This window comes from Silurus meridionalis, chromosome 26 (assembly GCF_014805685.1).
Source record: "Silurus meridionalis isolate SWU-2019-XX chromosome 26, ASM1480568v1, whole genome shotgun sequence".
Lineage (NCBI taxonomy): Eukaryota > Metazoa > Chordata > Actinopteri > Siluriformes > Siluridae > Silurus > Silurus meridionalis.
This window is the reverse complement of record NC_060909.1, coordinates 16,684,619-16,806,514: the sequence shown is the minus strand read 5'-3', so window position 1 is coordinate 16,806,514 and position 121,896 is coordinate 16,684,619. Positions and strand designations below refer to the sequence as shown.

The following is a 121,896-nucleotide window of genomic DNA, read 5'->3' as shown; positions in this document are numbered from 1 at the left end:
GTCATCGTTTTCCAAAATCTCCATTTTCACGCTGCAGGCGGAAACCTTTTTCAAATGTATCCACTTTGTAGAGTTTTTTTTTAAAAAAAGCTGTGTTTTTGTTGACTTAAAATGCTATCGTGGTGTGGAAGGCCAAAATGGAGAGAAAAATATGCGTTTTCAAAAATATCAGTGTGGACAAGGCCTCAGGTGGGAACAATAGGATCTAGAAAGGGACTTATGAACACTGTGGTGACATCTGGTGGGGGGAAAAAGTAAAACAAGGAAGAAAAAAACTAAAAGCCAGAAATTTTGTCATCCATAATGGCTGGATATACTATTACTAGCATTCAATATCTTAAAGCAAAGAGACTTTTTTTTTTAACCAATAATGACCAAAAAGTTAACTGGAGGCCATGTACTAAGTGCATAATTTCTACAGCGTTAACAGCTAGGCTCAAGTTATGCAATTTGTGGTCACGACAATTTGTGGTATCTCATGGCTTTAAATGATATGTGCTTTGTGGCCTTGTAATTGTAAGTGCAAAACACGAAGAATGGAAAGGGTAAAGCAGCTGTCAAGCAGGGCAGATGCCAACAGGTACCTTTACCTCAATGTAGAGCCAATCAAAGCAGACGAAGAATACACAGTGCAAACTTTCTGCAAATACACTGACCAAAAGCTTTGAATATGGTTTGAATTCATTGTGGAATTGTTACATGACCTAAACACTAATTCCTGTCTGGATTTGCGAACGTTTTTGGCCACTATCTTGTACTGACGATGAGTCAAGTCGGAGTTACACACCGTAAAGTCTGCTCTGGCACATCACAAAGACTTTCATAGATCTGTGAAAATGGTTCCACAAACCTCAGTTCTTCACCATGTGAATCTAGTTCTACTGATATATATGTGTGCAGTCAGGGAAGAAATAAAATCCATTGATGGGATAACCTGGTCATTCGATATACTCGGCATGCTCCATTATATTGCCATATCATATTGCTGAGCCGAGACCGGACCCACTGATGCAACCCTGGATGATACTGGCTCCATAAGGCTTTTACAGTAGCATTATACATGACTAGTGCATCATTTCATGATTACCCGGACATGCTCATCACTTTGATATAGGATAACCTCAGGCTCATTAGATCACATGACCTCTTTTTCACTGCTCCACAGTCCAATCTTTCTGGTGGCCACACAATCAAGTCGTCCATTTTCAGGTCAGTCTCAAAATCCTCGAAATCCTTCCAGTCCACCAGGGAGCACCGATGCTCACTATATTTCTTTCTGGAAAATGGAATTTTGATTACAAAAACCTCTTAGTCATTAAATAATAAAATCACAGTAAGTAAATTCCATTTTACATACTACTATTAATATTATAAGTAGATTTTTTTTTCCCCAAAAAGTTGCTATCCTGCCTGTTGTTGGTAAATGCCAGTGTTTTCCACCTCAAGTACTGTATGTAGCCATGTGACTGGGAATTGTGGCAAATGTGTCCCAATATGTAGTGAGCCATAATCCTTGCTAGTGCCCCATTTCGTATCTACTAGGAATCTGCATCTCCCTAACTAAGGTAGCTGCGAATTGCATCAACTATAAGATGCATTAAAGCTATAAAGCGATACGATGCGATACGATTCCTCCCATTACAATGCAACCACGGGAGCTGAGGAACTGATTGAGATCCAATCGCCGGCTCTTTATACTGTGTATACATGTTCTCTCATATATGTAAATATGCTTATTTAATTCACAGTACATATGGCAACAAAGTGTAATATCAAACGAGCTAAATAAATGTACAGGGCTGATTTTAAGTCTTCTTGCACAGCGACTTGTTCACAATTGATTAGCCAGTTGTAGTTAGTATAGGTGAAGTAGCCTATTTATGAGGAAGTACAGTAGGTCCCATGGGGCAGTAATGTTAGAATACCACTGTGCCAGCAGATTTCAAATGCCTCTGTTGCACCATTCCTCCCAGGACGTGATGGCAAAAAATGAACCAACCTAATAATAAAAAAAAAAAAAAAACCCTGTGTTTTGTTTGTGTCAGCAGATAAACAGCTCCGTAAATAATTTTACATTCCGCGGTCGCTCACGGTTTTGCTAATACTACATCCATGGTATTGAGATATAATGTTTGTGTACTTTTTATATTGTACATTAAGCCTTTTATTTAGTCCTTACTAAAAAAAAAGAACGAATGAATAGGTTGATTTATTTATTCGTTTGTTTTTGCGGTTTCAATTAATTTAATTCAAGTTTGCTAATCATTATTTAACATTGTATTCAATTTTATATTATGAACATTTTTGGCAAATACACAAAATGTTACTTGCCACTGTAGCATCCGTTCTTCTGCTTTTTTCAAAATGAAAAAAGTGTAGTTATAGTGCCATCACAGGTGCAAAAGAGGTTATTCATTATATGGACAAACATATCGAGACTCCTGTATTTTCCCCTCATATGTGGTTCTTCCATAAACTGTTGCCACAAGGCACACAATTAATGTTGTAGAATGAAATGTTGCTTTCAAATGAACTAGGAGACCCAAACCTCTCCCAGCAGGACAATGCCCTTGTGCACAAAGCCAGGTCCATGAAGATAAGGTTTACATGGGTTGGAGCGGATCTTGGGCGGCCTGCTATAAAGCTCTGAACTCAGCCCTATTGAACACCTTTTAATAAATTGGAACACCCTACATCAGTACCTGACTTTACAAACAACCGTATGGCTGAATGGTCACCAATCTCCACAAGAACACCTCAAATCTAATGAAAATAATTCAATTCATTGTTAACAATGAACATTGTCTTAAAGCAGCTTTACACAGATTATGTGGTGATAAAGAATGAATAAGATGTTCCTTATAAGTGTAAGTTTGTCCCTGATGAATGAGCTGGTGGCGACTGTGGCGAGGAAAAACTCCTCGAGACGGCATAAGGAAGAAACCTTGAGAGGAACCAGACTCATGAGGAAACCCATCCTCATCTGGGTTGCACCGAATGTCCATTTAATACAGATAGACAATGTACAGTGATGGTGATCAGAAGCAAACCATAGTCATGAGTCAGTGTAGCAGACTGATGACATTAACCACAGTCCAAATCCATCCTCAAAGCTCCCGTTCTTACTCTGGATTTTCATGGAACCCCAGGGCGTTGATGAGGGACCATCCCCAGCTGCACAGAGTGGTCTCCAATCAAAGAGAACGCCATCCAGAGGCATGCCGGGACGAAGTGGGCAGATCCGAGGAGGGGTGAGGGGCAGGAACAGTGGTCACTGGAACCCCAGGAGCATATTTAACTCGACCAAGAGGCCAAATAGATCTAGTGGAAAATCTTTCTAGAAGAGTGGAGGTTATTAGAACAGCAAATGGGGATTAAATGGGGTATGGGATGTTTAAAATCCTACATACCCCAATCATGGAATTACCATTTAACATAACATGTTACCATAATATGAGTGCTACATTCGCTATGTTTTAAAGTATACACACCCTTGACCATGTGCACCACAGATAGCCTGTTGCCACAAAGCTTTAAGCACACAATTACAGTTACGAATTTGTACAGACATGGTCTGTTAGGGTCGATGTGAAAGAAATTGAATGGCCCAAGCACTGACCTCAACCCCACCGAACACCTTTGGGATGAATTGGAACACTGGGCACGTGTCCATAATTCTCAATCGACTTCGGTGCCTGACCTCACTAATTCTCTCGTGTTGGAACGAATCCAAGTCTTTAAAGCCGTAAAAAAATCTTTTGTGAAAGCCCTGTCAGATGATCGGTGGTTATTATGAGAAAAATGAGCAAAAAACAGCGGGTGTTTGAGAAGGCATATGCATAGTAATGTCCATGGTTGTGGAATGGTCCTAAATCTTGGTTAAAATGATAATGATTATTATGTGTAAAAGTTTCCAAAGCTACTTTCTGTTTACAAGCAGGATCTCCAGAGGATTCTTGGACCTGTTCTGAGGGCATGTCTTTGGAATGCCTTCGACATTAAAAAGTAGTGTGGGACGATTCGTTAAGCTTGAAAACAAACGAGAGTGCACACATTTATAGATTAAGAAGATTTTCGCTTTTGCATTTTGTGAGTTGGGACAAGTGAAGACCCAAATGTGCCAGCTTTTGAGCAAATCTGAAAAGAAAGAAAAAAACCTCCAAAAACCCCACAATCCAAGTTTCCAAGTCATAGTAAGCACGCAAAAAAATAAATCACTAATAAACAAAGTGACGAATTCATGACTAACCAAAACCTGGAACATGAAGCAAGGAAACATCTAGACATAGCAACCATTGATGACAAGAATCAAATGCCGTATCGAAAATTCTCTTGCTCATTTCCTGAGCCCTATAGAGTACATGGCAGTTGAGTTTGGTATATGTAAGATTTTTTTTTTTTTAACCAAAGGTGCACATTATATAGTGTACATTGCACAGTGTATATTACATTCTACACTGCAGTCATTGAATCCGTTCTGTGCACATCCATCACCATCTGGTTTGGAGCAGCAGAAAACAGGACAGGAACAGACTGCAGCATACAGCTAAAACAGCAGAAGCAATCATTGGTGCTCCCCTGCCCACTCTCTCAGACTTGTACTGTACAAGAACCGAAAAAAACGGGCAAGAAAAATCACAATGGACGCTTCGCACCCTGGACACAACCTCCTTCAAGTCCTCTGCCAGACACAGGAACAGTTTCTTTCTCCTGGCAATCACCCTCAATAACAACTGACCTTAATTATATGCCCTGCTTTATATGTTACACACACTATAGCTGCTGTATATTGTACAGATGTTCTAAAATAGACACTTACATGACACATAATACTGTTATTTGCACTACCATGCCTCTCACACAATGTACATTTCTGATCTGTCATATACTCAGTACATTGTCCTATTTAACACTCATATCGTCAATATTGTCTCGCATGCTCTATCTCGTTACATCCAAGCTAAATGTATAGTGTTGTTTATGTCTGTACTTTTGAGAGTCACCAACAGCTGGAACCCATTCCCTTGTGTGTGTCAACACACTTGGCCAATAAACCTGAATCTGATTTGATATACTGTATAGTGCACCATGAAGGAGACAGTGAGCGCTTTCAGATGCAGCTAAAGGCTGTGATGCAAGGTGAAACTTGCACCATTGTTTATTTGGTCAAGCATTACTCAATGGCAAAGGACAGGCAAACAAAAAAGTGCAGAACTACGCATTGCTCAATAGGTGTTAAGGCTTTCTGCTGATACAGTGAATGTAGACAAAGTAATCGAAGCTAAACGCAGTACAGGTGAACACAATAAGGGAATAATTCAATTACAGGACATTCACTTTAAATGGTATTTGGCAGACACCCTAATCCAGAGTGACTTTTCTTATTTATACCCATAAGCAGTTGAGGGTTAAAGGCCTTGGTCAAGAGGCCAGTAGTGGCAGTTAGGTGGTGCTGGGATTTGAATTAATGTCCTTCTGATCAGAAGTCCAACTCCAATAAAATTTTTATATGACTTGAGTAAAAGTCTTAGAGTATCTGATTGTAACAGTATTTTATTCGCATTGAATGCAGGCTTGCAGACAGACAGAGATTAACCTCACTGTTGAATAGAACAAACACATGAACTTCAATAGTTTGCTTGAGCGCTTGTCCTGTTTTGAAGCAAAGATGAATGTTTCCTGTGTGTCTTCCACACAAAATAGAAAAAAATATATTACTTGCCCTTTCCTTTCCTTTTTTCCTTCTTCTTTTGCTTTCCACAAAAAAAAAAAATAGTCAATTCTCAGCACTCTGCCTCTAAGTGTGTGTACATTATGTCTCTCCAGATGGGTTCTCCTTTCATTGTGGTTTTTTTTTTTTAAAACGTTCACCTGATAGATGACCCACCGGTTGCTTGACATAATTTGTGCTACCAAAGGAATACATAGCGTACAGTCATGTTGTTCTGGGGAAATAAGGAAATGGTGGAGCGGTGTAATGCTAGACGGGAAGCAAAGCGGCCTGAAGTTCTTTTTTTTTTTCTTTTAGATTGACCAAAGTGTTTTATTCCTCTTACGCTACAGCAGCTCGAGGATTCGTTGTTCATCTTTGTAGATATTTTATATTGTGATGGATCATTATGCAGTATGGAAGCTACAGTATATGCAGACATTTTCCCCCCACTAGCTTTCTTACTTCTAGTACTTTAACTGGTCACTCTTAAAATACTGTTTAGAGATTCAGGAACTATGCATGAATTTATAGTTCTTTATTAACACATGTCTTAAACTCATTCACTTAATGAAACCACTCTATAGCTAGCTGTCACATTAGCTGAGTGAAGCCTATGGAAGTGTTTGCTCAGGATCCTGTACTGTATCTCTAGCTTTGGATTGTCATCTTTTAGCAGCTGGTCAGCAGGAACCTTAGGATAAGGCTGCTGGAGAAATGGCCCACTGTTAAAGACAACATTCAGCAAATGTTGTACTGTAGGATTGAGTCAAGTTCTGCATTCGGGGTACAATATGCCAAAAACTAATCTGGAGCCAGTCGATAAGAACTTATTCTCATAGAAACAGCAGCACCAACACAGTTTCCTTCAGTTCAAACATTTTTCCCGTTCCTCCAAGGACAGTGTGTATTTAAAGCAGCCGTCAAGTTGGTGCCTATTATCTTGGTAAAGCCTATATTGTGTTTTTGCGGGGGTTTTTTGTTTGTTTTTCTTTCTTTCTAAAGACACCATTGGCCATTGCTGTCTTTAGTGCATGGACTGCTGAGATCTCTATCCTTGATCTTCTTAGACTCCTGCGATTGTGTTCATCAAAAAAAAAAAAAGAAGTGAATGTATACAATGCAGGAAAGGCAGTCTTATTAATGCTGGAAATTTTCGCTTCTCCGTTCGGGTCAAGGTATTTATTCCTACTTTTCTGTCGTAAGCAACTGTTACAGCTTCACATGCATCGAGATATTGCCTTAACCCAGCTGCAGTGATGAGGTCCTGGATATTGGGGTACGTTTTCATTACGTGTCAATCTGAGTTCCTGCAGTAGGTGACTTCAAAACGATCGTACACGTGTAGCTTTGGCGCATCGAGTTGGCGAACGTCCCTTATTAACTTCATTAATTGAACATAAGGCGATTCCTTTCCGACTTGAAATACAGCGACCATTGGAGCCTAGATGTCCAGTGAATTAACAAAGTTCGAGAAGAGGTTTTTCAAACATGGAACGACTAATGGGAGTGAAGACAGAAGATCGCCCCTGTTTCCTGATTTATGGAATGCTACTCGCATCAGCCATTGTTAAATGTAGGATCGACTATGGATGACTATAGTAAAGTGATTGAGGATACGTTTAAACAATGCAGGATGCCACTCATACTTCTTAGGTGTCTCCAGAACCAACGGCTATTGGTTTCTCAATTAACTTCTTGAATGTTCCTAGAACAGTCTTGATTCAGATTGAACCATTACGGTAAAATGATAGACATGCATCAACAATTCACCATGTAAAACAAGCATAAAATGAAGAAACCATACTTTTGTACTGAAAATGCAATGTTGACTTTCAATAACTGACTAGAAGTCAATGGAAAAACTCTGTGCCCATTAAAATAATGTTCTTATATATAAACTTTCTTCTATAAACCATGAAACTGTAGCCATGAGCTGGGTGTCCTGACACCGGCTGTTTCCAGGGGGTCACTCGTATTTCACCTTTTGCAGCAGCAGCATTTTCTATGCTTGAATAGGCTTAATAGAGCTGTCTTTGGATTCAGCAACCGTATAGAACATCTAGTCCATAAAATATCAAATATTGTTACACAGGGCCATGTCCTTTAGACTGCTGTTCCAAATGTTACAAGTATGACTAATGTACATGTAATAGTTTAACGGTTAATGCATTTTGCTGCAAAAGTTTGTTAATAATGAACTTCTATTAGCGAGTAATTATTTAGACGTTATTACTGGTTATACTGCATACTGTACTTAAGATTCGTTTGCGCTTTTTTGAACATTTTCATTCCACATTTAGTGCCTACTCGCTGTTCTAATAACCTCCACTCCTCTGGGACAAAGTTTCACTAGATTTTGGGGTGCGCTTGCGAAGGTTCAAGCCACAAGGATGTTAGTAATGTCAGGTACTGATGCCTGGGATTCAGTCAGCTTTTTAATTCAACATGTTTTACAGGGGTTGAGCTCAGCTCTCTATAGCAGAAGATCTTCCACTCCCAAACCATGTAAAGCATATATTCATGGAGCTGGCTGTGTGCACAGGTGCATTGTCATGCTAGAATAGGTTTGGGTCTCCTCAAATTCAAGTTCATTCTACTGCAGTCAAAGACTTCTAGACAAGTGTGTGTCTGGAACTTTGTGGTAAGAACTACAGTACATATGGCTGAAAAAGTGTCCTTTTTCCCCCCATGTAATAAATGTATTAATGAAGAGCAACTTATTCGTTTCTACTTAGTTACTATGTAGATCAGCGGTCCCCAAGCATTTTTGCACCACGGACCGGTTTAATGATTGACAATATTTTCACGGACCGGCCCTTAAAGTGTGGCGGATAAATACTACAAGATTCTAACTGGTACTAACTGGGGTACCCAGGGGTTGGGGATCACTGATGTAGACAATTAAAAAATTCATTTGTATTAAAAAAAAGTCGTTCATTGAGTAGTTTTGTTGTTGCAGAAGTCTTATTTGCTCATAGGCGCAATTCTCTTGATGACTTTCTTCTCTCAAGCAAAACAATTATCTCGATTTGACTTGTGCTGTATTGTTTTGAACCTTTCCACCACTTTTTGTATCACTATCATTGGGAATAATCTTTTACTGAACGCTTTCTTCCGTGCTTTTTTGTCTCCACGAATATTGTTTTTCAAAGGCGCGCTAATTGCTATCTTCTTCACCACTCTGTCATTGTTATGCATGAGGAACATCTTCAAATGGAGCGTGTCTTACAGATAAACCGCCCACACTGCCTTCCTGATTAATAAGTTACTATGTTCTCGCTCGTGCCGCTTGCGCTGGAAACGGGGTCGGGCCTTGGCAAAGGAAAGCGGGGGAGGAGGACCCCCTGCGAACATGGAAATAATGCATTTTACAAACAGATGTGAATTGGGCTTCAATGGACTTGAATCCATTGTAAAGGCATGAGGGCATTAGGACAATCAAAAGATCAATATAATAATATTAATAGTATTATTTTATTCATTTCCCTTCATACGTTGGTCTTGCAATATCACTGAGCACTTGCTTGTCCTCTTCTGAATGTCTTCAGGAAATTCGGATGATGCAAATCGGTCAAATCTGTTGAAGCGGCTGTTGCATCAGGTCCTTCCGGTGCTGAGATTTGAGACGCGTCTCAACTTGTAAATCTTCTATTCGTGTTAAAAAGCAAAAAAAAAAAAAAAAAAAAAAAGAAAAGAAAAGAAAAGAGGAAGATATGTTAATACATTGACTTTCTTTCAGTCTGGTTCACAATAAGTGATTCACTGAATCTCCTGCTCTTTGGAAACACAGTGTTCTTTGCTGTGAAGGAGAACATATTTATAAAGTGTGGCCTCATATTCAAGAGCAGTCAGAAGATTAAAAATTGTTATTAGGTCTGACATCTACTGCTGCCACTGCTTCTTCTGGTTGAATAAACACCGAGACATACAGCATGTACCTCCATGATTAAATCCATCCCATCACTTGGGAGCCTATTAGTTTCTGCATTTTTGCTGTAGCACCCAATTGAATCCAATTACATGGTTATAGCGCTTTTAACAATAAACATTGTTAATGAATTGCATTGATAATGAAGCGTCGCAGGAAATCTTCAAGCAGACACTTTTCGAATTCCTTATCTCTGTATGGCAACAGACCAGCGAGAAAAAGGTTCCTTGTTATTGCTCTTTTTCTACTGGTAAAATTTATACACTATATGGAAAAAGTCTGCAGACACTTGACCACAAGATCCGTGTGTGCTTTTTGAACATCCCATTCCACATTTGTTCCCCATTACCTGTTATAACCACTTTACATACCGGGCATATAGGACAGTACATACAGAAGACTCATGAAAGGATGGAGCGTAGAGCACAACGTCTGGGACCTTCTGATTTCAGACTATCATGGTTACGTTTATATCCTCCGACTAAGATTCGGACTGGCGAGTTTGTGTACGTGAGCAGGTGTAGTTGTCCAGGCACAGGGCTCTAATCGACTCCGGGTCCATAACGAATGATTCATTGAAAGGACGGAATGCTTCAAATAATCTATTCAAATTAAAGACGAAATACAAACAATAAGGTGATGAACTTTAATTAGACATATTTAAGATCAATCTTTTTTACTTATTTAGATTTGAGTTCAAAAATTGGATTCATGTAACAAATTGCAATTCGTTTTAGTAGCTTTTACAGCAGCACATGAAAGACCAACACACAGCATTCCATCACCAACGCCAGTGGATTCAGTAATTGGACCACTGGGTGGGTCACCCCACATAACTGTTTGGAGAAGAGCCATATACGAGGTGGTATCAAAAGGTTTCAAGACTTTGTTTATCTACGTCGCCTCACGATCACCTTCACCTTCCTGCCACTTCTTTAATGTGTCTTGAAAGTCCTCTTTTCCAAGTGTTTGAAGCACCTTCTGAGATTCATGCCGGATCTCCGCAACGGTGTCAAAATTGCTTTGATCCAGCTTTGACCTGGATCCTAATTTTCGGGAAGAGGATGGAGTCAACCAGAGGTGGGAAGTAATACTTCGTTACTGTACTTAAGTAGATTTTTCTGATATATATTTATTGTTAAATCTTTCTTGTCATGAGCCATTTCAATGTTTAAAGTTTTTTTTTTTTTTTTTTATTTTATTTGTGTTTCATATAAGGGATGCTGCCATATGTTGCTATTTTTTAAACAAGGATATACATACACTATAATTCTAAAAGTATTGGGTCACCTGGTCATTAGTACGGTATGTAATTTTTGAGCATTGCATTCCAAATTTAGCCCCAATTTGCTCATATATTTTCCTCCACTCTTCTGGGAAGATGTTCCACTAGATTTTTAAATGTGTTAATGGATATTTGTGTTCTTCAGCTACAAGGGTGTTATGAAAGGCAGGTACATTCATCCCAAAGGTGTTCAGTAGGGATGAGATCAGAGCTCTATAGCAGGCCACTCGAGATCTTCCTCTCCAAAGCATGTAAACCAGATCTACAAGGAGCTCACTTTGTGCACAGGGGCATCACCATGTTGGAACAGGTTTTGGGTTTCCAAGTTCAGGTGAATGCAAACTTTAATTATAGCGCATCTTAAGATGTCCTGCATAATTGAGTGCCTCCAGCTTTGTGGTAACAGTTTGGAAAAGAACCACATATAGCAGGTCATGTCAAACGTCTCTGGGACAGATTTGTCCAATATCACACAGAATTTCACGCATGCTCTTTATTCTTACTTACTATCGACAATGAAATCGAAAAAAAACGTGATAACGCACATGGTCAATGTAGTGCCAGTTTGTCTTTAAACTTTTTGATACCACCTCATATGGCATATGGCAAAAGTCAGGTGCCCCAATATATTTGCCATTCCTACACACACACCCCATAAGCATTCATTAGGTGAAGTTTTCTGTCAGGAGATGTTTCAAAATTTATGAAAGGAGTTTTGATGCTTTGAAGAGTTTGAGCTTCTCGGTTTCTCAGTAGAATGATAAGCTGTAAAGTGTGTGTTTTTTTTTTATGGCTCATTATCTTTGAGAGAGAAAGCAGATGAGTTTGTGAGTGAATGTCTTTGTGTAGATCTTATAAATGCAGGGATAATTAGAGCCAAGTTGATTTTGGCTCACAATCTTAAAAAGGTTTCATTATAAATATCATCATTCTGATGTGTAATAACGCATTTTAAAAGAACGTATATCGTGTGTTTTCATTTTTTTTTTTCCTTTGACAAAAGTACACACATCCTTCACTCAAGTAGAAGTACAGATACTGATGTTTTAAAAGAAGTTCTAACTACACTTTTTTCACTCAAGTTAAAAGTAAATATGTTTGGGTTCTGACATGTACTTAAGCAAAAAGTAGTTATTACTAATACCTGTTTTGGAAACTGGACCTCATGTCAGAGAAATAATAATGACGATTAGGTGATCAGGAATGTCTCTGTTCTCGGTCATGTTTGCATCACTGACTCCCTCTGTCTCATCTACGTTAACCCCATACTTGCTTCGGCTCCAGTCGCGTCCCACCTCATGAAGATTATGGACCTTTAAAGAACATCCCGAACCATCTAGAGACGTACCAGCGCTTTTTGGAATACACTTTATGTGGAGTTTGGACATTAGACCTCTTTGAGTGTTTAAAGGCTCTGGCATGGAGAAGCTGGTGTTGGATCTATGATGATCTTAAATGAGCTATTTTATGAGTTGCTCAGTAGCTCCTGGTTCCATAACATCAACCGACTGTACTGACTGTACTACTAGAACATTACTAATAATCTTACATTGACAAGATTTATAATCACTCTCTTGATATCAGCCAAATGTGGATGGGTTTCCCTTTTGAGTCTGGTTCCTCTCAAGGTTTCTTCCTCATAACATCTAAGGGAGTTTTTTTTCATTGCTCCAGTCGCCCCCAGGTTGCTCCTCAGGGATAAATACACATCATTCACCTTAATTCTTAAACTCTGTAAAGCTGCTTTGAGACAATGTCCACTGTAAAAAGCGCTATAGAAATAAACTTGACTAGATTGAAAAAGCAATGACTGGAAATTGATTAGACATTGATGACGTCACCAAATAGATTAAAAGTGTCTGGATCGAAAATATAAGAAGTAGAGAGTACAGATATTTGTGTAAAAAAAAATGTAATGGGTGAAAGTAAAAAGTTAAAAAAATAAATAGTGAAGTACTGACACCAGAAAAATGTACGTAAGTACAGTAACAAAGCATTTGTACTTCATTACTTCCCACCTCTGCAGTCAAGCTTCACTTGTTGGCAGGCTTTAAATCACCAGGCGTCTCATTCGGACTTCAATGACGTCGGATCCTCTGTTGTATTTTCTTCTTTGTGAATTTTAGTGGTAACGAATAACACGACTACAGAGAGCAGGGAACAGAAGGTCTTGAGGATATAATGGAAAGGATGGATCCAAGATAATCGGAGTCCACAGCTTGAATTATCATGCCTGTCCATCTCAGTCTTTGTTCACAGTGCATTTGCAGTGGCAGGAGTGAAGCGGCGAGGGGGCTTTTTTGTGTATTGAACATGCCCTGAAAGGACCCTGTGACTGACAAGCGCAAATCTCAGAGGGGAAAAAAATAACGGATACCCAAACACAGTTAAGGCATGCGAGATCAAATCGTTCATGGAGTGAGTGGCATTTTTATGAAAATCTGGGGAATTTAGAGAAAGTGAATTACCTGCATTTCACTAGCAGACTAGACTTCATGGGGTTGAAAAAAAATGAGTATTAAAATAATATTCTAGGGATATGTTGGCTTCTGAAACAGCCTCAGCCTGTCAACCCCTACACTTGGGATAAATCAGCTGAGTGGCAGGACTTCTTAAAACCAGGTTTGAAGTGGAAAGGCTTTCCACAATGGTGAAGGCTTTTGGAGGAACTAACTTCAGATTGGGATGGTCAACAAGGGGTCCAGTTATAAAGGAATAAAGGACACAAATGATTAAAATATATAATTATCAAGTGTTAAAGTGCTTATCGATCCTTGTCTGAATATGTCTCTTGGCATGGGTGTGTCTATAGAGGGTGATAGAATTGGGAAGTTATATAAACATCCATTAATACATCTACAGTACATCTATTCATATCTATCCATCCATGTCCATCCATACCTATTTAACTACCCAATTCAATGAGCCCCTCCTTACTTTTTAAATACAACCTGCTTGAAACATGTTTAAACAAAGTTTGTTAAAAAAAAAAAAAAAAAAGGTAAAGATTGTTGGTTTTCTCAGATTCAGTAGTGTCAGTATTATCTGTTTTCAACAATCAAGTAAACAAACACGCAAAAGGTTAAGCAATACTTAAAAGAATAGACAAGCTAAGAGTCAGGTGATCATAAAAACTATATACTAGACAGGGCTGGAAGGATAATGATAAGCAGGCAAAGCTGAAGGCAAACGATGCGAAGAACAAATGCTTTTAATGATCCCAGGCACAGTGCTGGAGTTTAAATGGTTGTTCAGTTTGTCAAAAGCTGGTGAAAATTACTTGCCTTACTACTGTGCAACATCCAATTATCCAATGATGCCTGTTGCAGGTACAAATGGTGTACTAGCTGCACATCATGAGTTTTATCACAGGCAGAAAAATAATCTATCTAGTCTTGTACCAGGAGACCCCTCTGCTAAATTGGGGCCATTTTGTGTGCTTTTTGGTGTAATCTGCCATGCCGGAGGTTTTTCATGGATTGAAAGCTCAAATTGTGACAATTGGAAATTGATGGGAGATGTGTTTTTGTTTGAATTTTTAAGCTAGAAGCAGTATTGGTCATTGCCTTATTGCCACAGAGCCATAATGCGGCACCGAAAGACCCCGTTCATCAATCTATAGCCAGTAATCCATCTGTTTTTCATTAATCCATCCATAACAACCATCTATGTCCATAGACATCCGTCAATCGGTATCAATCTCACTAAACAGGATCCCAGATGTTTCTGCATGACTAAAAACCCAAAAACTGGTGTGAAATAATTAATGCATTGGCCATGGCAATATTTCCCCCAATTTATAATTCTTCGAATATATAATAACACTTTTCAGCGCTATTCAAATCTAAGCTATACACTTGTTGTAGAGTGCCAACAGCACAAAATGCCAAGGCAATGTCATCCAGTGGAGCGGAAATTCTTTGCTGTTTAGTCTAACTACATTTCATCATCTTGATTCAGACCCCATGTTTGACCAGTAGGGCACAAGTAGGGTATCTGTGTCACAGATACATTTCTGCACAATGAAATTCTTTTCTTCACATATACAAACTTGCTAGCTGGGTCAGAGCAAAAGATCAACCATGATACCTTGGTCTTGAAGTTTAAGGGCCTGGCTTGAAGGTAGCAGCTTAGTGTTAGCAGCTTGAAAGCCCAAACTTCTGATCAGTAACCCAAAGCCTTTAACAGTTAAGCTCTTGGTTTTTGGCGTACCCCCTTAGCTGGTATACACCTAATTAAGTTTAAAATTCTTTGAAGTTTGGGGTGGGCCTATTTGACATGTAACCACTTTGTCAATGTGTCTAGTAATCCAATTGCGGTCTGGTTTGTAGGTAACCATGGCTTTGCCTTTGATGACCTATAGCTTGTATCCCATGACATAATAGTTTAGGGGACTTTTTATCATGGCCAACAAATGGCTGTTGCATGGAAGAATACCTCAGGAACATATTTGACAAAGAATATATACAGAATTCAGTGGTATATACTGGACTATACTATAAATAAATATCTTTTTTAAATGGGACTGCCCCACCATCCTGCAGCATCCAATGATCCAATAAAACAGGTACAAATAGTGGCCTAGTGGCTCATTAGTTTAATGACTGGCAGTAAAGCATCAAACCGGTCTTGAACAAGGGGAACCTTTTACTAATAAGTACTCCGAAATACCTCATGTGATCTGGAATAGCAGTCTGGATTAGGAAGCGGCTTCTGAGGTCTTGATTAGTCTTCAGTCACCCTGATTAGTCTGCATTAAACACAAACATGCTGTACGTCCTCACTTTTTTATTTGATTTTTTTTGCAATAATGGCAAACTGCAGAGCTAAATTTGTACCTGTGTGGGCTGTGCAGGCAACCACGTCTGAAATCTTCACTTAACCCGAGCGCATCTTTCTGTAGTCTTGCCGTCTGAAGGTAAGTCATTTGCGTAAATGTCATATGATGATAGATCGGTCTGCGCAAGCTAAATATGTAAGCATTTGACTACTGTATATCTCAATACTGTGTATGTAAAATGTATAAAAAGAATATATAGAAAATATATTGGGAATGTTGGATATTAAATGCATTCTGTATGCTAAATATAACAAATTCTTGTTAGGGAGCCATGATACAGAGCAACAGGAGCAGAGAGGGTTAAGGGCTTTGCTCAAGAGCTCAACAGTGGCAGTTTGGCAGTGGCAGTAACCTAGAGCCATAACCACTGAGCCACTACTGGCCGAGAAGAAACTTTCATGATTGAGTCAGGTTAGAAAGGCAGTTGGTGGTCTAAGATTAACCTCAAGGTGGTGTCCAGTACGAGTTGGTGAGATCCAAGTTGTCCACCGTCCAATTTGGAAAGTGTGTATGCTTAGTGATTAGCATTAGCGGCACTTTCTCTAGGCTTCTGTTTTTACCACGTCGCTCTCATTGTTTTTCGGCCCATAATTGGGAACTTAGTAGTTCTGGATAAAAAAGAGACCCAAGACAGACATATGCTCAGCTCAGATACCAGTGGAAATAATGTGAAATGATTCCCTCTTTTTTTCCAGAAACAGGAAGCGTCAAATCCAATTTTGTGGCGAAAGCAAATGACAATAGTGTCTGCTAGTGTATGTTACAATGTCCCATAGACACGCTGGAGAAAAGTTGTATTAGAACATTTTTATACATGTTAAATATGTAAGTTGGTGTATTTCCAAGTATCAGAAAAACCACAGGGACTTTACTTCCTTGGTGATTGCTAATCTGAGGAGGCGTCATCAGTTCAGCTGAGTGGTGTGCAATTACATTAGCATTTTCAAAAAGTGGAATCATATTAAGAAACCACTTTTAATTCGCACCTGTGATATGGGGGTTCTTTAGAGCACAACACAGCAATTTTAGGTACGTAGGTGTGAATGTATAGAGTAAAAAAATAAATAAGGAAAATGGTTTGTTCCAGCTTTAATAAATTAGGCATAGGCTATAGACATGAGTAGCTGAAGTGTGGGTCAATTCTGAGACTCAAACAACACCGACACTATCAGTGAACCAGATCCAAAGCCAAACTTGAACAGTTTCATGAAAATTCAATGCACAAATGTAATTGCCAGAAATAAAACACTCAAGAAAAGATGCAAGAGGTTAACTGAAGTGTAAAATTCTTCGGCTCTGGGGGGAATGAGGAGAAAGTAGGCAGGCTTCGACAACTCCAGAAAAACTCCTTATGTTCCTCCCCTTTTTGGTTTAATATTTTAAAAAAAGAAGGCTTTCAGCATCTCTCCCTTTCTCTCACTTTCGGTTGCTCTTCTCCTTCCTGAAATGCAGAACAACCCAACTCGGGTGAGGGATCCTTACCACTCAGCTCACTCAAAGTGTCCGAAATGTCGATTAATGATGCAAATTTTCGAATTAAAAAGGTAAACCTACGGATTTGACCCTGGAAGACAATTGATGGGAAAAAAATATTGATACATTTAGTGAGAAAATAGTGTAAAAATTAAATGCACTCCTTACAGATTTAAATTGTAGAATAGTAAGGTGTTAGAAAGGATTCCTATTTAGTTGTAATTCCATGCTTCACCACTAGATATACAGTTTACCAAGCAATGACAAGCTACCCGTGACATCACAGTACACCGTCCTCCACCAAGAGTATAAAAGGCCAGAACACGGAGCCGCTGCATGCATTCTGCATCACGCAACCTACTGAACAGCAGCAAGCAGAAGACAGCAAGAATCACCTTATATACAATCAATTCTATACCCAGTAAAGTAGAGTGTTCTGAATCCTGTATCGTGTTTTTACTGACGCGCTGGGGCGAGTACAATCCATTTTTGCCCTTTTTGCATGCACACAACACATGCAATTATTCATTGTTTGGGGTGTTTGGGGCAACAACACAGCCAGAAGCATCACCCTTCATGATAGAGCTGGAGTTAGACTTTGGCCTGAAGGAAAGCAGCAAATAGAAGGCTTTCGCATTGTAAAGTGTAAAGGAGTTTGCGATCGAGCTTTAAAAGCATATTGAAGCGATGACACAAGAACCCACTTACAGAAATGCCATCACATGGAAATTAATTTCTTTGATCATATACAGTTGTATGTCTATCCTAGTTCAATTGAATTGAAAATTTCCACATTCCACAAAGACACAATTGTGGGGCTTTAAATTTGTGGTAACAGTTTGGAGAAGATCCACATATGCCTTTAAAGGTCAGGTGTTCAAATACTTTTGCACATATCGAGCCTGTTAGAATCACGGTATGATTTGCAGGAACCTGTTATTGGCGAGGGAACATACAGCTGGAGTTCTTGTCATCATTAGAGGCAGGGTTGAGGGAGGATTTGGCAACCAGACAGAAATTCTGTCTGAACCAAATTGAATGATTGTACAATGTATTTATAACCTTTTTTAATTTTTTTTTTTAATTGACGTACGTGATTATCAGTGGTACGAAAACTGGACCAAATACCGTATTTCTTTTCAGACAAGCTGATCATTGACCATCACGTCGGGGTGATTGCACACCCCAAGATGTGAACTGATATTTGTGCCAATATCTTTTTAGTCCCATTAATTTACACAACATTTCTCATGAGATGCAGCAGTAATGATCATGAAGAAGAAGCAGAAGGCACATGTCAATGTAATAAACGGTGAAAAAGTGGAATGTTTACATGATCATCTTTATACCCCAAAATGGCTTTAAGGAGGTTTCTGACTAGCAAGGGTTTCAGAAAATGCACAAAGCTATAAATAAATCGCAATGGGAATCCTCTATCACCACACAACCCCTACTATACTACTCCCCATTTCCAAACACCAGTGGTGAACCTCCAGGGCCAACAAGTCTTTCTCTGCTGGCCTAAAATCAGAATCACTAGCTTATGTTTTAATATATTTTTACCCATAAACATATCAAATTCTTCCCAATAGTCAATGGTTCTTTTTTTAATGACCCATATTTACTTTAGTGTTTACTTTCCTGGATTTGGACAAAAAAAACCTAATTTAAAATCCCTAGGAAAACCATAATGCACGGCAAAACTGCACAAAACATTTAGAGCTAGAGATGATGTTTGCGGGCTGTGGCTGCAGTGAAAGGAGACTTGTTGAATCGTGTTCATTGCGTTTCTTGGTTTCACAATGCCCTTCAATCTCACTGGGATTCTCTAAACATGGATGGTTTCTAAAGCCATGTCGTCATAATGACGGTGTGGACCGAATTCGGATAAGACGCTGTTGAAGATCTAGGTGGGAAATGCCTGACCTGCCAGACCCTAACGCAATATCCTCCCTCCTCATGAAAAGAGAGAATGGCTCAGGGTCGAATCCCACTGGTTTTTTGAGCACCAACAATCCTGCATTTCCACTTGGGTTTTTATTCGAGTATACCAACAGTTTATGGGATGGTTGCTGTACATACAGTGTGTGGTGCAACATTCAAAAATATCAACCCTAAATTTGTTGACTACAGTGGTTCTTAGGAAGGTCCATTCAAATTGCTCTGTATTATAAAATACATTTATACAAATAAAATGTAACCACATGGTCAAAGGTATAGGAACAGTCGACATTTTGTGGTTCTTCTCCAAACAATTGTGTAGGTCATGGACTGTCTTTAGAAAAAAACTTTCTTTCGGCTTCTCCCATTAGGGGTCGCCACAGCGGATCATCCGCAAGTTTGATTTGGCACATGTTTTTACGCTGGATGCCCTCCCTAACGCAACCCTCCCCATTTATCCGGGCTTGGGACCGGCACTAAGGTTTATGCAACCCTAATGGCTGGGGTTGGTTCCCTGACCGGGTAATAAACCCGGGCCGCAGCGGTGAGAGCGCCGCATCCTAACCACTAGACCACCAAATGGTAGCATTAAATAATCCCTTCACTTGAACTTGGACACCCAAACCTGTTCCCTGTACAATCAGCCAGCTTCATGAACATATAGATTACATGGATTGGAGTGGAAGATCTTGAGTAACCTGCTATAGAGCTCTAATCTCAACCTTATTGAACGTGATCCGTTGGACCGTTGACCGCACCCCAGGCGGTCAACCTTACTTCACCTACATCAGTGCTTCATTTTACTAACGCCCCCTTGTGGATGATGCCAAATCTCCGAAAGCACACGCTATTGCAACATCATTTAAGAAAAAAGGATATGTGGAAGTTACTATAAAAATCACGTACGAATCTTAGGGTGTCTGAAACCATTGCTGTCGTTATAACGCATATATATAAAACGAATGATCTTTGCTAGGAAGTGATGGAACAGTATCATATGAATGATGCATAAGGAGATAATGTTTGCACATTTGCTTGATTGATGGTTGATTGCTATAAAAAAAAAAAAAAAGGTCCCAGGTGCTCTATTTTCCACGCAGTGTGTTCAATTACTGTACGTTTAGTCTTCCTTCACGTTAAAACCATGCCCACGTCCCTCTCTCTTTTGTAAAAGGTTAGATGTGTGGCAGAGAACAATTTCGGGTTAATCCTTTGACCCGTTTTTTTTTTATTGCAGATGAATCACTGCAAGCGTTCGTTCCGTTTTAAAATAACTTTAATATCCTGGATATCACTGGAATGAATTAGTTGAGTAGTTCGACTTGACTATTTGTTTCTTACTGACATTTAAAGAGTTCAACAGGAAATATTACCAGAGTTTCAAACATAATATTTACTATACTCTGTCGAGCTTTGCACAGACCACTAAACCCCTAGATGTTTGGAACGGCATTACAGAATGTGCATAAGACTCACTTCAATGTAAATGTCAAACGAAATCAAAGTTTCAATAACAACACATACACGTGATATGGATCAACAAAAGTATTGGGACACCTGACATTTCCAGCCATATGTGCTTCTTCCTCACACTGTCAGAGGCACACAATTGTATGGGATTTCTTTGGATGCATGAACTTTTCCTTTTACTTGGACTAGGAGACTGAAACCTAATCCAGCATGACAATGTCCCTGTGCACAAAGAGAGCTCCATGGGGTACATCTTGAGTGGCCTGCCATAGAGTTCTGGCCTCAACCCTGCTGAACACCAACAGGATAAATTGAAACACTGATCGCTTCAGGCCTCCTCACCTCATCTACATCAGTACTGGACTTAACTAAAGCCTTTTTTGCTGAATGAGCAAAAATGTCCTCAAGCACACTCCAAAATCTAGTGGAACATGTTCCCAGAAGAGTGAAAGATATTATTACAGCAAATGGGACCTAAACGTTGACCAGGATGTTAAAAAAATGTGTACCAATCTTACAATGTTACTGCTCTCTCTTTCCCTCATTTGCTTTTCTAAAATCTTGATGTAACTTAACTTTAAATTAATTATCAGGAAAGAGCCAAGGTAAAGGTTTGGGAAGCCATTCGGTCATCAATTATTCAAAAGCAGATGATTTTGCTGCACTTTATTTATTTTTTTTCTCTACTGAATTATATGTTTTATTTTTTTCAGGAGAGGGTCTGCAATAGGACACTTGATTGACAGGGATTTCATCAATTAAAAAATAAAAAGAATCAATAAATAAAATAACATGCAAGTTAAATAACAGACCGACACCCACAAACAGACTGATCAAAAGCAGGAAGTAAAAAAAAAAAATTTCTTAGGGGAAAAATTTAACTGTTTCCCAGGAAACACACTTTCCTCCTGTAATTGTGTTTTGTCCTTTGTTTTGTGCTTTTTTATATATTTTTAGTACAGACCATGAAACAAAACAGAGCTGTGCATCCAATTAACGGTAGTCTAATGCCTTCCCCTGTGTACGTGTAGAACGAGTGTGTACAGTATTAATGGTGCGAGAACATCAGTATATAGCTTGACCTGGCTGTTGTCAAGGTGGTGACTAAAAATCCATGAAGCTTGAAGAAAAAAAAATGGGTTGACACTTTTCAAGGGGTAAATCTGGCACACTGGCATGAGGAAAAGAGTTTGATGAAAGTGTCCCCTAACTCGTTGTTTACTCCTGAGATTCTTTTGCACGATTATTGAAATGGACGCCAGTCGACGGAGGAATGAATCCTGATAATTGTGGGTTCAGCGGCTCATATTTTAAAATCAGTTTGAAATATTTTGTGCGTTTCTATTTGTTTGCATTGGTGCGATTTAGTGAGAAGGAAAAGGAGGTGGTACTGCAGTGGCTATGGCTCTGGGTTACTGATTTGAAAGCTGCTTGTGTTGGGCCAAATCTCTTAACCCTCTCTGCTCCAGGACCACTGCATCATGACTCTCCTCAGACCCCAACTCGCTAACAAGCTGGAGTATGCGAAGAAAGAATTTTTATATAGTTGTGACTAGTAAAATACCTTCCGTTTTACTCTCTAATGTATAATTGGTGAATAAAACATGTGGAATGTGTTTAGTGTTAGGATTAAATGGGAATTCACAACCAGACCCGTTTCCCTCGTCCCTCACCATCCTGCCACTGGTTTGATAACTGACTGACTGCTTGTTTAATATCCCTGATTAGTTTACCTCTGTTCCCTTTAAATCTGACAGTTTCTGACAAGGAAGTACGTCCCAGAGCATGATGCTGCCACCACCATATTTCACTGTATTCCACCCCTTCAGTGTAGTACTAAAGTAAGTACTTAATATTTGATAAAACAAGTGTTTTAAGGCTGTTTGGGTGTCATATCAGCTTTGCCCACTGTTTGGGACTGATTATTCAAGCATATTTGCTCCAATCCGATCTGGTTGTTTATATATTGCTAGTTGACTAATTTTAGGCAGCGCCAGTAGGATTCAGATTTGGACTTTGACCTAGCCACCTTTTTTGTTTTTGTTTTCAACCACTATTTTATACCTTTGTCTTTAAAAACTGCTATTCTGCTTTTTTTTTTTTTTTTTAGCAAACTGAAGCAGGTTCTCTTGTAATACTGTACCATTCTGTGATTGGTTAGTTACCCGACTGTGTTCACTCGTTTTGTGTTACTTCTTAAATTAGTTTGTTTGCGTTTTCTTTGAAGCTGACAGGTTTTGAGCGGGAAATGTGTCCCTAGAGCATAGTGCTGCTGCCGGTATATTTCACTCTAGGAATTGCGTGAATTGAAACATGGCCTGTCGTTGAGTTTCTGTTACTTTGAAGCCTGTCTAAAAATAGTTTTTCAAGTTCACACATATTGAGTGGGTCAGACTCATGGACCATGGTTTTCTTCGACAGTTTCAGTCTTGTTTTTTTTTTTTTTTTTTTTTATCGGTATCTTCTTTGTAGATATCATACAAATTGAATCAGCCCATATTCTATATCTCCTTCTTCCTCCAGGCTTTGATCATCACCTGTTTCTTTAGGCTCCCCCAAATGGATATCCTGGTTAGATAGGTGTGTATATTCTTCACCCCACTGCAAAAGTGTTCTGCTCAATGTTTAAGTGTTACTGATCGGAAGGTTGGGGGATCATGCCCTGGAATTGCCAAGCTGCCAATCATGGACCATTAAGCAAAGCCCTTAACCCCTCTGCATTCTAGAGGTGCTGCAACATGTTGGACCCTACGCTCTGACCCCAGCTTCCAGTGATATGCGAAGAAATAATCACTGTGCTGTAATGACACGTAAAAAGCCATCCTTAAATTGCCTGATCAGTACATTTTGTAATCCAATACCATTTGCCAAAATGTCCAAGTTGCTCAACAGTTTCTATCACCTTATAAAACAACAAGACTTGCGATGAGGCTCCTGCGATGAGTTTCTTTTACCTCAGGCGATGAGACAGGATGAGAGGCGGATACGGCTGAAAACATTGCAGCGCCTTGCAAAAGTAATCAACCCCTTATAAAAGTAATCAGACTCATCTGGAGTACAAATGCTACTATTTGACCCTGATTGTTTCGGCTGGTGTTTTGTACTGCAATCCAACATGCTCTGAAAGCCATTCAGTTCATTATTTGTCAGCAAATAAAAATTCAAAACTAAAAAATTCTTTGGGATTCACATCTGGACTTTGACTTGGCCACTCTGGAAACTTTTTGTTTGAAATTCTATTGTATTGCTTTGGCCTTGTTTTCAAGTCTGCTGCCCTGCTCAAGGCGATGTTTCTTGTTTTTCTTTTTTTAGCAAACCAAAGTGTAATGCTGGCTTATAGTTTGCTCCGTCTATTCTCCCTTTAAATATGACAGGTTCTGAGGACCAGAACATGTCTCTAGTGCATTGTGCTGCCACCATATTACACTGTAGGTCTAGTGTGAATTGACGTATGGCCTGTGTTAGGTTTCTGTCACACATGTGACTTTGAAGCTTGTCTATGTGCAGTATCTCAATCTTGGACTTGAATCACGCTTCTTGACACACTCTCAAATTTTTCCCGCACCCGCATTCACCCATCAAATCTTGCGCCTCGCGGCACGTTTGCTGCGCGCCCCACGGTACTTGGGGCCCCGAAGTGCGGGTCTCTACTTGACATGTCAAATCTCTTAGATACGTTTCATTTTATACCCTATTCCCCACTCTGTTAGCGTATCTATTACGTCTCTTGGATCTTTTTGGTCTTCTATTTACATTTTTCAATGATGTTTCATTGTAGATCTAGAATTTGGGAGGTGGTTACCGGTATATGTTAAGTCTTTTGCCTGTATGATCAAGATCATGGGTGGTTGAACACTTAATCAGGTGGCATTTTCTGTGTTTGTGATTTTCTTTAAATTAGCTTCACATATAATCCTCTGTAAAAGCACATGATTGTACAGTTAAAAAAAAATCTGACTAAGAATTAACTAAGATCAATTTCAGGTTGTTAAGTACTATTGGCAGATGCCACTATCTAGAGCGACTTACATTTATCTTGTTCATACATCAAATCGTCAAGGGTTATGCTCAGCTTGGTGTGGGTGGGATTTGAACTCACGGCCTTCGAATCCAAAATGCATTGGTAAATGCATTATACTTACAAAATACTATCCATTTGTTGTTCTTGATCGTTAAATAATCTCCAAGTTATGCACTGATTATTAAACAGTAGTCCGAATCACTTGGATGGATTACAGCCCCAAATATGGTCGGATCTTGGCAGAAAAGTTCAGGTATTACACAAAGAAAGCAGTCACTAGGGGCAGCATTATCAAAAATTTCACCAATTATGGGCAGTGTGTAGATCACGGTTGGATGGTGAGGTGGTGATTTGAGGTGCAATGATGTGTATAATCCCTCTTATTACCAGGGATGATACACATTAAATTTGTCATTTCTGATGTGAGTCATGCCTTTTTCGATTTCTTTTAAATAACCAAGATGATGCTTGTTAATTCTACAATACAACCTGCCATCATTGTATCCCTGAACTACTCATTGGGTCAACCTGCTGACTATGTGTTAGAATTTAATGCGGTCCCAAGACTAGTGATTGACTGAATAAAAACTGTCAGCCAGATAATCAGTCATCAGGCACTGAAGCATTGAGAGACATGAGCAAGTAAATTGCAAAGGAGATCAAGGACAAAAAGGCTATGCTCAGGGCTTGTCAAATCCAATGTAGAAGAAATCATAATATATATATATATATATATATATATATATATATATATAGCCAGAAGATTCAGGAGCTTCATTGATCTTTGGGTAGTGATTAGATATGGACGCACCTGCTTGTTTTATATGAACATGGATCAATCTAAGGAGCGGTATATTTTGTATACCAACCCCCCCCACACCCCCACCACCAAAAAAAACCCTACCCTCCTTATCCATCTCCCCAAGTCTGTTTATTCCTCCTACTCTCTTCCTCCTGAGTGCGTGAATGAAATTACGCAGATGTAAAAGTCCACTCAGCTGGATTAATGGAGCAAGCCGTGCTCCTGTTTCTCGCTTGAAGGCAATGAACAAAGGAGGATCTCCTGCGTGTCTCCACCACCGATTAAAAGCTGCGCACATGTCTTTAGTCATGGAGTGCACATTCGCAAAAAAAAACACTTCTGGAGAAGGTTTTACGCGTGATCGTATTGAACGCTGAATCGCTTCAGTGGAATCTGGACTCTCTCTCCTTTTTCCCTCCCTCTGTCCCCTTTTTCTTCGTTTTTCTCCCTCTCTTGCATTGGGGTTTTTTTTTTTTTTGGTCAGCCAGGCACTGGATGATTTTACCTGGGCATAATGGACTTAAACGCTGTTGGTGCGTAAAAATCTTGGCACTGCCAATCTTGGACGGCTGGAACAAGCTTTTTTTTTTCTCCACTTGGATCCAATTTGGACTTTTTTCCCCCCTGTTTGATTGCATGATAATCAGAGTGATTTCAGCATGCTAAAGCTGCTGTGTGCACAAGTTTTCCTTTGGAGTTTGGCCAAGGCGCAGGTGAGCATATGAATTTCTTTTCTTTTTTCCTTTTCCTTGTTAATTTCCTGTAGCCAACTGGCATAAACGTGCATCTCTCTCTCTCTCTCTCTCTCTCTCTTTTCTTGTTTATTTCCTTATTTATTTGAATAGGAGTGCCCAATATATCTATAGGAACAAATTGTGAGAATGGTAACGCAACATAATATTAATCATATTCGTTTTATATTAGTATGTCATTAATTATCAAATATTATTGCATTGTTTTTATTTACACACAATTTAGTTCATTTCAATGATTTTTTATTTTTGGAGTTTTAACACTCAGACAAGCAGGATGCAATACGTCGTCTAATACAATACTAATAACTGAAATTATTCATGAAAACATTTAGAATATTAATAATAATACATAAATGAGTTTGTTTTGAAAAAATAATTTCATGTGAGAAATGCATTGGGTTTATTTGGGCACAATGGAGGATGCATAATTAATACATTGACATCAACCTATTATTTTATATTTAAAAATGTAAATATTTTTTTAAAAACAACGAATTCTATGAATTTTCTGTTTGTGTGTGTGTGTGTGTGTGTGGGGCTTCAAGTCATTCTTCTGGTCATTTCATCTCAAATGTGAAACCTTCAACTCCGCTGTGCAGTCTGACCTTTCCAGCCAGGCTTAGCATGATAAATATTAAGGTTTGTCTCTCTGCGCAAGAACCATTGCATATCCGAGGCACGGATAAACGTTCAGTGTCACTGCTCGAGTCCAGTGATGCTGCACTTTCAGCTTTCAGAGCGACTGCCTGATTTATTCTGATGCAGCTGCTGAACGATCGGTTGTCTTTGTGACTGCTGTGTGATCATCACGCCATGTCCACAAAAAGCTATGCCAGTGTCGTCCCCCCCACTGATACAACTTGAAGTGATTTCCTGACACTGGTGGTGTTGTTGAGCAGTTGAGAATAAAAAAGTAGGAACCAACTTAAGAGAAAACAACTCAATTGTGCAAAATTCAGTCAGTTCAGGGGGCGGTGGTGTGGGAGGGAGGAGGCTCACTCGTCCGATGCTCTTAATTCCAATCAGCTATTAATCTTATTAAAGCTTTCCCGCCTATGCCCCCTATATAGGAACCATACATTTTGAAAACCTTTTTACCTTGTAGTCAAGTTTGGAGGTGAAAACTGTCTGTAAATGACAGGGATCTTGTGAAGGATCCTTGGTATTAGCCACTGAACTATTAAACAAACCGGAATCTGAATTGCTGAAACAACTGTGCAAACACAAATTCATAAAAGCAAATGATCAAAATGTCCAAATAGAGGGCATTTGCAAACGGCCCTCATTTGAAAGGGTGCCATTTATTTTGCATGCTATTGACAGGAAGCACTCATTTCCGGAAAAAAAATCGTCTGCATTAGGGTTTGCGGATTTTTCCCACAAGGGGTGCCAATACTTTTGAGTAGGGTACCTAACGTAGGGTACGACTCGTGTTCTGTCTCCGCAGCTGGTGGATCCCGAGGTGGGACTCACTGCACAAGAACAGGTCCTTCTCCTATACGACATCAAACTGCAGTGTCTCCAGAACATTTCCGAGCATGATCCTGAAGGTAGACATCTTTTTTCACACATCCAAAACAAATACCACCCCCCCCACACATTTTTTTTTCAATTTTTTAGCATCTGCAGTAATGTTATTTTGATCAGAGGACTAAGAAAGAGAGCCCTGTCACTTGCAGTCGACTGGGAGAAACATGCAATTGATCCTTTTTATGAAAGCCAGTCTCGGAGTGTCGGAAATCTCTGAGAGGAAAGCACTCCATCGGTTCAAAAAAAAAGAAAAGAAAAGAAAAATGCCCATCTCTACTACAATGTCGCTCAATCCAATTTTATAAAGATGACTTTGTGGACACTTGTGGACAAAAGTGGCCTGATTCATATTTGGAATTTTTTTCTTTGTGTTTTTTCTTTAGCTAATAGCCAGGTCTTGTTTTCCCTCAATAACAAAAATCTTCATTTAAAATCTGCACGTTGTGTTCACTTGTGTCATCTTTTACTAATATTTAAATTAGTTTGATGATCTGAAACATTAAATTGTGACAAACAAGGAAAAAAAAAAAAAAAAAAAAACATGAATCGGCCAACACCACTTTCACACCACTGTACAGTTGCGTCATTTGTCCAAAGTGACGTAGAAAAGTGCATTCAGTGTCTAGCAATGAATAAATCTATACCGGTACTTTAGATTACAAACTTAAGATAAATCAGACTACAACTCTTGATTTTTACAACGCAAACTTGGAAAGTGCTAATTTAAGTGTTTCAGGAAGAGGTAGGTCTTTAACCGTCGCTTGAAGATAGTCAGGGACTCCGCTGTATGGACATCTAGGGGAAGTTTATTCCACTACCTCGGTGCCAGAACAGAGAAAAGCCTTGAGGTATAGTTACCTCTTATTCTGAGAGAAGGTGGTACCAGTCGAGCAGTGCTGGAGGATCTCAGACAGCGTGGTGTTGTGCGAGATGTGATGAAGTCTCTGAGGTAAGATGGTGCTGGTCCATTTTTGGCCTTGTAGGCAAGCGTTAGTGTTTTGAATCTTATATGTGCAGCTTCTGGAAGCCAGTGAAGTAAGCGCAGCAAACCAAACCAAGCTGCTTCCATAGCTGCTCGGTTACAACAACAAAAAAGTGTGTTTTGTTGGAATCGCTCATCAACTAAGAGGAAAAGATTAGAGTGACACACCAGTCTGGGTATCTGAAAGAGATATAAAATATCTGCTTTGCTTCAATCGATCTTGTCAATGGGCGATCCATGAACATTTTTAGCGAATAGTTTGAATGACTTGGCGACTAATGGGTTGTTTGGGAGCGTGACTGGTCCGTTTTCTTTTTGGTTCGTTTGAATAGGATGTGATGAAAAGGTTCCTTTTTGGACAGCCAACACGTTCCGTGATAGACATGAGAAGAAGCAATGAGAAGGCCGGGTCTTTTTTTTTTTTAAGAAGATAATCGTTGTGGCTTACTTTCCTTTTGAAGGGTGTCAAACATTCATTGCCAAAGAAGCTGCTGTTCACAGAGGGCTTGTCAACCAAAATTGATTCAAGAATTTGGGTGAACTTCACAAGGAATGGACTGAGGCTGGGGTCAAGGCATCAAGAGCGACCACACACAGACCTCTTGTTAAGCCACTCCTGAACCAAAGACAACGTCAGAGGCGTCTTACCTGGGCTAAAGAGAAGAAGAACTGGACTGTTGCCCAGTGGCCCAAAGTCCTCTTTTTTAGATGAGAGCAAGTTTTGTATTTCATTTGGAAACCAAGGTCCTAGAGTCTGGAGGAAGAGTGGAGAAGTCATAGCCCAAGTTGCTTGAAGTCCAGTGTTAAGTTTCCACAGTTTGTGATGATTTGTTTTGCAAGGTCACTAGCTGGTGTTGGTCAACTGTGTTTTTTGAAAACCAAAGTCACTGCACCCGTTTACCAAGAAATTTGAGAGCACTTCATGCTTCCTTGTGCTGACAAGTTTTATTAAAGATGCTGATTCCATTTTCCAGCAGAATTTGGCACCTGCCCACACTGCCAAAAGCACAAGCTGGTTAAATGACCATGATGTTGGTGTGCTTGACTTGCCAGCAAACTCACCAGACCTGAACCCCATAGAGAACCTATGAGGTATTGTCAAGAGGAAAATTAGAAACCAGAGACCAAAAAAAAAAAGCAAATGAACTGAAGGCCACTGTCAAAGAAACCTGGGCTTTCATACGACCTCAGCAGTACCACAGACTGATCACCTCCATGCCACACTGAATTGAGGCAGTAATTAAAGCAAAAGGAGCCCTGACCAAGTATTGAGTACAAACACAGTAAATGAACAGACTTTTCAGAAGGCCCACAATTCACAAAAAATGTTTTTTATTGGTTTTATGAAGTATTCAAACTTTTGAGTTAGTGATTTGGTGGGTTTTAAACAATGTGAGCACAAAATCATAACAAAAGAACCAAACGACTTTAACTACTTCAGTCTGTGTGCATTGGATTTATTGAATAAACGAGTTTCCCAATTTAATTTGAATTACTGAAATAAATGACCTTTTCCACGATATTCTAATTTATTAAGATGCACCTGTAATTATAATGCAGCCAAGGACAAATGATGATGACTCATTCCTCATTGTTTTGAAACAGAAATTATTCGCTCACCTTCTGAAAAACCTTGTGCGGTCGTCAAGTAACAGTAAACTAATCGTTTCTGCGACCTGTATAGAGCCTATTGCTGTTTTATACAAGAAAGAAACGAAAAGACAAAATGAACAACAGTCAGCTGAGTGATGATTCAAATTCTATCTGTTTCTAATCATTTAGCCTTGGCTGCATTGTCTTTTTTTTTTCTCCATCTTTCGAAATATGGTGTCAGCAGAAATGATGGGATGGGGAAGGTGGGGGTCGGTGGGCCACTGGAAAAAACATTTTAGTTCTGCTCAAGTAAATGAAATGAATCACAATACCAAAGTTCTGGAGTTCCCATTTTCAGAACTCCAAATCAGAGTTTTACAGCAGGAGGATCTTCATCCCAACCCATGTAAAGCAGATCTTCATGGAGCTGGCTTTGGGTCTTCTAGTTCAACTGAAGGGAAATTTCCATGCCACCACATCCAAAAGACATCAATTGTGTGCCTTCAACTGTGTGGTAACTGTCTGGGGGAAGAGTCACACATGGTTTGAAAAGTCCAAAATGTCTGTCCAGATAGTAGACATACTGTATATACATGAATGTGTACAAAGTATGAAATCCAGGTTTGTGATGTGCATATTTGATTTGGCACACGTTTTACGCTGGATGCCCTTTTCATAACGCAACCCACCCCATTTTTCTGTGCTTGGGACCGGCACCAAGAGTGCACTTGCTTGTGCAACCCAAATGGCTGAAGAGCCCATGCAGGCGTTTTTAAGACAAGGTGAGGGATTCACGATTGAGATGGTTTGGACATGTGCAGAGGAGGGACATGGGATATATCGGTAGAAGAACACTGAGGATGAGGCCAAGGAGGAGGTTTATGGATGTGGTGAGCGAAGACTTTGAAAGGTTTGAAAGAGGCAGATGTAGAGGACAGGGTCGTATGGAGAAGGATGATCCGCTGTGGTGACCCCTAACGGGAGCAGCCGAAAGAAGATGAAGTGTACAAAGTATATTATAGAATCTCACATTCAACTCTTGAGCTTTAATGGATTAAGACTATATCAGCTAATTAACTTCAGCTAAAGATAAATGAGATTAATTTCCCAGGCGAAAATGTACATCGAGAAAAAATGAAAACCAGCGTTTTATGCCATCAAATTTAGAGTTCAATCTGTGCGGCTTTCTGTCATATTAAATGCAAAGATCCAATGCTACAGTTCATTTTTCGAATTGGATTGGAGTGGAAGATCTTGAGTGGCCTGCTATGAGCTCTGACCTCAACCCTATTGAACCTAATGAATGCGAACACTAACTGCACCCCAGGCCTCCTCACCTCACCACACCTCACATCAATACCTGACTTTACCAACACTCTAGTCTCCACACATCTCCACACTCCAAAATCTAGTAGAACCTAACCCTAGATCCCAGAAAACTGAGGGTTATTATTACAGCAAATAGAGAATACATGTGGAATTGAATGTCCGAAAAAAAGCACAAATCTTATCGTCTTGCGTCTACAAGTGTATGGAACGTGGAAATACGTCTGTAATGCTGCATGTGATCATATGATGATGCCTTTGTAATTTGTAACATGCTGAAATCTCACGTGAACGGCATGCAAGCAAACACGCGTGACGACAGTGTAATTATGTAATAACGGGAGAAAGGAATAATGTGAAAAATGAGCATGTGGAGGATGAATCAAGTGGAAAATCATAAAGGAAATGGTGAAAGAAACCGATTTCATTGTGAAACATCAAAAAGGGAAAAAAATCATGTGGAAATAAAGAAATGAAAAATGTATCGTTTGATGTGGAAAGAAAATCATATGGAAAATTAAACATAAATCAGACTTGAAAATAAGTGCAATAGCAAACATATTACATATTTAATTTTGTTAGATTTTTTTCCAGACATAAACAAATGAAAATGTGCCAACCCCAAAAAAAAACCATGTGAAATGAAAATAAAAAAATAAAAAAATTAAATCCACCATAAAAAACTATGGAAATGTATAAGTATATTGCATGTAAAAAAGTAAGGACAACATTGTCTTCTATGCTACAGCAGTGTTAAATTTCAACATCTGATTGGTCAGTAGATGTTAATTCAATTTCTATTAAAAAGAAAGAAAATAAATCAATGCATAATATGAAGGTGTTTACTGAACATGTCCAGCACCAAGCTGCCACTGCTGGGCCCTTGTGAAAAAGATCTCAAACCTCAATTGCTCAGCTGTAAAACGTATATTTACGCCATTTATCCGGAGCGACTTACAATTATCTCGATGTCAAAGGATGTCGATGCAGAATTGCACAGTAATAATGCATTTCTAAATCCATAAAACGTTCCAGTTCTCCGCTTGTCATTCTACAAAGAAACCAGAAAGACAATGTGGTGCTAATACACTTTGTAAAGCACTGTGTCTGTTACGAAGTGTTTCCAAACAGGAATGCTGTGATAAATGTTATGTGAGGCAAATGTCCCTTAAAAAAAAAGGCCTCCTTACATCAACCATTATGAGCTTTATTTTTCTACACAAGCCAATTCTCAAATCCATTAAATATAACTCCTAGGTTATGTTCAGCATCTGCCTGACACAGTCCCCTTTGTACTACTTGTTACTATAGAAACAATAACATATTAGAACAAACTTCAAATAATGCATGCTTTCTGTACAATCAGATTCACTTCTTCCAGACGAGTGGGCAACAATCGCTCATATTTAATAATGATTATTAAAAAAAAGTGAAGGAGGTACTTTTAGAAAAGCCATCTTGTACTATAGAATCTCACTGCTTCACCTCTAGCATTACTTTTAATTAAATTCACCTAATGTCATCTCTCAACTGAGCAATCTTAGGAATCTTCAATCAAGAACATCTTTGGTTGTGGTATTTTTTCCTTCATTTCAACTTGGAGACTAGGAGTTCCATCAAGAAATGGGTTGGAGTAGAAAATCTGGAGTGGCCTGCTCTAGAGCTCCTATTGAACATGTTGAATTGAAATGCTGACCGCACCCCAGGCCTCCTCGCCTCACCTACATCAATACCCGACTTGACCAACAGTCTCGTATCCGAGGGAGCACAAAATCTTCGCAAGCGCAATCTAAAATCTAGTGGAACATCTTCCCAGAAGAGTGGAGGTTATTAAAACAGGGACTAAAGGTGAACTGGAATGTTTCAAACTGTTTTGCTCGGGTATCCTCAAACTTTTATCCAGATAGTGTGAATTCTATTGATTCCTAGACAGGGAAATTGACGAGGTTACCGAGGCAGGACTACATTAGGTTCACACTTCCAGAGACGTTCACACTTGTCATATACTATAGGCTAATATATAATGAATTTAGATTTTGTTAATGCGAGTACAGTTGAATGGTTTTAAAGTTGAAGTGTGTTTATAGAGACCTGTGCTGATTAAGGGCGTTAGTACAGTCTGATGTTGGTGAGGTGAGGAGGTCTGGGGTGCAGTCAGTGTTTCAATCCATCATGTTCAATAGTGTTTCAATCCATCATGTTCAATAGGGTTGAGATCAAAACTCTAATACTGTAGCAGGCCACTTAAGATCTTCCAGTCTAACCTATGGACACCATATCTTCATGACGCTCATATTGCTCACAGGGGCATCATCATTCTGAAACAGGTTCGAGTCTCCAAGTTCAAGTGAAGGGAATTTTTTTCATGCTACCGCACCCAAAGGCATCCTATACAATTGTGTACCTCCAAGTTTGTGGTAGCAGTTTTGGCGAAAAAGCACATATGGCTAAAAATGTCAACATTTGGTGTAGATACTTTGGTGTAGTCCATGTACGTGTTGTGTTATGACTGTGCATGCATTGTGCATGTTCAGATGACGTGTGCCCCCCTGGATGGGACGGACTCATCTGCTGGCCTCAGGGTTCTTCAGGGACTCTCACCAAAGTGCCATGTCCTGGGTACATCTACGATTTCAATCACAACGGTACGACCATTTTTGCTTTCCACTTAATAAATTGGGTTTCGGTTTTTGGTCCTCTGTCCAATGTCCGTGTGTTTTCTTGCAGGCTATGCCTACCGTAAGTGTGATGGGAATGGAACCTGGTTCGCACTGGAGAACAGAACCTGGGTAAACTACTCGGAATGCATGTGGTTTCTGACACCGGGAAAGGAACGAGGCAAGGTAACAGGGCTCAATCATGTGACACAAGTCAAGTGTATTCGAAAATATAGACATGGAAAGATTTGTTGGTCGGCCTCCACAGACTAAAAAAAAAAAAAAAAACACCCACAATTTTCTTTAAAATAACTTCAATGTAATTGGTGGTCATTGTCAATAATCCATATATAAGACTTTGCTTTTGATCTAAATAATTAATATAAATAATAAAACAAATGAAAAGAAAAATGATGGGACCGGCCACTGAACCACCACTGTCCTGACCATAAGGTTAAGGCTCTGGGTTACTGCTCAGCAGGTCAAGGGTTCAAGCTCCAGTACTGCCAAGCTGCCACTGGTGGGCCCTCGAACATGGTGCTTAACCCTGCCACAGAGGCACCGTACCATGGCTGACCCTGCGCTCTGACCTCGGCTTCCTAACATCGCTAGGATATGCGAAGAAAGCAAAAAGCAGAGTGAAATTCTCTCTTTTCTTCTAATAGTTTGTTGCACAACCTTCAGAGGTGACCACTGCACACAAGTGATTTCTGCAGCTCTCAATTCGACGGAAGGATTAGGTAGTCGGACCCAGCCTGGTCTAGCAGGCTCAGGTTTAAAGGGTGCCTTCTCCAGACTGCATGGTTCAAGTCTGTCCGTAGACGTTTGATAGGCTTTTTTTTAAGCTATTTCAGAATAGTCCAGAGTATTGTTCACTCCAGAATGGCTTGGTTCAGCAAAGCGTTCAAGCTGGATGGTTTTGTGCCTGTGAGCATATGGGAGGTGCCAAAAAAAGCTTGTCAAATCAATCCAAAAGACATTCTGTTAGAAACATTGTTCCTTGCCATTGTGCATTTTAGCTAATCTTAAAGAGCACAATGATCCGATTATTAAAATTTCTTCTCTAGGGGCACCAACAAATTTGTCCGTTCTGTGATCTTATGAATGTGAATTGAAACGTGACAGGTGTGAACAGTAAACACAAAGTGAATTCCAACACTGTTAAAAGTTGTTTAACTGTTACTACTATTTACCCCTCTGTTTTTGTTCTATCTGAATTCCCCCAGAAGGACTTTTTTGAGAGACTGCACATCATGTACACTGTGGGCTACGCTGTGTCCTTCAGCTCTTTGCTGGTAGCCATTTTTATCATCGGCTACTTCAGGTACTACTAATTTCAGACGCCTGTGGGGGTGTTTTTCCTGTATTTGCCCATTAACATTAAGCCTTTTTATTCATAACACAGGTTCCAACATAACAGCACCCATTTCTGCCATTGTTTGTTATTCCATATCTTGTACATAAAAAAATTGCTATGGAAGGGGTCGGGCTTTGTATTTTTGCAGGACGATCAGAAAAGTAAGCTTGCAAAAATGCAAATACCCATGGGATTTCATTTTCCTAAATGTACCTCACGAGGCACTTGTTCATTTACAAGACCAAAGTACCTTAATGAATTATGGCTCAAGTTCCTATGACCTTTTTTTGCTATAAGACTCTTTGCTTAATCAACTCAGTTTATGTGAAAAGACTCAACACACCGATCTATTCATAGAATGGTAAGTCAAATACTGATTGATATCTATAATAAAAAACATGAGCACAAAAGATTCTTTTAAAACGACTTAAATTAAAAAAGTGCACGATTAAGGCCACTGGTGTTACGGCGAGTTCGAGTCAGGAGATTCTTCCATCATTTATTCCTCTCAAAACGTTCTGCTTGCTGTTGAACTTACGCTGAACTGTGTGTCGGTGACTAAGCGGCAATCAAAAGTTTAAAACAGAGCACGTGCTCGACCCTGATTGGTGGCTCGCTGCGTGTTTGACTAGCCAAGTTGTTTGATTTCGGAAAATGGAGTCGAGTAAAAAGTACATTTTAGCTAAAGTATACATGTAAAAGCTACTAAAGTACAGGAACTAAGTGCATATACTTTGTTACTGTCCACCACTGAATACATACGATGTTCAGTTTTAACATTAGAGCTGCTGACAGGTGAAGTGAATAATATTGATCGTTCAGTACAATGGCACCTGTCCAACAGTGGGATATATTAGGCAGCAAATAAGCAATCAGTTATCGATACTGTTGTATTGGAAGCAGAAAGAAAATATTAGAGAAAGTATCCTAAGCAATCTGACAAGCGCCAAATTGTAATTAGGTCAATGGATCTCCAAAACAGCAGGTCTTATTAGGTGTTCCTCTATATGCAGTGGTAAGCATTTACCAGAAGTGGTCCAAGGAAGGACAACTTGTGTAAACGTGACAGGCCCGTGGACGGTCAAGTCTCATTAAAGCGTGTTGACCTATTAGCTGATGTAGCAGAAATTGCTAAAAAAGCTAATAGGGTTGCACAACTAAAGAATGGTTTGACAGCTCCTACAATGAGCAAGAGGGCCTCGGAAATGGACCATGAGACTGTAGAAGAAAGTGGTCTAGCCTGGTGAAGGACATTCTCTTTCACATGATGTGGATGGCCGGGTGCCTGCAAATCATTCACTGTGGGAAAAGATGGTACCAGGATTCACTATGGGAAGAAGACAAGCTGGCCAGTGTACTGCTGGGAAAACCTTGCCATTTTTGTGGATGTTGAATTTACATGTACCGCATACCTAAACATTGCTGCAGACTAAGTCAACAGTATTCCCCAATGGTAGTGGCTTCTTTCAGCAGTATAATGCAACCGTGTCATTGTTCGGGAGTGGTTTGTGTAACATGACAGAGTTCTAGGTGTTTTTGATTCCGAATGAACATCTGTGGGATGTTCTAGACAAACAAGTAATATCCAATGAGCCCCATCTTGCCACTTTCAAGACTTAAGGGATGTTCTGCTAACATCTTAGTGCCAGATTTTAGCTGTCAAACCGCCAGGCTATAGCAATTGAAACCAAATAATGTGCAGACTTTTAGCTTTAATTTGCTTCCAGCTTTAAAAAACAGCTTCTGAAAACGGGTTCCAATTTATGCAGTAATTGGCCAAGATGTGTTTAACATGGCATTCGAAAGGGGCAAGCCTAGCTATGTATTTATTTATTTATGATTCTTTATAATCTTTTTTTTTTTTTTTTTTTGCACATGACTATCCTGAAAACCTAGGCTAACAAATACGATTATTGATTGCCTCGGCTACCTACCGTGGTTTAGCAATATGATATTGATCGCATCCCGGGATTTTATTGTCCTTGTTGTGGACAATTGTTTAGAAATTGGCACATACAAATAAGCGCTAAATTCTGCCCAACAGAAAACCGGTGTCTGTTACATCTCTGCATCAGGAGTTTTATAATACCGTGGTACTTAATTGGGACTTGTTGTCCTCTAGCAAAAAGTCACTGCTAATCAGTAAAAATCAATACAACATAATGATTTCTTTCCTGACGGCAGTGGTCTCTTGCAGCTTGGTCTCGTCCCCATTAATATACAGTACAAAGGGTACTCCATAGATCTCACTGAATAATTGATAAGGATGGAAATTATGTAAATCGTATGCTATGCCCTTATACTTGGCAACTGTCAGACGAATTCAATTCGAAGTTAATATGCTAGACAGGCAAAACTCAACATTTTAAGAATATCATATCATTTTGAAGAAAACTGATCGTCTTACTGATACACTCGAGAACCAAGGGACCCAAAAATCCTCACATTTCTTGAAATCTGTTGCCCTTCTACATATCTATCCATCATTTGCATGATCTGAGCGACTTAGAAGAAGATAAGTATTTTGTAGGGCTTTTATTCACAAGTTTTGCCATTCCTTTGAAAGCAAGTCCTCGCTCCCCTGTGGAAAGCGTTTCTTAAGCGGTACGAGTGAGAGGATCCTCGGATTACCACCTGCAAAAGCATATCGTTTGCTTCTCCTCTGCAGGCGGCTTCACTGCACCCGAAACTACATTCACATGCACCTGTTTGTATCCTTTATGCTGCGTGCTGTCAGCATTTTCGTGAAGGACCTGGTGGTGGATGCCAATGGCGGCATGCAGCAGTATGACGCGGTGCTCATGGACAACAACGCGGTTTCCATTAGCCCTATGGACAAGACTCAGTATGTAAGTACTGGATAGCAGTAATTTTTTTCCCCTTTTTGGCTGCAAAAATGTGTTGCTGTCAAAAAGGAAACATTTGCGACACGTTATGACTGGTGGACGGTAATGTACCTCTAGAGAGTGTTACTTCTTGATGAAACCCGTTTTGCAGCAGTGTGGTACAGTACCAATATAAACTGTCTTCGCAGGTTGGCTGTAAGATCACGGTGCTGTTGTTCATCTACTTCCTTGCCACAAACTACTATTGGATCCTGGTTGAAGGACTTTACTTGCACAGTCTGATTTTCATGGCTTTCTTCTCCGACTCCAAGTACCTCTGGGGCTTTACACTTATAGGATGGGGTGAGTGTGTGTTCTTTGGAAATGTATAGAATAGGAAATTGTATATTAAGTACTTCCACATGTAACTATTTAAGAAACTCAATGAATTGAATGCCAAACCCTGGCTCAAGTATTAGTTTTTGGGTTATTCGTTTGCCATTCTGCCACTAACTTGGTAAGTAAATATAACTTTTTGAAGAACACTCTGGATGCAGTTCATTCAACATAGATGGCCCAATCCGCAAATATTAGTTACGAAATAATATGCTGAATAAAAAATGTCTGCTACAAAGTACAAACAATAATGATACAGACCACATTCAGAACGCTTTCCACAATCCGGGCAAGTCTCAACTTCCGTGAACTGTTCTTACCTCAATAAATAAGTTTAAGTCTTATCACTCAATGGATGAACCACTTAATGAGTTAAATTTGCCATAATTAGCTCCAGGAAGTGAAGACCTTCAGTAAAGATTTCCAGGAAGTAAAGATGTTCAGGACTCCCCAGAGCTCAACTATTAATAAGGAATCATTAAACTATACAAATTACACAATATAAGGATACATACAGTATTACCACATCCAGAATGCTTTCCAATATCTGCTTGAACCCCCATGAGAGGTTTGAAACCTACGAGTTTTCCGTTCAAGACCCTTTTTTCTCTATCATATATTATTGTTAATTTCATTTGAAACATTTCGCTGAAAACTTCAAAACTTTTGCCATATGTACAGTAAGTCCACAGAAGCAGCTCATTACCTCACAGCCAACCAGAACCGAAAGAAAATCTGGCCAATGTTCTGTTCTGTTTTTCCCCTCTTTCCTTTGCTTCCATTCTTCCTTTTCATCTCATCACATTCACATGATACTCTTCAAAAAATATCAGATAAAAAATTATTTCCTGAATTATCCTGGCCTTTATGCATGCACAGTGCCACCCCTCCATCATCCCCCTATCCTATTCTCTCTTCATCCCCTTTCATCTATTCACTGTTATTACTTAAAAAAGCCAGTCTTTTTTATTCTTCTCTTCAATACTGCTAGACAGTGCATGTCATTCAGCCTGTCCAGAACATCTCATTTTGTCCTGTTCCAGCGCTTTCTCTCCCACCTCGCTCTCCGTTTGTGCTCTGATTGGAGATGTCCCCTTAAGATTTCTCATTTATTCCTGGTTTCCGTTTGAGGCACAGTATCACCTCTGAAGCAGAACTGATGGCTTTGAAGTGCAAATGCTCGAGAGATTGCATTCTTTCGATCAGTCTTTAACTCTCTGTCTGAATGCCAATGCACAAGTGCTTGCATAGTTGACGATCCAGCCGCATTCGGTGAATAAATAATGTCGTTGTGGGTTGTAGCCTCAAATTTGTCACGTAATTTGTTCATGCAATGTGTGGAATACATTCTGAGGTCTAGATTCAAAGTATTGAGAGACTCTATGTGGACTTTTGGACAGCATACTGGATACAATACTCTCTGTAGCGTTCAGTGTCGGGCCATGCATTTCACACCCAGGCCTTCAGGGGTGTCCTACCTGAATCAGTCCAACTCTTACTCCCATCGTTATGACACCTCTTCTATAGAAACGATCTAATTTCTTCTCCTCTGTCAGCCATTGTGAAATAAAAAATAAAATAAAATAAAAAAACTGCTAGTAAATCCAAATAAATATATTCTACAGTTTGTTCCAAATGCGGTTTGTGAGCTCTGACTAGTGTGCACTCTGACCATCATGAAAATGCTGGCGTTATTGGACGCCTGCTGGATGGCCCCAGTGTAAGGAACTTGAAATCTGATTGGTTAAAGCAACAGCTTCAAGCAACATGTATTAATGCGACAGGCAACCCATACTGTTTCAGAAGGCCTGAAACAACAGAATGCAGATTTTGACCCTAGTCATGTGGTGCGATGGCTTTAGTCTGATTGGCTAGAAAGCGCAACCAGGAGAAAAGCTATGCAATGAAGAGAACAGACTATTGGGAATAATGGCTAACTAAATCCAACTTGCCAATGAGATTAAAGTGCTTTAAAGACATGCCCGATTTGTGCCAGAATCAGAATCGATTTACCCTATCGACTTGTCCAGATTCATGATTTGTTCAGTTCAGTGGTTTGTTCAGATATATCCACTGATTTGTTTATTTACTTGTTCTACAAGTTACCCCAGTGCGGGCTAGTTTTTGGAAAATGGTCATGAACACGATTCTAAAAAGTTATGCGATTATAAATGGTTAATGTTTTCAATGCCGCAACAACTTTCTATGTACAAACAAACTGACCAGCTACAAAGCTCTTTAAAATGTCTGAGCTAAATGCTAACACCTAGCAAGCTACAGTGACCTAAAAATGGAACGATATTGAAGAAATCCACACTTAAAACAACTGACAAATTTTTGACCAAAAAAAAACCCCAACAACTTTGAGAGACAATTTATAACATTTTGCCTGAACAATTAAAAAGCAACAATTTGAGGAAAGTTTATGCTACATTAAAGGCTGTGTGTGTCTTCATAGTTTGATTTTTAAAGTTGCTCCACTTTTCCTAAATGACCATTCGCTCGTCAATAGAGTCACTAATGCCGAATGTAGCTTTAATGGCTAATTAAAAGGATGAGTGTGGGATCCAGCCTACAATAAGATCTCTCTGGCATGAGCAGACTGTGCGCTTGGGTCCAGTTTGCAGTATTTTCAGGCAGTCAAATTGCCTCAGAATCAAACCAAATCGTCAGAGTTCCATACAAGATTAAAGCCCTGGCTCTCGCAGTTATCATGTCTACTACATTTGGCCTGCCGTTATCTCTGACATCTTCAGTCTGGTTCCTAATCTCCCGTTCTGCTCTTGGCAGGTTTTTAAAAAGTCCATACCAAGGTTTATATTGTTGACAACAGTGTCTCGTTTTTTTTCCCCCGGATGTCCTTGGACACATCCTGAAAGCACTTTTTTTAGAGCTAGGTCACAGCTACTCTATTCGTAAATGGCTAAAAGCTGCCATTAGTACCTTGAGTTTTTGTGTCTTGAGGTATTTCACTGATTGAACGGAGAAAATACTGTCGTTTTCAGCGGTCACCAGTGCCATAGGCGAATCAGTTTTCATCTCCGGGCCTCAAAGCTCTAAATCAGTGGCTGAATAGTGACAGCTTGAAAATTGCGCCTGTCTTTTTTTAAACCGAAATCCTAACTAATAATATCGTCGTCATAAATTCAGCATTTTCTGTTCTGATAGTTGTTGGCTGGACAATCTACAGATTTTTTTAGCATCAGTATCTAGAATATTCTAAAGAGAAATAAGGAATAGTGCTGGAAATTTGGCAAAAAGATTAATATCTTGAATCAAAATGACTGATCTTTTTTTCCCCCAAAAGAGACCAAAAAGTGTCTTCGCTGACCATTTTAGTCAAGCTTCTGCTGCCTCTTTTATACAAAGTAGTAATAACTATATACTGTACTTGTCTACTGTTACAGTATTGTACAAAAGTCTTAGCCACCACCTGCATCGTTGTTGAGTGGTCTTGCTAATACAAAAAGTATGGATTTAAGTCTGTCGAATTCTGTGATCTTTGGCTTTTTTTTTGAATGGAATGATGTGAATGAAAGCTGGTTTTATTAGCAAGCTTCCGCTGAATTGAACACATACAATATGTGGATGTAATGCTCGAGCATGTCTTTCATAAACCTGGCTTAATAGGCATTTATCAGAGCAGTCTTTTTGACTTGAAAGAGCAGGACAAATACAGGTGCTAGAAATTACATTAATTATAATCCATTTCATTTACATTTACGAAAGACAGGTTCCTGCATTTGCTCAAATGTAAGTGGAGGTCACTAAATACAGTACTTGCCATTTTCAGCTATAGAAGCCATTTATTCTGTTTTTTTATTCTTTTTTTTTTCTGTTAATACGAGAGTAAATTTCCCGTATTTACTGGTTGTATTCTACTTAACATCCTGAAAAATAGTTATGTACGGTCATTAAACCACTGCTGAAACAAAAATTCTAAGCTTTTTGTAAAGTACTGTATGCTGACACATTGAAACTACATTGTAACCCTCCATATTCATGAACTCGAAAACCTCCCACCTGACCTTGACGTAAACGTAGGCGCTGAGGCATTAAATCAGAGATAGGATCCATATGCAATGTGATATTAAATCGCAATTCAGTGTCAAAGTGATTAAGAAGGCCAAATTGGCAAATAAAGAAAAGAGGATCGCCGAATGCTCAAAAAACAGAATAATCGCAGTACACAACTGGAGTGAACGTTGCTGAAACGCATGCTTGGGCTTACATGGTAAAGAAATCAGGAAGTAGGCATGAAATGATCTTGCAGGCGGATCAGAGTGTTGAAAAGGGCTCCATAATGTAGCTGTCGATCATTGCACATTTAATGTGACCCTGTTGGTCCTTTATCACATTGTGTATACATGTTGTGTGTGTTATTGATGTGTAAATAATGATGCTTTGCATTGGTGTGTGTGTGGGTTTGTACAGGCGTCCCTGCCCTCTTTGTGTCGGCGTGGGCTGTTGTCAGGGCCATTTTGGCAGATGCACGGTGAGTATCAATTATCGTTAACACACTGACCGAAGCATATGCACATGAACACAATGGTATACAGAGACACACAAAAGCGCACAGGTTCACACAAGTCCAATAAATTCCTGGTTTGCAGCAAAATGCTCCCTTTATTGTGAATTTCCTTTCATACTTTCTCCTCGTAGCGTTCACTCTATTTTCTTCTCACAGGTGCTGGGAACTGAGTGCCGGCAATATTAAGTGGATTTACCAAGTCCCTATTCTGACAGCAATCGGAGTGAGTAAAGAACGAGTTTAATTGTAAGATGACTTATTGCTGATCAAAAGGTCAGAATGGTTAAGCTAGCTTTGGGCTAATTTCATCAAACATGGTGGCAAAGGGACAAAATTTGGAAATTAGAGACATAATCAGAGACGGGCAATGGGCCAAGAGGTGGTTAACAAAACAGATGTCAGAGAACGGGCTGGAATAGAAAGCGTGAGACAAAAACCGATCGAGATTCACATAGCAAACAATAACACAAAGGCTTGGTAATGACAGACGAGCGCAATCGAGCGTTTTCGACCGTTTAGACCTGTGTAATTGTGGCTAATGAGTAGCTTGAAGATATAGAGGAGTCTGTGGCGGCCATGTTTGAATGCTAAAGTGTTTGAAATGGAGTTATACTGTGAACTGGCTGTATTATTGTAGATCTTCATCAACAAATCTTTATAGGCGAATAGGAGCTCAGTAAAAAACATTTTAATGTCTTCGGACCCCTAACCTTCTGGGGGTTTTTTTTTGTGCAAGGCAACCAGTTCAAAAGAATCATTAACAAATACAGATCATTAATCATCTTTAACAGCTAGCATAACTAGCATAAGATTACCCAGTGGGTTAAAAAATAAAAATCTGATTATTACACATTCTCTTACTGGCAACATAGTGCTTTATGTAATGATTATTAGCAAGATTGGTTTAATATAGCATCTAGCTGAGTGAGCTAGCTTAGGAAGTCTCTTCTAAAGTGGGGGAGGGCAGGTGGGTTGTTTACGCCGGCCAAGAAGGGAAAGCCTTTTCCATATACCTCTTTTGATGTGGCTCATGATATTGGGCCTTGCCAAGATCAAGTGTATTACGTTGTCATGTAATTGATTATGTACAAGGAGAAAACAAAACAAAAAAACAAACTAGCAAAAACGCATGAACGAGGAAAGCTGTCTGACTTTGAGCAAGACAAAAAGGCACAGGAGACAAAGTATAACGTAAGCACTGGGTTATTCATACTGTACTAGTTCTAGACTAATAATCGTTCAAATGCGTTACTGGAATACGTGCGTCCCATGATGCCCAGTGGCTGATGGGAAATGACCCTCTCCGTTTCCCTGTTCACAGGGTTTTATACATGTTCATCATTCTCACGCAACCGAGAGTTCCTTTTCATGTGTTTAATAGATTCGCTCATCAAAAGCTAGTAATGCACCTGACTAACATTGATTCGCATCCCCGTAAGACTACAAAAGAACAGAAGCCGAAAGAGAACTGAAACGAGTGCTAATGAATGAGTAAGCAATGAAAATGCAACCACAAAATTGTCACCCTCGTGAGCTCAATCTCTGTGCACAGCTGTAGGGTTTTCAGACCATTAGAGGATGCCATTATTTTGTCAGAGGGCCAGGAATTTCCTATCTATGTTCCTGTCTATACATGTACCCCATTAACCCAGTGTCTTGTAAAAAAGCCCTGGAGAGATGATGGTTTCGGAAGATTTCATGTGAGCAAAAGCAAACGGTCCAACATGTGAATGGGGTTAAAACGGAGAAAAAAAATAATAATAAAAGTGGTGGACAGTATCACTGTAAATGTAATACTTACTCGACATAAGTAGATTTTCCATGTACATGTATCTGGCCTTTTTACTCAACTACATTTTGCAAAATCAGTCGCTTCTTTTTTCAATTACAAGTGGATAAAAAACTGGTCAAACACGCAGCAAGACAGGGCAGACCGCGCTACCCTTTTCGTTTTGATTGCAGTTTGGTGGTATCTACTTATCACCAACATACAATTCAGCATCAAGAACAACAACAAGCAGAACATTTTTGAGAGGAATAACACAAATAAACATTAAACCGAAATTGCCTTCTTATTTGGATCTAAAGGAAATTGTTCAGCTACAAAGTTTTGGGCTCATGATAGATTTTAATAGAGATCAGTGTTTGACTCGTATCATTCTATTAATAGATTTGTGCTGAGAGATACAGTCTTTTCACATACACTGAGTTGATAGAGTCTTATGACAAAGGTGATAATAGGAAAATTATAGCCATAATAAATCGTATTACGTTGGATACTTAAGTACATTTAAAGTCAAAATACTTTTGTACTTTTACTCAAGTGAACGTTTAAAGGGAGCAGTTTTACTGGAGTCATTTTTCAGTGCATCTCTAACTCATGTATAGTACATGGTTTCTGTACTTCGTCCACCACTGGTGAGATGAGAGGGGGAAAAAATGGGCTCTAGCATGGTTAGAGTAGTCAATGTGCAGCTTGTATAACAGTACAGATTTACTGTTAATAACAACATGCAGCACCATTGTTATGTAGAACTGCATTAATCTTCCTGGGCATGGAATTCACCAGAGCTGCACAGATTGTTGCTGGGTTTCTTTTCCACTAATTCTGTTTGGGGTCGTTATGTTGGAAAACTGCCGTTCAGCACAGTTTATGAAGGGTGGGCATCATGCTGCAGAGTGTCACAGTAGATGTTGGAATCCATGATTCCCCTCAATGAACCACAGCTCCCCGGTACCAGCAGCACTCATGCATCCTCAGACCATGATGCTACCACCACCATGCTTGACTGTAGGCAAGAAACAATTTTCTTGGTACTCCTCACTAGAGGGTCACCACCTGAGCCAAGCAAGTTTATCTTAGTCTCATCAGACCACAGGACATGTTTCCAGTAATTCATGCTCTTGGACAGGTCATCTTCAGCAAACCTTTCGCAGGCTTTCTTGAGAGCCAGCTTCAGAAGAGGCTTCCTTCTGTTCTTTTCCCTGCCACAAATTTGTATGGTCAAGCAGATAAAAACAGGAACACGATAAATAGGACCTATTCCTGTGATTTTTTTTTACCTTAGGAGTGCCCAAGGAATCAAATAATGTCCAATTAATTTAGCACATCAAGAACATTGTTTAAATAAATACAAATAAATAAATCACTTAACCTTTGTTGAAAGCCTTGAAATGGTTGTTTTTGAGTGTTTTATGTGGGAACTAAATTGAGAGACTCGTGTCTCTCTCTCTCTCTCTCTCTCTCTCTCTCATCCTTAATATGTTGCTAATTAACTAATTACCCAAACAGACTAGCTGCCATTTCTCAAAGTAAGCTTTTAATAGAAAGGTTTGCTTTGGTGTCTGCCAAGAGATAAGTGATACATTTGGCGAGGCGTTTATTTTTCACTGAATGCGCCTCGAAATACTGGCCTTCTTGTTGAATTTGTACCCAATTTGGCTGGCTCGAACCAGGCAGCAAACTGAACAAATGCTAATTAAATCAAAACAAGACGAAACTATAAGGAAAATAAAAACTGAAAGAAAAAAAGCTAGCTCGTGGTAAGACCTAGTTCACGGTTACCTAGGTCACGCAAACAAATTTGGAAGATCTATACAGCATCAAGAACAATTCTTTGAAAAGGTACATCTGAAAGGGAGATTCTAAATTCTTGATCATGTAAGAGCTAATTTTGGTTGAACCTGAGTGGGCACAAATGAGCTTTGTTTTGAAACCTCATAAAATCAATAGCTCTGTGGGGGCAAATAAAAGAAGTCAAAAGAATAACGAGAATGGTTTGAGCCAACAGTAACTCAAATACCCAATTCTTACAACCGTCATGAGCAGATAGGAGTTTTAAAATGGATCGAACCTTCTTAAAAATGTGGATGTGGATTATCCCTTACACATTGGCTTCATGGTCAGTGTATTTCCTTGCCCTTCTGGAAAGGTAGAACTTGATTGATTTGAGTTATCCAATGCCTCTGCAACCTAAAACCTTTCTATCAAGTAAACACAAAAGAAAGTGAGCACCCATGCCAGCAATTCCATGTCATGCCTCCAAAAGATGGCACAGTGGTGAAGGCTTTGAGCAGCTGTTCAGAAGATTGTGAAGTTGTTGTTGCGTGGGCACTCGGCACCTTTTTCATTTATTTGAAAAAGAAGACATTTCGCCCCGAGGTTGATTTCAACACAGCAGTCATAAACCGAGATACGTAGTATATACATCGTTCTCCGTGGCACAAGGTCGCCCTCAGACTCCACGAGCATTAAATCTGTCTGATTTGCCAAATTAACTGCCATATCCTTGAGATTTAAGATTTATAAGATTTTTATATTTAAAGACAGACCTACTGTTTTTTTGTTTTTTTGTTTTTATTGGGATTTAATTAAATACTGCTTTCCTCACTCACTCTGACTGGAATTGTCCGTTAATGAAAACAAATCGACTCCAGGAAACGCATAATAAAGTGTGTTATATAACAGCTTAGTGGTTAGGATTTTGTCCTTTGTCTCATGAGTCCCAGCACCACCCCAACCTACAACTGCTGGCCCCCTTTCAGGGCCCTTGACTGATTGAGAGAATCAATTCTCACAATAAAATACCAATCCAAACTTTTTTTTTTTTTTTAAAACAAGCCAGTTTAAGAGTTACTTTTATATAATGGGAACTACACTATAAGGACAAAGGTATTGGGAGACCAGCCATATGTTCTTCTTCCTCAAACTGCTCCACAGGATGTCTTTGAAATTTGCCCTATCCACTTGACCTAGAGGCCCATACCTGCCCCAGCATGACAGTGCACAAAGCCACCTCCATAAAAATAGGCTTCACATGGGTTGTGCTGGAATGAGCACAAATCCCCACAAAACCTATAGGAACATCTTCCCAAAAGAGTGTACTGTAGGTTCAAAGGGAATGAGTACTAAATATGGAATTAAATGTTTAAAAATGCACCTACAATCATTTTATTGTGTCCACAAACAAATGAGTCATATATATATATATATATATATATATATATATATATATATATATATATATATATATATATATATATATATATATATATTTTTTTTTTTATAAGATAAAATCAGGCAAACATATCAGCTATAGTCTTTAAAAATAGTTTTCCATATTGTCATGTACGTTCGGCGCATTGCTGGTCTAAATTAACTACTAAAGAACGTCCGATTTATCTCGATTGGTTTAAAACAATATTGAGATGGTTTGGACATGTGCAGAGGAGGGACATGGGGTATATTGGTAGGAGAACGCTGAGGATGGAGCCACCAGGAAGGAGGAAAAGAGGAAGGCCAAGGAGGAGGTTTATGGATATGGTGAGGGAAGACATGCAGGTGTTTGGATTGAAAGAGGCAGATGTAGAGGACAGGGGGTGTATCGAGACGGATGATCTGCTGTGGCGCCCCCTAATGGGAGATGATGAAACAAAAGGTGGTTTTAAACAATATTGGCTTAATGGATAAAATATCGCCGAGTCTTTACATGATCCAGAAGAACAAGAGTAGCTGTAGACTTTTTGTGTGGGTTGTTTTTTGTCATTTATATAGTAGAGCACTTACAAAAGTTTATATTGTTCTTGCCTGTTTTTTCTTTTCTCCTCCTGCAGCTGAACTTTATTCTGTTTGTGAATATTGTGCGCGTTCTGGCCACCAAGATCCGAGAGACGAATGCCGGCAGATACGACACTCGCAAGCAATACAGGTAAAAGCCATTATTATTACTACCAATACTCCTACTATTATTATTATTATTACTAATATTGTTAATAGTATTACTATTAATAATACTATTTAAGTAGGAAAAAAGCAAATGGAGTTAAATGATAAATATTTTACGTACAAAAGGCCTCGTTGCTTTGTGAATGGGGGTCAACATAGTAAAAATAGGTAGGAAAAAAAAAAAAAAAAAAAAAAAGGTGGTTAGTCTAAATATTTTCAAGTTGATTTGTAGCAACCCCTCGCCCAAAGCGATCCAAAACCCTGCAAACTAAATAAATAAATCCACCCCCACACACAAACAGAAAAGAACGTTTTCCCCACGCACATTCGAGTAGTTTCTCAGCCAGGCAATTTAGATTTTAAAAGTGAATAATTTGTGTAAAAACAATTCAAATCAATTATACTCTTCACAATTCAATTCAGTTTCATTTTGTGCGTTTGTAGAGCACTTTCAACAATGGACACGGATCCAAAGAAGCGTACAGAAGAAAGATTTTTCCAGCCACCAAAAAAAAAAAACCATTTAAAAAAATCCACGAACCATGAATGACAATTCATCATGTCGACAATACTTTTATATTTGCTATATTTTTTGTCTCGGCCACTTTGCTCTGGTTATCTCATAGCACTTTCTTCTTCTTTTTTTGCATTTTGAAACCTTGATGTATTGATTTATTTGACTCGACTGCTTGCTGATGGCCTGAGAGCGAAACTCATTTTAAACTGCCGTGCCATTCCAGGCCACTGTTTCATTTCACCGGTGGTCCAAATCGATGTGAAATCTGGGAGGATGAGAGACATTGATTTGGAGAACCGGATTGGGGAAAACGTGGGGGGGAAGACGGGGGTTTGGAGATGTGCGGATATGTTTTCAGTCACTTGTTGAGCAATTCGAACCATCCTTGACGTACTACAGAAGGTTAAACTACTGCTACTGGAAAACTATTACAATGAAGTTTATTCCTGGATTGCATACACAAAGCCTATGGTTAAGTGGGAGCTCAGTGATCAGTAGCCCTGAAATTGAGAGGTCCAGTAATCGTACATTGTTAAGGAGAAGTTCTGCCAAATGGCATCAATTACTACTTGTAGCTTTAGACAGTGTTTGCTGCACTATATTGCCAAAAGTATTGAGTCACCTGGCCTTTCCTGCTATATGTTGTTCGTTTCCAAACTGTTACCACAACGCTGGAGCACTCATTTGTACAGGACGTCTTTAGATGCGCTCTATTGAGATTTTGTATTCACTTGAACTTGGAAACCCAAAACCTGTTCCAGCATGGCAACCCCTGTGCACAAAGCGAGCTTCTTGAAGATATGGTTTACTTGAGCTCTGATCTCATCCCTACTGAACACCTTTGGGATGAATCGCTGACTAGACCCGGTCTCCTTACCCACATCAGTACCTGCCTTTCGTAACACCCTTGTGGCTGATGAACACAAATATCCATAAGCACACTCCAGAATCTGGTGGAACATCTTCCCAGAAGAGTGGAGGGAATTCTAAGAGCAAATTGGGACTAAATGTGGAAGGCAAAAACATGAACCTGACTTGCTCTATTGTGTGGCAGTAATTTATTCTTCTTAGCAATTTGCACATTTGTAGACAAGCGAACGGTCGTGCAAAATGTCGCCAAAACTACAAGTAACAAGTGCAACATTACCTATTAGATTGCACCAGATTGTGTACATGTAAGTGGCAAACTAAATATGTCTTGTTTTAGAAAAAGCCTAAAATAGTATTGCTATAGTGTAATATCCTATAGAGGGGATATTGACTCATCCTTCCGATACCTAATCTGTAAATATTCTCCATTACCCTAAAGGAACATTCTGATAAAGTCAGAGATGATGCAGCTCGGGTTATTTGTGTCTAACGTTTCACAGAGGTGCACTGTATTGCTTTAGAGACGGTGCGGGGGTGGGAAACACGTTTCTTTGAAAGTACACAAAGGATATCAGCTTTGCCTTTGGACACGACGTAGGAAGACGGGCGCACAGAGAACAGTTTCACCTTTTACTCAAAGTTATGCAAAATAATATCTCTAGCACAAAACTTTGAATCCGTTCATCATCCATCATCCGTTTATTTTCGATATCAATTACTCTATAACAGGGTCACCGGAAGCTTGTGGCCTATTCTATTGGACACCTCAAAAAGGGTACCAATCCATTCCAAGGTACAACTGTATCTGAACTCTTTGGACCGAGATACCCTTATTTACACCATATTTACAGAATTCCAAAGACATTCCTCTGTAACAAATTGGCACACTTTCACATTACAGATTTAACCCAGAGGGCAACTATAACAACAACCCCCAGAAAAGAACTTTGTATTTGCGGTCAATCTTAAAACGAAGCTATTGTAAAATGTAGTAGAGCAAAAACAAAAACAAAATCCTGTCAGTGATTCCTCCATAGATGATAAATACATGGAAGCGCATGCCTTTTTGAAATTACAGTAATCAACATTCTCACAAAAGTGAGTACACCCCTCACATTTTACCATTGATTTTGGTATATCTTATCAAGGAACAATAGAAATAAATCTTGGATATATTTTAGTGAAGATTCTATAGCAGCACAGATTTAAAAAGAATGAATCACTGGAACCATGTCCTGTGGTCTAGAAAGTCTAAAATGAAATTTTTGGTTTAGATGGTGTCCAGCATGTGTGGCGACACCCTGGTGAGGAGAACCAATAAAATAGTTTTCCTCAATAAAGCACAGCTGCCCACTACCAGCAGCACTCATGCAGCCTCAGAGCATGATGCTACCACCACCATGCTTGAAGCATCATGCTCTGAGGCTGCATGAGTGCTGCTGGTAGTGGGCAGCTGTGCTTTATTGAGGGAAATGTGGATTCCAAAAGTTTTCAAACAGGGCCGAACGGACAAAGTTTTGACATGTTCACTGAGGGTGTACTCACTTTTGTTGCCAGTTATTTTGGAGGACAGTAAATCTGATCTGCTATACAAGCTGCACATTGAGTACTAAAATATATCTACGTGCCATTTTTATAGTATTTCCCTTGAGAACATATAATAGAATGGTTGCTGAAGTGTGACTCACGCACTCACTTTTGCGAGATACTGTACGTCATAATATACAAAACATCCAAAATGTCAAGAGGAACCAGAGATATTAAGCGTTCCTTCTTTGTAATATACACTATAGAGTAGGTGTAGTATAGTTTCTATTTGTGAAATAAAGAATAAACGTCGCAGAATCCTAAATCCAGGTGTTTCTACCAAAACAACCTCTTATGCTCAAATAAAAGACTTAATTGCATGCAAGTTTATCAGTTTGCCGGGTACAATGATTGTATTTTCCAGCATCAAGAATTCACTCCTGTTAGTTTCCTAACGTGTGCTTTCTGTGGAGAGATACTTTCCAGTGACGGCCCATCATTTTTATGCTGATGGTGAAACTTTATGCAGGATGTCAGCAGCTTCCTGGGACCAGGTCAAATGTGTCTGCAAATCTCTCTCCATAAGGATTTTTGACACTGTCCTCAGCAATCTGATGTAGTTGCTGTCCAACAAGCAATATTTCTAGCTGTAAATCTTCCCATTGCCAGTCATTATGCTTAATGTTGCTCCACAAGACAATTTTTTTGGGAGATTAGGGGTGACGGGATAGACCTTGGGCACTGGGACAGGATATAATGGTGTGGCTTTTATTACCCTAGGTTAGTGGGAAGTTGGCAGGTGTTTTTTTTTTTAGGGGTTGGAACATATTGTGGTATCCTAAAGTTTCCATGCAAAGAGTCTGCTTTCCTGTGATTGCTTTAGGTTTCAAAGTTGTGTTTGATCGACCAAAAGATTAACCCTGTCACACGAAGCAGATTTCAGAGAGTAGGTGCTGTGACATACACTGATTGTACCAATCTGTTTACAATTGTACCAGCTGGTATCCAAATAATCTGTTTGCTTTGATTGCTTCATTAATAATCAATTCTAAGCCCTCATTTTTGCTGGTCCAGAGACAGACCATGGCACACAATAACAGGCAACAACAGGCAGATAATCAATATGTACTACTAGAATTACACAACAAATTCTGCAAAAAGTTGCCCCATACCTTGTCCGTTTTGTCCACTACTTCAAGTATGTAAAATGTTTTAGTCAGACTGCATACAGGAGGTCTTGGTTTGAGGAGATGCACTAATATGAGCAGCAAATGAGCAGACACTACTAACAAGCCTGTGTGTGTGTGTGATAGCTAGATTTCTTTTTTGGGTGTGACTAAGCTTTGGCCTGTCCCTTTGAAACCTATCAAAACCTTGAACTAGCAAAGCCTTGGCTTAGCAAAGTTTGCTTGGCACCACCCAAGCCTCTTTCGACCACCCGCATCTTTAGGGTGGCAACTTTAAAAGCCTGCAAGTGTAACTGTGATAATGACTGCATTTGAACACCAGGTCTCAGCTTGCAGGCCAATCTTAGCCTTGAAGAATTTCTCCGATTTTACAGCAGCCATACTATCCTTCTTATGTCTGCTAATTGGCTAGAAGGATGACTGCCCACCGGGATGTGAAAAGGGCTCTGTTGGATATCCGTCAGCCCCATCTTTTTCATCATGTTTGTTGTAGGGCGGGGTGGTGGTGGCTTTATCTTTGGTCAATCCGATCAAAACATGAAGACAGAAACAGAGTACACAATATGTCTATAACCCCTAGTGGTCCTATTTTCTTGGCTAGATGGAGGTGAAAGAAAACTACAGAACAGACAGGAGCCAATAACCAAACTTTAAGGAAAACCAGACTCTGCAAACCCATAGGAACAATGCAGCAACAGCACTGGGGGGGTCGAGGTGGGGGCTAGGCTAACAAATAGGCTAGCTTGGCTAACAAGCTAACATGCGTTGACCGTGTTAAACAAGCAGATATAAAATGTACACCACCACACTCAGCGGGGTATAATAAAATAAGGGGAGACTCTTTACAGAATTGGAGGACTGGCCACCTGTAGCTTTATAGTGTAGTGAAGTCTAACATGCTCAGACAAGTCGAAGAAAGGGAAGGGAAGGGTGGCCACAAACTATTTTCAAATGCTGTTTCGTACATATTTACACGAATATGTAAGTGGTACTACACATCAACGGTTATCAATTTTCGATTGTGACCCATGAATGTTACGACATTCATTTATGGATTCGGTATAGTTTAAAGGACACTTCTCGGAAAGAATTAACAAGGGCTAGCTACAACGCTTCAATGCTTGGAGTACAAGTTGCTGGAGAAGGCCATTACCTCATTAATGACACAATCGATTTGCTAATGGATGAGATGGTGAAAGAAGTGTGAATGCCATTTAGTCAAAACTCCCACATTTTACACACAGTTCTCTATTCTGTGTGTGTGTTTCATTACAATATAATGAATGCAGCCTGCTTTAAAAGGGGGACCAACTACAGAAGACCAAGTTTAGGAATGAAAAACATTTAGTTCAATAGGGTTTTTTTTTCCAAATCAGTTGTTCTTTGTGCAGTAAATAGTGCAGTAAGATGCATTGCAAAATTAAAGAACCAGGGTTTTTGGTTTGCATCCCAATGTCCATGTGTATTTCCTCCAGGTTCTTCAGTTTTCTTTCACCATGCTGGTATATCTATGGGTTATACTAAATTGCATCTGTGTGAATGGTGCGCCAAGAAAGGGGTGGGGTCCAATCAAAGGACAATTTCCACCTCACGTTGTCAGCGTTTCTAGAAGGAATAGGCGGCAAACATTTTATAAAACACCAAGCAGAACTGTTCCGATTAAGCTCATGGGCAATGTGAGGAAATTTGCTAAGTCCATGTGGCAGTATCATGTAATTTTCAAATATTCCAAGGGAATTGCAAATGGCTGTTACTTTTGACCCCAGAAAAGATCCTCCCGAGTCCTTCAATGTTCTCCCCGATTCATCCCGACGCCCTACCTCTGGATTGAGTTCTCTTCAACTGGAGACAACTCTGTGCAGCTGTGGGATGGTCCCACATCAACAAAACAAAAGATCTGTAAAATAAATGAGCAACTCAAAAACTTTGAGGATGGATTTGAACTGTATATATAATATCTACTACAATAGTTCTGGACCACACCTGATCACTGCACACCTTAACAATGATGGAACTGTAATGAATGGACATTTTGTGCCACCAAGATGAGGATGGATTCCCTTTAGAGTCTGGTTCCTCTCAAGGTTTCTTCTTCATGGGAGTTTCTCCTCACAACAGTTGCCACTGGCTCGCTCGTTAGGGATTAACTTTTATATACGTGACGAACGTATCTGTTCTTTATAACCGCTTTATATCTGTTGAATCCTGAGAAGACAATGTCCATTGTTGAAAGCGCTATACAAATAATGTATTTAATCGAATTAAGTCTTCTGTGATAGTAAGGGAACATGAAATAATGACCTTCCTCTCTCTTTCTCTCTTTTCCCCACCCCCACCACCTTCACTCTGCTTAGGAAACTGGCAAAGTCCACACTAGTGTTGGTGTTGGTGTTCGGGGTGCACTACATTGCGTTCGTGGGGATGCCCCACACTTTTACTGGTGTGGGCTGGGAGCTGCGCATGTACTGTGAGCTATTCTTCAACTCTTTTCAGGTAGAACCACACACACACACACACACACACACACACACACACACACACACACATAATTGCCCAACAATCTATAAGTGTTAATGTAATGAAAGAAGACAAAACGTGTATAAGCTTCTAGGTTACGATGTTGGACTTTTGAGAAGGTCATGAGCTTAAATCCCTGCATTGCCAAACGTTCCCTGCTGTTATTTAAAGTTTAAACGGAGGAATTTTTTACTGGAGTCATATTTTACCTACTGTAACTCTAATTCTATTCAAGTACATGCTTTGTGTACTTCATCCACCGCTGGTTATTACACAACATCCAAGGGGACATGGATGTTCTGGGACACAATTTGGAGACAAGTTGAATATTTCACCAAAACCATAGCTGCAAACTTATGATACACTTTTGCATGGTCCAGCCAACCTCGTAAATTTCAAGGATGATTCTGGAAAACTGCAACCTAATTCCCAAACGGAACAGGCCATTATTGTATCCCAATGCCAGAGGTGGAACGAGTAATACAGTACTTTTACTTGAGTCGAACATTTTTTCTTCACAAAATTTGTTTCACTTAAGAACAAGGAAAATTACCTTAAATTTACTGAGAGTAAAAAATGTTCCCTCTACAAAAAGAACACACTACACTCCATGACTTGCTTCTAATAGGAGCTATGCACTTTCGCAGTGTAAAAAATAAAAAATATCAATGTTATAATGTGGTTAAAAGGGTTTTTTTGCCTCCATGCAATATTTTTACTTTATTCATTCTTTACTTCGTAATTAATATGATTTAAAAAGTACAACAATTCAAACAAAACATACTTAAAAAACATCAGATTTTAAAAAGTACTTTAAAAAGTAGTACATAAAAAACTGCTCAATAACAGTAATGTGAATAAGTGTAATTTGTTACTTTCCACCTCTGCCTGATGCAACACTTGTTCCTTCTTACCGAACGAGGTCTTCGAGTTGCACTTGCCTTTGCAATCAAAAATTGTCTCTCAATACCTTGTAATACTTTTATATTACAAATAACACGTGTCTGAACAATTTTTTACTCATCCTGAGACTTATCCCTATCCCTTTTGCCCCGAACCAAGTGCCCCGGGGCAACTAATCCCCACTGTAGCCATAAATCCTTAATTATATACAGAATTTACACTAGGATTCTACTTCCTGTCATTTCAGAACAGTATACAATGTACATTAAAATGGTTGGGAGACTGAAATCTCATCTCGCCTGATTTATTAATTTATTAATATTTTTGGAGACCGTGCTGGATACGGGCACGCTGGGAATTAAAGCACTTGTTCATTTTACCTACGAGTATTAGAGCTGTGAAAATGACTAATACACACAGCTGTATACGTCGCTTACATCAGAGGATAAATAATACAGAGCGTCTCACTATAGGGGCTCCACCCCAGCTGTGATTACGGCAATTTGTCGAGTATCCGGTAATCCAGATGATGTTTTAATATACGGGCCACGACTACAGGAACAAACGTAAAAAAAGAGACAGCTGTTTAAAAGTTGCACTTTAAGCACTGAGTCACCACAAAAACAAAAAAAACAAAACAAAAAAAACCCCCTACAAAATACATATTTGGATATTGTCCACATATGAAACAGCGAGAACATAATGTGATAAATCATTATACACCATTTAGAAATGATCCCAGCATATGGTCCGTATCAGCTATTCTGTGTGTGTTTGTGTCAGGAAAATTGCTCTCTCTCGTATTCCTCACACTGTTTTCTGTTCTGTTGAAGGGATTTTTCGTGTCCATCATTTACTGCTTCTGCAATGGGGAGGTGAGTGACAACAGCCTTTCCAGTAGCTGTGTGTGTGTGTGTGTCATGGTTTTATTCCCAATTATGTCCTAAAGCCAGCATTGCAGGAAAACAAATAGCATTGTCAGCCTTTCTGCCCAAAATGGCAGCCCTGATAACCACAACTAAAAGCTTTTGTGATCAGTTCATCTGACCTCCATCTCCCATTTATATTCCACGTTCGCAGTAGTAATTGCCTTAGTACAGTATATTAAACGTTTTAAAATGGTAAATCTTAAATGTCAGGTCTCGCTATTATAATTGTGCGGCTACAACGGGGCTTGATAATGGCCAGATAATGGATGGTTATAAAAATATGACATCCCTATTAATATTTATACTATTTCTGGCTACCTTTTCGAAAGGAAAATAGTTACTACTACATGGACCAAACGCAAAAAAAGAACACGTTAATGATGACAATGTTCGCACATGGGAAAAAAAGTATTACATTAGTACCGGTTTTTGTTTTATTTATTGTTCTTTGAACTAGGAGACACAAAACCTGTTCCAGCATGACAATAAATCCAGCTCCATGAAGATATGGAGTGAAAGATCTTGAGTGGCCTGCTTTGATCTCATCTCATCTCTGTTAAACATGATGACTGCACCAAAGGCCTCCTCACCTCATCTACATCAGTACCTAGTGAACCAGTGTTGATTTACTCATTGATGGAGACTCGGAGCAATTTTGTACGTCGCTCCGGTTAAGGGTGTCTGGGAAATGCCGGAAACGCAAATGTAGCCGACTTTACTAATGCCCTTCGTGCTGAACGAGCACAAACCGTATATACTTCGCAACGGTTTGTCAAAAAGTGTCTCCTGTGAAGGGCTGCGATCCAAGATTCTGCTTAGCAATTTTGTTCGAAATTTCTAAATGAACACAATTTTAATATGTGAAAAAACAAAAACCAAGCATTCTAGCTAAAATTAGCCCATTAAGTATTAGCTATAGCCAACGCTGTCACGCTAACACAAAGGAAGAGCCACAGACATTACAAACGTATACATACACACGCTTCACGACGTCTAATATCACACAATGTGCAATTACTTATTTATACAATCAAAATAATACACAACGTGCAAATTTACTTACGTCTGCAAATGGCAACAAACTTGAAACTCCATGCGAGTCCAAGCAACAGTAACAGTTAAGACAGGTATGATAGTTTCCCCTTGGGAAAGCTACAGTATGACTTAAAAGATGAAGATGCATCGATAGAGAAAGACAAAAAAACATTTATTTACTGAAGAATTAATGTAATAGTTGTCAGTCAGTGTGTCAGCATATGTAGGTAATGTAGTGTAGTACTAATGGCATCGGTCCAACAACAAAATAAGACCTTGGAAAACCGAACCCAAAGCGTACTGTAAGTGCTGAAAAATGGGAGGGTGCATCATGAGAGCTCCCCAGTCGTGGTCTTCATTAACCCCATTGCCTCGTGGGGAATGAACCAAACTGAAACCAACCAACATCACCCTCTCAAAAGGGCCATGCTGTTGAGATACAGGTGTGAAGCCTGCATAAAATCTACAGACACGATCACCAACACAGCAATCCCATTTGCATTAACAGTGTTGGCACAGGGAACGCGGCAATGTCAGAATTAAACCCAGATTATCTCTCCATCCATTTATCTTTTATGCAGGTGTAGCCTTTAATTGATCATGTTTTCCAGAGATCATTGAGAGTGAAATTCTTGAGCTGTATTCTTGACACTCCTCTAACTCCCTTCCTAAAGTCATGCATTATATGATTTTTAACATTCTGATCCATCAAAAGATTCTTTCAGGACCTTTTTTCCCCAATCCTCCCACTGTTGAGGAATTCAAAAGTTGTCTTGTGTAAATTGACATCCCCCTGAATGACTAATAATTATCCTTAACTACAACAGTGTCATTTGTGTTGAGGACATGGAGTAACTCTTTGCATAAATGTCATGAATGCATAAAGCAGTATATATATATATATATATATATATATATATATATATATATATATATATATATATATATATATATATATATATATATATTTATATTTATTTTGTTTTTCCGAATTCAAAAAAAAAAAAAAGTCAAGTCAAGTCAAGTCAAGAACCTTTTGTCATTTCTACCACATATAGCTGACGCATTGCACAGTGAAAATGAGACAACGTTCCTCCAGAACCCTGGTGCTACATTGAACAACATAAAACTACGACACAAGTCCATCGCGTGCAACCAGTGCAGACAGACAACGCAAGACAGTGTGCGACAAATACGCATGACACAAAATGCAAAATAGCGCCGACCAGTAAACCTGCTCTAGACTGATTATACGGTACTGTGCAAAAGAGGACTGTAAAGGACTATGAACAAATGCATGATTGTGAGCAGTATATTTTGCCTCTTCCCAAAATACTTCAATAAAAGACAATGTCCAAATGATCTTGCTTTAACTTGAACTAGATGGTTCCTTTGGTTTGTTCAGGATCATCACGACCACTCTCATTCGGACTGAACACCAAGTCTTCAAGTCAAGTGGGACTTGGCCTATCTATCCAAACATGAAGTTCCAATTGAAGGCGTAATTGCTCTTACAGGGCCTTGCCTTATATAATCATCTTTTTTTCTGACACTGGAGCTGAAGCAGAGATTTAAACAAAAAATAGCTTTGCATTGTTGCGGCAGAACAAGATACCTATAAAAGGTACTATAAGAGGGCAAGAAGAGCTTTTAAGGTCCATGCAACAGTACTAAACTCTCAAACATCCATTGGCGTAATCTGAGAATCGGTAGGTAGTGCATCAATTTTTGTGTATTAAAGAGTGTATTTAAGCCACAAATGCCTCAAGTCGAAACACTTCACGTCTAGTCCCCATTTGCTGTTTGTTATAACCCCCACTCCCAACTCCACTAGATTTTGGTGTGGTTGTGGAGATTTGATATAATTCAACTACAAGGACATGAAGTGCTCTTGGGTGAGGAGGCCTGGGGTGCAGCCAGCGCTCCAATTCATCATTTTCAATAGGGTTGAGATCTTACACTCAAAAACATGAAAACCACATCTTGAAAGAAGCATGATTTGTGCACAGGGGCATCGTCATGCTGGAAAAGGTTTGGGTCTTCTTATTAGTATGAAGGGAAAATGCATGCTACTTCATCCAACAACATCCTATACAATTGTTTGCCTTCAACTTTGTGGTTCCAGTTTATGAAAGTACCATATACGGCTGAAAAAGTCAGACGTCCATGCTGAATGGAATTTACATTCGCTGACCTAAATCGTACTGATCGTTTACTGGTTCCCTCAGTATCTGTCTAACAGTTTTGAGAGAGGCCACGAATGAGGATTTAAACATACTAATAACATGTATAAAGTAGTTTTCAAATGTAACAAAATAAAAGGTGTTATGAATGACAAATAAATGCAAATTTTACGACGTAGTGAAAAGCTTTTTTACGACTGTTAAACATGTAAAGATAAAAATATTGAAATAGAATAAGGATAAAAATCAGTCAAATAAAATAAATAAAATAAGGTATAAAGTATAAGTATATTAAAAGTATAGCTAAAAAGTATGAAAATAATGTTTTAATATACATTACTCATTCGAGGACTTGTTTCGCCGACTCATCAGTTCACTGTGACAGATCATGGTTTGAATTCGAAAGTCATTTACTTTAATGGTAATATTAATGAACCCATGGCTTCTTTAGGTTGTCTTCCAGGAAGAGTTCGGATTAGAATCTGCACGCTTGTGTACTCATTGTATAGTTCAGCGCTAGCCCTTGCCCTGCTCGTTTTAGTGAGATTCAAAATGGTCACGAAACAATTTCACTTGACATTTCCAAACAGTGCTTCTTGATGTTTTCAGACGGCGTGGCCTAATTACAAGACGTATAAAACGTGTCAATCCAATGTGCTTCTGGGAACTGTACCAACGCTCTCATAGCTTCATTAATGGTCATGCAATAATTTGCTGTATGGCATGATAAAGAAAGGGAAAGCGATCTGAAAGCTTCAAGAAGCTGACAAACAACTTTGATTTACTACAAAATGCAGATTGAAAGCGATAAACCCGTTTCAGGAGTTTTTATACGACCACACAGAACATCAAAATTTGAAGGCACAACTCGAATTTTTACACAAATTCTTGACTTTTTCTCTCAGGTCCAGACAGAGATAAGAAAGACGTGGCAGCGCTGGACATTAGCGTTCGACTGGAAGGGTCCGGTTGTGCTGGTTAATTATCGCTACCGTTCGGTGCTGACTAGCGTCAACAGCAACAGCAGTGTTCAATCCCAGGTCCCGGCCATACTGACCAACCGAGTGTATCGCTCATCCCGACGGACCAGCAGCGATTGCATCTCGCACAGCATGCGCACACACTCGCATCTCACCCTGCCCGGCTATGTCTTTAGCAACTCGGATGCCGAAAGCTTCCCTCCGTCCATCCCGGAGGAAAACGAGGACGACGCGAAACACCTCGACGACATCACGCTCCGGGAAAGCACAAGAGGCTTTCCGAGAGACGGTTCCAAACCCATCATTCTAGAAGGTGACGGCAAGCACATCGACGGAATCGGAGAAGATCGGGCGTTCGTCGCTGTTGCTTTCGGAGAGAATTCCGCCTGCGATGTGGACGTCACATTGAAGGACTCGGTGCGCTACAGCAGTTTGGCCCAGGAGGAAGAAGTGGAACTATAGGAGGAAAATCGGCGACTGTGTTAGTGCCGTTTGCCTCACACACTTGTATTCAACGTTATGGCTTGTTTATTTATCAGGTAATGTACTGCAAAACACCAATGGAGGGAGTGCTATTAGATGTTTCAGGAGGATCCAGATTCCGAATTTATTCAGAGACCTTTTCTAAGTGAACCAAATTACCTTAATACTTTATATTTGTGACTTGGGAATATGCAAAGACAATCTGGAAAAAAAATCATACTAGTGAAATGGCAACAATGAGGTAAACTGTGCACAACCAAACGTACAGTAAGTTCATAGAGTTGCTGCAAACAAATATGAAATACACTAAACTATATGGACAAAAGCATTGTGACACCTGACCTTTCCAGCCATATGTGGTTTTTCTCCAAACTTTTATCACAATGTTGTCGGTAGACAATAGTATTATCTTTAGCATGAAATATTGTCTTCACTTGAACGAGAAGACCCAAACCTATATGCCAATCCAAATGCCCCCATACACAAGGCCAGCTCAAGAAAGATATGGTTTACATAGTTTGGAGTGGAAGATCTTAAGAGGCCTGCTATAGACCTCCAACCTTAATGAACAAGATGAACTCAAACTCTGACTGCACCCTAGGCCTCCTCACCTCACCTACATCATCACCGGACTTTCCTAACGCCCTTGTGTCTGAATAAGGATGAATCCCCACAAGCACACTCCACAATCTAGCAGAACATCTTCCAAAAAGAGTGCAGGATATTAGAACAGCCAATAGGACTAATATATATATGGGATGTTCATAGGGCACACACCAATCCTATGGTCAGGTGTCTGGAAATGTGTTGCCCATATAGGGGTAAAGAATGAAATTCATGATAGTAAAAGCACCAAATGCTGTATAAAATAAAATCATGACGGCATGAACTTTGTATCCAGATTCCGCCTGCACACTCTATTGCTCGAACATTGACAGTCCAATTTTGCATGGAATTTTTTTTTTATTTGGTAGATTTTTCCCGGACTGCCTTCCAGGCTAGCCTTGGAAAGAAAATGTCACCGACTAACTAACTTGAAAGCATAGCAAGCCAAACTGTAGTCAAGCTACTATTAGCTAGCAAGCAGTTAGTGATAGTGGGGAAAGCCTGTACCACTATTGTGCTAGTTTGGGAATAGTTTGAGAGAGAGAGAGAGAGAGAGAGAGAGAGAGAGAGAGTTAGCTCTTGTAGCTGTAATTAATAAGGGGTGCCAACTGTGTTAGTGTGATTAGCCAAATCTCAAGTCATGATATTTAATTACTGTACAAGAATGCCTGTTCAGGGATTAGCTAGCTATGTAATGTTAGCTATAGTTCAATGTAGCTAACGTTAGCTAGCAAGGAGTGAATGATGTGTATCTGTGGAGTTCCTCATTCTTAGTTTGTTGATTCGAATAAAATGTACATTCTGCCCTTAGCTTGCTAGCTATATAGCACAGTACCCTCTAAACAGTGCCCAAAACTACATACATCTAAATTATGTCTCAATGACTTCTAATAAGACATTGATTTATTTTGGACCCTACATAAATTGTGATACCCTAGACCCTACATGATTGTCTCACCGATAATGAAACACCATCGACAACTGTATGATGAGCGCTATGCAGCCGTCGGCAGTCCGGCAAAACTATATACGTTTAATGCGCACAAAAAATAATTCATAAATTGTGTTTAAAAAAAACTGTTTTTTGCTTTTGGTTCCTGTTCAAATAGAACCAATTTGCTGTTTTGCACAAAAGTAAGCGCATGACCCCTCTCAGACAAACCTGGGATTTGTATACACCAACATATTTTATGTAGAGAATGTGAATTAAGGTTCTGTATTATGGCGTGCTTTGTTTATTAAAAAGTGATTAAGTTGCAATACGATGCTAATGACTTTTCTACTCAAGGTGTCATGTGTGTGGCTGTTTATCCTGTTTCATGGCCGAATTCTGGCGTTTTTTTAGTATGTTTGGGATCTATAGTGTAGTGACCCCGGTGTCGATAATATATGATAATCCTTATATACAGTACGCTCACTGCCCAATGTATAAGGTAGTGTACATCCACTGCATCAGTTTCCAGATCTGGGCTGACACAATGGCAGCCTACACTGTCGCAGCCCATTCACCTCAAGGTTCAGTGAGTTACTGTAGACCTCCTGTAAACTCAAACCAGTCTGACTGATTCTTCCCTGACCTCTCCCAACAAGGCAATTCTGTCCCAGAACCTTTTTTCGATGTGGACGAATATGGAATGCTTTATGCAAATGTATGTTTATTATTAGTGAAACCAAACTCAGAGCATGAAAACAAAATATTCTTGTAAATGTTCGAAAGTAATTATGGCGTGTTTTAATTACGTAAATCGTCAGGACACAAAACGGATCTTTTGCTATGTTTCCACACGGACGGTTTTAAATGCCAGATTTGTGCATCATGGCAGTTTTTGGTGCTTTTGAGATGGTGCATCAGTAAAACAAATGTTTTATGATTAAAAATTCTTTTTCAGGAGAGTATATTTTTTATTTGTATATATCTGAGTAAAGAAACAACGTGGTGAATAAATGTGTTGAAGGTTTTCATTTGACCTCAAATATTTAGTTTTTTTTTTTTTTTTAACAGTAATGGTCAAACAAATGCGTTCATGAAATTCTCTTAAATAGATAAATCTAAAATGTGAAGTGTTAACCCAGGGTTATTTAGAGAAAAAGAAATATGAATAGGCAAATCAAGTCTGACTGAGTTGATTACGGAGGACATTTTGCGTTTAATTGCTAAGTGTTTATGAATGAACCTTTATCTTTTATTTTAACCTTACTGACAGACTGGAACAGCACAAATAGCATTGAGAGGAAACTGGAAAACTTGGAGGAAACTGGGAAACCCAAGTTCAGAACTTGAAACCTAGAATATTTTAATAACCCATGAAAAAAATAATAAACTTATTTCTGTCATTTCAGCAAGAGTGAAATTCTTTCTTTGCAAATCCCAGCATATCAAGGGCCTTATTCAAGGGCCCAACAGTGGCAGTAACCCAAAGCCTCAACCATTGAACTACTACTTCCCTAAACTGCCCCTCACTGAGGCAATTAAACCTTGTCTTTCAAATGACAGTCAGAGATACTGACCACTTTACTAATGAGGAAATCCAAGCACCAAATCCAACTAAAATACATGAGGGAAAGTTGGTGCACCATTCAGTTTTTAATATGCGTTCATGTGCTGTTTCGAAGTAAAGGATCCTTGCTGCCAAAAGCTAAATCGGGAATGGTCAGATGTCACAAATGCAGGCGGAGGCAAATGCAGTCAAGTTAGGCAGGCTGAAATAATCCAAACTGGCATGTTGTGTAGGAACAACTACACAAGAACAGGAAGAAGGAGATTTGGTAACAAAGTGAAAATACAAATGATCAAAGGCTGACAGGAATGAACAGAGTTGGCACAGCACGTCCAGCTAGAATCACTTAGAGATGCAGTAGTGGTGTAACTTATATAATATAATGTATAATGTAAAAGTGTAAAATAAAGGGGCACAGTTCTGTTTGGTCATGTGCATCGATTTTTACTATACGAGGAAGAACTGCAGTGCTTAAGCCATCATTTCCACAGCAGACGTAAATATTTCCGCACTGACAAAAGCACAAAACTGCCATTCTGAAGGTGAAATAACACCTCAGGGCCTTAGAGCGCAAAAGTGGGTGGATAAAAGCCGTTGATGAATCACGAGTGAAAGTCATCTACATGGAGGCCATGGCGTTTGCTTGATTTTAGCTGCTGATCAAAGTCAAATGAGCCTCGTGAGATACGTGTGTGTAAATGTTACAACGTTCAAGTCTTAATGATGGCAATGGGGTCCTGTTGGATGATTCCCTTTATCCTGCCTATTAGGGTTATGAATTATTCATATTCATAATGTCTTCATTAAACAGCTTTAAATACAGATGGAGTTTGTTTGTATTTTTTTCCCCCCAATAGACCACATGTGGTGAGGCAGAATTAGTTAATGTGTACCGAGAGCCAGGGCACTGGATATTAGCATGCAATCTTGAGTATAGGCTTTTAATTATAGTTATCCATGTAGGATTCCATGGAATTTTAAGACTGGAAACTTTTAAGGGGAATATATAGTTGTTCAGGGGAATTAATGGGAATAAACTGGGAATTTAAATGTAGTTAAAAAAAACATTTTTTTGGTTCAACCAACCACATTTAAAGCAAATTTTAGAATTTCTCCCCTACACGTTCCGCAATCATAGAGCACACTTGCTGCCACTGAGGCCACAACCCCCTACATGCACTGTGCATTCCTTTATAATGCACATTACTACACACACAATTTCTTGAATCCTGCACACATCATGGAGATTATTCATGCAAATTACATTAATTTTACATGCATTTATGTTTAAAACCTCCCTGTGCTCTGTGTAAACTATTGTGCAACAAAATTACACCAACAATTAAATGGTACAATTTAGATTTTTCCCATAAATTCGACTGTTTCCTACTTGTAATATCTCCAGAAATCTCCCAGAGTTAGTTCCTATTGAAAGTTTCGGGAAATGTCCTGGAAATCTTTTACCCCTTTGCAAGCCTATGTGCAAACAATAAAGCTCATTATAGAGGTTTGTATAATAGTGCAAGTTCATTCTATTTGTAATGTGGCTTACAGCAGCCCAAAGACATTGGAGTTGGCAATTAGAGTTCTTTTGTCCAAAAATGTGATCCATTTCACTAGAGAAGTTGCTCCCTCTCATTTACTATATCAGAGATTATATAGTACAGAACTATAGCCAGGGAGCAGACAAACAGGCTAAACAGACAGTCTTCTAGCTACCTTGATTCATCAATGTGGGTAAACCATATTGCAACCTGTATGTTCTCTCAGCTAAACAAAAAAAATTCTCAATAACTCTGCTATTGTATGTAATTGCAATAAAATACAGACATCCTGAATGCACAAGCAGTACCTGTATAAATCTAGAGTAGAGATGAGCTTACCATTTTCCAAATCGTTCAAGTTCTCTCAGATTCTATATAAACCTTTGGTAATCAGCAATATTTAAATAGCATGAGGTTTGGATTTTGTCTATTCTAAAAGCTTCAGGTCCTTAGATTTGAACCACCCCCAAAACCCCCAAGTCTGGTAAGTGTTACTGTCCGTTTGGAAAACTCTTGCTTTTTAAAAACAGGTTTTCTTTTTGGATTGCGCTCAAAAAATTGACAATACCTCCTCCTTGACCGTTACTTGTTTGAGGGCAATTCCGGCTGACGAAAAACAGCAAGATGCTCCCACCACCGTGCTTTGCTGTGTAAGTGGCATTTCAGGATGAGCTCAAGTGTCGATTTTCAACCAAACGGATCTTAAAATTGGATTGGATATAATAAATCTAGTTTGCGGAGTTTCGTTTGCTATTCCAGCCGTGGATCTTGATATAAATTGCTGAGAGAATCCTGTGTGTTCTACCTGTTGTAGAAAGTTAATAATGAACGTATAATGTATAAATGAACGGACTTCCTATCAACACAGCATTAAAAAATGGTGCAAAACCCTTCTCCGGCTGAGGGGCCGGTGGAAGTAGGGACCTGGAGTAATTACTCGACACTCTGATGCTGCTCTAACCAGTGAATGGTGTTTACCATGACTATTAGAAGAATTCAGTGAGGGGTAAATAAGCTGCCTTCTTCTCGCTCCATTCTCTCCGCTCCTTTGCGCATGCTAATTACAGAGAGCTGATCAGTGACAGCGATGAAGAAACAAAGCTTTAAACTTCAGTGCATGCGTTATCGATGATTTTGCAAGCACTTCTTTTTAGAAAACTGAATCAGATTATCTAGGACTTAGTTAGGGCTCCTACTGTGATCAGTGATCGTGGAAAACGTATTAGTTGTTTTCAAACAGGTGCTGTATAAGGTGAATCTCAAGTCATTAATAACAGTGGGGTGTGAGGTCCAAGTGAAAATATTCAATCGATTTTTGAATGAACAGAAATTCAAATATAGGGCCTTCAAGAAAAAATATTAACGCACATTTTGATAACTAAAGGCACATTTGTTGATCGAGTTGATGAGCCTGATATCCATATGTTTTACTTAAGATTAATCACTTGGTGTAGAAACCCAAAGAACCAGGAGGAACCTCGTGCATACACAGGAACATGCAGAACTCCAATCAGAAACGGGCTCAGGATCGACCCGAGGATCCCCCTTTTTTTTCTATTCCAAGTCATAAACCAGTCATATTAAAAAACATTTCACTGCCTGTCACATCATATGTGAGGCGATGTATCATGAATGTGAATTGGTAGTTCATCCGTTGAGATGTCAGACTTCTGATCAGAAGGTCATGAGTTTGAATCCCTTGAGCAAGGCCCCTACTCGTATACATGAGATAATTGTAAGTTCTAAATAACAACATCTGGCATAAAAATTAAGATATAATAAGGAAAGTGGCAGCACAGTGGCTAAGACATTAGATTTCTGTTTGCAAGGTCATTAGTTCAAATCCTCTATTGCCAACCTGCCACTGTTGGGCCCCTGAGCAAGGCGGGACCTGCCATACAGTGTGAATCTAAACATGTAAACTCTATAAACAAAGTTTAGATTTTCTCAGAATTCAAATAAAGGACACAAAACTTTCACACTGTGCTGTGTATTTCTGTCTTTCTGTTCAAAAGATAAGTCATTAATCTGCCTGCACTAAACTAAACCTCAAGTCCAGCGTACTTTATTGAGCCCCCCCTCCCCCTCTAAGTGAGAGAAAATCCCACAGTGCACAATCTGAGGCTTATTGGCTTTGTGCACAGTATGTGTCCAGCGTCAAAGGCTTCGAGCAGCCTGAACAAATAGTAATGACTTCCAGCTATTATTGTACTGATATTGAGTGCAGGATAATTATGAGGAGGACTGGAGAATTTATAAATAAATAAATAAATAAATAAATAAATAAATAAAAACCACCTCTGAAAAATGAAACAATAAAAAAGCTCAATAGAAATGAGAAAATGATTGACGAATAAATAAAAAAATCTCACACGATGCCATTTTTATTAGCTAAGGGACAGGGTTAGAAAATGAATAACTGATTTATTAATGTTTGCATATGGCTTCACTTTTTTATAAAAAAAATTAATAAATAAAACATGATCTAGATAAAAGTATTGGGACTTTTCAGCCAGATGTGTTTTCCCCCCAAACTGTTACCACAAACTTGCACACAATTGTATAGAATGTCTATGGATGCAGAAGAATTAATTTTCCCATCCAATTGACCTCTACCTCCAATTAAACTCTGAAATCAACACTACTGAACAACTTTGGGATTAATGTGAATGCTAACCAGGTCTCCTCACTTCCATTTAGACACCCTCATGTCTAAAACTCAAATCACCACAAAATCTAGTGGAACATCTTCCCAGAAGAGTAGAGGTTATTAGAACAGCAAAAGGGATGTTCAAGAAAAACATTAAACATGGTATTTTGGCAAGTGATTATCTTGAATGGGGCAAAATTATATATATTTTTTCATGTTATACTTTTATTAATTAAATATACAATTATTCAGTGGAAGTGACTGAAGTGGGGTCAAGACGTCTTCAGATATCGTGAATCGGGGTCTCCTGAGGTCTGGACCAAATATCCTCATACTGTTTTCATTTGTACTTCTGCTATTTATGCAAACTTCTGAAAAAATTTACCTTTCGAGACCAGGGCAATACTGCACCGGTTCTCCTCCAGCCAGATTTGTATTTTGTTTCTCATCTGAAATGCTGATTCCCTACACAATTCTTTCTGTGGAGTACAGTTTGTTCAGTGTTGAGTTGTCCACCTCCGCACTCTGGCTTTACATTGGGACGACTTGTTAGTTTGTCCCTCAGTGTCCACACAATGTCTGCTGGCAGCCTAACAAGTGATGCATCAAATCTTGGCCTGAAAGTCGTTGCCCTTATTCCAAAGCAATGGCAGAATTACCCACACACCATCTTACCAACAGCAGTGGCCTTTGCTTCTGTAGGAGAAGGAGAGGAAACATACCAGCAAACTCTGCCTTACACAAATACAGTCTACAATTAGATCAGTATGTAATGTCCAGTATAACCAGCAGCAGCAAACGAGGTGGTCACCTAGGGGTGTAGGGGTGAGCGCCCCCTGCCCCGCCACCGTTCTCACCATTTACAAGTTTCATGTACAGTATATATGTTTGATACTTGAGTATTTATAACCTTTTAACAGAAGGCTGTGAATCATTTGTACAGTACAGTGTTGGGGGTGGAGCTTTGTGGTGAAAGGGCACAGGGAGAAGTGATGATAGAAATGTCGGCTATTGTGCTAAAATGTCTAGAAACGTCCCTGATTATAACACCACCACTTCCCTCTACAAACTGTAATTTCTTTTATGTTTTTCCAGAATTATCCCTCGATAGGCTCCTTCGTATAACTAATATTTGAAGCTTTGTTAGCAAATGTGTTACATAATACAGCTGAAGCCCAATCATAAAAAAAAAAATAAAATAAATGTAGTCTCCCTCTGGCAAACCATTGACCTCACCAGACCTCACAATCAAAGCCAGCATGAACTTTTTCAGCAATTTAAGCTACAGTAGATGTTCTGTGCTCTTTGCTCTCAAGCAAAACATACTATTCTCGAGATACCGCAAACCCTGACCCTTCTACTTCAAGAAATGCCAGATCTTTCCTGATGCCCTGCTTCTGTTTGGAGTTTTTATAAATGGTAAACCTCTCACTGATGCTGAGGATGGGATTACAGTGAATGATCCACTTAGTAACCATGAAAATGTCTTTGGAATGCAATTAATATGAATAGTTTTTCTCCTCACACTTTCAAAGGTTTTGCACTCACCAGTGAACCGCAACTAATAAGACTTCATTATATATTTATAGACTTCTTGGTTACTTAGTTGACTATTTAATATGCAGTTACAGAAGATTTAGGATCGCAATACCTGGTGTCTTTCAGATGAGGATGGTGCAGAGACAAACTCAGAAGCGTTGGAAATCCATTGGTTTTCTTTCAATTGTCCAAAACAACGAAAAATTGTAAAAAGTCACTCCACAACTCAAGAGGGAAATTTCTAAATCTGCACCTCAAGAGGGTACAAAAAAAATTAAATAAAAAATAAACTAAGGAAATGGACCACAAAACAAAAAGGGAACTGAAATGCTGTATACACAGGGATATCAGGCCTCAGGTGACAACAATCAAAGTTAATTAGGGACACAGGGCGTAAATTGTGACATCTAGTGGGAGGAATGGGACACACAAGGAAATAATTAACAAAAAAGCTAGACCTAGCAGAGATCCTTCAGATCCTGACAGAAATGAAATAAAAATGGTAAAAATGGTCATCACTTTGGTTTGTAATTGAAACGATTTAAAATTCTAGTAGATAGATAGATAGATAGATAGATAGATAGATAGATAGATAGATAGATAGATAGATAGATAGATAGATAGATAGATAGATAGATGAGAAATAAAAGATCGGAAAATTTGAAAAAGGTTTTGACCTGCATAGCGGGGGTTCAGTGACTGATGATATAGATCGATGCCAGCTTTCCCCCAGAGATCAATCAAGTGAAGAAATGTTGAAGCACATGTGAATTTTACCTCAGGTGATAAATTGGGGCCAAACCTCTTCTTGTGAATGATATCTTCTCTATGAAGATATTGTATAAAAGATTTTCTATAGAGCTCTGAACTCAACCTTAGTGATGAATTGGAACAATATCGTACAATAATCGTACAATAATACTCGTCTTTACTAACACTCTTCTAGATGAATGAGCACCCCCGCAAAGGCTCCACAAACCCGAGGACCCCACAAATCCCCACAATGACACTCCAAAAAGTAGTGGAACATCTTCCCTGAAGAGTGGAGGCTATCATAGCAGCAAATTGGAACTAAATGTGGAATGGGATGTTAAAAAAATCACACACCTATCTCGTAGTGAGGTGACCACAAACCTTTGACAGTGACAGGAAAAAAGTTGAGAACTCATTTCCTGAGGAAACATATAAATCTTTAAATGTACAGATGGCTTTTGACAGAATTTTGGGTAGAATAGAAACACAATCACCACAGGCATGTTTTTTTAAACAGCTTTTCAACCCTCAGCCACGTATCTCTAAGCACCCTACATCCTTATCTTACATTCCAAATGTTCCATCAAATAAACCAGGTAGAAATTCAAAGACCAGAACGAAACAAATGGCATGGAAAAACATTTCTTTTCTTTTGCAGATATTCTAGTATGCAAAAAAAACAAATAAACATTTCTTCACAGCTTTTTAAACTGTCAATCATGATTCAAGCGGTCGAGCTTCAGCAGATCAACCAAGCACAAAACAAAGCCGCTGCACTTCACATACCATGACCAGGAATGATTATCATTTTAGATTTGCATTTCAAAGGTGTTCCTTCTTGACTGATTCGTTTTAGTGGCCAGTCCTGGGCTGTGAAGGACTATTTAAATACAAATACTTACAATAAAATGCATACAAATACATACATACAAAATGGTCCATCGATGGTCTGTTACATTTGTTTATTTTATACTAGTATATATTTTTTTCTCTTGGAATACATAAGCAACAATGCATGCATTAACACATCTTTTGTGATAGTACGAGTTCCCACGTTCCAAAACTAAGCTGCTAGGCAGACTGGGTGATAGGAGAGGCGATGCGTGTGTTGGAATGCAATGAGTATTCCTGCCATGAGTTTTAGAGATGATACTGTTTTTCCCATAAAACTATAATTTTATTACAATCGCTTACAATGACTAGACTCATCACTTCCCTGTTCGCATATAAACACCAGCGGCCCACTCCTCGTACTTCGCTACTTACATCCGAGATCAAATGACAAACCCAAATCAAACATGCGGATGATCCGCTGTGGCGACCCCTAATGGGAGAAGCCGAAAGAAAGTTATTAAATGACAAACCCATGATCATCAATCGTGGTAATTAAGTTCTGGATAATTGAGTTCTTAAAACACACGTCCCGACGTGATAAACAAAAGCAGGGTTGAGTTGTTTGATAACCATTTTCGTATACAGTTATCCCTCGCCACATCGCAGTCCAGCTTTGTCTCACTGTAACGCAGGATTTTACATGGAACATCTAATTTTGTTTTGCAGATTTTCGCGGGATTTTGCGGTATATAGGTAGTATTGTTAAGAGTTAATTTAATTTAATTATTTTTGTAGTAAAATAAGCATTTTCTTGCTTAACAATTAAGCTTTTAGAAGAGCCGTAAAACTCGTTTTATCCACACTTAATTCATCATCATCTTCGTCATTCAAGTTGGATCTTCACTGCCGAGTACCCATGTAGAATTTTTTTATGTTGAAATTTACGTAGGTTTAAGAATATTGAAAGTGTTTAAGTGAGGAGAAAAGGTGTATAAGAGTGTCGGGACGGTTTATAAAGCCTTAAAATATACAGGGATTTTCGCCTATAGCAGGGGGCGGGGTTTACTAGAGTCGACGCTAGAGTGTGGAATTGTACATCGATTTTACTGTTCTACAAAGTTCGGGACCTCCAGATAAAATGTCCTACAAAGTTCAGGACCTCCAGATAAAATGTCCTACAAAGTTCAGGACCTCCAGATAAAATGTGCTAATTCTTATATATTTTGTTTAGACGAATTAGAAAACAGAAGGTCAACGTTATTTCACGATAAAGATATCGATATAATTAACTATACACATGAAAGTACATTTGCCTACAACTGGGGTGGGGGTCATCTGAAGACCATGATGCCTCATAACTGTTCAACAAAAGAGCAATGAAAGTAGTACTACATGAAAGTTTATACATTTACCTTCACTTTGAGACTGAAAATTATGACCTAACTGTAATTTATTGATCTTTTATAGCAGAGTACATTTTCTTGACCAGATCTATGCATCTTCGACTGGGCGACAGGAGCTTTCAGAGCAGGAGAAAGTATAGACATAACAAAATATATGTAAAACAGTTAACAATTAAAAATTGCACTATATACAGAAGTAGATATATTGATTAAATGAATGTACAGATGTTATTTACAAGTGTGTGGTTTCCGAATGTACCATTAAGATTCCATGCATAAATGTGTCAGTTATGATGGGCAAAGTTATGAATATTTAAATTGTTCAGGTTGAGTATTGCCTGCGGGAAAAATCCGTTATTTTTTTATAGGCAACAGTTCGAAGAGAGAGTGGGCTGGGTGTGTGGGGTCCAAAGAGAATTTTCTTAGCCCTTTTCTCCACTCTGGAAGAGTGAAGATCTTGGAGGTTAGACAGTGGGTCTTGCAGTTACATTTGATGGCTGGTGAAAGTGTCATTGCCTCACATTTCTAAGGAGCAGTCACGTGATATTTTCCCTCAGAAACCAAAATGCCTGGAAACTGTTTAAACTTTACTACATTTGTGGCGATGTTACATATGCATTTTAAAAGTGCAGAATGATACTACCTACTACCTATATTTTATAAAATAGGGGATCAGGACAAAAGTTGGGTCCCTAATTATTGTTGCATTAAATGTACAACTTATCTGCACCATTGGCTAAGCAAAAAGAAAAAGTATATGCCTTTCACAGTCCCAATAGTGTGGAGGGAACCCACATCTGATGTTAGAGCTTGTATTCTATAATTATCCAATATTCACATTATATTTCCTAAGTTTTGAAACTGTAATATTCTGAGGTAATATCTTAATAGTCTCTAAAGCTACACAGCAATGGGACCAATTCAGCCACAATTCGGTCGTTTTTTCATGAAAAACAACAAATGAATGTAATGTTAATGGTGTCCATAAAAAGTGACATTTGTTATTTGTGTGACATCATTCTCATTGTTATATTACGTTTTGCTAAATTTTTTAAATTTTGAATGGATTGATGCAATTTTGACCTCAAGCTGTATCTTGGAATCTGGATCCAATTAACACTGAGCACTTAATGTTCATTTATTAGTGAAATTGATTGTTTGAAGGATATTCTTTCTTTATTTATTTGACATATTTCTTAATGTTAAACCCACCCCGGGACCTACTACAACTTGGGGGCACGTAACCAAGAAATATAAAATTCTATTGAATTTTCTTTCTATAGAGCTTTGACAATGGATAACTGGAATTAAATAGAGAAATATACTATAAATGAGTATTGTTTTACTTCTTAAATTGTAGAAACAAGAAGAGAGAACGTTTGCGTAATTGATCCCTATGTATCGTTTTTTTCAACTGAATTTTTTTTTACATCATTTCAGATCTACTAGAACTTTGGAACTTATTGAAACATGCAATTCAATTCAATTTTATTTAAATAGAGTTTTGTCATTGGACAGTTTTAAAAAAAATGAAAAACACAAGAACATACTATACATTGGTGGTGTTTAACTGTTATCATGCACTATTAAGGGGTCCAATCTATTCTGCATTTCTCTCTGTATTATTCTTGCTCCTTCGCCAACTCTCAGAAAAATTTCTAGAACATCTTGCTCGGCCTTCTATCGAGCTCCAACCCTATTGAACATGATGAAATGGGAGGGCCTCCTCACTCTACAACTTTTGTGGCTGAATGAGCAAAAAATCTCCACAAGCACCCTCCAAAACCTAGTGGAACATCCAGTGGAAGAGTGAAGGTTATTATAAGAGCAAATAGGGATGAAATGTGGAACGCGGTGTTCGAAAAGCACATACTGATCATATGGTCAGGTGTCCACAAACCTTTGTGCATATAATGTACTTTAACTCAAAACTATAAAATTATACTGGGATAATATACTGCAATATACTGAAATTATTAAGAGATGCCTGCTGTGCACCCAAGAAAGTGTGTGGGCATGTTTGAGCTTCCACAATATTTCTCCTTTCTGTCTTGGTATTCGCTAATCTACGTTCTCCCACTCTTTCTGGCACGTTCCCTTCATGCCGTTTCCAGCTGTTCACTGTGCGTTCTTTCAGCTCGGTGCAATCTGTTCTTTATCTTCCTTTTCCCATCTTTTCCGTATTACCTTGTTCTTGGCTGACAGATCTTTTTTTTTTTTAACACAAAGTCCACTAGAAAATCATTGGTGTGATTAAACATTGTTTTCAGGCACAGCTCTTTTTCACCTCTTGTATTTAGCAAGTTTTTTTTTCTTTTATTCAACATGATTAAACATTGTATTCGACCGCGGCTCTTTCTACACTCCGCGCGCATTATCCAAATGACTATTCAGTTATGTCTTTTAGCTCTAAATGGGAAAGGTATCGAATGAAAAATGTGAGCATTTTCTTTGAATGTGAAAGGCATCTAATGGAATATAATGGGCCCCTACACTTATTACTACAAAAGGGGAAAAACATCTTACAGAGGTTTTACTCATACATCTGCACACACATACATTGACTTGTGAATATATATTATACATTATATAGACTATATGGACAAAAACATTTTGGGCATGACTTTTCCAGCCATATGGCAATTGTATAAGATTATTTGGATGTGTTTTTTTTCCCCTTTACTTGAACTAGGAGACCCAAACCTGTTCCAGCTCAACCCTACTGAACACCCCTGGGGGTATAATGACTTTACTAATACCACAAGCACACTCTAAAATCTAGTGGAACATCCTCCCAGAAGAGTGGACATCATTATAACAGCAAATAGGACACGTACATCTTATGGTCAAACATTAATGCTTATATATATATATATACATACACACTATATTTCCAAAAGTATTGGGTCACCTGACCTTTCCTGCTATATGTGGTTTGTTTATTGATACAGGTGTAACGGTACACGAAAATTAAATATTAAATGTAAAACACACACACACTTAGAGACATCTGTATTACAAAAACTTAGGGTCTAACAAATGTAAACTATTTACTATTTTAATTTAAAAATATAATTTTGTTTTACAAAATATACACAGTACTGTTTCTCACAAAAGTGAGTGCACCCCATCACATTTCAGCAACCGTTTTAGTATCTTCTCAAGGGACAATGTTATAGAAATAAACCTTGGACATATTTTAGAGTAGTCAATGTGCAGTTTGTATAGCAGTACAGATTTACTGTCCTTGTAAAATACCTCAACATACAGCCGTTATTGTGTAAATAACTGGCAACAAAAGTGAGATGCTTGACAAGACCATACAAATTTGGGTATCTTGTATTAGAGCAGTTAGAATTTTGGTGCTTTGAGTATTGAGTATATTGTACAATATATATATATATATTTTTAGTCACCAGCAGATTTTCCTGGAATCCTAATTACATATACAAAGTACACTTCAAACGTCGAAGGCAGACAAGACATGGAGTCAAATCTCCAAGACTCGCCACTCTCGCCCTGGACTCGCTTCAGATTTCGAATTCACTTACCTTAAACCCACGTAATCAAGAACAAAAAAAGCTGTTTGTTCCAGTAACTGCATCACGATTTCCTTGAACTTCAGATCAGATTCACAAAAAAAAGCAAAAGAAAAACATTCACTCATCCCAAACAGATAATGAATGTGTTCCCTTGATGGTCATGTCTGCAATTACATTCACACAAAAAGAATAAAGCGATTATATATTTAATAAGACACTCTGACTAAATGGTCAACAGGGAGTAAATATGATTAAGAGTTTGGGTGTCTATTTCAAGATAAGAAAGAAATGACTAAGAGTGAGAAAAAACAAGTAAACACGTAAAAGTTACCTCATGAAATAGGTCAGAATACAGCTACTACTGAACCTATAATGCATCAACACAACTAACCACAACAACAAAAAAAACAAGACATTCGCTTCATATTCTACTTTCTATACCTTCATCAGGTTTCAAGGACAAATAGATCATAAATCGGTAGGATATTAATAATATGATTCTTTAGTAAATTAAATGACTAAAGTGATACAGATAGTTTTTTAGTTTTCTATACTGCTACACAAGGTTCACTGAGGAGTCTGAAGTATATCTTAAGGCATACAACAGGAAACAGCCTGGAAGGGTGCCAACCCTTAACAGGGGGCAATTAAAATGCCAATATAATGTTTTTGGACTGGGGGCGAAAACCTTAACGCAAAGGCTAACCTGTTCTGATGAACCTGAGGTATTCTGTCAATTCTACTCTGTAATCAAGTTCTTCTTCGTTGTAGCAATCTTTTTTTTTTTTTTACTTATGCTCCTCACCACTTCTAAATATGAATCCAATGAGCCAGAAATTGATTTCCATCCACCCTGTTTTTTTCTATCATCCTCTCCAGAGCCATGCTTTTATTCTAATTCTGGCAGAACCCATAGTCAAACAAAGTCTAATGAGAACTTCAGACCTCTGGTATGATCTCTATTGCAGAATTGGGCACTCTATGTCAGAAGGCTTTCTCCACAATCTCTCGGTAAGATGACTCATCCGAGGGTATGCCTCGAAATTTCAGTGCAAGTCCTGTTGAAATCTTTCATACAGAGTTGCAGGACAATTGCTAGACTTACAGGGTTTGGTGGCACAAAATCAAGACTTTTAGTTAACCCTTGCTAAGCAGGGCCAAAACAAGATATACTACAATTGGGGATGGTGGGATTTTAGGAAGGATGTATTTGGTACCTGGGCCTTCATTGGGGACTTACATGACTTAATTCACCTCTTAATACAACCACTATAAACGAGGGACGAATGTATTATCGGTTTGGCAGTTGCATTTAAAGTAAAATTGATAGTTGGGGGGGAGGGGGAGGGGAGGTTGCAATACCCCCAATTCCTGGAGATACCATTTAATGTAGTGTTTGATATTTCAAGTGTTCCATTACTTTGGACCATGTCCATCCCCTTTTCTCATCTTCAACTGTTTCGTATCTTCACCATTTCCTTCCTGATCTAAAATGCTAATGTAATGGACCACCATTTTGGTGAAGTTCTTCCCTTCATTTACGACCTTCGTAAATGACACAAGGAGCACTGGTACCTTATCGAGGCGAATTATGCCTCAGCGTGTCCACGTTGTACCGAACGCACATATATTTCACGTTCAGAAGATATCGAGAATTGCCAGGGATACGCAGATTGAGGCACTTAAAAGCAAGGGGACAGAACATTTAATATTGTAAACCCGTTTCATTTAACGGTGTGATAACGGGTTGGAAATTCATTACGCTGTTCTGCTACTGTGGATCGATACACTTACAGACACGTACAGTCTTTGGGCAACATTGCCATCTTCTGGCGAAAGGAGGTGTGACATTTTTTGTTTGTTTTAAAAACGGGGAAAATTCTTTACTCAAATGAGGTGTTATGTACACTAAATTTCCCAGTAGGTGTAAATGTGTGTTGGACTGTCAATTCCAATGCCCAGGATAAAGCATTTACTAAACCTAAACCACTGAATGAAGTAAAAACTAAACATTTTTGGGATCCCAACCGATAGCTGGTCAAGTGACCCCGATTCACAAAGTATTCTAAAAACGTGAAGATCAGAAACTGGGAAAACGAACTACAGAACTAAGGCTTGGTAAACTGTAGAGAACTGTAGAAAAGGTGGCTACACTAATGAAGATTCATGTATAATGTGACTGTGATGAGTTTCGAAAATTGGAAAAAGGTCTGACTGATCAATATGGGATTGTGAACAGTGATCATGATTGTATAGGGATTCGGACTCCAAGGCGGCCATGTTTGATGGCAACAGTGTCGGGTGGGAAATGGCGTTTGAGTCTGGAAGTGGGCTGACAAGTTAGGAATTTGGATTGTTCCCTTTTAAATTTGTAAACTTTTAAAATATATATTTATATATAAAAGTATAAAAGTACTTTGCGATTTTTTCTCATTTTAAACAAAGACAGCAATGGATCTTGGATCTACAGGCAAAGAATCTATTGGAAGTGGTAACTCAGTACTTACAGCTTTGGGTTAGTGATTGGTAGGTCAGGGGTTCAAACCGGAGTATTGACAAGCTGCCACTCTATAGGCCCCTGAGCAAGACCCTTAACCCTTAGTGCTCCATGGACATTGTATCATATACTTGTAACAGGTATAAAGCACCTTTACCTTTTTAGACATCCTTTGGTGAACCAATATACTTCTGAGGCAGGAGTGGCTACGGGTCATTCTTGAATGATTCGTTCATTCAGAACGAGTCTTTAATGTGACTCAGAAGAACATCTTCGTAGGTTGTATACAGGAAACAGAATTGAGTAGTTCATCTTATTGGAACTACAGTCAAAGTTAGTGTTATGCAGATGTGTTGGGGGGATCTGCTTATTGAAAATGTAACATTTTATTTCATTTTTGATCAAAGGAACGAAATGAACGATATTCAAAGATACAAATCACTAAAATGATCCCATCTTTCCATCACTAATCTAATGGGGGTTTTTTTTGTTTACATCTTTAATTATTTACTTAATTAACTTATATAAGCGTACAAACCTCAAATCTCAGTGCGAGATTTGGATTTGGAATGGATCCCTTCTGGATTCGCATGGAGAAACCGTTGGAGTCGTAATCATATCAAGAGAAAAGAAAAAAAATCTAATATACACGATAATCAGATATAAAAGACTGTGGCTTTTTTTTAAAGCCTTTTTTTTTATTATTCACGAGATTAGAAGTTACAACAGTTCTTGCAAAAAGTTCCCTTCTTTCATAAATCACTTGCAGCTCATCACACAAATACTTTAATATTACATGAATAATAATAATAAGTAGAAAAACAGTAGCAAAACGATTGCTAGCACATTTCTTGCTCTTGGTTTCTACCCAGATAGTAAATACAGCGTATCGAAGTTCAGTCCACACTTTCAAAACTGGAGGAAAAAAAAAATCACATATTTATAAGCCCTGGTGCAAAAAGGTACGGCGAACGGTACACTCCGACATTACGTACAACTTCACGAACAATAACAGCCACTGCGTTGATAGGCTTATTAGGTGGGACATGAGCACAACTGCTTTACATTCATAAACACTGTTCAAAAGCTGGTTCTTTTACAAATTTACAAGCAAAAGCATTAAATAAAGCAACAGTGCGTTTTTGAGATGAATACGAGTACAAAGTTCAAGGATTAACAGTGCTGTTATGTTATTGTGCAAGGAAAAATTCTTGATGTTTTAAAGCTAAGCTGACTCATCTAAACCCCCATCAGTGCAAGTCAGAAAACTTTCATGAAAATGGCTGGACTTACAGACTTGATGGCATGGATTTAAGAGTTTCAGCTAACCTTTGAGTTGTTCAAGGGGTAACACGAAGGTATTTTACAATAAGGGTGGTGCAATTTTAAGCAGCATACATGTAAAATGTGCTACATATGTAATATTATAGATTTAAGTCCTTGTTTGACACTGTAGGACCATTGCTCAGTAATTCGTAGCAAGTGGCAGCTCAGTAGTTGAGGCGCTCAAGACAGTGGACTTCACATCAAAAGTTTAAATCCCATCACCACGTTTCCAATGTTGGGCCCTTGAGCAAAGCCCTTGTTGTATAAATAGTTGTAAGCCGCTCTAGAAAAGGTTGTCAAATTCTGTACAAAAATTAAAATAAATCATTAAAAAACGATCAGTTTGGCAATGAATAGTCGGGGTGCTGCGGTACCCTCTGTAGCCCCAATTTCCCGTGTCAATTTCTTAGTAATCTCTATTAATGCCACAGCTGACAAGATCACGAGCCACTTTCTTAATTAGGATTAACCAAGGAGACACCACCAGAATGTAATTACAGTTGCGATGTGTTCCATTGACCCTATCGCAAGTTGAGACATGACCTAGTCTACCCAAGAGTCTTAAAGAATAGTGATCAGTATGGGGTGGTAGTCTGTAAATTGTTAATCATTAAACAGTACATCATTTAGCAAAACAAAACAACTGACACCACTGTACTGTATAAACTATACAGAATATATGTATTTTGTCGTATCGTCATTGTAAGCTCGAAAAAAAACTTATCGTAACTCGAACCCAGCCATTAGGGTTGCACAAGCCTGTCCCAAGAAGAGTTGCGTTGGGAAGGGCATCCAGCGTGAAACATGCCAAATCTAACATGCGGATCACGGATCAAAAATTTCTACCGAATCGGTCGAGGTCTGGGTTACCAGCGACCGCCACAGGTATCGTTAGCCAACAGGGTTCCGGAGACAGCAGGGAAAGGAGAAGTGTAGGAGAGTGGAGGTTTGGGTGGGCACTTCGAATAATGGCATTGAGTAAAAGACAGGAGGTGGAGCTGGAGGTAGCAGAGCTGAAGATGTTGAGGTTTTCGTTGGGAGTGACGACGATAGACAGGATTAGAAACGAGTTTATTAGAGGGACAGTGCATGCAGGACGTTTTGGAGACAAGGTGAGGGAGGTGAGATTGAGATGGTTTGGACATGTGCAGAGGAGGGACATGGGGTCTATCGGTAGAAGAATGCTGAGGATGGAGCCACCAGGAAGGAGGAAAAGAGGACGGCCAAGAAGGAGGTTTATGAATGTGGTGAGGGAAGACATGCAGGTGGTTGGGGTGAAAGAGGCAGATGTAGAGGACAGGGGTATGGAGACGGATGATCCACTGTGGCGCCCCCTAAGGGGAGCAGCGGATAGAAGTACAATCGTAACTCGAGGACCATCTGTATACATACGTCTCGACATACAGTACCTTCTCTAACACACCTGTTTTAGTAGTTTCGATATTACCAGTTTGTTAAGTACATTCAATCGAGTCTAAAAGCACCCTTGCTTTCTGTGGTTAACAATACTGTTTCAACAATATATACTTTCTTTATTTTTTAGCCCAAGTCTACTTACCCTTGTCATATTTTGGCTGAACGCAAGGCTAGAAAGACAGGCAATTGCATGGGGCCCTGAGTATTGAGCTAGACCCTCTGAAATCCAACAATACGTTCTAGAAAGTATCAAAACTCACAATAAACGAGAATAAACATGTAGTTGGTCTTTGCAAAAAAAATTGTAAATCATCAATTAAAGCGGACTCGGTGCTAATGTAACAATTTTAGGCTTAAAACTGACCAACGGATGCAAGCGGCAGCCAAGACGACGTACATTAATCCACGGCTTTTTGAAGGTTATTCAGTTCGTTCGCAGCCATTGTCATAGCCAAACCTGCGTGTTTGTGTTCGGAGAAAGGAAACCCACCGATTACGCATAAATCTCTAAGCAAACATTAACCTGAGCTCGGGTTCGAATCCCGGGGACCCGATACATTTATTAATCATCTGCTACTCCTTGCATTTCCGGATCGGTAACCTCCATCGTTTCCCGACTACATCAACACGGCTAGTGCGTTTTCAGGTGTTATGGCTTTGAGTAACGGCTCGTACATTTGGTAGCACGTTTAGAATCTGCGATCTCTTTCACTCAAAGGCCCTTTTGTGTCTTCATAGAGCAGTAAAAAATATACAAATCCTTGTGCTGCTGAAAAAGGATTCTTTATATATATATATATATATATATATATATATATATATATATATATATATATATATATATATAAATAATAGGACAAATGTAAAAAGGTAGAAAAACAAGGCCTCATTAGGGACGTCTATTGAATCGTCCTGTGAGTGAAACAGCGCTCAGTTCCTGGACTTATCGTTATATCTTCCAGAGCAGCAACAACCAGTTTAGGAGATAAACAGAGCAATGGATGGTTTATAATGACATAACCTAACAGCAACTACGATGGAAAGAGTTGTCTCCTGAATTGGCTGGATTGAAAACAGTGTGCAGTAGTATTACATTTACAGAGCTCAGTGGTGTGTGTTTGTGTGTTACAGTAGATAACAGTCCAAGCCATCATCACGTGGTTGACGTGCCCAGAGAGGAACCAAACAGTCATAGTAGGACACAGTGAAGCCTGGCGGATCCAGATGGCCTGTCTGCCCGCCATTTAGTTTTTTTCTTCTTCTGGGCCCTTTCTGGGACCTGCTGCCTATATATATTAACCAAAAAGAATACAAGAGAGCAAAGAATTATTTCATACTGTATATACAATTCCTTTCTCTTTATCCTGAGGGAATTCCCATTGCCATCCGACACACTGACCATTTAGCCGAATGATTTACGATAGCTATCTGAATAATAACAAAATCATAAATATATACTCATACTTATTTCATTCATTTTTACTTTATGATCTTATATATTGTATTTCTTTCATGTTTACAAGTTGGAAAGTCGTAAAAATTTCACTATATGTCATACTCTGTACGAATGTGTATGTGACATCGAATTTGAATTGAATGAGTTTGGGTTCATCGGCGGTCAAAACGAACGCAGGACTAATTCTGCTCAGACATTCGATCCTGTTCTTTCCTTTGTAGTGTGAACAGGATTGACTTTCAAATGTAAATTAAGTGTAATGAACGATTAACGGTCCGATATACTGTATAGTAATCAATGGTACTTACACCTTTGGATCGCTACAGGTGTTGTCAAATTGTAATCATGATCTCATGCGCCTTTGGTGGTCCTTGACGACCCACCGCCACTCCGAGACTAAGACTGCGAATTTCTAAACAAACTCCATAACTACCTTGATGATATTGAAGCCATTTTGTAGCTGTGCATATTCTGATAATATACATTGTTTTCCTGTTTCCTCTGTATCCCAATGTGACGTTCCACGTATTCCACAAGATGGCTTTATTTGTAAACTCACCGAATGACTCTCACGAGCTCGTGAAACGCTTTCTCGACATTCATGGGCGGATCCTTCGCGCTCGTTTCGATGTACGTAATCTATTAAGAGAAGTCAAATGTATATTCAGTAGAGAAAACATTCTGTACATGTAACAATATAGAGATTTGAAGAAGGAACTGATTACTACCAATTCGCTAATAAATTCCCGGAGGTGAAAATGTCCGAATTTCTTCATACGCTATTTTGACAAAAGTTTGTGGACACATGAACATAAGATTCCGCATTTAGTCCCCCATTTCCATTCTAGGAAGATTCACTAGACCCACTGTTTTAATAGATTGTGGAGTTTATTGTACTCATCCACAAGGGTGTTAGTAAAATCAGGTACTGATGTAGGCGATGTAGGATATTCTATACAATCGTGCACCTCCAATTCTGCTTTGAGAAGACATTTGGCTGGAAAAGTCAGGTGTCCCAATACTTTTGTCCAAACAGTGTAGTCCTCATCACATTAAGTAAATCGCCCAGCAGCAAAAGTGAAGAAAGTACATACGCTGTGTTTCAGTGCCATCTCCTTCCCCTGTTCGCCTGTGATTTTGCGCAGATGCACCAAGTCGACTTTGTTAGCAATGAGGACCATCGGGAATGAATCCCTGCACAAACACACACGATGCATAAAGTTAAGCAGGATCATGTTCTCTTATGTCAGACCCCAAGCCTGAGGTGTATATATACAGTATATATTAGGGATTGTAAAATTCACCGATTCGCATCAGTGCATCGGCATAAACGTTGGTACAAGTTGGCATTTGTATCGTGATGCATCGTTTTTTACCATATTTGCATGTGTAAAAAATATATTTCTAAATAATTACTACTAGATAATAATTGTATTATTCAGAAAGCGACCAATAATTTGTGGCCGATATTTATGTAGGTTGACCTCCGCTACGTGAGATGCGTCTTGAGAGTCGCATAGAATACGGATTGACATGGCAGAAGTCAGAAGGCACTTTGATGTGTAAATTAGTGTTTTGTTGTCCGCACCGTAATTCAGGCTCCGCCCCTCCACTGGCGAACCGGCCGCAAACATATATACTGCAAAGTTTATAGCAGGGGTCACCGATATTGCCCGCAAGGACCACAGTCAGCTGTGGGCCTTTTCTAAAAAAATAGCTCACCATAGCGCCATCTATCTGTTTTCTACCTTGTTAAATCATTGTTGATAATTAGTGTAAGAAATCATTAACATGATCAGTGTCTTCACATAGACGAATATCATTAATTATTAATAATAACATAAATTGAAGATTAACTGAGCAAATTTGTTATTTCAGAAGTGTGTATCAAAGTGGTAGCCCTTCACATGAATCGGTAACCAAGAAGTAGCTCTCAGTTTCAATTAGTTGGTGACCCCTGGTTTATAGAGTGCTGTACTGCTCTGATTTGCTAAATTATGTACTGTAATTTCTTAAATTATTAACAAACTACAATATACTACCCCCATACCGATCACTATTCTTTAAGACTCCTGGGTAGGCTCGAGCATGTCTAAGATATTTTTAAATTACGACGGGGTCATTGTTACGCATCTCCATCCTGACTTGGGGGACAACCTGTATATTTTACCACAAAACATTTTCTTCTTTATTGCAATGGCAACACAATTTACATTTATTTCTACAGAACTTTTTTTCAAATATGTTTGTCATTTGCCCACAGTATCATTTAGTTCCATTTTATAGTTTGGTCTGATTGCCCATTGATTTGCCGATTTGTCTCACCACTGACTGTCGAACGACTTGAATTGTGGATTGCGTTCTTTCAGTCTACAAGTGACTGTTTCGGATTTTCACGCATGGTATCCTGTTATTCCCCGATAACATTCTGCTAGTTTTTCCTCTATAAATAAACACACGTCCATCCTCACGTACCTGTCCTTCACTCTCAGGATGAGCTGATGGAAACGATCGACGTGCTCGAAGCTGGCTTTGTCAGTCACGGAGAACACTATGAGGAAGCCATCGCCGGTCCTCATGTACTGCTCTCTCATGGCGCTGAACTCTTCCTGACCTGCCGTGTCCAATACTGGGACGAACACACGGATAAATGAGACAAAATGTACCTCAAGTGATCGAATTTCAAGATATATTTGAGGCTAATAATAAATCTTTCAATACACCATAATGTTTATTCTAAAGAAGATTTCAACCTTCAAGAGACTCCAGCAACCACTGCAGCCTACAAATATGGCCACCACAGACTCACAAACACACACACTTTCCGCTTTGAAGCTCCCTGCTACTAATTGTGCAGTTATGCACAATTACTGTACACACACAGTTTAAAGGACTTTCATTGATGGAATGAATCATTGCAAATTAAACCCTCACTGTGACTTTGTTCCCAAGATGTTACCAAGCTTTGATTTTGCCAAAACATTGATTGTTTACATTTCGGTCTCATGTTTTGGATTTGTCTGCCTTTAATTATAAAAGACTGGGTAACCGCATTATATTCACCTGTCCCTGTGTGTTACATGACAGATGTCTTCGCCTCTAATCTGGATGCAGCAGGATTGAAGAGTCAGATTGGTGTCGATACCTCACGCCACGAAAAGCGTGAACCGACGTCTGGGAATAAAGTCTCAGTGAGCAAATCACCAACGTCTAGGAATAAAGTCTGAGTAAGCATGAACTTCGCTGTGATTCGGTGAAAGAAAGTTCATTAAATAATGCTTGTGGGTGCAGAAGTGAGCACACAGACTGAAAGAAGGAAAATGTGTGTACGTTGGGATTAGAATCCATGGCGGCCATATTTGTAATCCGGCAGTGAATACTGCGAACTGGATTTTCTAGTGCACTGGTGGTCTGGCAATCGTTTTTCTGAGAGTGCAAAACGGTTTATCCAAACCGATAGTTTTTCCGGGTTGCGTCTGAGCTGGAGTGGCTGAGAAAGTCTGCTGTCATTATACAGTACAAGAGTTGCCTCTAAAGGTGAACGAGGCCAGTCACTGACACCAAGTGCTGTCCGTTTCGACACGCGAGCCCGCGCACTGTACCTCATTCGTGTTATTTCATAGTGAATTAACTAAAGTTGACCAATTAAATAAAAAATGTACTTAATTAAAAAGACGCATTAGTCAATGTTGAACTTTTCAGGAATCTTACAGTAAAATGGGTATCCTTTTTTTATCTCCTAATCCAGAGCACTGAAAAGTAAAGTCAGTAAAGTCTTGGCCTGGGGTGCAGTCGGCATTGCAATTCATTGTTTAATAAGGTTGGAGCTCTATAGCAGAAGATCTTCCACTCTAATCCATGTAAAAAGGTTTGGGTCTCTTGGTTCAAATGAAGGGAAATGTGGCTGAAAAAGCAAGGTTTCCCAATACTTTTTTGTTTATATTGTGTATACTAGCTGAACCGTTGTAGTTTATTTTGGATCATGAATTAATGAAACACACACACACACACACACACACACACACACACACACACACACACACACACACTTGCATATTGTACATAAAGTTACAAACACATGTAGAGTATGCACAGGCACACCCTTAAACACACTCACACAAACAAATAAACACACCCTTAATCAAATAAACCCACACACACAATAATACTAAAGACTGAAGATACAGACTGAATATAAAGAGGTTTACCATCCAGTATGGCCCACTGCCCATCGATCTCCGTGTGTTTGAGGTAGGAGTCCTCGATGGTCGGGTCGTAATCAGGCACGAAGATCTTCTGAAAGAACTGGATGGTGAGGGCGCTTTTGCCCACACCGCCGTCCCCCACTACTACCAGTTTATACGTGGGCAGGTTGTCCCCGGGCACAGCGCTCGTCGCCATGGAGACTGCTACACCTGGTCACACACATAAGCACGCTGGATGAGCACGGCTGGAGAAGCGGCGAACCCTAACAATCTAAATGGGCTGTAAAGTGATACGCAGGCACTATAATGCAGCGGCTTTGGAGAATAAGCAAAGCGCTCGGTGATATCTGCTGACCGAGGCTTTTTTACAAGCATCCACATTTGATTGTAAATGAGGCTTTTCCATATTGTTTTAATGGACATAATATAAAACCCATTACAAGAGAAGTTCCAGAACATTCTTTGTTCATTATCTATCTACAAAAAACACTCTCAAAGGTTTGAATGGGATTTTTGACAATCCCATTTCACATTTTGTCCCCATTTGCTTCCACTCTTCAGGGAAGATGTTCCACTGGTTTTTTTGGAGCGTTGTAGTCATTCAGCCACAAGAGTGTTGGTAAAGTGTGCACAGGGTGGTTGTCATGCCAGAACAGGTTTGGGTCTCCTAGTTCGAGAGAAGGGAAAATTTCATGTTATCGCATCCGAAGACATCAGATACAATTGTGTACCTCCAAATTTGAGTTAACGGTTTGGGGAAGAAACACGTGGTTGGAAAAGTGGGGTGATCATATAGTCATATGGAATATATAGGAAGTAACTATATACAGTAACTCATTGTAAATTGTGAGATTCTAAGTGGATTAAAGTTTACATTAGTTAGTGCTCTTAAGCCGAAATGTACACAATGGGAGGAGAAGGAAAGGATCGACCCCTGAGCTACCCATTTACTATACGAGTTTGTACAGTACGATGTTTTACAGACTGATGTTTTACGTCATCAATCTGCGACACGTTCAGATACTGTACATACTACAGATACTGTATATACTATAGATACTATATGAAAATTCGACCAGCCACCTGTTATTGCTCTTCAATAAAGAAAAAGTACTTCCAATCCGATTACTCGATAGACTAATTGGTAAAATGCTCGACTACTAAAATAAACGATAGCCACAGTCCTAGTCCAAAGTGTCAGTATTAAGTTTGAACGCCATTGTTATGTAGCACTGCTCAATCCTCATGGGCATGGAATTCACCAGAGCTGCACAGGTTGTCGCTGGGATCTTCTTCCACCCCTCCATGGATGGCACATGCTGCTTTTCCACCTTCCGCTTAAGGATGCCCCACAGGTGCTCAATAGGGTTCGGGTCTGGAGACATTCTTGATCAATCAATCACCTTCAGCTTCCTCAGCAAGGCAGTTGTGTGTTCGGGGTTGTTATTAAGTTGGAAAACTGCCGTTCGGCCCAGTTACTGAAGGGAGGGCATCAGGTTCTGCTTGTGAATGTCACAGTTGATGTTGGAATCCTTGTTTTCCTCAATAAACCGCAGCTCCCCAGTACCAGCAACACTCATGCAGCCCCAGACCATGACGCTACCACCACCATGCTTGACTGTTGGCAAAACACAATTTTCTTGGTACTCCTCACCAGGGCGTCGCCTCACAGGCTGGACAGTCTGAGCCATTTATCTTAGTCTCAGCAGGCCACAGAACATGGTTCCAGTAATTCTTGCTCATGGACAGGTTGTCTTTAACAAATATTTGCTGAAACATGAGGGGTGTTCTTACTTAAAATGAATAACGTTTCTCCCAATTCAGTAGATTGATTAGGGTCAAGGCTTTATTGAGATCCGTCTCTTATCCTCAAATTGGAATGAAAAACGTCTCCTTTGAGATTCGAGCCTGTACACACTACCAACAGAAGAGCGGCATGTGGTGAACATTTGTTTCAGCCAAAGCAACTCGGCAGTGTCGGAAGGGTGGAAGCAAATATTGAGAAATCGTACGTGCACGTCGCTTTTCCGTTTTGAGCCATTTTCCTAACGCATCGACGATTAAATACTGTTCCATTATCCGATGTCATGGGTAACAAGCGACGCAGATAAACGCAAAATTTAGGATTATTGCAACAGAGCCAATAATCCATTTAGACGACACTTGAAGCGCAATGCATTAACACCACCACCCCCGGATATATAAAATGATTATCGTCGGTGTTCCATTTCATTCCTTGCTCACTAGGCATTTAATACTAGGTGTCACTTTTAATGTTATTGGATGCCTGCAGAAGAAATCAGGTGCTGTTATTACTTGCGTTGTGGCAGATAGTCATTCCCTCACCATTCCCTTACGCCAAGAATTAATATGGTGATTTCACACAAATCATGCAGGTTTTTTTAAATGTAGTGTTCTTGGCTTTCTAAACTTTCTAACCGAAAAAATAATTAGCACACGTGCGACGCATAACTATAATTGTTCATTTCATCCTTATTTATTAACTTATTTTTATTGATTTTATGTGTTTTTAATATTTTTTAATAAACACCATTCCCTGGTGGTCTAGTGGGTAGGATGCGGCGCTCTCACCACTCCGGCTCGGGTTCGATCCCTGGTCAGGGAACCAACCCCAGCCACTCTTAGTGCCGGTCCCAAGCCCGGATAAATGGGGAGGGTTGCGTTAGGAAGGGCATCCAGCGTAAAAACGTGCCAAATCAAACATGCGGAGGATCCGCTGTGGCGACCCCTAATGGGAGAAGCCGAAAGAAACTTTTAATAAACACCATGAAAAATTCTTTGCAACCCATGATACTTGACATTAAAGAAGATTTTAAAAACAAAATAGTTCAGCTCATGCAAGTTTGAGTAGAATGTTGCGTATTTCCCAACATTCCGCTTCGGGATTTGCTTCGTGTAACCTCCAATGCCAATTAACATGATTGAAAGTTGTTTGAAATTGTTTTTCTGTCAAGCTACACATGCTCCCGACCTCCCACAACATTTTTTCTCTCCATTTTGGTCTTCCGTCCACACCGTGACGCGTTTTTGATCAGCGAAAATGTAGCTTTTTTTGAAAACGATCAGTACAGGGTTGTAAACTGTTTTCAACACGTTTCAGTGTGGATGAGAAACTTTGTTGAAACGCTTGAAAACGAAAGTGTGGACGAGGAATGTCTTTAGAAAAAAAAAACCCACAATCTTCAAGTGTATCCAGATAAGTGTAGATGTAGCATTAGACTTCTGAACAAAAGGTTGTGAGGTCAAATACCAGCTCCACCAGGTAGCCAATGCTGGGTCCTTGAGCAAGACCCTTAACCCCTCAACTGCTCAGTTGCATAAATTATATCATCGTAAGTTGCTCTGGATAAGGGGGACTGCCGAATATCCATCGTACTTCTCCATCGTAGGATGGCTCCACATGAACAACCTAAAGAACCATGAAGTTAATGTGAAAGGTTCCAAGAACCATGAGGATGGATTTGGACTTAATATGAACAGTTTGCTACAGTGTCCATCTACCGTGTCCATCTACAGCGTCCATCAGTGAGTAGTCAATAACCTCAAAAATGACAGTAATAAACTGACAGAAACTGTAATAAATGGATATTTAGTGGCACCCAGATTCTCATGGTTTGCTTTCAAGTCTAGTTCCTCTCAAGGTTTCTTCTATTTTCCTTTTCCAAATTATGAATTTAAAAAAGTATATTCTTAATCTATTTATTTCTGTAATGGTTTTGTTGTCATGCCCAAAAATGCTATAGCAACTACAAGCGAAACTGATTTGTTTGCTAACTGTCGCCTAACGCTAGTGAATCAGTTGATTGTCTGCTTGAATGTTTGAACTCGGAGGTGAAGATTGATGAATATTGTTTGGTTGAAAAGGGTGAAAAGGGGTTAGAGGGGGCGATTGCGCAATGCACACCATGACGTGTAATTTTCACTTTAAAAAAATTGCCAATCGAGCAGTGGCAGGAGGTCAGGGCCAGCAAAGCCTTCTCTGCTGGCCTAAACACTATCAGAAGCACTGACCTACATTTACAACCTAAATTCTAATATTTGTTCCATGAAATTGTATACATTTATTCCCAACAGTTTATTTTCTTCATTTCCTAGCGTTTCTCTTGGCTGCACTGATTCCAATATGGGTATCTTAGTTTTTTTGTCCAATCAGTTTTCAGCCTCTATAGGCTGCCATGTCAATCTAATCTGCCCAGGGCCTTAAAAGTCAGTACTGCTGTCTTTTTTACCATAGTCTCCTTAAGAAATAGCTGTTTTTTTAACCAATCAGATTTCATATTGCCTCACAGGGCAGCTAGCTGGCCCAGAATAGCATTTTTTCCATCCTCTGATTGGTTGCTCAGGGGGAAACTGTTACAGCCAAGTTTGACTGATAAAATGTGTGTAGCTCTGCACACATTAATACATCTGAGTTAGACTTTTTTATGCCTACAGAGGAAGAGAAATTGATTTGGTTTCGGACATACCTAAAAAAATAAATTATCAAGAAAAGCTAGACGACTAGGAAAGGTCGGCCAACCCCAAAGCTAGCTAGGGGGTTGTGCAAATTATGAGTCTGCATCTCTGGTGAGTAGTTTGGATTTTATTTACATTTTTAATGTTTGTCATGTTATTAGACAAATATTGATTCTGAACTGCTCCAGATGATGAACGTGGCACAGTTGTGGTTGTCGTGTAGAGGTTTGGAGTCTTAACTGGGTTTCTTGTTTTAGTAAAATGGTATTCACTCTCCATATGTGAAATGCCTCTCTCTCTCTTTAATGCATGTTTGTATAGTGTTAATGGTTTCTATAATTGTGATGTAAAAGTGGTGGTATTAAGTGGTGGATTAAGTCGGGTAAATCCCCACTGAAGGCCCAGGTACCAAATGCACGGCCTGCCACTGCAATCGAGTCTCTCCCAATCAAAGGACCCAAGTGAAGCCATGGATGTCAAAAATAGGCTTGAGTCCAACACACTGCGGTTCGCCACACACGTGTACCGAATGCAATCGTTTTTTTACCTGTGGAATATAGTTACAATCAGAGTTCCCTCAGGAACATATTAAGCGGCGGACAGCAAGTTTGTTTAGTCTCCGCACTTCGAGTACATTTTTGTTACTATTAAACCTGAAAACATAGACAATAATCCCAGGGGTATATATAATTATAATTAAGTAGATCATATCTTTAGAAAATGTGATATTAAATGTAAAAGACACACACTTACATACACATCTGTATTACCCAAAATGTGGTCTAACGAATGTGCACTGTTTAATTGAATTTTACATTTTATTGAATCAATTTAATTTGTGCCAATTTAATCGATTTCTTGATTAAATCATTATTATAAAAAAAAAAGTGTATTGCATTTATTTGGTTTATTTTATATTTATAAAATATTAAATATTATTTAATATATTATTTAAGTAAGCAGGCCTTAGATTGTTTTAAAAATGTTAATAAAACAAGCAATTCTATGTTTTGCATTTCTCTCCCCTGACCAGTACCGAAATGGAACCAAACCGTGACCGAAAAAACTAAAAACTAAAAATCGAGGTACATGCCGAAGCGTGAATCTTGTGTACCGTTAAACCCCTACAGTGTGCAATGTTCAGTCAAATTAAAATAAATGCGGCAAAACCTTTTTACACAGAAAATGCGCTTTGGAGCAATGCAACGCGTCAGATAGAATGTATATTGATCTTGTACTGTAGGTCCTTTGGGAAACACAGTGACCTCACCTGCGGTCAAAGATTACATCACTGTGTGCTCATTTCTCACACTGAACCTGACAGGTACGCTGAACTAACTAAATAGACCAGGGTGTGATTTCTCATCCTGAACACAGCACACACCTTCCTGCAACTCAATCCCTCAGAAACATTTATTTACAAAATTCAACCCTCCATGCACATTTATTTCCCAGATTAAATCCTACCTGCACATTTGGTTTTTCAGGTTCAACCCTATCTGCACATTCATTTCCAGATTCAACCCTCCGTACACATTTTGTTTCCAGATTCAACCCCCCATGCACATTTATTTCCCAGATTCAATCCTACCTGCACATTCAACCCCCATGCACGACCATTTCCGGATTCAACCCTCCATGCACATTTGTTTCCCAGAGTCAATCCTACCTGCACATTCAACCCTCCATGCACAATCCTTTTCAAATTCAACCCTTCATGCACATTTTGTTTCCAGTTTCAACCCTCCATGCACGATAATTTCCAGATTCAACCCTCCATGCACGATAATTTCCAGTTTGAACCCTCCATGCACAATAATTTCCAGATTCATCCCCCCATGCACGTTTTGTTTCCAGATTCAATCCTACCTGCACATTCAACCCTCCATGCACAATCCTTTTCGGATTCAACCCTTCATGCACATTTTGTTTCCAGATTCAACCCTCCATGCACGATAATTTCCAGATTCACCCCTCCATGCACATTTTGTCCCAGATTTAACCTTCCATGCACATTTATTTCTCAGATTCACTTCTACATAGACACTTATTTCTCTGGTTTTACTCTTGCATGCACTTTCATTTCCCAGCTTCAATCCTACCTGCACATTTTTTTCTCAGACTTGACAGTTTGCACATTGATTTCCCAGATTCAACCCTTCCTGCATGCTTATCTGTTCGTTTCGACCCTACACCCACATTTAGTTTCCAAATTCAACTCTCCATGCATGATTTATTCTGAGATTCAACTGAAATATGCCTATTTATTTCAAATTTAACCCTGCATGCTCAGATTCAATCCTACACATACACACATTTTACTGGAATCCTGTTTCCAGATGTGTAGGCGTTTAAAGCGTTGCTTCGTCACTGTTCTTTTCGTGTGTGTGTGTGTGTGTGTGTGTGTGTGTAAAACCCATGATTGTAATGCTATGTGGAAAATGCCGTTTTCTTTACGAGGGGAGCAACAGCGTGTCGCTCTCGCGATGATGAAGCACCATCATGTCCACATCATGAAATCTTTTCACAGATCAGCTCTTCGCCATTAGTGGTGTATTAATAGCAGAGGCCCTCTGATGCTTCCTGCAGCTCGAGCATGACATTTTATCAGGTGCCATAACTGTCAAATCGAGTACAAAAAATAAACAAATAAAACAGACAAAATTACCCTTTCAGAAGACACCATGTGCGAATGAGAAAGCCCCTTTGAGGACACGTTGAAACGGGCATTCCAGGTGCAAGACAAGCGCTGTCGAAGTGTTTCTGCTTCACACCATGTTCTCCTCCAAAACACTGCGCTCTTCATCCATCCGCCTCATGTGTTTCAGTTCCCTACACCGCAACGGCCGCTGCAATTAAAACGCGCTCACATTTACAGGGGGGGAAAACAAATTTACCTACAAACAACATCCTTTTTAAATCATCTTCCATAACTAATATTTTTAACCATGCAAAAAAAGTGAGGTCTTTCTTTTTTTTTTTAATAATCCGCCTCATAAAAATGTGGCTTGTAATAATAAGGAAACGCGTACGATCAACCTAAGGAGCCCCTGTCCTACAAATGGATCAGTCCGCTGTCAGAGCTGGCTGGTTTAAAAAGAGAAAGAACGCACGCGCCGACTTCACGCTAGCATACTGTAATGTTACATATCGCCGATATCGATACCGATACTTTTTTACTATTAAAATCATCCCCTTTAACCTACATGTGGCTGTACTTTCCTGTAAAGAAGAGCAGTGTGTCATGATTTAGGAGGTTTCATGATTTATTACTGTAATGGATTGAATTTATAGACATGAAATTGACATAAATTATTAAAGAACAACAAATGTAATTACAGCAAGGCTTCTTGTAATATTTATAGCTCTTGGGAGTCACCTAGGTGACAAAAATACTCACATTGTTTTTACTTTAAACTAACTTCAATACATCACTATATGAGTCACCACTAGAGGTCAGGCTTATCACAGAATGCTGATACCCAATAGTACATACATTACAATTTTGTTTACATTTTTTGTTACTTACAATGTTTACTTTACGTCTTTTACACACCGCAGTGTGCAATATACAACCTGTTTACAGGCAGCGCTATTTTGTGTATTTGTCTTGTGTTGTCTTTGCACTGTTTGCACTGGGTTGCACACGATGCACTTTATGTGGCGAGGACACTAGTTTCTGTGATTGTTATTTTCTGTGATTGTTATTGTATGTAGCACCAGGGTCCAGGAGGAACGTTGTTTCATTTCACACAAAAAGGATATTCAGTCAATTACATGTTTCAGGTTTAAGCTACATATATTTCTGTAAAAAATAAATTATTTAGATACCAGGTTTTGAATGTATGTTAATACCGGTATATAGTCTTCGATTTAACCAGTCTGCTAAACAGAATTAGCATAATCTAATACTGAAGTTCTGATGTGACTACAGTAATAAATTTCACAGCTATTGCTTCTGTACCTCGATATTCTTTTCCTCTATGAAAGGACTAAACGAGTGTCTCAGTGCCAGCACGGCCGGGGGTCAGTTTGAGGGATTATCCTCCTCCTCTTTATTGCTTTCTTTTGCAGCTCTCTTTTTAATGTGTTTGTATAAGTTAGTGATGTTGCCACAGTAGTGAATGGCCATCTTTCACACACACACTGCAGTTTGCAACGTTCTTATTTATAGCTGTAAAATAACGCCATTCATTTCGTCGTCTCCCCGACATGGCGCCAAGACATAGCATAGCATCATAAAAAAGTGCCTGCTCACACTTGTCATGTGATGACAGGAGAACTATCATCGATATCGTATAAACAGATTATCGGTTTCATAACCGATTTTGATTGGAATTTGCAAGAAACACCATCTGTTTGAACGACCTGCTCGGAAATATCACTGAACCGCTACAGAACATGCCTTCTTCTTAGGGTTGCCTAGAAACAAGCAGCCTTCTCCCAGAATCCTCTAGGGGTGTATCCTAAACAGCCTCTTTTCTCTCTCCTTTTATATACCCCCTATATGTTGTGCACTGAATGTCCAGATGGGGCCTATGTAGGAAGCCACAGAAATGGAAACTGACATCATCATGGAAGCCCAATGTGCTTAACTTTTGAAGGGAAAAAAGACAAAGAACTTCTCAGTACTACGTACTTGTTAGTTAAAACGTCGGCCAACAGATGGTGCTGTTGCTGTTACATTTCGATCATTTGAAATACAGTTGATATTTTCTTTTCATGATTTGTGCAACTGTTTCTAAAACAAAGACATAAATCATAAATAAAAAAAAAAGCATATTAATAAGCTCATGGTATCTGATAGTTGCATATTCTCCCCGTGCCCACTAGCATTCCTTCCTGTTTCTCTGGTTTCCTTCTAAGGGCAATTAACATGCTAATCAGTGTCACATGTGTAAGTTTGTAGGTGTTTGTGTTCTGTGCCCTGTAATGGCTTGACATCCTGAGGAAATGGATTTTTTTTAACAGCTCAAAGGGGATCAACAATTCTATTATTATTAATTGCAATTAATCATGCGATGCTCATGGCACTCATGCTATAAATACAAATTTTTTTCTGTATTGAATGTTTCTAATACTCTAATCAACATGGGCATGGACAAATCTGGATGCTTTATTCAAATGTATGTTCAGTGAAAACAAACTCAAGCCCAAAACTTTTGCTATGTTTCCACATAAACGGTTTTAATTGCCTCATTTTCTGGCACACTAGCATTTCTCATAGCATGCTAAAGAACTAGCTGACTCTGATCAAACAATCAGTGTCATTTGTTTATTACTCAATCAAATCTGACCAAACCATGTATATCTTCTGACAGCTGAAGCAAAAATTTGTTTTGGCCAATATAGAGAGCAAAATGTGTTTTTTGTAGTATTTCAAAAAGTGACAATTAGAAAAAAATCAAACCTGATTACAATAATGAAATGGAGCAGACACCTTTCTCAAAAATAAAAATCTCAATCAAGTGAGATGGAGATTTGTGTGACAAATGTGACGAAATTTAAAGGAAATAGTGGATGCATTTTGGTGCTTTTACTCACAAAATAGAAAAAAGAAATGAGTGTCCCACTTTCCAGCTGAGAACAAGACAGGTAAGTTTAGCTCCAGCGGCCCCTGTAAAGATAACTAAGCATGTAAATAGCTTGCCGTCAACCAAATACGAACGAAGACTATTAGACATTACAGTACCTGCTCATTCTCCATGAATCTTCTAGCCTTTTTATTCATAGCCTACACTCATCCCATACCCCACATACCCCATTGGAAGCTATTGTGGCTTTAAATGGCTCCAAGGCATTGCATGCTATGGTGTTATAAGGAGTACTAATTGGTAGCTGTTTAGTTAATCAGCGCCGTCTCTTTGAATGCATCCTTAAAGGCATTTTAATGCATGCATTTAAAACATCCGTGCCTCTGCACATGAATTCAATCTCTATGTGATGCATGTTCAATGTGTAGGGCTTGGTCTTAAACATAGTATTAGTAATGCAATCCTTACATCCTTACCACATACTTCTCATCCTTGTGTTATATAGATTTTTTTTTTTTTTACATAAATAGATACCTAATCACGACTTACTGGTATTCACCCACTCACTTAGTAGGCACTTTATACTATGCAGGGTTGTGGTAGATCCAGAGCATATCCTGGGAACACTGCGGGGGACAGGAATACTGTACAGTCAAGCTAAAAGACCACGCCATCACAGAACACACATTTACAAAGCTGTTCACATGTATACAAGCAACGTATCTTAAACAATCCACTTACTGGTAGGTTTTTTGGAGGTGGAAGAAAAATGGAGGACCCAGAGGAAACCCAGGTGATATGAGAAGACATTCATAGAGTCGGCCAAGCTTTATGTGGTCCATCCCCAAACTGTTACCACAAAGGAGGCACACACTTGTATAGGACGTCTTTGGATCCACTAGGAGACCCGAACCAGCATGACAATGCCCCTGTGCACAAAGCTAGCTCCATGAGGATGTATTGGGCCAATGACTGCACCCCAGGCCTTTTCACCTAAACAAGTATCTGACTTTACTAACACTCTTGTGGTGGAATGCACACAAATCTCCACAAGCACATTCAGAACATCTAGTAGAACATCTTCCCAGAAGAGTGGAGGTTATTATAATAGCAAATGGTGACTAGAAGTGGAATGGAATGTTAAAAAACTTAATCTTCTAGCAAGGTGTTTACCAACCTCTCTTCATATAGTGTAGATAGATAGATAGATAGATAGATAGATAGATAGATAGATAGATAGATAGATAGATAGATAGATAGATAGATAGATAGATAGATAGATAACTTAATTTCAGGTTTTCGTGTAAAAAATGTTTCTGTACGTTCGCAAATATTTCAAGAGACATTGTAATTACAGCATTACAGAGAACCTGACTTCCTGCTGTGCCAATAATAATACTTATTTCAGTCTTTGCTTACTCCAGCATATTAAAACCTTTACTGAGTTAGGAGATCAAGTTCCACACAGTGTGTCCACTCGCCCCATTGTTCTAAAATATTGGAAGCATGTTGCTTGTCAGTGAAGCTAGTCATCAGTTAGCCCACTCAAGGAGCAAAAGTGCTCAAAAGTCCCAAATTTGGTGAGAGACGTGTCTATGGTAACCAATGCTCTCTGATAAGGTATTGCTCCCACACAATATCACTTCTTTGAAAAATACTTCAAGTCTTCAACACATAAAGGTTTATGACAATCTTGTTGGTCAAGCCTTTTCTTGAAAGCTTCTAATTTTTAATATCTGGTCCAAGGGACCACTGTCGTGATTACTCATTAATTTAACATTGTTTCTTATTGGTCATTTTGTTTGTTTTTGGCGTTCAGAGATTTAAAGATGCTACATACTGTATGCTTGCATGTAGATTATTGTCACCTCTAGAGGCCACTAGTGGACAACTTGTGATAATGCGCCATTTTTAGTAACGTCTGGCTACCGAAACTACATTTCTGTTCACCATCACTAAAAGTTGTTTACCAATAAAAAACTGGTCCTGAACCTGCTGGTTCTGGTGCAAATGGTCCTGTATATCCTCCTAGATAGAGGAAGGTTGAACACTTTGTGACTGGGCTGGGGGTCCCTAATGATGTGTGCCCAGTGCAGACTTCTACTGTGGTAAAATCCAAAATTACAGGTAGTTGGGTTCCAGTGTTGCCTTGTGCAGCTTTTTTCCAGTCACAAATTGTGAAGCTGCCATACCACACTATGATGAAGTTAGTCAGGATGCTCTCAATGATGCAGCAGTAAAAGCTAAAAAAAAAAATTACTGAGGGACAGATTGTCTCTTTAGGCCTCTAATAAATCTGTAGTATGATTTGTAGTAGTGTTGCATTATGAAGCCAGATCATGTGTAAATAAAATACAAACATCTCATGTATGGTCAACATTCTAATTAAAGCCATTTAATGTCTTAAAAAAAAGACTGCCCCCTATAGAAAGAATATCAATTGTGCATTTAATTAAGGGGGAACAGCAGCTAAATAAATTTTTATCAAGAAATAAAATATATTCATGCAAAGCGCAAGAAAGACCCTGGTGGTCTAGTGGTTAGGAGGCAACGCTCTCACCGCTGCGGCCCGGGTTCGATCCCCGGTCAGGAAACCAACCCCAGCCACTCTTAGTGCAGGTCCCAAGCCCGGATAAATGGGGAGGGTTGCGTTAGGAAGGGCATCCAGCGTAAAAACATGTGCCAAATCAAACATGCGGATGATCCGCTGTGATGACCCCTAACGGGAGAAGCCGAAAGAAATCTATCTCATGCAAAGAGAAAGAAAATGAAACAAAAACTATGTACGGTCTAAGTAAGGATGCCTTTGGTGGATCTTGAAGCAATAAGCCACTCAAATTTAATTTCCTACCTCTAAGCCATATGGACAACACCCACGCCTTTGGGTAAAGTGTGTCGCACTGATTACATTATATTATATTATATTATACTGTAAACACACCATGTTAATGTTATGTAGAATATTCAAATGTAATTGAATTTAAAACATGTTCCACAGTGCAGTGTGTTAAATAATAATAATAATCACAATTAAAATAACAAAAAAGAAAAAGAAACATGAATAAGTCAAATTATTATTATTTTCCGCAATTATTTATTATGTATGTACTAAAGTATTACAACCCAACACCCACACACACACACACACACACACACACACACACACACACACACCTGCTTCGAGGTCTGGCGGATTATAGGAAACCAGATGTTGACAGGTATGGTACAGCTGTGGCTACAGTGAAAGGAGACTTGTTGAATTGTATTCATTGGGATTCATTTTAGAGATTGAGATTCCTGCGTGTGACGCAGTTTCTCCATGATGCATTCTAAAGCCCTGGTGTCTTCTTGATGGTATGAAGGAGGTGGATTAATTAAGGTAGGACACGACTGAAGGTCTGGAGGTGTGAAACGCACGACCCGTGACTGCTTATTCGTTCTTATGGGCTACTGGAAGCCACGCCTCGTCCACGCTCTAAGCCCCGCCCCCTCTCCGCTCCGCTGTCAGCGCGTCGGGCGTTCCTGCGCCATGATGCTCCGCGCTGCCGCCGCCGCTGCGGCTCGGCTGTGGTGCGAACACCGGCCGGAGGCTTCGGGGGTGAAACGGGATTCACAATCAAGCATTTGACGTGGCAAAAAAAAAAAAAGCGACGAACGTGTCGGCGTAAAAAAAATTATATATATATATATACATATCATTTTTTTTTCTTTAAAGGCGAAACGAGGGATTTATTCCTGTCTTTTTGGACGTGTGCGCGCGTCCGTGCGTGTGCGCTGGCGCGCGCGTGCGCGTGCCTGTGTCAAGCCTTGCTGGAGCTCATCTACAGGATATCGAAATGGGGCTTTTTCGGTTGTGCAGCGGATGAACACAACATCCACAACCATCATCATCATCATCATCTGGACTCTCTCGGACCTGTATATGACGGTGAGCACTGCTTTCCCTGCCTTTGCATGAATCAGACCCCCCCAACACACACACATTTTTTCCTCTCTTTTTTTTTTTTTTTTACAAAATGAATGAATGAATGAATGAATGAATGAATGAAGAAATAAATCCTGAACGATTTTTTTTGTCATGTTGCATGAATCAGGATCTCTGCACAAAAAAATGATTGGTTGCAAGATGCACCTGCACCCCCACCAACCCCCACCACCACCTCTCTCTCTCTCTCTCTCTCTCTCTCTCTCTCTCTCACTCTCTCGCTCTGTGTGTCTTGTCTTTCTGTATGCATGCCCGTATGCCACATTACATCATCATGAAATGATTCTTATGGATGACACAGTCCTCAGATCCTGGCCAACAGCAGATTTCCTCACTCTGTACATTATGTAACGCTGTGCGCCCTTGCATGCCAACACACACACATGCACACACACACTCACACATACACCAAGATATATGCAAATACACCCAAGGATTAAATATCCTTCCGAGTTAAACAAGTGTCCGGTTGGACCGGCGGTACTGTAGGTGTCTGAGAATCCGAGCAGCACTGGGATGAGAGATGCACGCCTCTTTTTCAGCTGAATGGATGACATCACCTCGCTCGGCTCTTCTGTCTAGGTGCGCACTCTCCTGCAGCACCTGCCCATTCCGTCTTCGGTGTTCGGGAAGACTAGGGTCCTAGGAGTTTGGGAATAGATTGACGTGACTACTTGCTTGCAAGCAAACCGACGATTCGACGTCCCCTGGGTCGCTGTAGGGGAGGCAGGAAGTAAGCAATGTTGCTGTGAGATACCTATTGTTAGGAAGGTAGGGGTGTGTGTGCGCGTGTGTGTATGTGTGTATGCACAGAGGATGGATGCTCGGATATATTGTGCATTATGGAATATTTAATGACATCCTGATGCATATATATATATATATATATATATATATATATATATATATATATATATATTGGTGTGCCCTTTTTTTCTCTTTCATTCAGAGAAAGGCGAATAAGGAGGGGTTAGAGGACACATGGTACAGTCATATGGGGGATCCCTAAGGATTCAAAGATCTGTGTGTAGCTTCTTATGGCACCTGAGGGATTTTTTCTTGCAGCACACACACTCACACACACACACACTCTCGAATAGAACGAGATTATAATCTAAGAGTGGCGTGATTACTACCTGCCACAATTTGCTGTTAGGCACACAGGGTCGTACCAGGACAGATTAAAATAGTAATCAGTTATTGCAACACTACTGCTACACAGTGCCCAGTATTAATCGCATTAGCGATTAGGTTTGGGGTTGCAAAGGTCCAGCAAATATTTGGTCCAATTCAGAAAACTTCCATGGGAACTTCATCTGGGGAAATTTGGACAGGTTGGAATTAATTAGAAATGTATATAAACCGTATCATATACAAACAAATATAGAAACATGTAATTCATGTAACTTGACACGAATACTCGCCAAGATGGACATTTATCTGACATTATTTTGATTCACAAAATGGTGTGTGTTATGGATGAATGCACAGTGGGGGGGTGTGGCCTCTTTAGCCCCGCAGTAAGTGTGCAATTCTGCTATAAATTCCCATGTCAAATTTCCAGTCTTGAATATTTTCCTGGAATTTTGCAACCCTACGCAGGTTTCCCTTTTCTTTGGTGCTGCTCGATTCGGAACACTCGGAATAGCGGGAAAGTTCACCACCAGGATGTTGAAGGCACAACATTTGTGACGAGAGAAACCGAACAATTTTGTCAGCACTGGATAGTTCAAATATGTCAGAAATCCAAGATGGCCGCCTGTTTGTAGTGAGACCTTTAACAACATTTGTTTTTTTCTTTTTTATACATATATTTATGTAGAGAGTAATTCTGAAATACAATTTGGCATCGCCTTATTGGTAGGAGATCCCTTCATGGCTCCTGAAAGGTCACCCAGTGTGACCTCCTGTTGTTTTATTTAGAAGAGCTCCATAGAAGAGTTGCCTGTTACAGGAAACGATATGCCAAAGGAACAGAATGCGGTATTGACACGCTTTAATTAGGCCTGTCACAATATTTTGCAGTAATCGCCCAGCCTTTTTTGTCCTGGGGTTCAGTGTTTCAGTACAAAACCACATGTTTACTTGTTCCTGTCATTGCAGTCTTTGGATTTTGCATGGAATTCATGACGCATTATACCTCTTAATGCTCTGTTCCCGCGCCAATCCCGCTAACATGACTTTTGGATGGAGTAGTAGGATGGCAAGTATGAAGAGCTAGCTTTTTAACCAATGCTAGATCCATTCAAAAATGTAGCAGCTATACAGCTTGCAGGAGGCAGTAGTGTGGGTATTGAAGGGTCAGTGAGGGTGTTGCAAAGGGTAGTGTGGGTAGTGCAGGAGGTTGTTAAGGTGTTGTAGGGTATGGTGAGGGTCTTGCATGGGGTAATTAGAGTATTCCAGTGGGTACTGTTGTGAGGGTGTTGCGGAGGACAGTGAGGCTATTGTAGGGTGTAGTGTGGGTATTGCAGGGGGTAGTAAAGGTGCTGCAGGGGGCAGTGTGGGTGTTGCAGCGGTTAGTGAGGCTATTTAAGGGTTAGTGATGGTGTTGCAGGGGTAGTGTGGGTATTGCAGGAGGTACTGTAGTGTGGGTACTGAAGTTAGGGTAGTGCAGGGGTAGTGTGGGTATTAAAGGGTAAGTGATTGTGTTGCAGGAGATAGTGAGGGTATTGCAGCGGGTAGTAGGGTTGTTGCAGGCGGGATTAAGGGTGTTGCAAGGGGTACTGTAGTGTGGGTAATGAAGTTAGGGTAGTGCACTGGGGTAGTGTGGGTATCAGTAAGGGTAGTAAGGGGAAGTGTGGGTATTGAAAGGTTAGTGATTGTGTTGCAGGCGATAGTGAGGGTATTGCATGGGGTAGTGCAGCGGGTAGTAGGGTTGTTGCAGGGCGGTATTGAGGGTGTCGCAGGGGATGGTATGGTTGTTGCAGAGAGTGGTGAGGGTGTTGCAGGGGTTAGTAAGGGGTAATAATGCAACGGTAGGGAGGATAGTGTTGGTATTTTGGGTGTAATGAGGGATTTGTGAGGATTGTAATGGTATTGTAGCAGTTGAGAGGACATTGTAAAGGTGCAGTGCGGTATTGCAGGGGGCTGAAAAGATATTATGGGTATTACAGGGGTAGTGAGTATATGGTAGGGGTAGTGTTGGTATTGCAGATGTATGGAGTGTAGTAATATTATGGGAATTGCCAGTAGAAGGCTATGGCAGCAGTAGGTATGACACTGTAGCAGTAAAGAGGCCAATGCAGGTGTAGTCTGGGTAATGCAGTGCTTGCAAGGGGACTGTAGGTGTAGTGAAGCTTATGCAGGTCTAAGATGGGTATTGAATAGGTAGTGAGGGTACTGCAAAGTTGCACGGTTAGTTGGGGATAATGGACAGGTACTAAGAAATTTGAAGTGTCCATGTCAATATTTTAGTTGTGTTTTTTTGGCACATGCCTAGTTATGATCTGAAACATTGCTTCCATGACATAAGCCTGGAAATCAAACCACTTTCAGTGTAATTCCAGTATTTCGAAACAGCTCTGTTTTTGTGCTTGGGTTTTCTAATTCTAAATGACAATTTCATACCAATTATTACTGCTTATATTTTAATTTTTCTAATTACAAGGTTGCAATAGCATGAGATTCAGCTTAAACAGCTATAGCGATGAATAGTGCATGTGATCTAGATATCTGATCTTTCTCCTGAAAACTGCTTAAAGAAAAGTTATCCCAGCTTTGAAAGAGCCTCTGGTAAGTTATTTCTGGACAGGTTAAGAACACACTTCTGACCCCGGCCGACCTTTGCTCGTTGTGTGCGTGCTGGGAATATATCAAATCCACGTTCTCAGAAGGAGATTTGTGCTCAGACGTGTCTAACCTCATTCGTTTTCTTGATGATTCTTGGAAAATTTCTGGAAGCGTCCTTGTGGGTAGTTTTATAGTTTTATGTTCACGGTTTTCAAATTTTTTTTAAAGGATTATACTTATAATATAGTTTAAACTGGAAAACCTACAAAGTTTTTTACTAAATTAACAAGCACAAGATCCATTTAGGATTCTAGATTCAAACATAATATTAGTAACTTTCACCACAGATATGCGTAAATTGTATTTATTTAGTTATAATTATATAGTTATAATGCAATTATAGTTTTAATGTATATTGTTATATATATATATATATATATATATATATATATATATATTACTATTTTTGTATTTATCTAAATATAAATAGTTATATATAGTTATAATCAAATGTCATTTACTAAAACATAAGATATTGCTAATGCAAAGTGACAACATTTGATGTCACCTTTCATGTTTTTGTCCTGCATTTTCTGTAATTTTCTCTCATATTTGGTATCGCAATGAACACTAACTGTTGAAAGTCTGCCATCACATTCACTGCTGTAGAGCTTCTTTTCGGGGTTAGGATGCAGTCCTGAGGATCCCTGTGCATACAAATGAGGGCTGCTGAGATTTTTTCGAATGTTAAGGGACCTAGTAATCCGAGCTCCAGTGTCTCTAAACGTCATCGCTAAGGGTTCTGTAATTTTATCGGTAATGCCTTGCTTTCTTTTGTCTGCGATTGGCCTTACGAACGCGAGTGTACTCTTTGTCGGTCGTAAATCCGGTGGTTACTATTTCTGGAGAGGAACCCATTATGTAATGATTATTAAACTGTTAAACCTAAATGGCTTTGGGTTTTGATGCAAAAATTCCCACTTATACAAACTGATAGAAATAACAGTGCACTTGCTTGATTTAAGTATTAATGCCGGCATTGTAGAACCTCAACATACTGTATATTTCAGCTAACTAAATTCTCACCATGTAAAACACTCCGGCACTGCGGAGTATCAGCGGGTTGTGCAAGCTAATTAACTACAGGTTGGGTACTCACATGATGAGAAATTCCTGTGTATGAAAACATACTTGGTTTGATGTTTTGAGCTGCTTTGCCCTAATGGAGTGAAGCTTTACACCAAAAAACCCCATTCCACCAACTGTGAAACATGGTGGTGGTAGCATCATCTGAGGTGTTCTGCTCTAAAATGGACTGGTGAACAGAAAACAGATTCAATCATTAGTAGGAATGGATAGTAACACTAATTCTAACAAGACATCAGCTTGAAAATTTACAATCAGGTCACAACTGGATCTTTCAGAAGCTGAAGGACAAATATCACAAGCATACATTAACTGGTAAAGTGGTTGTATCGGAATGGCTGTTACAAAACCCTGACCTGAATTTGACCAAAAATGTATTAAGACATGCTTTTTCAGTTCAGTCCACAGAGAGGCCCACAATGCTGACCGAATTAACCAAATACTAACAGAGTGTATCAAAGTTAGACCTTCTAAAAACCCAATACAGTCAATAGAATCAGAATTAAATCAGCCTTTTGTGTATTACCTCTTTTGAAATTGAAGGAATCCCATGATTGACAAGAAACGTGTGGTAATGTATGGAGAAAAGTTTGGATACGTAGGTGTCTGTAAACTTTTGCCATCTACTCTAGGCGGCTAAATGGGATTTAGCCTACCTAACTACCTAGCTAATTACAAACACACATACAGTATATATGTGAGTCAGCACATATACTGTAGCTGCGTTTAACAATATGGTATTGATGCCAATAGGGTGACTCAAGCAATTATCATGTCATTATATAAGACTGGAGCGGATATTGTAGCGTTTTTGATTCCTTGTGATGGATTAGAAAAAAAAATACATTCAATATAATTTAATTTTATTTGTATGGAGATTTTAAGACTGAATATTGGTCCCAAAGCAGGTTATAGAACGTGACTATATATTTAGCACCTTAAATTAGTCCCAACAAGTTTATCCTAGTGAGGGAGCCAGTGGCGACAGGGGCAAAGAAAAACTCTTGAGATGAGACCTTGAGAGGAACCAGAATTAAAAGGAAACCTCTCTTCATCAGGATGACCACGAATGTCCACCGTTGCAGACCTAAACCAGTATAGAAAGCTGTTTATATTAATTGCAATTCCAAATCTATCCTCATGGTTCTTGAGTTGCTAAGGAAAAATTCTCTGAGATGGCATGAGGAACAAACCTTGAGAGGAACCGGACTCAAAAGGCGGACTCATCTTCAGCAAAGAACCAGGCAGGTCCCGAGAGCAGAAGGGGATTGTTGGTACCTCAGGAGCTTGTCAGAGAGGGAAAATACATACCTCAGAAACTTATAAATAATTCCTTTTTGTTTTGTTGAAAAGATAAATGCATAAATATCGCAAATTATTATTAATAATGAGTCAACAATCCGTAAAATGTTGTGTGCACTGCCTTTATAATTACAAATATATTCGATTCCATTTAATCCATTAAATCCAACTATGCACCTTGTTAGTTTATTTATTTAGAATTGTTAAATATTTAAATTATTTATTGTTAGTCTACAGTATTAAATAATTAGGTGAAACAATTTGGTTATATTTGGATGTAAAAAAAAAAAAAACCTTAGAAAAACAAAGTCTTTACATTTGGAAATTGTATTTTTCTTTCTGTTATAATTATTTTTGTTTTAGTATAATTCAAAAACGAAACGACCGGATTATGTTAAACGGATGCCTGCTTGCAAAATACAGTAGGGTGTGAAAAGTTTATAATAACTAATTATACTGTATAACTGCATACAGTAAATAACTACAAATACAGAAAATCAGAATATTGCTAATGTCAGTAGAAAAGAAATCAAGTCAAGGATATTTCTGTGGCTCGTTTCACAACAGATATTGTCTCAAAGCAGCTTTACAGAATTTAACAGTTAAGGTAATGAGCAGCCGTGGCGACTGTGACGAGGAAAAACTCCCTTGGATGTTATGAGGAAGAAACCTTGAGAGGAACCAGACTCAATAGCGGAACCCATCCTCATTTGGGTGATATCAAGAGTGTGATTATGAAATGAAGATGAAATGAAGAAATTAAATGGTCCGGGACGCTCACTGTGTTCCGGGAAGGTTTATAACCCACATATGCTTCCATGTAGAAACTACAGAAAACTAAGGGTTTTCAGAGAAACCGAGTGATGCAGTGCTCTGCGAGAGCGCGTAGGTTGATGCCATGGCTCATCTCTGTTTCTTCCCGCAGTGATAGTTTCAGCTTCGTCATAAAGAATGGCGGAAATACGGTGTGGGGCTTGTATACATGTCTGACTCAGAAATACACTAGAAGGAAGGAGAAAATTGTGCATAAAGCCTGATGAACTGCAGGACTGTGTTAATCTTAGAGCATATTGAGGCTTATAGCATTTTTAAATATGCTGTTACAGTCAAATAATCAGCGACAAGGATGTGTGACATGGCCCGACCTGAAGGCGAATTACCATTAGGGCTATGATATTGACTATTTTCCAGAACCCAAAGGGATTTATTCTTTTCATGTTTATGCAACATCACTGAATATAAACGACCAGAGAGTCCTTACCGTAATTGCGATTATTGGATTTCTATCAATACAGACACATGAAGACACATGAAAAAGCATACAATGTGTCAGAAAACAGCATAATATTCATGGAGGAAAGCGCTATCTACCCTCTACTACATATTTGAGCTGACAAACGCCCGTGATTGGCTATTAGAAGTCGACCGATTGTTAATTGCTGGAACTACCTGCGAAAATCCATACCGATAGTTTTTCCGGGTTGCGTTATATACGACGAGAGCGGCCTCTACAGGCGAATCACTGATGACGTGCTGTCTATTGAAGTGTCTTTTTTTTATTTTGGATGCAACTGTGTTCCTTTTTGTTTCACTTTCAATGCATGTCACTGGTGTCACTCCGATTGACAGGGAAGTTTTGTGCTTTTGTTTTACATTGTAATATATTATTATGTAATATATTATAACTGAAAATGTGTGGACACCTGACCATAAGATTTGTGAATGATTTCTTTTTGAACATCCAATTCAGCATTTAGTCCCCATTTGCCATTAGAATAAGCTCCAGTCTTCTGGAAGATAGACTAGATTTTAAAGTCAGGTTGAGTCAGCGTTCCAATTCAGCATGTTCAATAGAGTTGGAGCTCTATAGCAGGAGATCTTCCACTCCAAACCATATAAAGCATATGTTCATGGTGCTGGCTTTATGGCATGTTCGAGTCTCCTAGTTAATTTTCATGGGAAATTTCATTCGACTTTGTGGTAAATGATTGGGGACCAACTATGTTCCATTGTGTATCCAGGGCGTATGTTGTCTCGTACGCACTCATGGAGGTTGTGTATGTCTTTGGCAGACGGTGCGGGGACAGTAATGACAGCACGCTTCCGGTTGCCTGCTGGCCGAAGCTCCGATGAGGGAGAGTCTGAAGTGGTACGAGACAGACCGAGCTCACAGGTGGTGTGTAACGTTTTGCTGCTGGACAACACGGTGCAAGAATTCAGAGTTAATGTAAGTCACCGATCTCACACACACACACACACACACACACACACACACACACACACACACACACACACAGATATCAGCAAAATCCTGCCAGATTCTCATATGTCTGGTCTCCTCCAAAAGTATTGGAACAACAAGTCTTTAGTTTTTTTGCTATACACCGATGAAGAGATTTACGTTTGAGATAAGATGAATATAAGACTAAAGATCTCATGTTCGTTTGTTTGTTTATTTATTTAGTTTAAATCCGCTGCCACACGATTGGTTCATTTGGACACCTGCATAAATTAGCTGATAACAATATCCCCTTTATATTATTCAATACAGCTCGTCCCACTGCCATTATGGTCTCTCACTCACACACACACACACACACACACACACACACACACACACACACACACACACACAGAGCAGATTTTTGTCCTATTAGCAAACGGAGAAGAAAGCCCCCCACCCCACCCCACCATTGTGGTCAGCGAGCCAAAGTGCACACATTAGCATACATTAGCATAAATTAATGTAGATTAGTATGCATTGTAGCTTTTTCGTGTCTCACTCCACTCACATTTCGAACTTGCAAAAACTTTTAGCGGCTGCTGCATTGACTAAACATTTTTTTTTTTTTTTACTTTTTTTGTCCTCTGCAGAAGCAGGATCAGGGTCAGGTCTTACTGGCTGCAGTGTTTAAACATCTGGAACTCACAGAGCAAGACTATTTCGGACTGCAGGTCACCGAAGACTCCTCGGACAGCCAGGCAAGCTGTAGAAAACATACACACACACACACACACACACACACACACACACACACACACACAGACACATGCAATTTTAAACACGGATAAATGAATTGTGGCAGAAAAAAACAAACAAAAACAGATTTACATGTACACAAGCATCTTTTATTTTTAAATCAGCCCTGAAAGAGAAACAGAAGTGAAAGAATGGGAAGTTGAATGGGAAAAAAGGGTAGATATGATGATAAATTTTGAGACACCAAAAGGATTGAATTCTGAGGGTGAATTCTGTCACAGACATCCATGCTTTCTAAATGGGAGATTTGTCAGCCCCTGGAGCACAGAGGGTTAAGGGCCTTGTTTAAGGGCCCCAAGAATGGTTTTGCAATACTGGGGCTCCAAACTCACTCAACATCATTCGTTTCTATTTACAGACATTTTCTTGCATTTTTTACCACAAGATTGCGGTATTGAGGACAGGAGAGTCCCAACCATTTTCACCGGCTCTGTGGAAATGCCTCCTCGTGATCCTAAAACCACTCTTTCACAGTCAATCTTGGCATCGTCATTCTGGAAAATCCCTGGGCGGTCAGGAGAAAAAAATTTCAATCAATGGGATGACCTGGTCATTCAGTTCAACCGGGCCGAGTTCATTTTATTGCCGCATTTTATTGTTGCTGAGCTGAAATACGGCCACCTGAAGCAACCCCAGATCTTAACAGAGCCTCCAGAGGCTTGTACAGTGGAATAGGATAAATGTGGTCATATCAGATCATATATTTTTTCCATTGCTTGAGTCTAAGCTTTATGGCTTTATTTTTTTCTTGCAATCTGAAGTCACCCCCCCTCCCCCATTAGACTGAGTAACAAATTGCTTGTTTGTGGCCATCCAGCTGTTCAGTTCCAGTTCTGTAAATTCTTCTCATTGTGTGTGAGGAAATGCTTTTGGTTTCACTATTAAGCATCGTCGAGAAGTTCTACTGTCGAATCGAAATCATTCAAAATCGAAAGCCAACCACATGATTTCTACCAAGTTGACAGTTCCATCTTTTTCAAAACATCTTTTCCTAATTGGTTGTTTGATAAAAATGAGAAGCCACATGTCGTTTAGGTTGTTTGTTGCCAGGCGAAACATTAATCCCTGCATTCGTTTGCATTTACAGCATTCGGCAGACGCCCTAATACAGAGTGGCTTACATTTATCTCATTCGTACATCTGAGCAGATAAGGGGTTAGGGCCTTGCTCAGGGGCCCAGAAGTGGCAGCTTGGTGTGGCTGGGATTTGAACTCACAACCTTTAAAGCCAAAGTCCAATACTATAACAACTAAGCCACCACCTCCTCTAAGGTGTATTTCATTTATACAACTATGAAGGAATAGGTCTTGCTCAGGCGCCCCAGCAGTTGGGGCTTGGTGATGCTAGGATTCAATCTCATGACCTTCTGATCAGAGATCTAGCCTTAAACAAAAAAAAAAAACGTTTGGTTGGTGTTGCTGTGATTTATTCCCAGCTGTGAAAGTCAAACTATAGCAAAATGATATATGGACAAAATGATCGGGACACCTGACTTGTTCAGCCTTATATAGTTCTTCCACAAACTCTTACTATAAAGTAGTAGGTCTCTTTACTTGAACTAGGAGACCCTAACCTGTTTTAGCATGACAATACCTCTTTGCCCAAAGCCAGCTCCTTAAGGAATATGCTTTACATGGGGTTGGAGTAAAAGATCCCCTGCTATACAACTCTGACCCCATTCTTATTGAACATGATCAATGTAAACGCTGACTGCACCCCAGGCCTCCTCACCTCACCTACATTAGTATCTGACTTTACTAAAACCCTTGTGGATGAATGAGCACAAATCTCCACAAGCTCACTCCAACATCTAGTGGAACACCTTCCCAGAAGAGTGGATTTTATTCTAACAGCATTTGGGGACTCAATTGTGTTAAAAATAAGTTTGAGACATGGATAAATGAAAGGACAGATAGATCTACACATACACACACACACACATTGACCACTCGTAGTCCTGGGTCACGTCACACCCCACTGGTTTGTAACTGATACAACATCGTTAACAGCGCAGCGGAAGTGAAAAGAACACCCGATGCATAATTCATGGACTCCGATAAATGTTATTTAGGAGCGATAAATGTTTTACTTTGTATTTCACACACTGCTCAACCGTAAGAAATGATTTATTTATTCATTCTTGTTGCTTATTTGCGATTTCCAGCAACATAAAAAAATCTCTGTTATAACAACTTCCTTTTGTTGTATTGTTTCTAGAGGTGGCTGGATCCCAGCAAACCCATAAGGAAACAGCTGAAAAGTAGGTGAAAGTTCTTTTTCATTCGTTAAATCCTTTGTTGGATTTAAAGAAGTCTCACACACATCTTTCAAGATAAAACTTGAAACAAAAAAAAGTTGAAAAAGAGAAATCCTTTAATGTGATCTACTAACCAACAAAATTCAATTGAAAAATCGATATATATTAGGGGTATAGCAGCACACGTATCCGTTTCGGGACACGTGCATCGAATGCAATCCTTTTCAGGTGCGGAACATAGTTAAAATCCGAGTTCCCTCACGAAGATTGTTTAGTCTCCGTCTCGCATTTTGGCTACAATGTCACTGTTGTTTTTTTATTTTTTATTATTTATTATTAAACTTGAAAACATACACAACAATGCCAGGTGTATAATGAAAAATAATGAATAAATAAAAGAAACAAGAGTTAGCACAGTGTCACTGTGGGGAAATCGCTGCCAATGTCCAGTTTCAAGAATTTCTCTTAAAAGGAGAAAATCCTGACCATTCCGCATATCGAGGGTATGAATAAATAAAATATAGAAGGAATGAAGACATTTATTAAAGTATGCTGTAATAAGTAGAAGTTAAGTAGAATGTATCTTTAGAAAATTTCATATTAAATGTAAAAATACACACATTTATTTACACATCTGTATTGCCCACATGGGGTCTAACAAATATAAACTAATAACATTTTTCCATTCATTTCATTTTATTTAATCAATTAAATGTATTACTCCATTTAATCAATATTATAGTGTAGTGAGTTCATTAAAAAATTTATTTAATGTTAGTATATATTATTTTTGATAAAATATAGAAATCAGGCATTGTATTTACCAATTTTTCAAAAACGTTATCTGTTGATGTACACAAATGCTAATAATAAACTGCGTTAAACAAAAAAACAAGCTATTTTATATTTCGCATTTATTCCCCCCAACCTTAGCAAAATTTTACCGAACCGTGAATTAAAAACAGAGGTATGTATCGATCTGTGAATTTTGTGTACCATTACATCGCATATATATATATATATATATATATATATATATATATATATATATATATATATATATATATATATATATATATGTTTCCAAATATATGATTGGTTGCTCACTCTAAAAATGGGCCAAATAAATTATTCATTAATGTAACCTGCAGTTGTGGACTTTTATCTCCGTTGAAAGCTTTTAAATTGTATATAATCCTCATAATTTCCTAGAGGAATTTCACTGTTTTTTTTTTTTTTTCTCCCCAGTAGGAGTTAACAATATAAGTTTTCGGGTGAAGTTTTTCGTTAGTGATCCGAGCAAACTTCAAGAGGAGTACACAAGGTGCCACTTTTTATCTCATGAAATTCAAAACTTGCCAAGTTCTCCAAAGCTCCATTTTCATTATGCTTCTAATTTTTTATGTATTCTATTCTTATTTCCAGGTACCTGTACTTTTTGCAGTTGAAGCAGGACATCCAGAGTGGAAAGTAAGTAGAATTGTGAATTTCTATACAAACGGAAATAATCTTTGAGTGATAGGAAGGCTGAGATTTTAGAGATTTGATCAGAGGCCGATGAAAATCTTCTACAACCAGCTAATCTCCAAATAATCCCATATAATCCCTAAAAAACGACACTCAATAAAACCCCTACAAGCGACCCCATAGTGCTGCTGATAGAATAAGTTGTTAGTAATTCAAGATTCCTACTGCTTCTTTTAAAATGAAAACTATACATTTTAATTAATACTAATGTAAAGAAAGAAAAATTAACATTTTTCCTATATAGTACGTGTTAAATGTTTGCAATCGTTTGCAATTCCTTTTGTTTAATGCAAAAAAATAGATAAAACACAAAAATCTGATGGTAAATGACTGGAAATTTGACCATACAAATTTGACATTTTGGCTCTAACAGAAGAACTTGTGTAAAACGAGGAACAGGGGAGATGATGTTAGCAGACCCCTCAACCCCACAGTCAAACATGGAGGTGGAAGCTTGACAAAGGTTTGGGGTTGTTTCAGAGCAGGGAAGGTTGGAGACTTATTCCGGAATGTAAAAGGAAAACTAAACCAACATGGCAACCAATTCATATTTCCCCACCATGCAATTCCATCTGGACTGCAGCTCATTGGAACGCCGTATAAGACTATGAGTCAAAGCCCAGTCACCGCACATAAATCCTATTGAACTGCTCTGGGGTGATCTGGATTGCAAGAAAAAATGGGGGTTTTCATGGCGTGGGACCTTTCTTTGTAGCCATGGCGACAATTCTATAGTCAAAAATTCGTCCCAGAATATTATGGAATTCGAAATGATTTAAGTGAAGACGTATGTGTACATCATACAGCTGTTAATTGATCGTGAATACGATGTGACACGTGTCCTCTTGGTGCTTTTAGGTTACCGTGTCCCCAGAATGCAGCGGCAGTCTTGGCCTCTTATGCAGTTCAGGGTGAGTAATCATTTTATCTGAGGAGCTTTAGAACCTCAGCCTTGAACTCCTCCTAAGATCCAAAGCCGGTCTAAGTGAAATAATGAACAAACAGTTTGGATTGTCAAAGCTTTTTTTCCCCCTCATAAACATTGTCTGCAAATTTGCATTGCAAAACTGAACGTAACACAATGGTGGAAATCGTGGAAAAAAAAAACGATGGTTATGAGGGACGGCTCGAACGCTTAAGCCTTAAAATCTGGCGTTTTGCCCAGCGCTCTACTTTTACACGGCCACTAGCAAATTGGAAGCGCCGTTCGAGAATTTTAAGAGTGCGAAAGGAGCCATTGTGCTCTTTTTTTTTCTTTCCTTCCCTCTTCTTCTTTTCACACGCACACACTCGTTCACAATGTGCGCTCTGTGTTGCAGCCGATTTGGGGACCACAGCCAATCGGAGCAGTCGGCGGACTACCTTTCCGAGTACAGCTTCATCCCGAATCCGCCGGAGGATTTCGAGAAGGAGGTCGCCAAACTGCACCAGCAGCACACGTAAGCCACAAGGAACGAGTCTGGACGACAGCAAATTCTCGATATCTAATTCTGTAAAAGACAACGTGATTGGACTAAATAGGGGTGTTTGGGGCTGGGAGGAGGAAGCAGCTGAGTACACACAAACACACACACACAGGCTAGAACAAGGCAGCTCATTGTTCCAAACTTCAAAATTGAGTCTCCCTACAGACTGCACAAATAATCTCTCTCTTTTCTCTCTCTCTCTCTCTCTTTTTTTTCTTTCCCCTCTCAGTGGACTCACTCCTGCTCAGTCAGAGTTTAACTACTTGAATTCTGCCAGTTCTTTAGAGCTGTATGGAGTGGAACTGCACAATGCTCGAGTGAGTAACTCTTCCTTCCTGCCTGCATTCTCCCCTCTGTCGACATTTTTTTTCCACACTTAACCTGTATAAAAAGAAAGGAAAAAAAAAAAATGGAAAAAATGAAAAAATAAATAAATATAACGAGTTGTGTAGGTGGTCCCTAAAAGTGTCGCTGGTCCTCATCAAAATCGTTCCCAATATAGAACTGAGCTTCAGAATATTAATAAATATTAAAACATTTTGACAGCAAACCTGTCAATCTAACATTCAGAAATCTATCAAATTAGAAAATTCAATAAAGCAGATTTGAAATTCCCGAATGAAATCCCTTCAGTGTCCTAACTGTGTTCACTACCCAGGGTTTTGCAGACGATAAAATGGAGGTCAAGTTAGCTTTTCCATACAGTATTATATTGTAAATTCTCAAGCTTCATGATGCAACGCTTTCCTGATGCGAACCGAACTGTACCTAACAGGACCAGAGCAACGCTGAGGTCCACATTGGAGTGATGGCTGCTGGGATCTGCGTTTATAGAAACAGGGTACGGGTCAACCACTTCCCATGGTGAGTACTGATCATTGTGAAGTCGAAATCCGAACATGTTTTAAGGATATAATGCTATGATGTATACAATGACTTGGGGGCGGGACTCATTCTTGTGCTATAGGTAGACAGTATGGACAAAATGTTTAGGGACACCTGACTTTTCCTGACGAATGTGCTTTTCTTGTCAAACTGTTACTGAAGTAATGAAGTACAAATAATTTGTTAGTGTACGTAGATTTTTCTAGTATCAATACTTCATTATTTATTTTTCAAACAACTATTAACTTTCACTCATTAAATTTTTGGCATGGATATCTGTACTTTCTACTTCTTATCAAATCAGACTCTTTAGTTGTAATCTTTAGGTGAAATGTCAATATTTTTTCCTCACTGCCCATGTTTTCCGCCCATCAACCTATTTCTTGTCATTGCGTGGCTTTTTTTAATCTACCACTGGTGTATCATTTCCTGGCTCTCACACACCACAGACGTAGGCTAGTTTACAAAGCTAACAATTTCCAAAGCAGAAGGCGACAAGAAGTCTGGGGTTAACGTGGATGAGACAGAGGGAGTCATCGATGTAAACATGACTGATCACCTGAACATCATCATCTTTCCTCTGCTTGTGTTCGATATGGTGAATCTTCAGTTTGGATACATTGATGAAACAAAATTGAAATCCTTTGGTATTAATCAGGGCTGTCAAAATGAACGCGTTAACGCAAATTCGTTTTAACGCCAAATGAAAACCTTTCGGCGCAACACATGTATTCACAACATCCTTAAATTACTCAGATATACAAAATAAAAAAAACCTGAAAATTGTTTTTAACCACTAAACATTGCCTTTCCTGACAATTTTAGCATCGACCTCTCCTCGGCAGCGCTAACCGCTAACTGAGGGAAAACAACCGGAAAAGGAACAAAAAAAGGAACAAATAACTATAGAAATATGACGTCTCAAAAGAAACGAATATTTAAAAATTTTATAAATTAAATATAAAATAATTAATAACAAAGGGAGCGGTTTTAAGTGAAATAAATATATAATTATGATGTTACAATTAGTGTATTGAAAAACTTGAAAAGTATTCATTAAGGTACATTTAGAACGGATAAAAAATGCGATTAATCGCGAGTCAACTCGCGGCGATCGTGCGATTTATCGCGGTTGAACATTTGAATCGATTGACAGTCGTAATATTTATATATTAATCGGTTACCAGCGTGACCCTAAAACAGGAAGTAGTTAAGGCTTTTTATTTAAGTACATGTCAGAGCCCAAACTTCAACTTTTACCAGAGTATTTTAAAACATCAGTATCTGTACTTCTACTTGGGTGAAGGATGTGGTGACATGAATTTATCCCTTAACTTGAACTCAAACCTGTGCACAAAACCAACTTTATGAACATATGGTTAAGATGAGTTGGAGTAAATGGTCTGCTATAGAGCTCTGATCTTAACCTCTTATTCAATATGATGAATTGGAACACTGACAACTAACACCCTTGTGGCAAAATGAGTCAAAATCTCCACAAAATCTAGTGGAACTTCGTCCTACAAGAGTGCAGCTCATTATAACAGCAAATGGAACGAGATGTTGGAAAAAAGCAAATCTTATAAGCAGGTGTCCCCAAACTTTTGTCCTATATAAAGAACAGTGTGAGATTTCAAGTGAAGTTGTCACTAGACTCTAATTGTCTATTTATTATCTTAATTCGCATTTATTTTGTACAGGAAGTGAAGAGTCTAATATTCTATATGTTTTTTTTTCTTCTCACATTCTCAGGGTGAAAATTGTCAAAATATCTTTCAAATCAAGACAGTTTTTCATCCAGCTACGAAAAGAATCGGTAAGAGATTTTCCTCACATGGATTGAACGTTTATTCATTTTTTCCATGTGTTATAAAGCATAGTTATGAAAATTCTGGACAGTACCATGTTTATGGGTGGACGAGATGGGTTTTTAGTTTATAGCTACCAATGGCATATATATATATATATATATATATATATATATATATATATATATATATATATATATATATATATATATATTAAGCATATACTGTCCAAACGTTCTGTTTTAAATTAAATAAATTCATTTTTTACATAGACCTTATAATAGACATTGACTATATTAAAAGCATAGGGTTAGTATAAGTTTTACCCAGTATTTTTACAGCAATGTCCCTTGAATGAACTTCACAACCGCTGCTATACAACACATTGGTAAATAAATCCAACAAATCTGCTTAATATTATATTGGTTATAAATATTGATGTGCAATTATTCAGTTTCAACCCACTTCACCCATGATGAATAATTTTTTTCCCACGTTTGACTCTTAATCCAGCTTAGTTTGGATTTTATTCATATTTTCATTTCGTCTTTTCCTCAGACTAGGAGCAGGGAGACCCTTTTGGCCTTCAGCATGGCGAACTACAGAGCATGTAAGAACATGTGGAAGGCCTGCGTTGAGCACCACACGTTCTTCCGGCTGGAGCGGCCTTTACCGCCCCAAAAGAACTTCTTCGCACACTACTTCACTCTCGGATCGAAGTTCCGTTACTGGTGAGATAGAACCCTGTTGTATCTGTATAGCTGTAAAGTTCTCCAAGATCTCCATGGTTTGAAATCACCACATTTCAGAATTTACAATAAAACTAGTTTCTTTTTGCTGCTATGCCTTCCAAGTAGATCTACTTCCAACTTTACCCCAAGTAGGGTAGATAGAAACTGCAGTTTTCACACACAGGGTTTTACAAGACACCAGGTACTGTGTAGAAATCCATCTGTCTGAGAAGGATACAGTAGATATAACACTATAAGGCTATACTAAGGATTTAATGCCTTATAAACTCCATGAAGTACCAGGAAAATGCAGAAGAAAATCTTTCTGGCAAGAAGTTCCAACTGGGTCATGGGTCATGTTTGGATCTTGCAAGAAAAGAATCCAAATCCACACAAAATGGTTTTGTTGACAATAGAATCAAGGTTTTGACCACCCATGACTGAAACCTTAGTGGAAACCCCAAGGGAGTGTGAGAGAGAGAAAGTCCAAGAGAGAGAACAAAAGAACCAAGGCAGAATGGACGAGTCATCTCAGATTGGATCTTAATACCAGCGTTGTGACACCAAGACTATAGAAACCATAAAATATTATACAGAAACGCAGTATAACAGATCACACACAGGAATCTCAAACAGCGAGAATGAATATCATTACTAAAGCGAGAAACCCAATGAACACCATTCACCCAGTCTTCTTTCACTGCAGCCACAGCCATAATCTCAAGCATTAACCGTATTAAATGACCCTGTGTTTTCTGTGGATTTTTTTTCCTGTGCATTCAAGTTTTTCTGGGGATTTTAAATGGCGGTGCAAATTTTACATGTAAGAGAATTGCAAAAGTACAAATACAAAGCTTTCAATTAGGAACCGTTTTGGCTGACCTTTCCTCGCGATGTCCAGATTTGCTTGAAAAGTTCGTCCTCTCTCAGCCACTGTGACCGCTAGGTGACCTTGGAGCTTTTAACTCGCAACAAGCAAAATGGTTTATGATTGGAGAGAAACTTTATTATACTCAGGTCCTATGAAATGAAAAGAATGGACTTTTGAGAAAAGGCCTTGCTGACCCTGATGTCTAACCACTAGCTATTTGACTTAATGGTGAATCAGACCACGTTAAGGTTGTAGTGAATTTATTGCATTCTTGTAATATTCTGTGCCAGGTACATATTACCTCAGCTGAATTATCGAAACCTGGATCCTCCTAAGCGAAGGAATGTTGTGATATCTGGCAACAAGATACTCTCAGCAGATCATTTCAGTCCTGGGGCCTCTATGGATCAGAGATGTTTGTCCGGCACGTCCCACAGATCGTGGTCAAGATTTTCGTCTTTGAAACAAGTATTGCATGGAGAAGAATCCCACTGATAGAGGAAATACCATTGTCAAGACTAGGTCTACAGCAACATTTAGGCAACCCATGGTTTAGGCAACCAATGGTTTCCCAGCAGAACATCACCCA

General features: G+C 39.2%; 3 protein-coding genes and 1 long non-coding RNA gene across 5 annotated transcripts in view; 2 read left to right on the top strand and 2 right to left on the bottom strand.

The window, feature by feature from the left end:
- Nucleotides 1-9,168: 9,168 nt before the first annotated feature.
- Nucleotides 9,169-71,536, bottom strand: LOC124379595. Of its 2 annotated transcripts, none has more exons than XR_006924460.1 (2): nt 71,231-71,536; nt 9,169-9,361 (listed from the first exon to the last, which is right to left on the bottom strand). It is a non-coding gene; the product is annotated as an uncharacterized LOC124379595 (long non-coding RNA). The 2 variants fall into 2 exon arrangements; XR_006924459.1 differs by lacking the exon at nt 9,169-9,361 and adding an exon at nt 69,783-70,275.
- Nucleotides 25,689-64,532, top strand: pth2rb (parathyroid hormone 2 receptor b). The gene is made up of 13 exons (XM_046839990.1): nt 25,689-26,186; nt 27,676-27,778; nt 34,194-34,304; nt 34,387-34,502; nt 35,543-35,640; nt 38,342-38,522; nt 38,708-38,861; nt 43,329-43,389; nt 43,582-43,648; nt 49,039-49,133; nt 55,606-55,744; nt 57,505-57,546; nt 61,724-64,532. The coding sequence occupies exons 1-13, from the start codon at nt 26,133-26,135 to the stop codon at nt 62,258-62,260; spliced, it is 1,758 nt and encodes a 585-aa protein (XP_046695946.1). The 5' UTR covers nt 25,689-26,132; the 3' UTR covers nt 62,261-64,532.
- A 12,183-nt stretch (nt 71,537-83,719) lies between the features above and the next one.
- On the bottom strand, nt 83,720-95,871 carry mrasb (muscle RAS oncogene homolog b). The gene is made up of 6 exons (XM_046840983.1): nt 95,695-95,871; nt 88,554-88,760; nt 86,821-86,974; nt 85,440-85,539; nt 84,905-84,984; nt 83,720-84,175 (listed from the first exon to the last, which is right to left on the bottom strand). The coding sequence occupies exons 2-6, from the start codon at nt 88,744-88,746 to the stop codon at nt 84,079-84,081; spliced, it is 624 nt and encodes a 207-aa protein (XP_046696939.1). The 5' UTR covers nt 88,747-88,760; nt 95,695-95,871; the 3' UTR covers nt 83,720-84,078.
- Nucleotides 95,872-102,092: 6,221 nt separating this feature from the next.
- Nucleotides 102,093-121,896, top strand: part of ptpn4b (protein tyrosine phosphatase non-receptor type 4b) — a 32,075-nt gene continuing 12,271 nt past the window's right edge. The window contains exons 1-12 of the mRNA XM_046840783.1: nt 102,093-102,488; nt 110,795-110,949; nt 111,597-111,704; nt 113,980-114,022; nt 115,271-115,343; nt 115,445-115,489; nt 116,405-116,461; nt 116,866-116,985; nt 117,242-117,329; nt 117,788-117,876; nt 119,650-119,713; nt 120,264-120,436. Of these exons, the coding sequence (XP_046696739.1) occupies nt 110,812-110,949; nt 111,597-111,704; nt 113,980-114,022; nt 115,271-115,343; nt 115,445-115,489; nt 116,405-116,461; nt 116,866-116,985; nt 117,242-117,329; nt 117,788-117,876; nt 119,650-119,713; nt 120,264-120,436 (998 nt within the window). The 5' untranslated portion in view covers nt 102,093-102,488; nt 110,795-110,811. The remainder of the gene's footprint in view (nt 102,489-110,794; nt 110,950-111,596; nt 111,705-113,979; nt 114,023-115,270; nt 115,344-115,444; nt 115,490-116,404; nt 116,462-116,865; nt 116,986-117,241; nt 117,330-117,787; nt 117,877-119,649; nt 119,714-120,263; nt 120,437-121,896) is intronic.

Coding starts and splice junctions, on each gene's coding strand:
- pth2rb (XM_046839990.1), top strand. CDS start 26,133: ATGCTAAAGCTGCTGTGTGCACAAGTTTTCCTTTGGAGTTTGGCCAAG. Junction 34,503..35,542: donor CGGGAAAGGAACGAGGCAAG/GTAACAGGGCTC, acceptor GAATTCCCCCAG/AAGGACTTTTTTGAGAGACT. Junction 43,649..49,038: donor CTATTCTGACAGCAATCGGA/GTGAGTAAAGAA, acceptor CTCCTCCTGCAG/CTGAACTTTATTCTGTTTGT.
- mrasb (XM_046840983.1), bottom strand. CDS start 88,746: ATGGCGACGAGCGCTGTGCCCGGGGACAACCTGCCCACGTATAAACTG. Junction 84,985..85,439: donor AGATGGCACTGAAACACAGC/GTATGTACTTTC, acceptor TTCTCTTAATAG/ATTACGTACATCGAAACGAG. Junction 84,176..84,904: donor GAGCTCGTGAGAGTCATTCG/GTGAGTTTACAA, acceptor TAATATATATAG/GCAGCAGGTCCCAGAAAGGG.